The 144179-nt window shown below is 30.9% G+C and overlaps 2 protein-coding genes across 2 annotated transcripts; both read left to right on the top strand.

The window, feature by feature from the left end:
* The first annotated feature begins 6529 nt into the window (after positions 1–6529).
* On the top strand, positions 6530–7963 carry LOC131847123 (uncharacterized). The gene has a single exon (XM_059196589.1). It carries the CDS (start codon positions 6539–6541, stop codon positions 7961–7963), a length of 1425 nt encoding a protein of 474 aa, XP_059052572.1. The 5' UTR covers positions 6530–6538.
* Positions 7964–44408: 36445 nt separating this feature from the next.
* On the top strand, positions 44409–104281 carry LOC131847122 (rap1 GTPase-activating protein 1-like). The gene is made up of 13 exons (XM_059196588.1): positions 44409–44522; positions 63765–63788; positions 81827–82013; positions 86517–86701; positions 95828–95972; positions 96316–96591; positions 97509–97690; positions 98724–98821; positions 100877–101236; positions 101512–101611; positions 101878–102052; positions 103329–103531; positions 103900–104281. The coding sequence occupies exons 1-13, from the start codon at positions 44409–44411 to the stop codon at positions 104047–104049; spliced, it is 2199 nt and encodes a 732-aa protein (XP_059052571.1). The 3' UTR covers positions 104050–104281.
* Positions 104282–144179: the final 39898 nt, after the last annotated feature.

Below are 144179 nucleotides of genomic sequence, written 5' to 3'. Positions count from 1 at the left end.
CGAAATTACTGGCCATTTTGAAATAATACTTAGGGTTCGCATACCCTTATCGGATACTACTACTACACGGAGTTTCGTCAAAATAAAATATCTAGGTTAGGTATAATAAATTCATAATTAATAGACCGTTACGGTATCTGTATATATTCGGATCAAAACAAGTACTATGAAATAAGAACGAGTATATAAATTGATTAACACAAGTAATTGATTTTTGAAATATATTCAGAGCCAAAAAGTCTTCTTTCTTTATTTATGTACTTGTTAGATGCGACAGCGACTTTGTTTTATACTATACTATACTATACTATGTAATGATTGATATACCTAAAATAAATAAAATATCTGAGGTTTGGACAAAAACTCAAAAAGTAATTTGTTTTGTAAAGGTATTTTGAAAATACTTATTTCGCTTTTAGTGTTATAGTACTTTAACTGTTATATTTGAAGTAACAATGTTTAATTATAATTAATACCACTGCACCAACACTCCGATCGTGCAAAAAATTTAGCTGTTTCATTATTTTTTAGTTCAATTAGTAGTCTACCTAAATCCTAATGGGGGGGGAGAGTTATGACCCCCCATGACTCCCAAGACCTCCATGACGCTACCCCCTGGATCCGCCGTTACGTCTTCTCTTCATTCGCTCAGTAACGTTGTTACAAAAGAAAAGATTCCCGTCCAAAAAATAACAAGTATTGAGGTTTGATCTGGAGTCACGTTACTCCAGACTGATTTCTATAAATATTTAGATTAGATAGACTATTGTTCTTGAAATACTAGCTAGACATTATTAAGTTACTGTAGCCATAATGTAGTAGCCCAAACGTGCCAATGAGGAAGCCCTTGGCAAATGCTGCACCCTGATTGGCCCGTTTGAATTGGATCAAGAACTGCTCGTATGCCAAAAAGGTGGATTTGTATAAAATCGTGTATAAATCGCGTAATTATTATTATTACTCGTCGTGACAGTTGTGGCTCAAAACGGATCAACATTTATATATGGTCAGCTGGCATTAGATCAACAAAAGGCAATTATTTATTGTATATTAGTTCTCTCGACAAATTAAACCATGCGTTGCTCTGTAGAACAAAGAAACGATATTTAATGTTAATTTGTCGATCCTTTTCACCAAAACACTGTTACTTTCAATTACTGTCACTCACAATCCCAGTTTTACAATCCACCATACTTCTACTCCTCTTTAACAATTAGCGCCATCTATTGGAAGTCGATGAGAGCAATTGACGCTCAATAACGAGCCTAAAAGCAAACCTTAAAGGGATGCTAAGTAAGTATTCCTTTATATCTCCCCCCTAGAATAGATAATATTCTTGGTGTTTTTTTTTTTAAGGTATGGAAACCGGAATAAGTTTTGTGATATGGTATAGGTTTGACTCCATCTTTCTATGACCCGTATTAATTTTGTATATTGATTGCGATAGTTTTTCTTCTATCCAATTTTCTTCTATTCAATTTGTGACCATTTTCAACATATACCATATCCCCAGTTTTAAAATTATGATTTGTTCTATTTTTATCTATTATTCTTTTATTATATTCATGTGACTTGATAGTTCTTTCTAATGCAATTTTTCTATGTTTAATCCAGTCATCTGGTTTTATATCTAGTTTAAGTTCTTTTGGTAAGAATGAAATATCAGTGCCATCTAATAAGTACCTTGGTGTAAATCCAGTTATTGAGTGTTCCGTGTTATTATATTGATCCACACAATTATGAGCAATAGTCGTCCATGCTTTAGTATTTGGTTTTTCATTTATTTTGCACCTTATCTTGTTTACAAGTGTTTGGTTTAGTCTTTCGTTAAGTCCATTAGAAAAAGGCGAATTTACTGCAGTGAAAATTAATGTGATCGATTTTTCATTCAAAAATGTTTTAAATTCTTTTGAGTTAAGTCCAGGATACTGATCGGTGAGCACTATGCCAATGTCATTACAATTCGGTACATTATTTATAATTTTTATAAAATCCTTTGCATTCTGTGTCTTTGAGGTTACTATATAGGCATATCGTGTGAAATGATCGACTAAAAGGTGTAGATACCTCTTTGTTGATCGTGAGCCACCAAATCCTCCAACTGTGTCTATTGAGACAATTTCCAATGGTTTTGTGGCAGGTCCTAAATACGACATTAAACCATATTTAGCTTGTCTTCTAGTCTTATTCTTTATACATATTTCACATTGTTTGCATAAATCAGTAATATTTCTAGTTAAATTCTTTGCTGTGTACAGTTTTCCAATTGTTTTTTGCATTTGTTTTATACCTATATGACACATCTTTTCATGTATCAATTTTATTATTTTTGTACTGAACTCTTCTGATAATAGAATAGATAATAGAATAGATAATAGAATTTCTCTTGTTTTTTTATTCTCTTATAATATATATTGTTTTTATATATAAAAGTGTTCTTATAGTTTTGAACAATCTCATTTTTCTGTTGATCTGTTTGTATATCACTTAATGTTATAAAGTTTATTACTTTTAACTGTTCATGTGTATCTTTATTCGCTTCTATTACTGGGTTTCTACTCAAACAGTCTGCTTCTAAATTATACTTTCCAGGTGTATATTTTATTTCAAAATCATATTGTGATAGATAATAGGATAATTCTCCTAATTCTTCATCCGTCCTAGACTTCATATTTAAATTTTCCAATGGTTTGTGGTCAGAGTGTACTGTGAAATGCTTGCCTATTAACCAGTATTGCCAGTATTTTATAGCTTCTTTAATGGCTAAACATTCCAAGTAAATAGCCTTTTTTTTCTTTTGGTATTCATTTAATTTTTTTGAAAAATATGCTACTGGTTTTTCTTTTCCATTTGGTTGAGTTTGCTTTAACACTGCACCAATGCCTTCTAATGAAGCATCTGTGTATATGTTTATGGGCAGGTCTTGATCAAATATTTCTAAAATTGGTTGTGAGCATAGTAATTGTTTTATTTTTTTCAAAAGCTTCTTGGCAGCTCTTTGACCATATGAAGTTAGTTTTACTTCAATTAATGGTGTAATTCTACGTTTTTTGGCTCTTTATCTTTTAATTCAACTTCCAATACATAATCATCAGTTTGTTTAAACCAACATTTTTCTTCAGAGTGAAAACGTCTACCTTTATTTAATTTTTCACATATTTTACAGGGTTTAACTACACTATCTACTCTTAATTTATTATCAAATGAGTTTCTTTTGAATCTATTATAAATATTTTTATTGATTGTCTGTTCATGTTTGCCTATTTCTTTAAAAAGACTCGCTGTTGTTGTTATAAATTCTTTATCCATTTTATACATTATGTAATCTGGTAAACCCATAACAATAATATTTATCAATGTTTGGATATCAATATTTTTATTTATCTCTAATAGTAATCTCTCTTTTTTTGTGGCATATTCTAATAATGAACCTCCTTGATATTTAAAAGTGAAAGCATATTTTACTTGTGACCAACCTTTGCTTTCGTATGTTTCACAAAAATTTGATTGGTGTACCAGTCCAAACACTGTTTTTCAAGTAGATACTTCAAAGTCTCAATTATTTCTGCATCCTTTAATATGTCGAAACGTTTGCATTCATTCTCAAATTCATTGGTCCATTGGTTAACATTTGAATTTTTTCCTGAAACTTCTCGATTAATAATTTCTCTGCTATTTTTACAATTGTTTTATTCTCAGAACATATACTAGTGTTCTTAACGGAAGGCTGTGTTTCGAGTGTAATTTCATCTAAGTATTGGTCACTAAATTGTATATTTTCACATTCATCTAAGTAAATTTTTCTCAAATCTTGTGTTAAAGGGATCCATATTTTTCGTGTTTGATGTCTTTTCTTTAGGGAATTCTTGATTTTTGTAAAATAATCGGTAGTCGTTATGGCAGTATGTTTACTTGCCGGCTTTAACTCATCCGGAAAATCAAATAAATGTCCATCGGGTGTCTCGATTGAGGTTATGCAAATCACATTGGTTTTCCCATCAGATGCTGCTAATACTGCGAATGTAAATTGTAGTTTCTCCATTTTCTTTCACAATAAATGTCGTTTTATAAGTCAATTATCTATTGTATATTAGTTCTCTCGACAAATTAAACCATGCGTTGCTCTGTAGAACAAAGAAATGACATTTAATGTTTATTTGTCGATCCTTTTCACCAAAACACTGTTACTTTCAATTACTGTCACTCACAATCCCAGTTTTATAATCCACCATACTTCTACTCATCTTTAACAATTAGCGCCATCTATTGGAAGTCGATGAGAGCAATTGACGCTCAATAATGCGCCTAAAAGCAAACCTTAAAGGGATGCTAAGTAAGTATTCCTTTATATATATAACAACTTTAAATTAATATTCGTAGAAATAAGTATGTATTAGCAAAATTAATTAAATATTATTTAAATTATAAAAATTGTTTAGTCGCACTAATGTTCACTGACAAATGTTTACGAATGTCTTATCGTAGCGGTGTCGTAAAAAATAGCACAAGTCCTACGTCGACGAGCTCTAGCGCAGCACTGAGAATTTACTTTTGGCGCAACGGAATTTATACAACTTTAAATTATTATTATTGTTTATTTTTTTCTTAGAAACCTTTATTTTTTTATATTTCTAATGTACAAGTATATTAACTTTATTATTATGTTTTTTTATGCCAAAATTTCGTTGTATTTATGAGAAAATTAGAAATGATTATGGCAGAGTTTTGTTGAAATTTCGGGTTTAATTATTATCAATTTTTTAGATATTTAAGTAGAAAATATAAAAAAGGACGATGCTGTCTCAATTTATAAAGTAATTATCAAGTTTTAGTAAAGATATCATATCAATTTATGTTTGTTTATTAATGAAGGACGACCCCAAACTTCCGTCTCTTAGCGTTTTTGAATAAACTATTTTAGAAATTAGGAAGAATAATAAAGAGAAAATTAACTACAAAGATGCTGTTTTTAAGATTAGATATCTATCTATATAATTCAGAAATCAAAATGTATATCCGACTCTTAATTTCTTAGATCCAGAACCCCAAAGACCCCGCTTTTATTCCCAAAAAATGTGAAAGGTCTCTTAAAGAAAAAACACATAACAGTATACTCTTTTATCATAAAAAAGTGTCACAAACTATATTTTCGCGAAACGTCAACGACACATGTCATATGTCACAGTTCTTTGTGATGGATCTTTGGCGCGAATGCACGCGTAGTGTTGATTGGTTGTGTAACGACGTAGCTTACTTAATGGGGAATACCCTTCGGCTACATATAATGTGACATTAGAGATCAGACTGAAGATACAGTACGAGTCGTAACAGAAACTAGGAGATCACTCAAACACCAGAACTTACTAATGGATAATCCTTTCGGCCCTATAATGTGACATCGGAGATCACCGGTAATTGCAGTACGATAAGTAATAATAATAAAGTAGTGTGATAGCTCAATGCCATCAACACCTCAATATTGGTCAATCCAATATATAATGTTGATAATTGCTATATTACAAACATAGCATATAAAGTTTATAAATTTACTTAATACCAAGAATACTCGAGGAATTAAGAATTAGATTTTGTGAATAAGAGCTAGGCTCTAATATGATTGATTATATGTTAATTAGAATTACTTACATGGTGAAGTAATCTTTATTTTAATGAGATATTATAAGTGAGAACTATAAGTCCCAAATCTATATAGATGTCTGGATGATCTACATAAAGAATCAACCAGAAGGTAATGTTTAAAATATATGAAGGACTGTATGTCCTGATATAGTAATCAGTAATATTTGATTAATCACATAGTGAAATAATCAGAATAATATAGATAATAATGTTAGAGGTCTGTGACCTGGATTATTGTGATGTATGGACAACCACTAGGTGGATAGTCAATATGATAGAGGACCGGAGTCCTAAATATAAGCCAAGGCTTGATAATTGATAAAATGAGTAACCATAAGGTGGATAATCATAAATTATATTTTCATTGAGGACCGAAGCCCATGAATGTAATTATGTGTATGTATTTATATTTATATATGTATGTATATATATAAATTACAGGACTAAGAGTCCTAATATTATTAAGCTGAGCATTTACGCTCAAGTAATTAGTATTCGTTATTAAGGCCAAAGACCTTAAAATAACTTTATTTTGTTGAATTGACTGGAACAAGGAGAATAATAATAATCATTAAAGAACCGAAGTTCCATAAGAATTGACTATAGAATAAAAATGTAATATTAATATTACCGGTATATACCTGACTAACCATATATATATGGTTAGTCAGGTATTTAAATATATTCAAAATTATATATTAATACACAGTGCCGTGCCGGCGACTGAGACAGGCACACGTGCGCATAGCTCGCTGATTATTATCTATTTTACTTACATATTTTGTATACCGGTTGCTAATGCATCGGTGCAGCTGTGTTTGTGATAATGGATAGTTTTGTGCGGTCACAGAGCGTTAGCTCAATTCAATCGTTAGTTCACAGTGACGTATGCGAAGATATGGCGACTAATGAGTGTGAACAGGTAGACGAAACCGTGTTAGTACATAGTGAGATACAGCGGCAAGTGGAAAAAAGGTTAAGGGAAGACAGCAGCGGCAGCAAAGATGCTGACGAAGATGGATTTATTACCGTTACTAGAAAACCAAAACGATTACTGCGTAGTTTGTCAAATAACAAAAATGAAGAAAATGTTACCGACAACTTTGAAATTATTGTATCTTCGAAAGATATACTGCCCAAACAAATAGGAATGGCAAAGTTATTAAAGTCTGAAAATATTACTAATATATTGAGAATTAAGTATAAGGGACCGTACCGCTTAATTATATCCTTTAAGGATAAAGAAGATGCAGAAAAGTTGTTAAATTGTCAAAAGTTTATGGAATTGAATTATAGATGCCAATGGTCAAATCAAGTTTATTTTACATATGGTGTAGTTAAAGACATCGACCTCGATATAGGAGAAGACGAAATTCTTAAATTATTTGAAAGCGAACAAGAAATTATATCTGTAAGAAGGCTCAAACGATTAACAGACAAGGGTCAATGGGTTGACAGCGAAGTAATACGTCTTTGTTTCCGAAGTCCATCTTTGCCCTCGTATATTTATGGATACGGCTGCCGGTTCAAGGTGGAAACATATACATTCCCAGTCTCCCAATGCTCGGGATGTTGGAAATTTGGCCACGTAAAACGAGCTTGTCCTACAAATAAAGTAAAATGCCCCAAATGTGGAGGATCTCATGATAACTGTGAGACTACACAATTTATATGTATAAACTGCAATGGCTCTCACATGGCACTTGACAAAGGATGTCCGCTATTTATAAAGGAACAGGAAATTAGAAAGTTAATGAGCAAAAATAACTGTATCTACAAACAAGCTCTCAATTTATATGCCCAACAAAAACTTAAAACAACAAGGAAACAAAATCTCACTACTGTTAATTCGATACCAGACAATATATCTTCTACTTTAAATAGATCATACCGTGATGCACTCATGACGAAGGAATTTAATATTGATCAATTTACTGTTAATGAGGAAACAAATGACTCGGACAACAATACAGATGAAAGAACACCAAATATAACATACAAGACAGGAAATAAACCTAAAAAGAAGAAAAATAAAAGAAACCTAAAATCAATTAATAGGGAAGTTGAATTAGATGACACAGTCACTGAGACGCGAACGAATAACAATGACGATGATAAGGAAAGTAATAGAAAACATAAAGTTCCAATGATTATCAAGATATTGCGTAAAATGCAACAAATAATTTTATCCGAAAAAGCATGTGAAGAAAAAATTATAATGTGTACTAAGAGCATAGTGGAAGAAATAATGTGTTATGTTATGAGTGTTATCAGTGAGGGAGATGTCATTAATAAAATATACAAAATGTTTAATAATGGCTAGATACACCAATAGTAAATGTGATATTAACATCTTACAATGGAATTCACAAAGTATACGACCTAAGTTGGTAGATTTTGATCTATTGTTAAATAGGGAAAAAATTCACATAGCAGTGATTAGCGAAACTTGGTTAGAACCAGAATCGGCCTTTAATATATCGGCGTATAATATTTTTAGAAAAGACAGGGATGATTCTTACGGTGGGGTAGCTGTGCTATGTCATAAATCAATAAAAGCAATGATAAATCCAATAGATATAGCGAATAATGGCATAGAACTTATTAACATTAAAATAATGAATTGTAAACTTATTAAAAATATTATATCTATATATTGCCCACCTTCTGTACGTACTTCTCAGTTTGATTGGGATAGCATATTTTCATGTTTCTCCACCAACTCAATTGTACTTGGTGATTTTAATGGGCACCATTCAAATTGGTCATGTAAAACTGATACAAGAGGTACACAATTATTCGATAGCTCCCTTGATAATGGATATATTTCAATTAATGACGGCAACCCTACACGAGTAAAAGTAGTTAATGGCTCCCTTCAGCAAACAGCTCCCGATATAACTTTCTGTACTACAGATATCGCAATAAATTCAAACTGGAAAGTGACTAATGAAGGCCTAGGAAGCGATCATTTGATTATTAAAATTAACTTTAAGTATAGAGACAAAACAAATATAATTAATAAACGAAATTTTAAATGCGCTGATTGGGTAAAATATAAAGATGTAATAAATAACACGTTAGTTGATATAGACGTATGTATGAATGTACAAAATATGTATGATATTCTACTAAAAGCAATCAACGAGGCTGCTGACAAATCGATACCTATAAAAAAATATAGCATGGACCCCACAAATAAATTTGAACCAAAATCATACTGGAACCCAGAAATATCTAAAGCAATAGCTGAACGCAGATTGGCACTGAAACAATTAAGACGGAATTCTACACCTAGAAACCTATCTATATGGCAACAGAAAGTTTCAGAAGCGCAACGACTTATAAGACGAGCAAAATCTCTGCATTGGCAAAAATTTTGCAATAGTTTACAGGATACCACGTCAGTCGCAGATATGTGGCGAAAAATGAGGTGGATGAAGGGTTTAAAACAAAAGAAGGCATACTCCTCAGAACAAGCAAAGTTAAAACTACTAGCTACATTAGCTCCTGATTCGGTATCACCCCCGCCACCAGTATTAAACGGCTTTAATTCTAATCTCGACGCTGACTTTACAACTGCAGAATTATTCAATTGTTTAAAGAGTAAAGATACGGCTCCAGGTACCGATCAAGTCTCATATTCTATGATTTACAACCTACCTGATGTAGCTAAGACACATTTACTAAAAATATACAATCATATTTATCGATCAGGATCCGTCCCTTCACAATGGAGAGACGTGCTCATTATACCAATTCCAAAATCCAATGAAGCGACTAAAGAACAACTAAGACCAATCACACTAGTGTCTTGCCTGTGTAAAACTTTCCATCTAATGATTGTAAAACGTCTCGAATGGTTCGTGGAGAAAAACAAAATTATGTCTGTAAATACTACCGGATTTAGAAAAGCTCAATCATGTTTGGATTGTCTCACCAGATTGATTACTCAGATACAAATTGGATTCTCTATGAATGTACCAACAATAGCCTGTTTCTTGGATATAGAAGGAGCATATAATAACATTTTAATAGAAAAAATAGTACATATACTAGACGAATTGTCAGTAGGGCGTAAAATGTGTACTTACATCTGGGAAATATTAAAAGAAAGGCACCTTATGATTAGAAGCGACGAAGATGAAGGTAAAATGCATATACGATGGACTAGTAAAGGGATCCCTCAAGGAGACCCTTTATCCCCCTTATTATTTAATATAGCTACCATAGAAATTTGTAAGAGAATGGAACAAATTTATATCTGTCAATATGCAGATGACTTTGTACTATATGCAACAGCATATAATTTTTTAGATAGCATAAGAAACATCCAGAGCTGCTTGAATATATTGGCCAATATACTAGGTGAATTGGGACTCGAATTGTCAGCTAACAAATCAAAGGTCTGCTATTTTAGTCGAGGCAATAAGAAACAAACTTTAGAACTACTTGTCAATGACCAAACATTAAAGGATGCGCAAAATGTTAAATATCTAGGTCTATGGTTAGATAAGTCATTACGATGGGGAAAGCATATTAAAGAAATCCGGGAAAAGGGACAAAAATTTTTAACTTTACTTAAAGTTCTAGTGGGATCTGGATGGGGAATGCATCCTGTACATCTACGACGATTATACATAGCATTAATTAGGAGTAGGTTTGATTATGCGAGCCCACTCTATGACAACGCTGCTAAATGCCATACGACCAAATTAGATGTTGTTCAAAATCAAGCATTAAGGATTATAGGCGGCTTTATTAAAACCACACCAACACATGTCATGGAATGTGAACTGGGTATTCCACCTTTGTTTATCAGAAGACAGTTCCTTGCATATAAATTCTGTTTAAAATCTCAGTCATGGACCACAAAAGTAACGGCTGCACTAATTTCAAATCTCAGTGAACTATGTGACAATAGATATTGGAATAGAAAGAGAAAACCTCTTTTGACAATCTGCTCAAATGAAACCATACAAGAGAATATATCGACATCTGATCCTCTGGAAATGTTTACTCTGAGTACATGGGTTACAAATTTTAATATTAAAAATATAATTAAAACTGAGGTAGATCGTATAAAAAGTTCAAAAGGTGACTATGAAATTAATCAATTAAAATATGAGGTATTGAAAGAACTAAATACGAAATACGGTGATTGGCAATATATTTTTACAGATGGATCAAAATCTACCAACGGTCTTGGTGCTGCCTATTACGATCCTGATAGAAACACATACGAAATGTATAAAATAAAAAACAATATTTCGATTATGACGGCGGAACTCATTGCAATTTCAATGGCACTTTCATATTGTCTGAACTGTTTAAATGTAAGTAATATTGTCATATGTACGGATAGCAAAAGTGCCCTATTCCATATTTTAAAATGCGCTTCCGGATATAGAGGAATATCAACAGCATACAAAATTTTAGATAAAATTAATAATTTTAGGGTTAAAAATGTGACATTGGCATTGCAGTGGCTCCCAGCTCATGTAGGTCTACAGGGAAACGAGAAGGCTGATACTTTGGCCAAAAAAGCCTGCTCTGAAGGAGTAATTATTGATGTGTTACCAGACTATTCAGAGATACTAAGCAAGTATAAAAAAAAGTGCTATAAAAGCTGGAAAGAATATTTTGATGAAAGATCTAAGTCAAAGGGCATATGGTATAAAACGATACAGTGCCAGCCTCCTCGTATTCCATGGTTCGCACTCACAAAGATTAATAGGCAGCACATTGTTATTGCGAATAGACTGCGTTCCGGACACATTCCATTAAATAAATTTGCTTATTTAATGAAAAAAAGTGATATCCCCTAATTGTGAAGCTTGTGGAAAAGAAGAAGATGTGCATCATATTTTAATGGAATGTGTTCGTAACGCATATAAAAGAGAATATACCATCCAAGCTTTAATGTTAAATAGGTTAGACGTAGGAGTATTTCATGAAATATTGGCAGAACCAGCTTCCGATGCAGCCAAGTTATTGTTCTGGATGGTATCATATTAGATTAAGTTTTTTTAGTTTATTTTTGTTAATTAGTATAGGTACGATGGGATTGTCATCGTCACATTATGTGCACAAAAATCCCAAAAAAAAATAAAGAGAAAAAAAAAAAATATATTAATATTGATAATTGATCGTTCACATGAATCGCCGATTGTCCAATGGGTGACTGTTAGAAATGACTGGAGATGTTAAGATCCCATGTCTTATTTATAGTTATTTATATATTAGTACATTGAAGTTTTAGTAAATAAGAAAACAATATAGTCTTATTATGATACCGGCTTAATTAGTAATTATACTTTTATATGTACATGTTTATTAAACCCACTAGTTATGATGACGATTTAGTCTTCATACCGACCACTGATGATTCAGGGAGAGAACCACAAGTGGTGCCCGAGACTTGTGACTCGGGTGTAGGTTTAAAGGGCCCTTTTAGAATGCATTAACACTCACCTTCACTACTTCTGGTAACCTCCCAGAATTCATCTAATAAATTCATCATCTACTATATACATTTTTGTGCAGTGTAGTAATTTGTGTTAGATATATAATAATGTGGCATGCGTCCTAAACCTTTACCCACGTAACGCCATAAGTCCAGGGTAGCAATATATCTCTATATTGATACACCACACATACAACGCACATATAGTAAAGTTCAGGGTGTTAGACCTAGATAACCACACAGTTATCAACTAAACAGAAGTCCCTATCGGTTGTAGAAATCTCCACAGTGATCGTGGTCTAAAACCTTCATTACGAGCTTTGACCCATCTCTCCTCAAATGATGGAACATGTGACTTCATCATAGATTCATCGATCAGAGCCTCTCTCTCCTCCTGATGAAAACTTCCACAATTATTACAGAAATTATACATCCTTACTAAAGCCTCTATTGACGACAGGCGACATGTATAAGCGGCGTCGCGGCGCACCTATTTAGAATAGAATAGAAAATCATTTATTCAAATAAACTTAATTTAAGCACTTTTGAATAGTCATAACAATTTGTTTTTTATCTACCACTCGTTCGGAAAGCTGTCTCATCACAAGAAGAACGAGCAAGAAACTTGTGTGTTGCTCTTTTAAATAATCCTTGTAAGTTTACATTTACAAGTCGAAACGTGTGAATACAAACTACCAACAAGCACTAATTTTTTGGGTCAAATATAATCTTGCAATAAGATTAAATCAGTCGTAGTGATAAGAGCAGACCAGTCCCTACAAGCAGCACTCGTTCACGAGTATGACGGATGAGCCAGCCATCACTGCGCTCGACCATATTTTAGGGAGCCCATTGACCCGGCCCACCACGCCGCCACATGTCTGGACATTTTAGTGAGCATGACTACTCATTCCACACGACCACGTCACAGCTACAAAAATTACTATATGGTAGTTACAGTATTCGCACTTTACATAAGGATGCATGCGGCAATCAATACAAAAGCCGCTACGCTATCATATATCAAGAAAGCAGTATGAAAATTAAAATTATAACGTTGTCCGCAAATAAACTTATTCTTGCTATATATTGCTATCATCTATAAATTCATCTATCTTATAATAGGCTTTTTTACATAACATTTGTTTAATATAAGATTTGAATTGCCTCTCTGTAAGATTTAGCGTAGACTCTGGCAGTTTATTATAGAATCTTACGCAATTATCATAAAATGAATTACTAACTTTGTGTAGACGGCATTTAGGTAAAATTAGCTTATTTTTATTGCGTAAGTTTCTACTTGTACAGTCTTTAAGTTTCTTGAAACTATCTAAGTTTTTCCTTGTATACATAATATTTTCATAAATGTACTGTGAGGCAACGGTGAGGATATTTGATTGTTTAAAGCATTGACGTAATCACTCTCTAGAACCCATACCATAAATAGAACGTATGGCTCTCTTTTGTAAAATAAATATAGTATTTATATCGGCAGCTTTACCCCATAGCAGTATGCCATATGACATAATGCTATGGAAATAACTAAAATATACAAGTTTTGCCGTCGCCACGTCTGTTAATTGCCTTATCCTTCTAATTGCATAAGCAGCAGAACTAAGTCTACTGGCTAATTTTGAAATATGGGGCCCCCATTGTAACTTCGAGTCCACTGTTATTCCTAAAAAAACTGTATCATTAACAAAATTTACTATTTCATCATTAAGCAATAGCTGCGTATTTACTTGTTTTACATTAGGCAGCGTGAATTTAATGCACTTAGTTTTGTTGGAGTTCAATAATAGATTATTACATGTGAACCAATTTAGTATAGCAGAGATAGCATAATTTACATCGTCTAATTGATTACATTGGCGACCAATTTTAAACACTAACGAAGTATCATCCGCAAATAACACTATATCTGCAACTTTCTCTACCATGTAGGGAAGGTCATTTATATAAATTAAAAAGAGAAATGGGCCTAATATTGAACCTTGAGGAACGCCCATTTTTATATTAGTTCCCTTAGACTTTACACCATCAATATCTACAGTTTGCACCCTATCCTCTAGATAAGTTTTCATTAGACTTAGGTCATTATCTCTAATACCATAATATTTGAGCTTGTACAAAAGTGTTTCATCTATCTTTAAATCTATCTCCAGATTTAAAGAGTGGAATTAATTTGCTAAATTTCATTAATTGAGGAAACACGCCATTATCAACACATTTATTGAAAATAGTAGCTAGATAAGGAGCAACAATATCTATGAATGTACTAACTACTTTAACTGACATGTCCCAGAGATCTTCCGTATTTTTTAAATTTAACTGTTTGAATATTTTTATGACATGAAAAGGGCTGACATGTGAAAATTTAAATGTTAAAGAGCAAGGGCTGACATTAGCCTCCAGTAATGTTTTTGCTCGAATTGGAGATGAGTCTAGAGAAGATGTAATATCAATCGGAATATTAGCAAAAAAATCTTGAAAAATATGAACTATATCTTTTGTTGCTGTTATTAACTTATTGTCATAATTTAATGAGAATTGATTGCAGGCGTTTTCAGACCGTCCAGTTTCTTTGTTTATAATTCCCCAGATGGTCTTAATTTTGTCAGAGGACTGATTAATTTGTTTATTTATAAAATTAGATTTAGCTGCAATACAAACTTGTTTGAAAATTTTAGAGTAATTTCTCACATAAGTCGTAAATTTGTCATCAAATCTATATTTTTTTGATCATATAAATCAAATAAAATGTTTCTACTTTTAAGTATTCCTACTGTTGCCCATTCTGTAAATTTAGATTTAACACAATATTCTCTTTTCTTGAAAATATTCTGGTATTCTTTTGACAAAAGACTAATTAACTTGGTGTAAAGAATATCAGGATTATTAAGACTGACAGATTGTAACTCTAAGTCTAATTTATATTTAACCGTGCTTTTGTATTTATTAATATTGTAAGCATTTATTTGTCTTTTTGATCTTTTATTATTGGTATTTTTTTTAGTCTGATTACTAAACTTAACAACTTGACCACAATGATCCGAAGGAAGTTTATTTATTATTAATTTTTCAATATACTCACAGTTACAAAAAACATTGTCAAGACAAGTAGCAGTCGTAGCGGTTACACGAGTGGGTTCCTGAAAGACATTACTCAAATTAAAAGACTGAAATAAACTAATAATTTTTGTACATGTGGGTGTATCACAAAGAATATCAACGTTAAAATCACCACACACAATGATTTTTTTACTGCTATTAAATACTTTTTTTAATATATCCTCCATCACCTCTTCAAATACATTATAATCACTATTAGGAGGCCTATAAACACATATAAGTATATAATTATCTAGTTCTATACATGAGATTTCTGTACAACACTCAATAGAAAGTCTAACAATGTCAGCACGTTCCTTTACTTTAATATTATTTCTTGCAATTATCATAGACCCACCTCTGTTAACTGACTTTCTATTGAAGCAGCTGACAACATTATAATTATTTAAACTGAACATCATATTGCTTTCTTTAAGCCAATGTTCAGTGAAACAGATAATGTCAATATTGTATTTTTCCAAAAATAATTGTATAATTAATTCACTGCCGGGAAAACTTTGTATGTTCTGATGAACAATTACCAATTCTAATTGCTTTCCCTTTGTCTTTGTTAGCAGTTTAAATCTGCAGTCAAATTACTTATATCATTATTTAAACAAAAATTAATAGAATCATTTGTTATGTCACAATTTTTATATTGAAGTTTACCATGTAAACTGTTCATGAAGTCAATATTATAAGCCACTAAAGTGGCTATTTCATTCTTAGAAGATTTAGAAAGATACATTGTATCTTTTGTCAAATAAAAATCACTAATAAAACTATTAGTGTCAAAAAATGTAAAAACGTCACTATGACGACATGTCAATGTATGTAATAAATTATTAAGGTAATGTGCCTTATTGTTAATTTTTTTATGATAATGGCTACTTGTATAAGGAAGAGCGCACAATACAATCTTCTCTACATTCAATTGTAACAAATATTGAATACCTTTAATTATATCCTGTCTATTTAATTTAATACTATTACCAAAAAATAACACAACTGTGGTCATTTTATTCATTTTAGTAGATTTAATTTTGTTAATAATTTGTGCAAATGATGCCCCTGGCATACAGTAATTTAATACATCACCCTTAAGATGATACTTCAATATAGACCCAAAATTACAGCCTATTCTGTCAGAAAACACCATTGTGCTACTTTTAGGATTATAGTCACTGACACAAATCCCCTGAACTTCATTTATCTGCACAGTTGAAACTGAATTATTATTTGGCAAAGTTGAATGATCCCATGTACAATGTTTAGTTAACGACTCAAAACGGTCAGCATTGTATTTACTGACATCAATCAAATCATCCATTGCCAAAATATGCTCCTGGATTTGTTTTTGTGAGATAGTATACTTGTTATTTAAATCATGAAGCGATGATTCTAAACTCTTTATTTTTGAAGTTAGGTAACTTGTATCCATGTCATATAACTTTTGGCTTTCCACTAGTTTATTATTATACTTATTAATATAATCATGCAATTTTAAATGGTTTAAACTAGTTTTTTTCAGCAACTGACCATTTTTGGAACGTTTATATAATATACTCCGAGTCTTAGTTATAAACTTTTTTAATTTTCAATATTTTTTTAAGTTATTATGACTCAACATACATATGTTATTATTATAGTTGCCCTGTGATGTGTCACTAGTAAGGTCAATCACAACTGGATGGCTGCATGGAACTGAAGTAGAAGGAGGAAATATATAATATTTGTGTAGATTAGGTAGACAATAAGTTGTGTGTTGAAATTGGACAATAACTTAGAAATATTATTAGTTTTTAAAAGTGCTGTTTTAGAATAAGACATCGATTCACAGTTTAAAACTACGATAACGGTTGAACATCTGTTTGGGTACCAGCGTTCATTTGGCATTCATTGTTTATAAACACAATGAATATTTGTTGGCCTTTTGTGATAAGATAACACCGTTACTATTTTCTAGCCATCGGGTTTATGATGACCGTAGGGTTTCTTATTGTAAACATATTCTTATTGTGGACTAACGGACGGAACACGGTAATTCATGTCTTTATGAATATTGTCCAATCCGTGTTTACAGTGCATTGTAGTTAAGCAAGGAAATTGGTTATTGCACCAATGTTAAATATTCTTGGGTAGAGTTGTAAAATGCAATGCATTCTTTATGAGTAACTGTTAGTTTGTGAGAATAAATAAGTAAGGGAATTTTGGCAATGTGAAAGGATATTGTTATGAAGTTGTATAACGTTGTGCATTGTCTGATAGAAATAAGGTTTGGTTTATTGCCAGTAAGAATTTTGTAAGGACTGTAGTCCCCACTACAGTCTATACCTCCCATATATAAGGCGAGGAATTTTTGTATCGAGGCAGTTATAATGGAGTGATAATACAGTCGTAATAGAGTTATACTACAGTTATAATAGAGGGACTCAGACAGTCATAGTCGGATTGTTATATGCCGACGGCTGTCATAATCGAACACAGTACGGACGGCAGTTATAGTCCGTTATTATTGTAAAGTCAGTCGCGGTAGTTTCCTATAGACGCCATACAGTCTGAGCTACAGCGGCTGAAACTTGAATGTAACATCGAATACGGTTATAACTTAATTGTGAAACTTCTGTGGAGAGAATAAACAGGCTTCAACAGACAACCGTTTCTTTCAAACCCCACCATCGATACAGTCCACTGCTCTCCCTGAGGAGCTGTCGCCAACAGTGTTGGACCTTCGAGCGCCGGATCTGCTGACAGCGACCTACGGAGATAAAATCGTAGTCACAAGAGGCCAAGCGGAACGTGATGAACAAGCGGCAGCGCTAGATGAAAAATCACCACAGTCACCGTCAATGAATAGGGTGGGCCCCCAGGAACATCGGAGCCCCGGTGACACCGTACCCTCCACACGCCGCGGATATCAGGTTGAAAATTGGACGGCTGGCGCCGAACAATTCGCCGGGCCGTCAACTGCCACCGCAATGAGGCAAGAAGTCACACAATATAGAAGAGGAACACCGACACCGTCCGTACAATCTATAAGAAGCGTGCAGGACGAGGCGATGCAGCTAGCTGACATGGATCCTAAAATGGACAATCGTACACGTCAGAAGCTAGCAATGAACACTGCCGCCTCGAACAGATATTCAGCAGACCCAGGGGAAACAGAACAGAACGAACATCGTGTCCAGGAGTGGTTGAAACAAAATGGACCACCCACGGACAACATACGAGGGGAGTCGGTATTTATAAGTACCAAACCGACTCGCCACGAGAACGGGGAACAATTAAAAACCCCGATCAAGACACAGAACAATGAAGACCAGCATCGACGATCATCAACACCGACGGACATAATGGAACGAGCCATAGACAAGCTAACGAGCGCGGTAGAATTTCTTATGAAGTCCAGGCCACCACCACGACAAGCTACTGATTTACCCATATTTACTGTGTCGCCGTGGGAATGGCTTCAATTCCGCGCAGCTATGACGGAGACGACAGCACTGTATCGCTTTACAGCAGTCGAAAACATAGCGAGATTGCGAAACAGTCTGCGGGGTGAAGCTAGAGAAATGGTAGCACCGTTGCTGAATGCCTCGACCCATCCAGATCGTATTATGGAAACGCTGGAACAATGCTTCGGTCATCCCGAAATAATAGCCGATCGTGCTATTGAAGACTTGAACCGACTGCAACGACCAGGGCAGTCCACTAACGAATTTAATGCATTCGCAGTTAAAGTACAAAACATCGTAACAGTTCTGAGTCAGTAAAAAAGGTTATCTGTTCAACCCGATGCTGACCAGGGAAGTACTGGAGAAAATGAGTCCCCATCAACGATCGAACTGGTATATATTTGCAGAGAAAAATGAGAAGCAGGATATACCAGACATAATTCAACTTTCAAACCATCTTACGCAAGAGGCGAGAAGGGCTATGAAATATGGATATTCGGCGCCTACATACGTAAAAAAAGAAATACCGCAACCACCCACGATGCATGGGCAGACAGCGATACCGCCTAGGAATAAGAAACATGTTTTTACAGTTGAAACTGTAGAAAATGAGAATAAGGGACACACGATTGTGTGCCCAGACTGCAGAGGACAACACAAGTTAACAGTTTGTCCTGAATTCACAACAAAAACAATCGATCAACGATGGAACGTTGTTAAAAAAGGCAGTCTGTGTTTTAAATGTCTCGTAAGTAAAAATAAACGTCACAATTGCGAAGCGATACCGTGCGGCGTCAGCACGTGTAAGCTTCGCTACCACCCGCTGCTGCACCAACACACAGGGCTCAGCGCAAACACCGGTGACAATGCTGAAGACATCGACAACGAAGCGGTTACGACAACGACATTTGACAAGAGTACCGACATCAAATTAAAAGTATGTCCAGTCACTGTAATTGGCCCGAAAGGAAAACAAAGAATATATGCATTGTTCGATGAGGGATCTACAATTACGCTATTGGATGAAAAAATAGCAAAAGCAGTGGGAGCGGACGGACCGATTCACCCACTAAACATGCATGGAATAAATGCTGACCGATGCGAAATAAATAGTCGATCGGTACAGATTAAGATACAAGGACAGAGCCGACGCAAGAACCGTCACAGAAATGAAGCTCACTAGTCAGTCTATGCCTAAACGACTGTTAGATTTAAATCATTTAAAGGATTTAAATCCGAATAACTTATGCTACGATAATGAGTGCCCACAGTTGCTAATCGGATCGGACAACTGGCAGCTTATCGTTACAAGAAAATTAAAAATGGGAAGGAGAAACGAGCCAGCCGCGTCATTAACGCAGTTAGGCTGGGTACTGCACGGTACCACTCCCCGCATAACGATCAAAAGGGACTCGGTACAGGTGCTGCATGTTACAACAGTAGCAGAAAATAAACGGTTGCACGAGCACGTCGAGCAACACTTCGACACCGACACGTTGGCTATAGAGAAAAAATGAAGATGAAGTGGACGGATCAACGAGCAATTGATTGTTTCGAGACAACCGCGCACCGTAAAGACGACGGTGCAGACGGAGTCAGCTTGCCAAGGCGTAAAGATGACGTCACACTGCCATCAAGTAATAACATGGCACTGAAACGACCGAAAACAGCTGACTATCTCGCCCGCAGCGAGGAAACGGTAACAGTATATTAAACAAACTGTACCAGATGTACGGCGTTTTTCAAATTACAACCGAGTGCTATGCGCTACAGCGATGCTGTTTCTGTTTAGAGATAAATGTCGAAATAAGAACGCACTTCTCGATATTGAACACCTGAAAAAGGCTGAACGGGTGTGGATTAAAGAAACACAACGCAACTCATTCGGCGCTGAAATAGAGATATTGAGAAAAGGAAGAAAACTAGATCCTACGCTAGATGACGGCGTATTACGATTGCGGGGAAGGATAAACGCCGCAAACATATCATTGGAAACGAAACGACCTGTTGTATTGGACGGTCGGCACTCGTACATTAGACTTCTCATAGAAAAACAGCACCGATCCGCTGGACACGCTAACAACGAGAGAGTCGTAAATGATATACGACAGAAATATTATATAATAAAACTCCGACCAACCGTACTAGTCGTAGCAAGAAGGTGGCTTTGGTGTAGAGTACGAAAGAAGATGCCTACACCACCGATTATGGGAGACCTGCCAAAGGAAAGATTACAGCAATTTCATAGGCCGTTTTCAAATTGTGGCATTGATTACTACAACCCTATTACAATTACAATAGGGAGACGGCATGAAAAGCGATGGATAGAGCTCTTTACCTACTTAACAACGAAGCGGCACATCAAGGATGCGAATAAGCACAAAGAATACATTGAAATAAGTGACATTGTGATCGTAGTAGATCATACACTGCCACGCAACGTGTGGGCAAGAGGCGTCGTCGAAGCAGTACATCCGGGAGCCGATGGTGTAGTACGCAGTGCCAACGTGCGAACGCGAGGAGGTGTATTTCGTCGGTCTACGAGTAAACTGGCTGTGCTGACACCGAGGATACAAGAAGTCGCCGTCTACCAGTAAAAGGAGGCTGCGACGAGTCTACGCCGAGGGGAGGATATTGACGACAGGCGACACGTATAAGCGGCGTCGCGACGCACCTATAATATTTGTGTAGATTATGTAGACAATAAGTTGTGTGTTGAAATTGGACAATAACTTAGAAATAATATTGGTTTTTAAAAGTGCTGTTTTAGAATAAGACATCGATTCACAGTTTAAAACTACGATAACGGTTGAACATCTGTTTGGGTACCAGCGTTCATTTGGCATTCATTGTTTATAAACACAATGAATATTTGTTGGCCTTTTGTGATAAGATAACACAGTTACTATTTTCTAGCCATTGGGTTTATGATGACCGTAGGGTTTCTTATTGTAAACATATTCTTATTGTAGACTAACGAACGGTACACGGTCTTTTCATGTCTTTATGAATATTGTCCAATCCGTGTTTACAGTGCATTGTAGTTAGGCAAGGAAATTGGTTATTGCACCAATGTTAAATATTCTTGGGTAGAGTTGTAAAATGCAATGCATTCTTTATGAGTAACTGTTAGTTTGTGAGAATAAATAAGTAAGGGAATTTTGGCAATGTGAAAGGATATTGTTATGAAGTTGTATAACGTTGTGCATTGTCTGATAGAAATAAGGTTTGGTTTATTGCCAGTAAGAATTTTGTAAGGACTGTAGTCCCCACTACAGTCTATACCTCCCATATATAAGGCGAGGAATTTTTGTATTGGGTTAGTCGTAAAAGAGTTATACTACAGTTATAATAGAGGGACTCAGACAGTCATAGTCGGATTGTTATATGCCGACGGCTGTCATAATCGAACACAGTACGGACGGCAGTTATAGTCCGTTATTATTGTAAAGTCAGTCGCGGTAGTTTCCTATAGACGCCATACAGTTCTGAGCTACAGCGGCTGAAACTTGAATGTAACATCGAATACGGCTACAACTCAATTGTGAAACTTCTGTGGAGAGAATAAACAGGCTTTAACAGACAACCGTTTCTTTCAAACCCCACCATCGATACAGTCCACTGCTCTCCCTGAGGAGCTGTCGCCAACAGCCTCCATAGAGATTTACGGATCATAATATATCATCAAAAACTATTGGAAAATGTCACTTCAATAGTTCAATCATCGATACAAGTATTTTCCTCCTTCTAGTGAAGCCTTCAGTAACCAGAACCCCCCAAGCGACAACTTTTGTAGAATGTATATAATCTTCGTATGGGTTAATTCATCTATTATACATATTTGTGCAGTGTAATGATTTGTGTTATATAATAAATGTGGCATGCGTCCTAAACCTTTACCCACGTAACGCCATATGTCCAGGGTAGCAATATATCTCTATATTGATACACCACACATACAACGCACATATAGTAAAGTTCAGGGTGTTATACCTAGATAACCACATAGTTATCAACTAAACAGAAGTCCCTATTGATTGTAGAAATCTCCACAGGGATCGTGGTCTAAAACCTTCATTACGAGCTTTGACCCATCTCTCCTCAAATGATGGAACATGTGACTTCATCATAGATTCATCGATCAGAGCCTCTCTCTCCTCCTGATGAAAACTTCCACAACTATTACAGAAATTATACTTCCTTACTAAAGCCTCCATAGAGATTTACGGATCATAATATATCATCAAAAACTATTGGAAAATGTCACTTCAATAGTTCAATCATCGATACAAGTATTTTCCTCCTTCTAGTGAAGCCTTCAGTAACCAAGAACCCCCCACAAGCGACATCTTTTGTGGAATGTATGTATGAATAGGTACTAAACACCAACCAGGCAATATCCATCATTTGAAATAGCAATCTTACATTACTATCACAAACAAAGGAACACTACACAGCTAGTTATTCAGTGTGAGTAATAAAATATTTAAAATAAGTAATTAATAGATGAAGTAAGTAAGAGAAATATTTACCGTCGGCAAGTAAGTAGTTCAATTATTAATAAATACACAAGTGCAATAAAGTTCTGTTATAACTCCATTAGATTACTTATATTTCTTTATAATAAGTTTGTTATTATCTGAATGCTCATATTAAGTATAAGAATATCTGTAATCGTTGAAGATTCTAAAATAAATAAAATACTTAACATCTAACAAGAAGTAGGTACTAAACGCTTGTATGAAAGGCTAAACGTATAACGCCTATGAAACAACAAATTAATATAATCCTATACACGAATTTCTGGAGACTATGACTTACGTAATATGTTAAAAACACAATTTACCTAAATATATATTTTAGCCGTTGTATGGTGTACAATTACCTAATAATTAAGCACATAGTAAAACACACGATTTATAGAAAAAGGAAATAAACACATGTAAAACCTAAAGAAAATAATTTTATAATACTAACATGCACACAACACAATAATAGAAAATAATAAAATTACACAAATTATAGAAAGGAAGTAAATACATCTAAAACCTAGAGAAAATAATTTTATAATACTAACATGCACACAATAACACAATTATAGACGTTGTTGTATCTGCATAGTAACACGAACTTGAACGATTCACACAGCGTCACGTAGCCCACGGCAACCAAAGTCGCGTCCCGGGTGACGGACATTTGATATAAATACCTTTATACTTTTATTTATGTAACCACATACATAACATACATAGAAACCCCTACCTGTTACAAACATACATACTCGCGAACACAAATACATACACCACGCGAGGAATCGAACCCGCGAACACAGAAAAAGGGTGCGCTAAGTCACCAAACCATCGAGGCTCTCAATTCTTATTAGAACTTCTAACAATTAGTAATAATAATAAATCTGGACGATTCACATAGCGTCACTTAGCTCAAGGCAAGCAAAGCTGCATCCCGGTTGTCAGGCAACTGATATAAATACCTATATCTATGTAACCACATACATAACATACATAGAAACAAAACATACACGTCAATACATACACCGTGCGAGGAGTCGAACCCGCAACAACAGTAAACAAAGCGTGCACTAAGCCACCAAACCATCGAGGCTCTCAATTATTATTATAACTCCAATATCTAACAAATAATAATAATAATAACAAATCTGGACGATTCACATAGCGTCACTTCGCTCAAGGCAAGCAAAGCTGCATCCCGGTTGTCAGGCAACTGATATAAATACCTATATCTATGTAACCACATACATAACATACACAGAAACAAAACATACATATCAATACATACGCCGTGCGAGGAATCGAACCCGCAACAACAGAAAACAAAGCGTGCATTAAGCCACTAAACCATTGAGGCTCTAAATTCTTACTATAACTCCAATGCCTCACAATCAAACGAAGTTTGGATTATGGCCATAAGTCAAATTAACATACATGCACTGGGTTTAATAACCCTATATACATTTATATATATTTAACTGAAACAAACACATCCTAAATATTATATTCTCAATATATATTAGACCACTGCATTTAAAGTAAAAGAATTAAATCACTTACTGCAAAATTGGCGGGAATCACTAATAAAATAATTACATAATCACCTGCACCCTTTGACGAACACTCCGGAACTGAGTCCTGTTACATTTTTGATGTCTATTTATAGACATATTTTTACCAATGTACCTATTTGTGTTAATAAGGTTTACGTTGCTATGCGCATTCACAGCTATCGTTTTGAGGTGACGAATTTCGACTTCTTAAGATTGATTTTATGTAATATTTATTTTGTACTGTTTTGCATAAAATTATATAATATATCTTATTCCTTAAATAATATGATTGTTCTATATATAATTATTTTTTTTTCTCATACAATCTAGTTTATAGTAATTTATTATATGTTTAGTTAATGAAATATAGTCTAAAAACGAATTGTTTTAAAATCAAATACCTACTACTTTTGAACTAAATATTTTTAATATACTTATGGGTATAGGTGAACCGTCACAGCCGACCCCCTAATTATCATGAAGTTCTACCAGAATGATAATTACAGAAATTTCATATCAGGTTCACCCCATAATATCTAAATTGACAATCTGCTTCATGACCAAGTATGTCTTGTACAGCCTAATCTTTTGATAACTTATGCATTTCTATATACCTAGTATATAATTATAAAATTATTTATCTTTTATGGAAGTATGACCAAACATAAGTTTATATACATTTATAGAATCTATTATATAAATAATATACCAATTGATAAAGGACCATATATATCTATCTACTCTGTAATAATTTGCTTACATTCTCCTACACATTGAAATCTGTTACTTTTGACAATCTAACAAGTATGACATCTGCGTAATACAAAATTACTTATTCGAAAGTAAGAAAAATTTATTTTTGAATATTTCATTATAGTCTTCATCCTTTGTATGTCAAAAATTCACTTTCTCTTAATTCTGTAGATAACCAATTTATCATCCGGTTCAATATTTACATGCAAAATAATTAACATTGCATCGTAAGTTATTTTAACACATTTTATGATTATATTATTTTAAATATGCTGGGTAATATTTTATAATCTAAACTATCTGCAACTAGTTAGATCACATATTGATATTTATGCGACGCATTACAATTCCTAAGATGATCTAAATATCTTAAACAACTTAATAACACATATGCCTCTGCGTTATTAACTAAATTCAAGTTGTCCCAACCTATTTCATAGTACATAACATATGCTATCATAATTTTCTATCGATTCAGTAGTCAATAGTTTTTTTTTTTTTTTCCGACCGCTAAACTCATGTTTACTTACTACTCCCATATGATAATATAATTACTAAACTCTGATTATTTTAATAAATATTAATTTATAATAATTGTTTCTATATCGAGGACCAAACTTTATTAATTTCGAAAAACAACGATATAATAATTAATTTAACACAGCTATTATTTATATAATTAATTATTTATTGTCAATAATTCTATCGACCCCCGATAGGTTCTAATTTATAAACGACCCTACAACTGATAACATAGTAACTAGTTTGACACATATACCTTACATAATTATTTATTTGTTACACTTACTCTATCGACCCCCAACAAGTTCTAATTTATAAACGACCCCCAACCTTTTAGTATTTTCGAAAACGATTGAAATTATTCTATAATAATATATTACATTAATATATAGTAACTAACTTAACAATTTTGCTTATATTTTAATCAGTGAACTAATTATCTAACTTCGATCGCAACGATTTTCGTATTTATTGTAGTGAAATCTGTAAAACAATTTTATTCATTGTCTATAACTAATAAATCCATTAGTACCAAGTTTCTATATAATTTTACATTTAAACGAATACCTATGTGACTACCTAGTTATCCATAGAAGAGAAAGAAAAATAATCTTATTGATATTAATATTAATTTTAATATTAAAATAATTGATTTGTATAAAATATGCCTGTAGATTCAATAATATTAAATTTAATTCAGAATACATTATTAAATATCAATTAATAAAATTAAAATGAAAGACTAAATCACGGCAGTAGTTTATTTTGCAATTATTTGAACGCAATAATTTTTGTTTGAAAGCAATCAACAAATCTATGAACCCAATAATTTAAACCACTGGCTGCTAGATGGCGCTAAAGTACTAATATGTTGATGCACCCGACTAATTTTAATTTATTTATAATTGATTCATAACTTCACCACTGGCCGCAAGATGGCGTCGATTTATAATTCACTTAGGACTTAATTACTGACCGCTAGATGGCGCTAAATTAGGAAAAGTTGATATTATCAATTGATTTTAATCGATTTATAACCTCATTACCGGTTGCTAGATGGCGCTGATTTGTAATTGATTTGACTTCATTACTAGCTGCTAGATGGTGCAAAATTAGCAAAAGTTTATTTTTGTTTAATTTTATTCGCGTTAAGACCCGGTTAATAATTTAAATAATTTTATTCATTTATTTTAGAAAAATATCAGTAATATTTTTTTTTTTATAATTAAAAGACTCCTGAATGAACTGGTGGCAGTGTACAAGTAATTGGATCGTAAAGAGAGAAATAAGGAAATACATTTGTTACTAGTACTAGTTCTATCTCGCTTGAAATATACCAGTGAGGATCTGCACGCGTTAAGTCCACTAAATAATTTATAACAGATGTATCTATATACTCAATAGGTAGACAATCGTTAATACAATCGACCACCAACGCGGTGTTATCGTGAAACTTTGTTTATTACATATGTTTAGCGGTAAATATTAATTTAACATAGCTTTTATATGACACGTATTTAATTCGACGCCTAAAAACGAATTCATAAGCGGTATAATGTCTAACAATAAGTTTAATTGTTTACAACAATCGTAATAAGATTATATTGCGAAGCGTTATCTAAAAGTCACCGAAAGGTACATATCATACTTTTATTATAGTTACGAACAATAACAGACGCGACATACAGAAATGCTCTGTACTCGATGTTCATATAACAACGGCCGGCTGTGGAAACCGCTGCGGTAGGTACCCGAGCGCACAGCGCTTACAAGTTCGAGCAACGCCATTTCGGTCGACGCGTTTGAGTCCCCGACAGGAGTCAAATTACATTACGTTGCAATTAAATGCGGAACAGATATATAACTGATTAGCTTTCTGAAGTATTATACATAGAACAAGGAACGCAATGACTAGTTGTATATTTATGTTAAATTAAGTTTAATTATATAGACATTTTATATATATTGTGATATTGTTGAATAGCACTGAATATTTATTATTCCTATCTCTCTAGTGTTTTATTGATAAAAATGTTTTATGTTGCCTTCATTCGGTATTATCGCGTTTTATAAATTGAAATGATTTTGTATTACATTACAACATTAACAGAAACGGTTTTACATGATTAACTTTTAAATTCGAAATAAAAAGACAATCGAGAATTATATACATAATATTTAAAGAATTAAGGTTTTAATATTCAAATAATTTTCAATAGCTTAACGAACCTAATATTCCACTAGTTGCCTAGTATTCCACAAGTCACCTAATATTCCATAGGTCACCTAATATTCCATAGGTCATCTAATATTCCATAAGTCACCTAATATTCCACAAGTCACCTAATATTTCATAAGTCACCTAATATTCCATAAGTCACCTAATATTCCACTAGTTACCTAATATTCCACTAGTTCCCTAATATTCCATAAGTCACCTAATATTCCACTAGTTACCTAATATTCCATAAGTCACCTAATATTCCACAAGTCACCTAATATTCCACTAGTTACCTAATATTCCATAAGTCACCTAATATTCCACAAGTCACCTAATATTCCACAAGTCACCTAATATTCCACTAGTTACCTAATATTCCACAAGTCACCTAATATTCCACTAGTTACCTAATATTCCACAAGTCACCTAATATTCCACTAGTTACCTAATATTCCACAAATCACCTAATATTCCTCTAGTCACCTAATATTCCACTAGTCACCTAATATTCCACTAGTTCCCTAATATTCCCCTAGTTACCTAATTTATTCGTAAATTTATTTTCATAATACTATAACATATTAAATTAGATATATTTGCTACTCTCATCATATTTTAAAACCAATTCACTCAGTCACAGACTCCAATTGTGATCAAGTGTCTGCAAAGATCTATTTTAATAAAATTTTATTTATACCCCAATTCTGGCATCCTGGTAATCCTGGTTGCGGCGCCACACCAATTGTAACGCTCCCCCCCCCTTCCCTAATTAATAAAATTTGTAGAGAAGAGAGAGAGAGAATGCTCTCCTCTCTAAATAAATAAAAGGAATTATCTACTCGGAGTTACCTAAACAAATAGATCATAACGCGCAGACACTCAATCTTAAATCATTAATCATTTTCATTTTTGGCCATATAAATAATAATTTGTGATCGTCTAGTATTGTGGACCCGTTGTGTATGTGTAGTAACTATAGATTCTTTTATTGGTATATGATGGAGTAATAACTGCGAGATAAATATATATCTCAATAATATAATTATGATATAGAGTATTTGTTATGAATAATAATTATCAGGTATATAATTGAATCATTGAATCATTATGATTTTAATAAATAAGGTAGGATATGCAAAGTAGGGTTGCACTATACACCATTTGAATATGAGATGGGATGAGTATTCTCAGCACCAAAACAAAATTAGTTTATTTTATTAAATCAACATTACAAGTGGTTTCACCAAGCTTGCGATGCTTAAAGTAGGTAGATAAAGATATATGTAGTTGCCAGAGGCAGATCGAGACTGAATTCAGGATCACTCACGACACAGAAGCTTACTTATGGATATTGACTCCTTCGGTTCTATGTGGCGATAGAGAGACTGTCAAAGAGACTGCCCGATCTCGAAACTAAATCCCAGCATCACTCGGTCACGTAGCTTACTTAATGGGGAATACCCTTCGGCTACATATAATGTGACATTAGAGATCAGACTGAAGATACAGTACGAGTCGTAACAGAAACTAGGAAGTCACTCAAACACCAGAACTTACTAATGGATAATCCTTTCGGCCCTATAATGTGACATTGGAGATCACCGGTAATTGCAGTACGATAAGTAATAATTATAAAGTAGTGTGATAGCTCAATGCCATCAACACCTCAATATTGGTCAATCCAATATATAATGTTGATAATTGCTATATTACAAACATAGCATATAAAGTTTATAAATTTACTTAATACCAAGAATACTCGAGGAATTAAGAATTAGATTTTGTGAATAAGAGCTAGGCTCTAATATGATTGATTATATGTTAATTAGAATTACTTACATGGCGAAGTAATCTTTATTTTAATGAGATATTATAAGTGAGGACTATAAGTCCCAAATCTATATAGATAGCTGGATGATCTACATAAAGAATCAACCAGAGGGTAATGTTTAAAATATATGAAGGACTGTATGTCCTGATATAGTAATCAGTAATATTTGATTAATCACATAGTGAAATAATCAGAATAATATAGATAATAATGTTAGAGATCTGTGACCTGGATTATTGTGATGTGTGGACAACCACTAGGTGGATAGTCAATATGATAGAGGACCGGAGTCCTAAATATAAAAGCCAAGGCTTGATAATTGATAAAATGAGTAACCATAAAATGGTTAATCATAAATTATATTTTCATTGAGGACCGAAGCCCATGAATGTAATTATGTGTATGTATTTATATTTATATATGTATGTATATATATAAATTACAGGACTAAGAGTCCTAATATTATTAAGCTGAGCATTTACGCTCAAGTAATTGGTATTTGTTATTAAGGCCAAAGACCTTAAAATAACTTTATTTTATTGAATTGACTGGAACAAGGAGAATAATAATAATAATTAATAAAGAACCAAAGTTCCATAAGAATTGACTGTAGTATAAAATTGTAATATTAATATTACCGGTATATATATTGTTAGTCAGGTATTTAAATATATTCAAAATTATATATTAATATTGATAATTGATCGTTCACATGAATCGCCGTTTGCCCAATGGGTGACTGTTAGAAATGACTGGAGATGTTAAGATCCCATGTCTTATTTATATATTAGTACATTGAAGTTTATTAAATAGTAAAACTATATAGTCCTATTATGATACCAGCTTAATTAGCAATTATACTTTTATATGTACATGTTTATTAAACCCACTAGTTATGATGACGATTTAGTCTTCATACCGACCACTGATGATTCAGGGAGAGAACCACAAGTGGTGCCCGAGACTTGTGACTCGGGTGTAGGTTTAAAGGATCCTTTCAGAATGCATTAACACTCACCTTCACTACTTCTGGAAACCTCCCAGAATTCATCTAATAAACCCCCCAATGCCTACAATATTCACAATTACATATATATTAATGTAATCTCTTACAACCCTAATTATTAATTTATACTATTCATATAAAATATATTCAACATAAAGGTGGTGATCTAATAAATGCATTCTTATACTTCAATATAATAATTCTATATTATAATTTAACAATTCTTTTATTTATGAAATGCAAGATATATCTATATATCTATAAGGGAGTCATACTGAACCGCATTGCTATTGCTTCTGCTGTTTAATATAATTAATATTCAGTACAGTTTAATTCATCCATTATATAAATATTTGTGCAGTGTAATAATTTGTGTTATATAATAAATGTGGTATGCGTCCTAAACCTTTACCCACATAACGACATATGTCCAAGGTAGCAACATATCTCTATATTGATACACCACACATACAAAGCACATATAGTAAAGTTCAGGGTGTTAGACCTAGATAACCACACAGTTATCAACTAAACAGAAGTCCCTATGGTTGTAGAAATCTCCACAGGGATCGTGGTCTAAAACCTTCATTACGAGCTTTGACCCATCTCTCCTCAAATGATGGAACATGTGACTTCATCATAGATTCATCGATCAGAGCCTCTCTCTCCTCCTGATGAAAACTTCCACAATTATTACAGAAATTATACATCCTTACTAAAGCCTCCATAGAGATTTACGGATCATAATATATCATCAAAAACTATTGGAAAATGTCACTTCAATAGTTCAATCATCGATACAAGTATTTTCCTCCTTCTAGTGAAGCCTTCAGTAACCAAGAACCCCCAAGCGACAACTTTTGTAGAATGTATATAATCTTCGTATGGGTTAAGTCATCTATTATACATATTTGTGCAGTGTAATAATTTGTGTTATATAATAAATGTGTCATGCGTCCTAAACCTTTACCCACGTAACGACATATGTCCAAGGTAGCAACATATCTCTATATTGATACACCACACATACAACGCACATATAGTAAAGTTCAGGGTGTTAGACCTAGATAACCACACAGTTATCAACTAAACAGAAGTCCCTATCGGTTGTAGAAATCTCCACAGGGATCGTGGTCTAAAACCTTCATTACGAGCTTTGACCCATCTCTCCTCAAATGATGGAACATGTGACTTCATCATAGATTCATCGATCAGAGCCTCTCTCTCCTCCTGATGAAAACTTCCACAACTATTACAAAAATTATACTTCCTTACTAAAGCCTCCATAGAGATTTACGGATCATAATATATCATCAAAAACTATTGGAAAATGTCACTTCAATAGTTCAATCATCGATACAAGTATTTTCCTCCTTCTAGTGAAGCCTTCAGTAACCAAGAACCCCCCCAGCGACATCTTTTGTGGAATGTATGTATGAGTATGTACTAAACACCAACCAGGCAATATCCATCATTTGAAATAGCAATCTTACATTACTATCACAAACAAAGGAACACTACACAGCTAGTTATTCAGTGTGAGTAATAAAATATTTAAAATAAGTAATTAATAGATGAAGTAAGTAAGAGAAATATTTACCGTCGGCAAGTAAGTAGTTCAATTATTAATAGATACACAAGTGCAATAAAGTTCTATTATAACTCCATTAGATTACTTTTATTTCTTTATAGTAAGTTTGTTATTATCTGAATACTCATATTAAGTATAAGAATATCTGTAATCGTAGAAAATTCTAACATAACGAAAATACTTAACATCTAACTAGAAGTAGGTACTAAACGCTTGTATGAAAATCTAAACGTATAACGCCTAGGAAACAACAAATTAATATAATCCTATACACGAATTTCTGGAGACTATGACTTACGTAATATGTTAAAAACACAATTTACCTAAATATATATTTTAGCCGTTGTATGGTGTACAATTACCTAATATCTAAGCACATAGTAAAACACACGATTTATAGAAAAAGGAAATAAACACATGTAAAACCTAAAGAAAATAATTTTATAATACTAACATGCACACAACACAATAATAGAAAATAATAAAATTACACAAATTATAGAAAGGAAGTAAATACATCTAAAACCTAGAGAAAATAATTTTATAATACTAACATGCACACAATCACACAATTATAGACGTTGTTGTATCTGCATAGTAACACGAACTTGAACGATTCACACAGCGTCACGTAGCCCACGGCAACCAAAGCCGCGTCCCGGGTGACGGACATTTAATATAAATACCTTTATACTTTTATTTATGAAACCACATACATAACATACATAGAAACCCCTACCTGTTACAAACATACATACTCGCAAACACAAATACATACACCACGCGAGGAATCGAACCCGCGAACACAGGAAACTAAGGGTACGCTAAGTCACCAAACCATCGAGGCTCTCAATTCTTATTAGAACTCCAATTGCAAAGCTGCATCTCGGTTGTCAGGCAACTGATATAAATATCTATGTAACCACATACATAGAAGCAAAACACACATCAATACATACACCGTGCGAGGAGTCGAACCCGCAACAACAGTAAACAAAGCGTGCACTAACCCACTAAACCATTGAGGCTCTAAATTCTTATTATAACTCCAATATGTAACAAATAATAATAATAATAACAAATCTGGACGATTCACATAGCGTCACGTAGCCCAATGCAAGTAAACCTGCATCTCGGTTGTCAGGCAACTGATATAAATACCTATATCTATGTAACCACATACATAACATACACAGAAACAAAACATACATATCAATACATACGCCGTGCGAGGAATCGAACCCGCAACAACAGAAAACAAAGCGTGCATTAAGCCACTAAACCATTGAGGCTCTAAATTCTTACTATAACTCCAATGCCTCACAATCAAACGAAGTTTGGATTATGGCCATAAGTCAAATTAACATACATGCACTGGGTTTAATAACCCTATATACATTTATATATATATTTAACTGAAACAAACACATCCTAAATATTATATTCTCAATATATATTAGACCACTGCATTTAAAGTAAAAGAATTAAATCACTTACTGCAAAATTGGCGGGAATCACTAATAAAATAATTACATAATCACCTGCACCCTTTGACGAACACTCCGGAACTGAGTCCTGTTACATTTTTGATGTCTATTTATAGACATATTTTTACCAATGTACCTATTTGTGTTAATAAGGTTTACGTTGCTATGCGCATTCACAGCTATCGTTTTGAGGTGACGAATTTCGACTGCTTATGATTGATTTTATGTAATATTTATTTTGTACTGTTTTGCATAAAATTATATAATATATCTTATTCCTTAAATAATATGATTGTTCTATATATAATTATTTTGTTTCTCATATAATCTACTTTATAGTAATTTATTATATGTTTAGTTAATGAAATATAGTCTCAAAACGAATTGTTTTAAAATCAAATACTTACTACTTTTGAACTAAATATTTTTAATATACTTATGGGTATAGGTGAACCGTCACAATGTGTCTCGATTTCAACCAACTAAGTAAAAAAATATTTTACGAAATATTTGATTCCTGATGTCTATATCTTTTATTTCCTCAAAATTTTTAACCTTGAACGTTCATTACATATCTACCTTGAATTTGCAATATTATTTTATTCTGATATTGATATACATTAATGATGACTTAAATTTATATTAAAAAACGTATCATGGGGCAAGTAGTTACAATTGTTTGGGGTAAGTTGTTACATGTAACAACTACGCTTAAGCTTACTATAAAATTGAAGAATTCGTTAACGATAATAAGGTTTTTATAGAAAAACTTCAAATCCATAGCCCTGACAATATTATCTAATTACACTAATAATGAGTGCGTGTTATACTGTAATTATTTATATAAAAAAACATCTATTAAAAAGAGCAACACACAAGTTTGTTGCTCATTCTTCTTGTGATGAATCTGCATTCCGAATGAGTGGTAGAATCAAAATATGACTATTCAAAAGTGCTTGTAATGAGTTTATTTGAATAAAGATTATTTCTATTTCTATATCTATTTCTATAAAACTCGATTTAAAAAATATTTCCCCCAGTTGGTATAAAAATAATATGGCTGGGCATGACTGGTTTCCTGGTTTTAAATGTTACAAGACTGTTTAAAATGATGTCTATTGTTTATAATGTTTTAAAATAATAATAAAAAAATATGTATAATTAATGATTGTGTTTATTTATCTACCGTAACATCGTGCCCCGATGATGTAACAACTAGCCCCAATTGTGGGGTAAGATGTTACAATCGACTTGTTTAGTTAAATTTCCCATCGTGAAAAAATTACATACATTTTAATAATTTTTCAGTCATATTTTAATAGCTAAATAGACATACTAACTTTGCAAGTAATCCAGTGTATAATTTGTTTCATAGCTTTTGTCATATTAACATTTATCTAAAAATTGTAACAATGTGCCCCCCGCTCCCCTACATGTCAATGCGGACCCTATATAAATGTAATGTGTACAGATATTATTCATGAGTTTGTGTTCTAAAAGTTGTAAAAATGCTGTCCGACATAGCTAGCTGCCATTTTCTATCATTGCCCAATAGAGGATAATGTATAATCACAAATTCATGAAAATTCATGGGGCAAATTCACTCCAATGAAAACAAATTACCTAATGGCCTAATACCAGTGTTACTAGTAATAAAAAAGGCAATTAGTGTGTCAGTTTGTTTTGATAGAGAACTGTGGGCTTTGTACTAATAAACAAATTAATAAAAAATTGTTTTACAAGATAAATTTCTTTCTAACTTTCTCAACTTTAGTCTGTGTTGTAACGGATTTTGTTTATAGTTTACACTGTTTGTTTTCATGTTGAAAGTGGGACGTGTCGACATGAGATTATGGTGCTTATGTAAGTGCCCTTTTATGGTGGGAACTCTTAAGAAGTTAGGATCAGTTATTGTTTTTATTATGTTCCATGTTTTTGATACACTATAATGTTATATATTCGATTATGGAGATAAATTCTTTTCACGCCTAAACTATACTTTAACAACGCGTACCAGCAATAATTTAGGTTTTATTCATTGTTTGATTTTTAAATGAATATTATACATTTAAAAATCGATCATATGTATAAATATTATTTTGGACTACTTACCTATTATCATTTTATATTGTACATTGTTTATTACATAGAATGATGGAATTGGGATTTACGTTATACAGAACAAATATATTTGTTTAGACTTTATTACCTTGCTATTTATATATATTATTATATTGTCTATTTATCCTTACTGTTTGTTACATAGGTAAAAATAAAATAAAAACATTGGTATACTTTTATAGACTTTATAACGAAACGATGCAAATGTGGTTTAAACAGATTGTTGTTTTTTCTTGTTTCAGGTATGAGACTGATTTACAGTAATTGATATAGAATATATAGCATAGGAATTCTGTGAGTATTGAAATGATCTAACTTGTAATATTATAAATAGACAGAGAAAAAGAGAGAGTATTTTACAATAGTAAACTCCTGAAACTTTGAGTTGTTTGAAGTGTACATTACTTTTAAGTAACGTAGGTTATATTATTATGTGTATAACATACTAACATTACAGAGGTAGACTACTAGTTGTGGTTAAAATAAATAATTAATTAATCACTCATAATATAAACCTGCTACGACGTCGACATAGCACTCACTAACTAATCATGAAATCACAGAATTTGCTAGATTTACGAAATTTTTATGACCAACTAATGACCCTTCATTATTAGACTAGTATATTAGTATTTACTGCAAATTTACCTAGGGCTGGCACGATGACGTAACGGGTTCCGTCGAGACATTATTACTATGTAACAAAAGTACTAAAATATATTCTACGTGTATCCGTTAGTTACACTATAAAAAGCTATTTAATTACCTATATTATACCCACAAATGACGTGAACGGAAAGGCGATGAACACAAAATATACTATGTTTTTATACATTTAAAAGTAGTTAGAAATATGTTTTATTATTAATAGTAATAACTAGTAGATACTTATTTTAGCACGCTATATTTCGTGCCTCCACGCTATATTTTTTGGTAGCCGAACCGGACTTTCAATATAGGACTATTATTGGTAATTTAAAACATCGCATGTATATAGAAATTAATATATATTTTCTTATACCAGGTATAAGAAAATATAGTAATATTTATCAGAATAAATTTCCGGCGCATGGAAGTGAACTGAAGTTATTCCCATTCCTGTGAAGTTAGATACTAATTTATTGATTCTAACAGGTGAGATTGCGGTCAAACGCGCTCAAATTATGATATAAAAAAAAAACAATTTTCTTGATACATCACACTAAAAAATGGCTATTATTTATTCCATATACATGTGTAATTACATTAAGACTGTTTGATACACCGACTAAAGATTACTAAACAAACTAAAAAAATACTTAAACTCTATTTTATCATCTTATACATAGTCATTTATTTCATGACTGAATAACGATCCAAACCACTAAAGCATCGGACACGTATACATACATTGAATTTTATAACGTGTCACTTTCTAAATGTTATTCAAAATGTTTTACGCATATAGTATAAAAACTAGATAATATCATTAGGTTTACCATTTAGTTTCTTGCAAAAAAAATGAAAAATGGCGGATGAATGTCGTAAAATTAAAATTAAAAAAATATTCACTTATTCTAATACGAACTTCCGAATTCATTAACCTTCCAAATCTGTATATAACGACTAAACTTTAGTAGGTATATTCTGCAATCGATAGAATAACGAATAAAATAATTTATTGTGCTGTTTTTCGTCTAAATAAAGCAATCCATCACTAAAGTCTACTTCGCGAAGCGGAAATGGAGTAAGTATTTTTTCCATCCCAACTCGCTAGGTGAAGGTCATATTATTACGTCACTTGATTCAATAAAAACGGTTTTATACTTACTTAGTTGGACTGGAGTATCAACAGTCACTATTAATTAACACACCCATTAGATTATAGTCCTACACTAAATTACATGCATATATCTATAACGCAACGGCTTTTACGTTATTGTTGGCAAATATTGCAATTATTCATTATTTCGTTACATTTATATTCGCGCAGTTTAATACTTTCGTATGACTTTGAATTTTAAAACATAAACTGTGTTGCAAAAGTATCAAATTTTTTAAAATTATAATATAGACTAACTAGTCTAGGGCAACTGCCCTCGCTTGGTATCTAATGACTACAGTATATTAATAATGTTGATCAATATTATAATAAAAGATTGTCTTATTTGACGATGACCCAATTACTCAGTTTCATTAAAGCTCGATCGAAATTACTGCCCTGCAGACAGGTGGTTATAAATATTTCCATAATAAAGTGATTAGAACATTAGATATGACGTTATCAATTTCATTACGTAGTAAAAGTCATCTATCAAGATTATAAATTATAAAATTAAAATATTCAGAATAAAATAAACTATCAAAATCAGTTCACAAAGAAGTAGGTAAATTGTACACAATTAAGAACTTTTCCTTTTTTTAAATCCCAGTTATTTTTGCATTTGGTTGAGTAAAGAATAGTAACCGTTGGATTAAGATCCACCGTTTAGTCCAGTTGGTTGAATATGCTTAATCATTATGTATGGCGCCAGCGTACGAGCCGATTGACGGTAACGCAATGTTATTATAATGCTAAACTGCTACACCTATGTAGAACCTAGTCAAGTCAATATGTTGACATACTCATATGTCGACCTTGAATGCACACACTCATATTACTTCGTATAAAAATTATACATGTGTATTTATTAAAATTAATTGCTACTTCTTGTGTTATATTCTATCTATACTATTAGACCTACAATGAGAATTATTGGCAGTTTTATTTGTTTTTTTATCCTTTTTATATTATAAGTGTACTTTATACACTTTATTTTGTTTATACACTAACAAAACAATATATTGTTTTGTTAGTACTGCATTCCGATTTAGTAAACGTCTACAAGTATGTATTTTTCTTTATTATCGTTTATTATTATTGGTTATGGGTCGATATATTCTATCTATAGGTATCGACTAAAAACATTAATACGAAAGTCTGTATGTTTTAGTTTTTCACAGCTATCTCCATATATATTATTATAACAACAAACACAAAAATTAAACTCTAGACACACGCAATGAAAACTTAAAGTCTAGAACTCTTGAGTAATTAAATTATTCCTATCTGGAAACAAAACTTGTAGTATTATTAGTGTTACATCTCTCTCGAATTAGATAGTAAAATGGTTGCAATCATGCATAATGCCAGTACTTGTACAACACTTAAATAAAACATTAAGTACTTACACATATGTTTTCAATGTTTTCACTCTATTATTACAGATGCTTAAAACGAAAGTGTACTACGTACGTTACTAGAAAGTAATCTTTAGAACTGTTGTTGAGCAAACAGCTATGTAACTATTTTAGAATACAACGCATTAGTTGTTATATACTTTGTAGGTACATTTGTGGAAATCTTAACTGCAAATTATTTTTGGAATAAAACAGTTACTTCAAACATAATTAATTTAATACATATCGACTTCATAATATGGGTATTTATTAAAAGTATTTTCAAATTTGGAACAATTACGAATTCATCAGTATTTTTAAAATTAAAACACATTGTTAGTTATTTTCACGTGATATATTTTTTACTTACCTGTATTTATATATTTATCTCATTAGGTTTAAACTTAAGTAAAAAAGCTTAAGGATTTTTAGATATTTCGTGTCAAAAGAAACAATGGAACTTTACCGATGGACACTGAAAGAAAATATTTTTTAAAATTACTTATATTAGCTTGATCTAGAATCGAAACGAACATTAACGATCAGCAAAATATGACAAATATTTATTTATAACTCATAGCAAGAATACTGACACACACGAGCCACAGGGATACATTTAAAGGTGAATGTGAATTTAAAAATATAGGTCATATGGAGTGCATGACCTATATTTTTAAATTCACATTGTCGTCTCCAATTTCATCTTTTGGTAATTTAGCTAAATCACTGATAGACCTCATTTCTTCTGTTTTCTCTTAGATATATTCTGGACCCTTATTAAATATGTATGAGAATTGCGGCAGCGTCTGAGAAAATTCGAATATGTGACACCATACGGCAGCAATAAGACTGACCCAGACTGACCCTTGTCAGCAAATGGACTGCTTTGAAATATAGAGGGCGCTGTACTCATTTTTCGCTAACGCCAGTACGAAAACCGACATAAATCGGTGGACCTCAATACATCTCTTGAGGTGGTGAGAACGAATAGTAATAAATTTAGCTGTATATTTAATATATTTCAATTTTTAGACAAATTGTTTTCAAATTCAAATTCAAAAATCATTTATTCATGTGATATATATAGTCAATTTTTACATTATAATTTTATTTTTTTTCCCTACCGTCACTATAGATTTTTATGAATTTACAATGTATATTTATATAGGTGTCTCTAACATTAAGTTGATGCAGAACAACTATCTATTCGCATTGAAACTGCTCAGTTACATATTCAACTGGGTCTATTTCCAATTCCTAATTATACATAATGAAAAGAAATTTTTATGACAAATATTTGAATATATAAATTGAGAAGCTAAAATATCTCTCTTAATGACTTTCATACAGTAAAACGACGTTTTTGTAATATGAATATATTTTTAATATCAAAATATTCCATAAGAGAGTAAACTATGAAAATAACTAAAATAGACTAATCTAGTATCAAAAAACCTTACGCACGGCAAAAGCTGCTGAACTTATTCTAAAACCTAAACTTATTATTGAAACGTTTGTATATAGATAATTTTTAATATTGATCTATTCGCATTGAAACTGCTCAACATATTCAACTGTAATTCGAAAAGAAAGACAAATAATTTTAATAATTTATAAATTTATTTTGATAATAATATTGAGGTAATTAATTCAATAATTTTAATAATTTATAAATTTATTGCAAATGAGACTTCACAAAAAAATTATCAACTACATTTTAATCATTATACATACAACCAAACCTTAGTAAAAACGAACAATTCTGTTGTAATCAGGGCTAAATAAACTGTTTTAATTACTAGTACAACTTAGTTTGCCCGTCCCTATTTTTCTGTAAATATCTATATATATGTTAATCATATTGGTATATGTTACTAAACTCACTTTGTTGTAATTGGTTCACATTACTCCTGCAGGGTGCTTACTTTCATTTATATAATAACGTTTACATACTCTTCAACGTGCGAAATGTAGCGATCAGTATACTTTTATAATAATTTCTCCAAGCACCTCACGTACTTAATCGTCTCAATATTTTAGCGTAAGCATCGATGTAGACATTGCGGCTGGGATATGGTCGGTTCACTTGAACGTGCGCCAAGTAGTGTTCTACTATATCCGCGTCAATCTTACTGCGATAGGAACGACTCGTATCTATACATATAATAAAAATGTCGAAGTGATCGCTATCTGTGCATGTAAAATCAACCAGAGTTAACTGATGTACCTGGTGAGTGAGAAGTATCAAGGGTTTTCTGGAAAAATACAAAGATACTTGAAAATACGGCTAGTACAGCAGCGATATATAATATAATAGATTGTTATAAAAAAGAATACGTCAAATAGGCAGGCTTGCCCACAGCCATATTCCCAGCGAAAGGTAGATATCAAGTATTGGTCTCAACACGACTTCGACAGGTGAGAATGCTTCTGACTCAAGACTTCAAGAAATAGTTATGGTAATAACAGAAAAGATAGAAAAGGTAGTTTTATATATTGCCTCTATGTTATGTTTAAAACCTTTTTTGTATATATTTAAAAAACATTATAAAACAATTGAAATATTTTCTTACATGTCAACAGACAACAGTCTTTGATTTTAATACATAATAATGTACAATATATAAAAAGAACCGACAAATACACATTTAGTGGTCTATATTTAGATTAATTATTCACACATAAATTTTAATAAATAATTTTAATAAAATAATTATTTGTATCTCAAATTATTATTTGAAGTAGAAGTCTGGCAATACTTTAGCGAATAAAGTGACCTTCACTATTACTATTTATCGGTTGACAAATGACTTTCACTATCCTTTGTTATTACAGTTTTATTTTTTTTCTGACTGTTTTTGTATACTTAATACAGCTTCCCATATTTCAATTATTTTGCACAAAAACTTAAATAATTACTCACAAACCATCTTCACCAATCAGTCTGTTAATAAAAAAAACTGTAGGAAAATTCTTTTCATAGTTTTTAAAACTATCGTGAACATACAGTTATACATGGCGGAGGATTTTATTTAATAATATATATAGATACTTAGTTACCAATATTCATGAATAACGTTTTAATGTATAAATATTCGAATGTCATACTGAACAGAATATCCATTAACAATATTAATATGAATTAATTAAGTCGCCATAAAATAATAAGTTCCTTAACTTTCATATCTGTATCTCGCTTCAATACAAAGTGTTGTAATGGCAAAGTGTAAAAAAATCTGAGTGCATTGCATCGGGGAACCACTCATTTTATGGGAATGACAAACTTTTCAATCGAAGCACTTCGCTAAGACGGGCGAGTTCCGTTGTCTGTGATTTTATTCTACTTGTTTTGATAATCAACTTATGCGGTTAATATAGAATTCTTTTTCACACAAAAAATACTTAGTATAGTATAAATAGGACCAATGAGACAGTAAACAATGTTGTTTAAAAAGGAATTATTATAATCTAAACCTAATTCTATACCCAAATAGTAAAGTAAAGTTGATCACTATAAAGTGAAAAATACGTCAATATGTGAAACTGTATTATATCGTACGTTATTCATGAGATATTTATTAATAAAGTAATGTTCCAACATGGAATATTCAATATAATGTTCTTAACTTCCATACATCTCTTGGCATGATCTACAGTTTTTACAGGGACCATAATTTCAGAAGAAATAATGTTACAATAGTATGCTGCTCTTTGTAACACCCATAAATGTTTTTTTAATTGAATGTAATTAATGTAATTACTTTAATTTTCAATATCAATTATCGTTATGTTTATGTATTTCATAAACATATTGTCATAATATGTTTAACTGGGAAAACCTTTAAAATATTAACTTAGTTCTGCGTTTATATTAGTTTCGAATTAGATTCTTACGGTTAAACTTGTAACTAAAATATAATATAGTACATAATATGAAAGGCGCAATCAATAATATTTGTAGTAAAATATTAGTCTTTTCTTACAAATACCATCAAGCGGTCCGACTTTCCTCTTCATTAACTTTCTTTCGGAGACAAGTGGAAATCCATGTGTATTGCTTTTGCTTTCCACCTCGCTTTAAAAGTACATTTTCACCTTTGTATTTAAGTAATATGGTTCAATTTCCCACGTACTTATATATTTCTCTAAAGCTGTCAGAAACGCTTGAACTCGGAATTGTTTGAATTGGACTAGTCTACACTTATAACAGTCTAGGTATATTTTTTTATGTCGGTTATATAACTATGAATAAATAAATTTGTTCTCGTATTATATTGCTGATTAAGGGCTTCATATGTATATCACAAAGATTATGACGACGATCATAATTGCAAAATGCATATGTAATCTGACCTTTACGTAATTGCAACGGGGCAAAAATGTCACGGATATAGTTTTTATAATAAGTTAAGTTTTATATTTACATTCTTATCAACTACCGTATATAATGTCGTCTTTACGTTTACAATATAAATAAATCGCAATTCAAAATTATCATCGGAAGTAATCGATAAGCATTGCATAGTCGTAAGCTTAAATAAATAACAATACATATCATCATTGTCAAATTGATGTTACCTTGTTACGACTGTTGTATTTAGATTAATACTATCGATAATAATACAAGTCATATTAATGTTATCAGATACTTCGTAGTTATTGCGAAGCTACTATACCCTAGACACATGCAAATTTTTACAGTGGCACATGTAAATTGTCCTGTTATCGCGTATTTTCCTGGACGCCTACCGCTTGCTATCAGTACGGTATGCGGTGTGTTATAGTTTTCGTGGCCATTTTCCTTTCTTAATTCAGGTTGATCAGACGTGTATATTTTTGAGTTCCCTTGTGTTTATCCATACCGTTTATTATATTATTTAATTTATTCGATATGTGTTTACTCGTGTGAATATTTGATGCTAAAATGTTTGCAATTCCAAGAAGACGATCTTTATCGAGTATAGTCGAAAAACATCTTAAAATATCGAGAAGTTCCCATGATTCTACGAGTCCACTTGGCTCCCCTACCTCGGACGAGGTAATTATATATTTTTTTATTATTTTTGAAATAAAATACGCAGTGACTATAGCTTTCATAACGTTTTTACGTACCCTTGAAATTAAGCCAATCTTATCAGATACTGATTATGGATTTGTCTATGGTGCGAATATCTACTCGTATTTCAATATTAACATATAGATAGTTACTAGTATTGGTTGTAGTAGAAATGATATCAGAAATATATAGTAAAATGTTCACTTCCTTTACATTTTTTTTTCGAAAATAAAAAAGTTGCTTGTAAATCCTACACCAAACTAAAATTAATTTTGAGTCACTTTAATTTAAAAGTTTGTAATAATCATTGTGTTGCCTTCATCCCCTTATGTATAATATAGTTTTATGTTACACTTTTCAACTATATTATTCGTATTAGATATAAGCCATATATGTAGAAATAACCATCAGTCAGCAAATAATTTTCCATGTTTAATAATTAATTAATGTTAAATAAAAACGTGTGAAAAATATGCTGCTCGAATACATATAAATATCTTACTCACATTTTGTTACTCACCAAGAATGATTTAATTTTTGCGTTGGTAGATTGAACTATACGCATGAGTGCTTCGGTGTCAGGGTATCTTAATACTGTCCCCTATCATATAAGAAGTTTGAATATATTTTATTAACGTCTCAATGAACTTGTTACCTTTTAAGTAGACTTTGTAATTCAAATTACACTATATTGCTAACGAGATGTTATTTGAGTATATACGAGTACTTTCAGCCTTACTATTGGCCATGTTGGTTTTATCCGTACTATGTTAACCTCATTTCTTCACATTTCCTTTATTAGGTATTTTATCTATTCGGCATTCGTTAGTATTTCTATTCTTTATGTAATTAGCTGAAGGACTTTAATGTTTTAAATGTTCTTTTATACATATACTCTGTTTCAATTGTCAATCATTTATCTACTTATTGATAATGTTACTGTTGGGAAATCTTATATTTTTGAATAGATGCCTTTACATTATTTATTTCCAAATAAAAGTTTTGACTTAACATAGGTATATTACGTTTAAATAGTTCCGAGTAAAATTATAAGAAAAATGTTTTGATGTAAAGATATATATATATAATATGCCCAGAGCAATCTGAACTTATTAGTTAAAAAATACGATTGTTCTACATATTACGTCGATCCGAAACGAACGCGATAAGTTTAAGCAGATAATGATATATATGTTCTTCGCGAAGATCAAACCCGCAACTATCAAAGGGTGACGCAGTGTGTTTAACCACTTAAACCATTATGATCTATAGTAATTTCACAAAAAAATGATGCAGCGAGTTTTCGCGTATATATTTCTTAGCTATACAACAATGCTCATATTATTTAGAAAATTCAATAAAAATTACGTTTTAGTATCAATTAAATTAATTAGGAAAGCGATAAAGTCTGCAAATACATAGTATTCGTGCCAAACTGGTTTTGTTTGCTAAAAAGACTGCGCTTATCATATCCTAAATACATACTTACACTGCCTGTATCGTCTTCTACAACTTATATAGCTACATATTGGGTATTTATATACTGTTGGGTTGGCAATTTTTGTTGCTTAGTGAGATTTGAGCAATAATAGATACTCACTACCTACATAGAATCAATTACCTACCCACTCCTCACTTGGTCTAAAAATTTTTTTGCAAGATATTGCAAAGAACTCCATTTGACCGGTCTTATAGAAAAACATTGTACTTCTCTACAAAATTTTTTCTTCACATATTATAATAACACAAGGTGTAACGGAAGATAGTAATTTATATATGTAAAATAACATTGTACCATCTCACATTATAATAGAAACCTTGGCTCATTGAAAGTTGATAGTAAGAACTTATTTATTACCGTTTAATAGTTCATTGAAGTTTTACTCTATGTTAAAACATTAATGAGTGGGACGTGCATCAGGAGAGCAGAACTTATTGCCTCTGATCTTATCTAACATTATGATTGTGACTTGTGCGACTATATTTTTAATATCAAGTATATATTTCCTTATCATAACTTAAAAATATTATTAACAAATAAACAGACGGCCTTGGTTTTATTTTGTCCTTTTTAATTTTTAATAAAGAAAAAGTATCACCATTGAAGTTAAACTGTATTATCAAATATTTATTTATATAAGATTATTTTATGAACCACTATCTCTAGCTTATGTCATTGTATATTAAACATAAAAGTATACTGAAAAGCCCCACGACTCCTTAATGAATGCATTTCCTGAATATATCTTGCTGTTATAGTTTACCATATACATATATAATATTACAATTTACTTTTTAGTTCAGCTTCTTCTATACTGTGGTTAAGGTCGCAGTGTTAGTCAATGCCATAAAAATTACTTTGCACAGCTGCTAATATTAAAATGACCTATGTACACATAAGGTGCGATCAATACCGAAATATTCGAGTTCATTATACGACACGCTCTATGTATGACAAGGTCACTTCACCTTTAGGTTTAGTACGATAATGAAAGGGCGTTAGGTGTTCTAAACCTTTGTTTAGTGTTGACATAACGAGTGATGACGTCATTAAGACCGTAAGCTTTTGGGAATACATGTATTTTGTTACCAATTACATTCTGAATTACTTGGAGTGTCGGTTTGGGCTGTTTTTGGCCTTGGCCTTTGTAATTAGCTAGACTCTGTTCGTAACTTCACGGTGACATATTGTTGGACCAGCAATTGAAAATATACATACGCACCATCCCAACTTTGTGTGTATCAAATACAGTATTGATAAATTTTTCGTTTCTGAAGTTGGTTTAAAACGTAGAACATGTGACGAATAACATTTGCTCATGTGTTGTATTCCGTTGCCATGGCAGTTGCATACGAGCAGGTGTCGTTAACAGCTGCTCTTTATTACCTTACGAGTATTAGAAAGACATTGATAGTTTTGACACAAATGTCCTTTTATTTAAGCATGTAAATTTTTTTATTTACAATTTTAATGCATAATTCATATTACCGACTTTAAAACAAGCCAATAATAAACAAGTGTTGTACAGCATATAATACATATGTTATTATGATAGCTTTTGTAATATAAGTTGATGTATATACATACATATAGATATCACTATTAAAAACAAATAACGTGAATAACATTTTATGGAACTAAAATTGAAGTATATGTATATTATTTTTACATAATTACTATTTTATTACCTTCAGGATAAAATTAATAATACCATCTGATAAGTTCAAGCACATAAGTCATAATGTTCCTTAGTTGATAATAATGACTTTAAGTTGTAGTTGTTGTAATAATAATTTCGTTTTTTAAATAGGTAAGTAAAAAAATATTTTTTAGACAAACACGTTTGTGAATCCACACAAAAAACGGACACGTCAAAATAATCATCATTTCATGCATTATCATCTAAGCTATTGCGTATATGTATACTTACGTATCTTTTCTGGGATAGAATAGTACTAGACTTGTAATAGTCTACATCTAGTAGTACAGACTACTAGATCCAGACTTTCTATAAGTGACAGTTTTCTTAAAAACAATCTGAGCTTATTATACAGGAAATTATAGATAATTTTAACTATAAATGGAATGTTTGAATATTCATTTCCACAATCGAATGGTATTAAACACTTCAAATTATAGATGATTAAAGAAATCTTTTGTGCATTGTAATCGGTTGATAGTTGAATATCTGTGTTAGCTACATATCAAGGTTTCTCTATTGTCTTCTCGTACCTTCGATTCCCATGCGAAGAGGTTTCTATTAATGGGAATTGATTACTAAGATTTCACGCGATACGAATTTACATATCTGCGTGAAAAAGAAGTGTTAATTATTTCACTGCTAAACTTATACGACTGTATTATTATTAAATGCCGAATTAAGTGCTTTGTATGTATATATAAGTAATAATTTTAATCGAAACCAAATGTAACTATGTTATTACGAGTGAAATATATTTAAATATAATTATAAATATATTTATAATAATAAATATTCTTAAAGTTGGAGAAAAAACCAATTTCATTTTAGATTTTTAAAATGCTAGAATGTACCACGTTACCAAAGAGTGGAAAGTACATTTTCTTCTTATGCAAAGCTCGAACATGACTTTCATATAAGCCAACTTTTATTCGAATATATTGAAACGTATTAAAGATAAGGATACGTTGAATATGTTTATTGCATGTCTTCTTAGGGATATAACAGAGAAATGTGTCTAGAAAATCTTAGATGCTGGCGAGGAAAATCGTAGTTTCTGCGAAAAGGATTTGAATTCATTGTAAACCGGACGTTCGGTCTCATAAATTCTATGTTCTCCATAATTTTAAGGAGAACAATTGACATGTTCACATTTTGACGAAAATATTTTAGTCCAATTTTAACAGTGAGCTAGCCTAACGTATATGACAATAGTAATAGTCAATAATAAAGTTCATAGCCGTGAGTCATGGGTCGTGAGGTAATTATTGATTTTATTCTATTTTTTATTAGGTAATATTTTATTATTTATTTTTTTAACATTTTTTATATTTTACAGTATATAGTATTTACACGCCTAGAATACCAAATTGGAACATTCGAATTAGATGAATTCCATACCGTTATATTCAATGTTTACTCAACATTGAATATAACGGTATAAACATCCAATTATACAGATTTATACATTCATGATATTAGTAGTACTTGTATGTAATTGTAATATTTGCTCATAATAAATTAAACAATTTTTATTATCCGTGGCGACGTATTTTAAGCAATATGTTGAATTTTCTTTAGCACAGTGATATCTAATCTACAATAATCACAACATTCAAAGCACTTTGGTTGGGGTCGTTGTGTTTCGTGTTTATAAGAGATCAACTGCCTTGTTTATTGCTCACTAGACCACAACCGAGACACATTTAGTATGATTTACCTGGTTTCGGAATCATGTCATCGTCCCTATTAAACTTTGTTTTATATGACCTTTTTAACGTTCAGTGACGTCATAGCCTATATATTTTTATTTATAAGTATTTGTGTTATCCGCATACAGGACTATATATTTCCTTATTTACTTCACAATACTTTTAATTGAATAATTCTAACCTACAACATCGGTTAATAAATAATTAATTAATTTTATATACTTGAATGTAGTCGGGATAACAGAAATGCCCACGGCTATATTTTACCATCGTACCGCTCGCTATCGACAAGGAATTCACGCATGGAAAGTTCGTGATCTCGTACAGTGCGGTCCACTTAGACAGTCGTTGAACTACCTGATGAGGTTATCTCGAGAGACTAGAGCATGGGGTTTTTCAAGAAGGGTATATTAAGGTTTCTTAGGATAGCCAACGCGCCTCTGACCCCCCTGATATTTCTGGCGTCCATAAGCTATAGTAAGCGTTTACTATCAGATGGGCTGTTTGCTTGTTTGCCACCTACCTAGTATAAAAAAAAACTTGAATGTTCATAAGCTTGCCATTAAAAACTTTATAATAGGTACACTTCGTATAGCAGTCCTTTCATTATGCTGCGTGTAACATGCTCTAATTTAACAGAGTCAATGAACTAATCGCAGCAACAAGTGCCAATCACTGTGTATTGTGGTTATTTTATAATTACAGTTTTACGAACGGCATGGCATTTATTAATTGCTAGTAGTTTTCAGTTTTGTTATACGACTATGACATTTATCTTTGAGTGAAACTATTCCAAAACTATTCATAATGAGACGATATATTTTATAAGAAAAATAATATATCTGTTATAATAACTGCAAATGTAACAGAGTGGAAACACTGTTGTAGTAATATAATATCTTTGGATAATTCACAAAGTGTCATCCAGCTCCAATCTAAGCAGAGCTTGTGACTACTGTTGTTACAGTATATCTATCAGTTGAGTATAATATAACTAACTTGTTCCAAACTAGTAATTGTCAGGGGGCGGGGAAGGGGATTGTTAGTAATGTAGACTAGTAACCCTATTGCTATAATGTACCATTAACAGGATGACCGCCACGCGGTTCCTCCTGGAAATCGTCGTGAATAATTTCTGGTGAATTTACCACGATGGAACAGACCTGATTTCATGCTCATTTTATCATCCTTCAATGGTCCCCCGCCAGCGTAAACCGTTAGCGCAAGCGTGTACACCATTTCATTATCATTCATAAGAACTCAACAAATGCCTATATACTATACATATTTACTTATTCGTTTGGTTCCATTTCAATGTTTCTATTATTAAATATTCTTCTTTAGTATCACAATTTTATCGTATTAATTTTATCGTTATCATAATATGCACTATCTTTCGAACTTTATTTTTGCGTCTATTCTGAGGACCTCCATTTCCGTCTGCCATTTACATATTTTGACGTGAGTCGTTTAGGTTTGATTTATAATCAGTATGAGCTAGATGTATTGTTCTAATGAATAATTAAATCACGTATCATGTTTGCTTGAGTTATTCTTGTTCTAATCTACCCGGTTATACGTCTGTTGATCAGTAAATGTACGTTCAATGGTACATACCATGACTATAGTCTTATCTATTGAATCCACAAAATATTGGTGTCTGTTTCGTAATCTTTGAGCATATGTAAATAAATAAAGCCGTAATGTATGTAAGTTCATTATATTTTGTGTTAGATATGCGTACTAGTACTACATATTGAATTAAAAAGTATTCTAATTGTAAAAATGAATAATTAGTCTATTTACATTGTATATTGCATGCCGAAAACAACTATTATTTAACAGAATAAAAAAACGCTGCTTTGTTTCCTTCTTGTTCGTGTATATGTACCAAATTAAAAGTTGTGGAGCCATATTCGAACAATATCTAAATATAAAGACTAAAGACTATTTCATCTGTAGAGTATATTTCGAAACAGTCTTGAATTGATTTTGACAAATATGAAACACAGGAATAAAAAATCAAGTTAGTGTTGCACAATTAATTCATAGTCACGATCACTATAAAGCAATAGAGAGTAGCAGTGGCAAGGACCCTGTTCAGGTAGTCATATTCAAAGCTGACTCATGCGAGCCATTGTATCATTGCCAGCATTCACATTTTCGTAATGACTTTAGTATCTCTTAATGTCTAGTGGTTAAAGTTCATATTACAACTGATATAAACACGGGTTTGTTTAAACGTAATCATCTTGTAGTCTGAATAATCGGCGCACGGTGGCGTAATGCCTCTAGTCTTCGTGTCTACTTACGTTGTGTTCAAATAGAATATGCATGATAACAGGCTTTTCTTCTATTGTTTAAAGAATCATCTGGATTTTGAGAAGTTTACTTTAAGAGTCAATTGATATTCAAGGCGAATTTCTATGTTTCGCATACAGTATGCCTTTTATTTCATTGTATGCAAATATTGAGGTTTGGCTCTTATTTTTATATATTATAAGTGAATTTCAATGAATTATAACATTCAGTTATTTTTTAATAAACTAACTGTTCACCGCAGCGCCTCCGACGAGAATCGTTTATCTCATATTCTCGTAGGATTTTTAGGAACGTTGCCACAATAATAAAATTACTTACTACATTCAATATTATAAATTTACCATACCATACGAATATATTCATATATATCTAGTTGAGGATTGTGTCTCTGACAAAATAATTCCTTTTACTTCTCTTTTATAAAAATCACGTGAAACCATGATTCATATCTAAAAGATTATATTTGCAATTCAAGTTATCTTGTTTATTATTAAATCCATCGATAATGTCAATGTCTTGATATTTTTAAATGATCTTATTGATCACTGTGTATATGTGTGTGTTGGTTGCGTATAGACCACCTGTGAATACATTCATCATTCGACCTTCCTTACTAGTATTTACTTGGCATATCATTTTGTATATATAACCTTTAAATAGAAGAATCGCGCCATCTTAATTTCAGCCTTTGCTATCATTTTTTTTTGCTTTTATCATATACAAATTTAGACGTAAATCTGACAGTAGATAACTATAGGTACGTATGATTGTCTGTGTATTTATTTACTGAAATAAACAATTTATATAAATTTTATCACCTACTTACATTTGCTTTGTTAGTATTGTTTAGGTACTCGTACATATAAAATAATATCATAATTCAGTTTGCTTCACGCCGTCCCTGTGTGTGATTATGTCTGTTGTTTTGCGCATAATCCATTATAACGTATAAATAATTATTTGAAGAATATTAATGAATATTATGGTTTATATGCTAAATGGATCACCAGGAGTCACTTTGCAATGAAGTAAGTTTATTTATGTAATTGCTTAAAATATGTAGATATAATGAAATTACAAGTATCAAGTTATTTATTTATTACAGTAAAATAAAGTCTTACATTCAAATATTTATGTGTTATATACCTATTAGCATTTCCGTTAGTAAAATGAGTCTTCTTATTTCATAAAATTTGTGTATGTTATTGGATTCATTTTTATACTCTAAAATTCGTACATAATGTAGATACCTACTTTCATATACCTGAAAAACATTAATCTATTTCAATTTCCACTTTTTGTAGAAAACGAGTGAATATTTTTTTGATTTCCTAATGATTTCCAAATATGCCACCCAGGATTCGGACAGGTAGTAGAAAATTATTAAGTATAGTAATTTAATATTTGAACTTATATATGGCACAAAGGGTATTGAATGCTACTGCGAACCTACACTTAAGCACTTTATTATTTAAAAAAATTGTAGTGGAAATAGCTGTGTCCTACACAGGTACACATATGAAGATTTATATAAGTAATTTTCTACAGTATGTAAAGAAAGATACAACATATAGAGTTTCTATTATGATTCGTTGCATTATAGTAAACAGTTAATTTAGCGTGATATCGGAATTACTGTACTGGCTACAAACATATAATTTTATTAATTCCTCATTATTGATCGTTAAAATGAATTTCACTTTCGATTTATTGGCAAAGATATCTTATTACTATTTTAATGATAGCTTCTATTCAAGAAAAGAAAGGAGAAAGGTCTTTGTATATTTTACGTATCATTATTAATGTGGTTATAAATTGAAATTAAAATATAATGCTGGTATAATAATAATAGTAACGATATATAGCTTTATACTTTTTAGAAACTGTTGAAATGACATAGCATAGTCAACCGACTGATAACGAAGAAGGTGATCATATCATGATATTGTTTATTTATCCAATACGTTATTGATTTCAAAGTATGTTTTTACATTAAATAAATTATACTTATTTCGTAGTGCTATGCTTATTTTTGTTTATTAAAACTTTGATTGAAATGAATAACTAAAAGTAATTATAATAAAAATTAAATGCAATTCATCATTTGCTTAATAAGTAGAGTGAGTGTTTTTATTATATCTCATATATATATATATATATATAGTTATATTTTTATTTAAAAAATGTAAGTTTTATTAGGCGGCATTTAATTACTGTGTGAGATTTCTCTTGATTTCATAAACCAATGTCTAGAAAAGAAGTAAACGACCACAGTTACGTGTCAAGAAGAGATTGACTGCAGATATTTCGCCATCGGTCGTTGTACAAAGATTTGACATCACGACACGCAATTTGTAGTCGGCGAAGCGTTTAGTTACTTAATTGTCCATTAGTAATTTTTATTATCGACCACATAAATTCACTTTGAGATGAAAGTTACGTTAGAAAAATGTTTTCTTAACGAATGATACAAAAAAAATCTCTATTTAAACACCAGATATAAAAAAATAGTTGAACGTAAATCCCTTATACAGTATATATATTAGTTGATCAATCATTAAAGCAATTGGAAAATGTGTACTTTGTGTGTCTGTGCAAAGTCAAAGCGGTTACCAGAAGTAGGTACCTATATTATCAACACAATTACTATTAGTAATGAGATGTAGGTACGGTTACGGTTTAGTACACATGATGAATGAAGTGCCCGTTCGATTTACAGACCGAATCAAATTAATTTAAATTCACCTACAAAAATCTATTCAAAGCCAATCAGTTGAATAAATTATAGGAGACTGCCTAATTATTTACAGATTGTTTCATAAGAGTAAAAGGTTTTTATGGTATTGTTAAAGTAGTAAGATAGCCCATTTAATAGCAATGCCTATGGCATATCAGGAAACCACAATACTGCTATTTGCTGCTGTATTGTGGTTTCCTCGATTTGCCTACAGATTATTATGCGTTGCCTATGCTTACACCAGTACTTTACAGGAGCTCCTGAAAGAGAGTCCACCGTTTTCTTCCGAAAAAAAAATCAGATAGCTCTCGATGTTTCCAATCGCCAGAAAGTTAGTCTAAAATTTTAAATAACTTATTAATGTAACGGGTATAATTGTATAAACTAGTGGTCGCCCAATGGTCGAAATATAACCATAATTAATTTAAATTATAACTCTGTATATTACTAAGGTTCTATTTTCAAAGACGTTTTACGTATTAATATATAGATTACTTTGAAAACAGCACAGAAACAAAGCACGATTCGCTGATTTGACATTTTGTTATCAGTCGTATAATATATTGGTAGTCTGTTTTAATGCATAAGTTTAAAAAATATTAACATTATGCTTCTTTTCCATATAAACTATAACGGACCGAGGTAATATGAAATTTCGCACACAATTTCATACTCCGCATTTTCGTAAAAAGTTTACATTGTATATTGCATGCCGAAAACAACTATTATTTAACAGAATAAAAAAACGCTGCTTTGTTTCCTTCTTGTTCGTGTATATGTACCAAATTAAAAGTTGTGGAGCCATATTCGAACAATATCTAAATATAAAGACTAAAGACTATTTCATCTGTAGAGTATATTTCGAAACAGTCTTGAATTGATTTTGACAAATATGAAACACAGGAATAAAAAATCAAGTTAGTGTTGCACAATTAATTCATAGTCACGATCACTATAAAGCAATAGAGAGTAGCAGTGGCAAGGACCCTGTTCAGGTAGTCATATTCAAAGCTGACTCATGCGAGCCATTGTATCATTGCCAGCATTCACATTTTCGTAATGACTTTAGTATCTCTTAATGTCTAGTGGTTAAAGTTCATATTACAACTGATATAAACACGGGTTTGTTTAAACGTAATCATCTTGTAGTCTGAATAATCGGCGCACGGTGGCGTAATGCCTCTAGTCTTCGTGTCTACTTACGTTGTGTTCAAATAGAATATGCATGATAACAGGCTTTTCTTCTATTGTTTAAAGAATCATCTGGATTTTGAGAAGTTTACTTTAAGAGTAATGAGATGTAGGTACGGTTACGGTTTAGTACACATGATGAATGAAGTGCCCGTTCGATTTACAGACCGAATCAAATTAATTTAAATTCACCTACAAAAATCTATTCAAAGCCAATCAGTTGAATAAATTATAGGAGACTGCCTAATTATTTACAGATTGTTTCATAAGAGTAAAAGGTTTTTATGGTATTGTTAAAGTAGTAAGATAGCCCATTTAATAGCAATGCCTATGGCATATCGAGGAAACCACAATACTGCTATTTGCTGCTGTATTGTGGTTTCCTCGATTTGCCTACAGATTATTATGCGTTGCCTATGCTTACACCAGTACTTTACAGGAGCTCCTGAAAGAGAGTCCACCGTTTTCTTCCGAAAAAAAATCAGATAGCTCTCGATGTTTCCAATCGCCAGAAAGTTAGTCTAAAATTTTAAATAACTTATTAATGTAACGGGTATAATTGTATAAACTAGTGGTCGCCCAATGGTCGAAATATAACCATAATTAATTTAAATTATAACTCTGTATATTACTAAGGTTCTATTTTCAAAGACGTTTTACGTATTAATATATAGATTACTTTGAAAACAGCACAGAAACAAAGCACGATTCGCTGATTTGACATTTTGTTATCAGTCGTATAATATATTGGTAGTCTGTTTTAATGCATAAGTTTAAAAAATATTAACATTATGCTTCTTTTCCATATAAACTATAACGGACCGAGGTAATATGAAATTTCGCACACAATTTCATACTCCGCATTTTCGTAAAAAGTCATCGTACGTGCAATTTTCGTAAAAAGGCGTACAAAGTTTTTGCTTCACATATTAATGTTTTAATTATACCATACCTAAAACATACACAAACAGGAAAAACAACTATTATCCATTGCCCGTTTGCCTGTCCTATCTCGGAGCTATATTTCTGGAATTATTAGTATATACTCATGGAGATTTTTTTTTAAAGTTTCAAAATACAATATATTACTTTCATTACACAGCGTACGAAATGGTGCTCTAAATTTTAAAGTAAAGCTGCGAAACTTAAATGTGTTACTTAGAATCCACCTTCTTTTAACTCCATTATATCGTAAGAAGCTTCTAGGGAACATAGCAAAAGCAGGATTCTTGAAATAAAATATAGAATATCTATGATATTCAATATAAATATTTCTATAAAAATATACAGTAAATATTCGTAAAACTAATTTAGATAGAAATAATGCTGTTCATTGATTTGTAGGAACTAGAAGCGTAAACTGACTATGACGAATTTATACAACTACACTAATGGATATTTACTGTGGTTTGGCTTATTCAGGCAAAGATCTAGTTTCAAGGCCTACTTCTGATTCACGATCCTGACAATTAGGACAATACCCTATATATGTAAATGTAGATTTAGCTGTTTACAACAAAATATGTGCTGTGAATATCTCAGTAGTCTGAATTTGTGTATATTATTTATTATAAAAAAACATATCGTCACGGCTGTAATTAGAGATTGGATAGTTATTAATTTGGTAAATAATACTGTGTCACCATTAGGTACACACATAGAGCTACATACAATGAAGACATTACATACATTGTTAGATTTTAACTACAATAAATAAATGATATATTTCTGAAGCTAATGGGGGTATAACTTTTACGTTATTATGTAACTTAAATTGTGTCCACAGCAACAAAGTATAATATAATTACAACGATAGACAGTTGTTGGGTATCGTAAATCAATCATTTCCAACTATGGGGCGGCTATCTATTTTGGCGGATTAATGGATTAAAATATTTTGTATCTATATTTACTATCATTTATAGGCTCAAAACCAAGCCGCTCTCATGCGATTCCATTTGACATGTTCCGAACTTAATTAGAACAGTGACAGATGATACCTAGCAGGCGTTACGTAAGTTTACAATTTACCTACGCTCTAAAATTAACTTAATCCCCTCTACAATGTTGAATCGTGCTAATTTTGATAACAATACCAAATGCAATCTTAGAAAACTAGTGACATAATACTGCAAATTTTACGACTATTTGCAATAGTTTTGCAGGGATTTTCTCTTCACAGCACAGATTTGATGTTAAAATGTTTGTTGACCGGATGACACATTGCTACACTGCCACGACAACAACGGCTTTCTCTCTCTCTCTCTGGCGAACTCTCTCTTTTCTGGGGAACCTAGAACATAAATCCACTACATGCGCTTCCCCCGAAGGCCATCTGTACTCCTACTACCTAATACTCCTCCGAGGCCCATTCACAGCAGGGCTTGTTCAGGGAGAATATTAATCCAGAATAATTAATATGATTAGCCCATCGGATGTAACAGATGTTTCATTGGAAGATATGGGGTAGTTAGAAGAATGCTCAGGTAATGAATGAAAATGCTTACAATCGCACTTGCTTCTTAGCCGCAAGTAGCTAGTAGCCGTAACTGTGTGTTCTAGAACTCTGAAAAACAGTAGTGTATGAACGTAAAAGACTACGTTTTTCATTAACGTGCTAATGTTACACTCCAACTGTTATTATACCTATCTACGACATATGCTTTCCTATAATCAAGGTTGGCAATCATAAAACATTTATCCTCTGACAAAGGAATCACAAATCTAGTAAAGCTCTGTTTGGCTTTATAACCCTAGTATGACATCGTAGTTATCCGATTTTCGTATGTCAAATCTCGTACATATTTATAGGAGGATGAACATTTTCTCGTAACGAAGACAAAAAACTCGAGAATTCTCTTACGGTTGACAACCCTGCCTATAATTGCTGTGTTACGCATGTGCAATACCGGTGAAAATTACCGGTACCGCAATTATTTGAACAGTTGTGATCATTCAAGTGTATCACTGCGTAGTTACGATAGTCGTCGTAAGGAATTATGCTTTTAAAAATTACGAGATGTTTCTAGAAGTGCATAATGGGAAGTAATCCTGTAGTTTTGTTAAAGTCATGAACTTCACCAAACTTGTGCAATACATCATTTATGATATATATTTTTTATTCAATATTTCGTCTACTATATCTTTTTATGATATTAATATTAATTCTGAAAAAAATACTCTTGTTAGTTTATTCCAACGAATGTGTTAATTTTATCTTCAGCTGCTTTTTCTTTTATTACATATAAGCTTTGTAACATTTAAGGCTTACATATTTAAACGAGCATTTTAACTAGCAGTAACAAATGCGTTCAAAAAGTAAAAATAAAATTGTAGTTTATTTCCCGCCGGACTTTTTACGCTAAATGCTCAGTTTGCTAGAACTCCTGGCTTAATGAATGCCCGCATGTGCCTGTGCACCGCATTTCCTTACTCAGTCCTATATTTGTGGCCTCATAATATTAGCTTTAGTTTATATTAGTTAAGAGAGAAATTTTCATGGTTCAACATTAATTGGTAATGTTACATGTTATTGCATGTCATGGACATGTTCCAACTTTGCCGTTTATACTACATTTTACATTGTATTGTACAAATTAATACACTAATAATATTGTGTTAATGGCAAATTTTGTAGTCATTATTAATTGTGCTTTATTTAATTAAGCTATTTTAGTAAATTTCCTTGTCTATCAATCGGCTATCAAATCTCAGTTGATTGTAGTTTATATGCGCGTCACGGCATAACAGATTATGATGATACTTTTTGAAATCAATAGGTACAATACCATAATGGTCTCAATCATTTTGAAGTTTTTATTGACGCCGTTAGGGTTTACAATGATTTTCATTTCATACAAATTTGTTATAATGACTATTTTTTAAATAGAATATACATACCTGTAATTATATTTTTTGTGGATAGATCTACGATTTCATGTGAGTTAGGTTGTGAGTCATATGTGAAAAACTTAAGAAAACAAAGAATAAAAATAGTATTTATATTATACGAGTGACGTCTATTTTTAAAACTCTAACTCTTCTTCGTTGTTGCTACCCTAATATTAGAGAATATACTTTAATATTCCATTACATACTTTCAATCTAATATTGAATCCAATTTGAGTACCAATTTTACATACGTACGATATTATAGGTACGAAGTTGTAGGCTTCTTTCAATCCTCCGTATTCGATTTTATACAGGCACTAAAATTGTTATCTGATGGTCAATAGAGTGTGGGGTCATATGAGTCGGCTTATTTCTAAATCCTCTAAGACTTTTCCATTGCCAGATGATATTCTCCGAGAAAATGATGAAATATTTTGTATTTCCTTTTCTGACTATGATGCTATCGTAAATTTAAATAGATATCATTTCAAATGACATGCAAATTAGATTATGATACTTTCACTAAGTTACGTTATGGTACATAATATTTAAATTGTGACCGAAGAAGAACTTGAGTTCCGTAGAAACTCGCGTAACAGTTTATAAAACGTAACAGTTATATTTAACAAATTATTCAGTTTTTATCGTAACCATGTAAAATTAAATTGTTTTGGATACGATTACATCTCCATTGTTATAAAACTTGTTTACAATACACGCCGGTTATGGACCGTTAAATTATTTTCCCGTCATAAATATTGGCCGTTTGCTATGGCTGGTTGTACAATATAGCCATGGACATATGGTTCGGACAGTTGATCAATAAGGAAACCGATTACAAAATTACGGAAGCTGCGAGCATATTAACACTGTTCAACGAGTAATATAGCTTATAGTTTAGGAATAGTTAGAGCTATATTGTAGATACTATGTATTTTTTAAATCATTTTATATCTTGTGAATGGCAACTTATGATAAGTTATCCCAAGTATTCAATTTGGGATAACTTATCATAAGAATAAAAAAAATAGTTTTTAAATGTTCAGATATATTTTTTTTTTGACGAATGTAACAATTTTGTACTTTTTAAAATCTTTAGACACACAGGATATTCTGTGTTTGTTTATGTATACAACTATAAGAATAAACTGTTATAATAATTTTGAAGCTAAACTTGAAGACAATTATTAATAGAAGTATTTTACGCTTGGTGATTGTGTACAACTTAATTATAATTCATCAAATTACACTGCTCTTGGGTTTGTAGAAACTACATTATTAACTAAGCAGTTATTGCAGACATTGCGTCATACGTCAGCTTCGACCGACCATTGTAGTCGGATTTAGTACATGAATATCGTTTTATAATCGCTCCATACATAATGATTGTTTATCAACAATAATATATCATTTAGATATATCATTGAATCCACGCGCATTAATAAGTCAATATTTATTAAATTTCTCTTTCACTCTGTCACTGGCCTTTTTTGTGAAAGTGACTTTTATGTGTATTTAATTTATCTTATCCCATAAATTTTATCCGTATCACATCATTGCCCTATTTGAGTCTACCTGTGGCATATTTCAAACACAAAGAATACCGCAGGGTGTTTCTAACCAGTAGGACAACATTCATATATTATCACAGCCTTGAGGACATCTATTTCAGCTAGAACATTATTTTATTTATCGCCTGAATTTCTTTTTTAAGCTGATCGACGAAATCAAAGTTGGTTGTCTAATGCAATTTGTCAGATTTTCTTAAAATTTAACTGTTACCCGCGACTTCACCTTTCTTTTAGATAAAAGATAGCCTTTTTAATCCCTCGTGATACAATCATATGACGTCAAATGTCAATAAAATTCGTTCAGCCGGCCGTGATTTTTGGCAATTAACAGACAGACAGACAATTTCGTATTTATAAAACAATAGATGTATATATGGATTTCAGATGTTTTAATGTAACATGATACTAGTCCATTTTAATTTAGATAATATACCGTATTTCCAACAATGGAAACGCATATTTTCTCCCCCATTAACATTAAAGATCGACCGATGTTATCATGGTAATTGGTGGTCCCATTATCATCGTCTTCTTAGAGATTAACCTCCGATTTGCCTTGGGGAGGGATTTTTATGCCAATGATTGATTTTATCGCGGCCCCGTTTCATTTTTGGTTATACAAAGGAAAATGGCTATTATTGAAAATTTAGACATTGCTGTAAAATTGTAGAGAAATTATTTGTATTCGGTACTTATATTTATTTTTCAATTTTTTCATTAAAATTAATTGAATAAAAAACATAAACACGGCTGTATCTACGTGTATCATTTTGTTTTTTCCAAAAAGTAATGGAGAAAGAAAAATAGTTTCGTTGTCTTAGTCTTTATAGTTAGAGTCATGTAATCTACATTTTTATATTGCATTTTAATAACTGCAATTTAGATTGAATGTTAGAATACAAGTTGATAATAATTAGAGGTAGAAAGTATTTCCCATTGTCAACTTTTTAAAACTTATTTTCATTATATTATTCATACCTATATCGTATGCAATATTTACAAAGGTCAGTGTTACCCCGATTAACTTTATTATCTGTCAGTTTGTTACCATTACGTAGACCATATGCTTATCATTACTAAGAAATACCTCATATCCCGACAACAGTTATACATAGGTAGGCACTGTTAAAATATAACAGTAACTTTAACAGTACCGTTACTTAAAATTGTTAGTGGTAATGGTTTTACTAATTATGGTAAGAAATACTTAAATAGAAAAATAATGCACAGACTACGAGCATGTTATATTTTAACATTAAAACTATACGTATGAGTATTTACTTACGTATTATTAAAATGATAGTAGTGCGTTGTAATCATCAATGTACTAGTCAGAGGATGAGGTCTCTACTTATAGATTAATAGTTTTTTGTTATCAGGAAATGCTTACCTCATATCATAGTACTACAGTACAAGTACTCATGGATATTAAAATGATAATGATTGTATCATAATTAGTTACATTTCTGTAATATTACTAGCATTTTAAGAGATTCGCAATAGTCATATTGTAAACGAAATGCTTAGTAAATTATCAAACAGAATTTATAGGTATAGATTTGTATTGTTTGGATGCTAACTTTGTTATATTGCTGACAACGTAAGAAACTATAGATACCAACAAAAGTAATTATGGAGATAGATGAATAATTTATTTTTGTTGTGAATTGTTTACCTAATTATGCGGTGTAGGTAGTAGTTTAAAATGGCTTACATTAATTACAATATGTACATTATCACTTTCAATCAAGTATGTTGAAATTGTTAACATAGTGTAAAAGACATAAAAATGTAATGCAATGTGAAGAAGTAGGATTTTTGTCGTATATACACTTGATAATAACTTCTCATTTTTCTTCAAACAATAAACACCAGGATTCACGTATCTTTATATTGTAACCGAATAACCGAGTATTCGCGTCTGATGTTTTATAGTACCAATATCTCTTCAGATAAGCTTCCCTTGCACCTTTATTTTTTCGATTTATTCATGTCCCCGCATAAATTTTGCTGAGATAAGTGTAGTTTTAGCTTTATTTGTGCTTCAAAAGATTGCAAACAAGTTTATTGCACTTTCTAGACTGAATAAAATCGTCGTGATGTTTTTTATTTGGGAATACTTTTTATATTTTACGATTATCTCACAACTTTAATTCGAGAAATGTATGTATGTATATGAAAATATTAATTTAAACGAATTGTCAAAATTTTTTGTCTTACGAGTATAAGAAATTGTTCAATCAATTAAAGCATATAACTCCTTACAAATCGATAGGTAAGATGGCGGCGGATTATATTCTCTGATATTGGAAGGATTACCTTAATCCTCAATCTATAGACACTACCGTCGGTTGCTTTACAATTGCCTGCACTAACGCTATTGTACCTTGTCACAATAGGTTTAAAATCTTAAGATATTCTATAACGTCATTATGACAAAGTACTAATTATTTTGCACAACATCGTGACTATATCTATAAGTGTCTAAGATATTTTGTTATATCTATCATATAAAGTGGCACTATTTTATACCCAGTTTAATCTTTAAAAATGATTTTAAATAAGTGTAATATTCTAATTTAATTTTATCTCTTTTTCAGGTATTTTGGGAGGCCGGTAGATCGGTAAGAAGCGTAAAGTTTTACTGAATTACCATAAAAGTGCCGTTGAATTTTAAAAAGCTGGGACTCAAATAGCTGCTCTCAATGAATATGGGTCTGTCATTCATTCAGACATTACCATTCGATTTTAGAAATGCAGAGATTTCTGAATTTCTAAAGTTATATGACTTTAAAGCATTTTTATGGCTGCAATGTTTATTTGTGTATCAAACTATTTGAAACTGTCGAAATAAATGAATAAATGAAAAAAGTTACTTGTTATCATATATGTATTCGTCATCTTTATAGATTTATATATTTATATATATATAAATCTATAGAGCAGATAATAAAACATATAAAATATTTTTGAAGTGTGAATTCAAATGAAGTCATATTTTCCCTCGTGCGGTGTCGAATTCATGAGACTGGAAAAATTTAATACGTTCGAAGTAATATTCATATGTAAGAATGAAAATGAAAAGAAACTTTAGCTACCGAGCATAGACAATTTTTCTGTAATTTATGTGTAGTATATATTTGATTGTGCTTAATATTTATATATGTTTATTTTTAATACTTGTATGTAAGTTTTACTGGCAGAAGTAAAATATAATTGCTTTTACTTAGAGAAAGTTGCAGATTGACTTAAAAATAATTATGACACCCACATTTAAGTATATATGTACAGTAATTTTATGCGAATTTATATTTCGTCATATTATATAACAAAATTTTTAATAATAAAATACTCGAATAATAAATAAAAATAACGCGCCGCTTTATGAAAAAGTGTTTCTTCTTGTTTGGCGATGTAACCGCTTTTCAGCCGGCATTGCATTTTTTTTTTCGCTTTGCGCGTCGGTCTCATTCACCACTGCCTACAAATGCACTGAATTTTTCATTTGCAAGCCCCGTTATGTTCGTACTGTATTAATGCTACCCGGTGGGTATATCAGTAGGAATATTTTTATCCACTTCCAATTTTTAAATAGAGACGCGATTTATATTATAATTCTTTAAAAATGTATTATATCTTTATAAAATCAGTAGAAATTGTTGTAGAATAGTACAAAATTAGCAAAGATATATTTTCTAGATACAATTACAATAATTGTATTGAAAACGTAAAAAAAGCAGCTTTTTAAAAATTGTCTATATCATAACTATTTTTTTTAATTTCTTTGCCCCTATAATAATTAATTCGACCTAAATACCTCTCTCGCTCGTCGCAAATAATTCTGATAATAAAATCGAAACATAGAGTACGAATTGATTTCATAACATAATACGAATTGATCCATAAACGATATATATATAATACAATTAGGTGCCTATGCGAACTATTCGTAGACTGTCAAGGCTAGATACTCTGGATTCAAGTACATGATGATAATATGGAGCGATAGCATTTTGTATCTGTCTGCTTCTGATAGCGATGTTAATTGACATTTTCCAGCATCAAATATAAGTACATTAGTAGACATAACTGTCAGCCTTCTGACAGTTACGTCACTTTTGTTTAAGTACCAATTCTTAAATAATAAGTACTTAAATAAAAGAAGAATTCATATTTCAGTTTTAAAAAAATGTCTTTACGTTATCTCACCCTGTAAGCGAAACATAGATTACAAAATAACCTCTGTCTACCGATTTCAGCCGTAATGTAGACAATTCGACGAATTTTTGTACAAAGATTACCACAGTGAGCTAAACGAAGTCTCTTCTGGAAGAAGTCATTACCCATGATGGCTTCAAGAATTTCCTGGCGAATTCTCCTCCTGATATCATCCTCATTTTTTATTTTTCATTTGTACCTCACCAGAGTTATGCCTCACTTTCAGAGCATCGTTAAAAGTTTAACGACATTTTACCATAAATTGATGTACAAAAAGTGAAACTAAATTACAGTAACAAATACAATGATGATATGTGTATGTTATTATCATTATGATATTGTTTATAATTTTTTTTCTGACTTATGTTTTTTAGTATAAATTATAAAACTTTCACAAGATATTAAGATTTAATTAAGATATTAAGAAAATGTCGGCGACATAATTTTAGTGGTCGCATTAGACCACGAAAATTGTGTCACGGACATTTTCATCTTGTACCAATTTCTTTTTAATATCAAGGCCTCTCTTTGTTTTAATAGCTTGCTATTGTTTGATTTCCTGCCATAGCGCCTATAAAATCTACTAGTTGGCCCCAATGCGTGCCCTTCTAAATGCCCATTTAATGTCATAGGTCAGTGTCGATTTAAGTAGGCCTTAACCTAAAGCTGCGGACACTAAACGTGGTTTGACCCAAATTCACATGTGAATCGCAGCTTTGTAATTATTCCCTCATTTAGGTCCATTTGCGTAATCAGAGAAATTGGAAGTTTCTCATGTTACACTCCATTTACAGTAGATATTAGTTGACAGAGTAATTAGTAATAGCCCAGATTAAAATTGTCGTGTGTACAAGTCTTTTTTCTATAAATTAAGTTATAAAGATGATAAAAGCGTTTAGTAGTAATTAAAGTGTTAATTATTGCCTATAAAATAAAGTGTGGTACAATATATTAACCAAACTATACTTTATGTAGATACACATTGCACCTTTCATATGATGTCAAAGTATATAAATCTTGAATTAGGAGCTTTCTTTTATCGTTCATATCGATTCTGAAGCTACGTTATAGTTTCATGATGTTAATTATGTTGGAGTTAATAAAATAAGGTTGTGGTGATGTTTTTTGGTAGGACTTTATCTATTTGGTATAAATTGTTTTGTAGCATCATAGTTACTATAACAGTCTAGCACCCTTTATTCTTAAAAATTGTATTTTTTTATTCAAACTTTAATTCCATTACGCTTGTTTAAATTGTGAATGTATTTCATTATTCTTTTGATATTTTCATATTATGCAATTTAAAGATTGTTGCCGCCCGCATCCTCTATATTCCGCGGCTAAAACTCAAAATTAAATTATATCGAGCAACCCGTACATAACTTGTTATTATTAAACTTGGGATTTGAGCTTGCCTGTAGTGTAGTTTAAAATTGGAACTCCAACTAAAGTTCGTTCTAGATGGAAACTTCTCGATTGTCGTCAATTAGTGCGAAGCTCAACTTCGGCTGGTTACTGCAACTTGGGTATTTACTTTTCAACCAACTTAAAAAGAACTAAACCTATTTGGATGATTAGTTATACCATCAATAAAATATAGATGCCTCTCTAATATTGATTTATATATTCGCGAATATTATGTCATTGTATATTTAAATTATTCTGTGCGATCTCTAAATGATGTGAAAGAGTAATAAAATATGTCTTGAAAGTTAATAATTATAAAATGCAGCTTTGTTGCTAAAATAGTATGCAATGAGAATAAGACCTGAGACTACCCTTATGCATACAACGTAATTGAGCATTCTATAAGGATTTACCGAGGTTCCTAAGGGAATAGGAGATAATATGACCGGAGCCGTGGATAACTATGAAATGAAAAGAGAAGGCTTAGAAGTGATAATGCATAATGTATTCAATAAATCGATTTATCGGTTCAATATAAAATATTAGAATTCTATATTTCTATTGGTTTTGTTCAGTATCTGTATAGTATTAATAACGGTTAATTAACAGTTTGTCAGGCATTAAATTGTCCATTGATGTGAACTGCGGTACTTATTGTTAAATACGATTTATGCTATATTAAATATTTCATAACGTAATATAATATAAGAAGTTTATAAAAAATTGTCTGTGATAATGGACATAAATACGAACTATAACTATTTATATAAAGTTAATTAATAGCGTCGTGAACTAGTGGTTTACTATCCTGAATATCGTAAATTGAAATATAGCCGGCATGAATAAAATATTAAAGTAATAAAATAAATTTATCTCGTATGATAGTGTGGTTGGTGGTAATTCTCAGTGTCATTTATAATAGCTAAGTAAGGTAGTTGCTTAGTAAAATAAAATTTTAATTGGTTTCGTAAAATTCACTATCGACATTGTTTGGGCGGGCGGCGTCTGGCGGGGTCGTCGACCCTCTAATAACTTCCGGTTACCTGCAACGCTAGTAGGTAGCTAGTAGGTACGTCTGCAATGATGGGGCGCTTTCATAGACTCGCAAAAATTAAACGCAATAAATGACTCATACAAATTCATAATTTGTATAAACTAGACACCTGTTTGCATAATTATGAATGTAAGAAAGAGTTCATAGTTATTTTAATATATGACTAATCATCATTTACATTTAACAATATATACTCACTAAAATTTCAAAAGATATAAATCTTAATAAACTTTATACTGGTTTAATAAATATAAATAAATTATTATATCTACGATCTTCATATTTATGAAGAGAGAAGTTAATTTACTAAAGGATTGTAGAAAATTATTCCCAATAAAAAAAATATTCTATAATAATTATATTAAAGAGAATAGTTTATATAGCGGACCTACTTAACACGAAGAAAAATATGATTGTTTCACCTTATATCCAATAAAATCATAAATAAGTACATGAATATTTCTCTACTAGTTCAAAAGCTTTGTTTTCTTGTCAGAAAAATGCTCACAGGATTACAAAAGAATTATGAAAGAAAACAAAGCGTACCTGCTGGGCTTCTGGGCTGTTGTTACGTAGCTTTTATGAAATAACTTACTGAACTGTCAATATTAGATAGCGGGCCTAAAGTTTGTTGTCAGAAGATTTTGAAACTTTAAAGAGGATTCCATCAAATGTTTATACGATGTAAACAATGTTTTGCATAAATGCTTTTGTGTATGGAACAGTAAGCGCTTTCAAAGGCAAAGCATAAATAATTCGAATCTATTATTCTGTAAAAAGAAAATTTGTCTTCACGACTTACCACCTATATGTGATAATTTTATTGAAACAGTGATATTATTATCTACTATCTTTGTGATGTTTTTTATTCTTAACGTCATATAAAAAACGTTTGCCAAACACATTGGCGAGCCTATTACTATTTGTTGAATTAATTTAGTTTGTTAACATTTTTACCATCTTCCGAGAGTAACAAAAAATAAACCCAAAGTTTTTCTCTGTTCTGTTGAAATCAATGTGATATTGAAATCAAAATGTGTTAATGCTATCATAATGAAATATTACACTAATATAATGAACGAACCATTTGATTGAATCTATTGTCAATCTAAGAAGTTCACTCCCACGGCCTAGATAGCTTCGCAATACGATTCCAATTCACTCGGTGCCTGGAGCAATGCAGATTATTTTCAACATGCACATACTATTTTAGTATTACTTTATTGTGATAAGGTCTCTATTTGCTTGCATTCTCTGTTTAGTACACACTGGAAATATCAAATGCTATGATAGATGCGTTGACATAGTTTGAGGTGTGACTATAGGGTAGAGTTTATCGTACCTTACTACTAATATTCATCTGTTACTTAAATGTGCTTTTATTAGATGTCCCTATGTACTCGATATCTTTTCCAAGACTGAATGGATATTAATCATTATTTTTGCAATCAATAGAGTTCGTTCCCGTTATATATATTTAAATATATGTTTTATTTGATTCTCTAATTAATTTGTGCAAATAAATATACCGGTAGTGTCATATATTGTAATAGGGAAAACTGGGTTTTCCGAATGAAAATTGTACCTGTCGGTGCCAAGTATATATTATTAAAGTGAATGCGTTATAAGGTGGTATTGTGTTACCAATATAGCTATTGATATATTATGATTGAATTATCGATTTGAAATGGGTATGTACTCTGTTTCTTTTTTGTAATTAAGGTCAATCAGGTCGCGAAGATTTAAGATTTCGCTGCTAAGTTGTGATTTATGATAGTATTTACATTGTATTACCGTTATAAGAATTTGTTTATAAAAAAAATGAAAACTGTATAATGTAGAAATATTTCGTAATACGTTATATTTAAATAAATAATAGATATTCGAAATATAAATCAACCGCATGGTGCAACGGATAATTTTCACAATGACCGCGTAAAGGTTTATTTCTCACGCGAACTTCACTGCTGTTACTAAATCCGATTTCTACGCTTCATTACAGTGCTTCTGTTTTAGATTTGTTTTACTTTCACGCAATCATGCTTTACTTTCCATCAAACAAGCAAATCATTTAATTTGAGACACTGATTTCACTTGGCACGAAAATGGACAGTAATCATTATTTTGTAATAGATATTGGTGATCCAATGATTTTTTGACGATGCGATGTATAAATAGCAAGTCATATTGTAATGATATTGTAGAAACTAGCTAACTATTTTTCTTTAGCTTTTCCTATTTTTTTAGGGTTCAGATAGCCATGTCCGACCTCGTAATGAAAATAATGCAATTCATCTACACGTCATGTCTATTTTAATTATATGCTATGAAATGGTAGCATGTAATTAAAATATACTTATTTTAATTATATGCTACTATTTCAATATTATATTTAATTTTGGGTTTATTTCGAGAAATTTTATTATTTTTAATAAACTAGAAACAAATTTGATATGATTGCATAATTATTTCAACATCAGAAATCATTTATTCATGTTGGACATTTTAACAGATTGTGATCGTGACGTTTTTTATATAAACCTACCTTACATATCTACGAGTACCTATATATTGTATATTTTAGAGGTTCCAGCGTTTTAATGGATTTCGACAAATCTATCTACGTATTGATAGTAGTTTTTACCTCAATCCAATGCTATGTTATTCCGATTGCAGCTTTATTTCAATTGATTGGTTTCAGTCATTTTTTTTACATTTTTATACCATCTCACATGAAATGTTAAATAACGGTAGAAAAACTCCATTCAATATCGATCGAGTACAATTTAACTTTATTTTTTTACGGTGTGTTGGGTACCAACTATTTTAATAACACAGGATATCTGATTAAGAACAAAATATTCACATATTTTTATGTCAAACTAAATATTTATTCGAAAGAAAACAAAACAGAACACGTGATGGTAATTCACTCTATAAATACTTACCATTTATTTCTATTGCAAAGCAATCCGTGACTTGTCGTATTCAGGTTTAAAAAAGGATGAAAACTAGTGCAAGCACCGTCTTAGGGCGATAACTAGGAAAACGTGAGGTATTTATAACTTATTAATGGAAGTAAAATAAAAGACCACCAATAATTCCACATTATCTCTGAATAACTCATAGAAGACTTGTAGAAAATGTAAATGCTACAAGCTCTGAAGTCCACCAAATGTCTTTTTAACATTTATCTTTTGTGTTTTAAACATAGTAAATAAATCAATCTATCCATAAATTAATAAAATGATAATATATCCATAAATTAATAATTAATAAAATGTTATCCATGAATAAAATATAGAACGAGATTAACGAACGATTTAAAATACAAAAGAAGAAGAATACAGAAATTTAGTAACTTGAACATTATAGATACGTTAACACTATAATTAACTCGTAACAGTAAATAAACGGAGAGAAATAGATACGAAAATGTCTAATGTATCAAGAGTGTAGTCTAAAATGTATATATTAAGTTGATTTGAATAAAAATTATATCTGTTGTAATTATGTTTCCAGGTGGATTTTTAATAAGCGTACATTCGTCTGTGAAAGAGTATTAAATAATGTGTCTATAAAATATTTTATTTAGAAATATATGTAAACTCATAGTATCTAAATTCATAAATAAACTTATAAACTTAAATGTAAGTCTCAAAAATTTAATCTTTGTTTTGCATTCGAAAACCAATTACAACATACAATAGCGGTACTTTTATTCCTGTTACAGCTCAATTTGCATGATGTACTTATTACTAAGTACTTATTACTTTATAATTACGCTTTATGGTCATGAGTTTGCATAGACTCCCGCGTGTGTGTGGACCAATTTTGCCGGCTCATTTCTTCTGCCTCACCTTGATTCTAGTAAAAGAAAGCGGTATTTAATTATAGATGGGCCTACTAACGTACGCAGAGACTTTTTGCGTAGTCAATTGTAACTATATATTATTTGACGTAATGTTAATATTCTTTAAAAATTACTTATTTTGTGCATCCACGCTATTTAACAGTTTACTATATGTATTGGACTCTCATTTTTTAATATGTTTTAAACGTACAAAGTAAGGCACAATAAGCGCATGTGTTGTACAAATATAGACCTTAAACGATAAAAAACAAGTGTGAAACACCTACGACCTGCAATATGTATTCAGAACAATAAAGCGAAACCGGTAGTACTTGTTTTATCTTAAGCATCTGTTAGGAGTATTCATCGCAAAATGTTTTAACCTTTTTACGCTCATCTTTTGGACAATGTGTGTCGGGTAACTGTACTCGTCGTGGACAACCTGTTCACGATCGTCGCGTTTTATAGCTTTTTATGGGCTGAATAAGTTGAACAATTTCGCATAGCAATTTTCATTAGCATCAATTTGCCATCAGTAATGGTTCGTGATTTATCTTCGCAACGCTCATAATAAGGTCATTTCGTCGAGTTTCTCTAGTGATTCAGTTACCAACGTCCGTGTCTTACTCTAATGCAAATGCCTTTTTCAATAAACATAATTATAATATCAGCGACAAGGCTGCCTATTGTTTACACTTTATTGCTTTTATTCCTGCTCATTGTAATGATATGTTTTTATCTTTTTATACATAATATTTTATAACTGTCCCTTTTGTAGAAGGAAAAGTCAAAGAGATTTTCATTTAAATTTAATTTAATTTCTATATGTGCTATATTGTTTATTTACCTCATGAAAACCTATTACATTAATTCTCAATTTCTGAACATAAACCATTAACTGTAATATAGACTGAGCAGAGTGTTAAATCCAGGTACTTCTCATTCTAATCCTATTATCTTATTACAGTTAAATAGGTATTTAAGCTATATAACTAGTTTAGGTAATTTTAATTTCTAACAATCAAACACGAAATATCGAATTATCATTTTTTTTTAACAGTGAAAATGAAACCGTTTTCTTAATGATTACTTTATGATTTGTCACAAATAAAATGCTTTATAAAAGTAACAATCTTAACAAGTTCATTACTGGAGTTCTATTCGTATTCGTGATCCCATAATTGTATTCACAAGGAGCATGGTGCATGCGAAATTAGCTCTGCAGCATTTTTGTTCAGCACAATGATGCAATCCGGGAGCTCACTAGTCACTTTGTAAAGGAAATATATTCATGAACTATTGTGAAATGTTTGAATAAAACCAGATTCACTCTGGAGGCGTGCCAGTATGTATGCCTCCACTGTGAATATGGCCAAAATTAAAACATTGTTTCCCATTTATTTACGGAAGTAATTTATTATAAATTTACTGATTATTTACCGAAAATTATATATTTATTTCATAGCTGTATGCCTGTGAACTAAATATATACTTTTATTAAATCAGGTTCTCTCCTAATGGTTTAAATACATAATTTACATTTGTATTCATAGTTCCATATTTACTATTTATATTATTATTACATATATTAACATTTAATAATGAAACATTATTAAATGTTACTGCTTTGTTAATAATATGTGTCGCGTTTCTCGAAATGCTTTTTAAATTGAATTGTATAAATATAGTAATATCAATCATGACATTATATAAATGTAAGAATTATAATAATAATATTAAAAATATATTCATAAACTTTTGATTTCAAAGCAATTTCATAATTAGTTATTAAGTTCTTTTATCTTCAAACAAGAACTTTTCGATTCTCTTCGTATAATTAATTGATTGAAACATCGTCGCCGGTCCGAAACAAAGAGAATACTTATGCCTTATGACATCAAAAACTAGAGCAACCGTTACAAAATATTAACAAATCGCTGATATGACGAGATTATTGCAAGTAAACAAACAGATATTCAGATATGCCCATTAAGAATGATCATTTTTGTTATCGAACCACTTTGTAGTAAGATGTTTAGTTTACGCGCTTATGTAAACGATTTTGTTAATGCAATTTACAATACTAAAAGTATAATATTTATTAAAAGTACACGTTATTACTGGGAATAATATATACATATATATAATATAAATGAACACATGTATTTTTTTTTATTTTATCTTCATTCCGACACATACAGTCGTTAAAAAAACTTAGATAGAATACATTATTAGTATACAGTGCCGATCATTAATATAAAAATGGTATTAAGTTATTTGTAATTGCTGTCAAAATTAATAAAAAAACTGTAATACAACTGATTATATAATAGAATAATACGATCAACTTCACATTGTAAATCCAAATTTGTAAATTTGTAAATAGTAACGGTTCACTCTTTTGGTCTGACGGAATAGACTATATTTCTTCGTGTTGGAAAAAGAAAACAATAGGTCATTTCGAGCAACACGTTATTAGCCTGGTTAGTAAACAATGAGTTTCTTAATAACTCCAATGTGAAATAAATCCTATTATATTTATGCAAATAACAGGTTTTGAAACGTCCCACAACTATAACATAATATTATTTTGTATGGATTCGTAATACCTAACAATTATTATTATTGGTACAATCTATAGGTATGTAGGCAGTTGTGAACATGTTAATAATTAAAATTGTAGTATCATTTTGTATACATGTACTATTTACGTTCATTATTAATGTAATGGAATTATGTAAAACCTACATAAATATTATACTTATATGGATTGACATAATTTAATCACATTAAACAAGGTGTCTGAGTTTAAAAGCGATAGTGAATTTTGTTAATTAACGAATTACAATATTTTAATATATGACAAAGTCAAATTATCGGAATCCATTAGCAATCAGTCACCAATCCAACCAACCCGATAAATGAGTGAACGCGCACTTTAAATAAAAAAAGTCTGAACTGATTAAAGTTTGCTACGCTCATTTAACGCTCCGATAAACGCAATTACTAGGGGATCTAGGTAGAGCACTCTTTTCGCTCTCGTTCGCGATTTCAAAGGCTTACTGAGTCTTGGATTTTAAAATTTCATTCGCTCTAGAAGAAACTTGTTTTGTTACGCTTTCCTTAATACTTCTCATTACTACTTGTTTTCTATTGTATAAAGTTGCTGTAATGTCCAAACTATTGTAGTTTAGTAAAAAAATATTTAGTACCTAAGTAAATTTTTATAATTAAGATTTGGATATTAGGACCTATACATATTATATGTTCAATACTTAGGTATATATTAAAATCTATTTATATGTATCGACGCAGGAGTAATATTTTTTTAATATTTTCATAAAGTCCACATGTCTATCTAAAATCCGGTGATAGTACTATACTACTTATGAACATATTTCATGAAATATTAAATATCAAATTAAAATAAAACCTGTCATAACTTATTTTTTGTGATATAATTTGTTGTTGTTACTTTTGGGATATATAAAGGACCAGACATTGATTTCATAAGAACTTGTTCTGGTAAACCTAAATAATTTTTCACACTTAGTATCTCCTTTTTTAATATTATCTTTTGCACAATAAATTTTCCCCAACCAGTTTCAGTTTATAGCTACCATGAAATCCTATTGGGAGATTGCGGGTTCCTGTACATTCGCTTCAACTGTTTCAACGTCATTCAGTGTAAATGTAATCTTAAAATGATGCTGCCATTAGAAACTGTAGCGGCACAAGGTACCTTTATCTCGGAAACGAGCAAATGGCACAGCAATATCGTTACTATCTGGTACAACAATGGGGACACGTAGGGTCCCCCTTTTCTGTTTAATGAACATGAGAATACACTGTTACACAAAGCATATAGTTGTTTATGTCTAGTGATTGTTTGTGAACGATGCTTTTTGTTAACTGAATGCACGGTTTGGTATCTGTATATCTACAGGATTGAAATTGACGTGTAAATCTCACTATCTAGTATTCGTGTAAAAGTTTGATTTTACCCTTTGATACTGTTTCATTATTTACTTTACCATTTCGTGTTTTACTATTTCGATTACATTGACATTTTATTTGGGTTGGTTTAGTCACGCGCTACTAGAATAATTATTTATTTTCTCCATTAACAATTTCGAGTTTCGTCTAGATATCCCTGTATAAATACTTATTATTATTTTTACTCTTGAATATAGTTAATTAATAGACCATTAATGTACCTATTGTAATAAGTAGATATTTAGCAAACATTGTGAAGCTTATCTTTTAGCGTTATGTTTGAACTTTGATAACTTTAGTGTTGACACGTTTATTAGACCACAAAAGGATTATTACCAAGGTGTTATTTACTGCCTTCTATATTTCTGTATGATTTTATACTCTTGTATGTACATTAAATAAAACTACATTAATTACATATAATTAAAATTTGCGTTGAATATTTGAGTTCACTTTTGAATAGAAATATTTTACCCAACTACATATAAACGTTAAAACTGCCCAACACGATTCATGCTCATACTAAATCTAGCAATGTCAACAAATACAAGATGCTTCCAAATACACCAGTACTAACATGAACTATTTCGTAGCAATTTACTTTCCATCACAAACCAATCATCGGTCGGCGGACGCGACGCAGCAAATACTGCCGTTTACCTAGCAATATTTTGGTGGTTTATTCATTATGTTCTGTGATGTACACAATTTATAGCTTGTGCTTGGTACAACATTTTTATACATTCATCCCAGTAAAATTCATTCGTTCCACATGTTTGTTATTTAAAAGTTCTGAATGAAAAACAATGACTTCCCAAGTTTTTTATCGATGCTAGAATAGGATTAAAGTGTTTGGAAGTTTTCCAAATAATCGTATCAATATCATAATGACATTAAACAATAATGAATACAACGTCCTAATAATACTTCCAACAATTAGTCACGATATGTAAATTATTGACAAACAAACACAAAAGAGTGAATTGTATTTTTTAAATTGAAAATGCTTGATATATCTTTGATATTCGGATGGAAAATATTGCACAGCTTATTCATATATTCAGACTAAACTCCGACTTCGCAATTAACGTCAGTTCGTTTTCATTAACGCACCAAATATGAGTAATTTTAACGAGCACTACGACATATTATATCTACCAAAGTTGAATGAAACTATCACACCATCTATATACAAAAAGAGGACAATACAGAATAAAATATTTCATTCAGTAAATGCAACATCCATTTACTTATTGGAAAACTTTTAGTGTAGCGGTCGCATCGAGTAAATATGCGAATCATTGATTGAAAGAAAAACGGTGGTATCTTTTTTACGGAGCATGTATTCCTGTTGAAATGTTTTGTTGTATAATAAGTACCTATGTAATTATTATACAACTAAACTAAAACGTTTCATTTTATTTGTATTCTTTTTATTGTTTCTAAATAAAATTATTTAAAGAAATATAATTGTGCGCCATTATAACTGATATAAACAAAGTAGAACATCTAAGTACATGTTTATTTACAATCTTCTAATTACGATAAGGAACGTAGGTTACGTCCATCTCGTTAAATTTGTGAAATGTGAAATGTAAATATTTTTAATATAATAATTATTTAGTAAACAATTTGATAAACACATTTTTATTCTTTAGTGAAATATGTTTGAATAAGTCTCTACTTTACCGTTATTAGTTTCGAGAATTTTAATACGATGTTTGTAAATAAAGCTTCATACTGATATAAAAAAAATATATTCCCAATAATAGAGATCGAGGGGCTTGTTATATAAATAGTGTAAGCAAAGACGATCTAAATTTACACGGCGGAATTGTTACAAGCGAACTAAACCGGTAGATGCATCTCGCCAAGTTTGGGACAAAGTGAAACTATTTTTATATTTGATTGCAAGACACTTTAACATTTTCGCTTATACTTTACCTGGTTTTTAAATATTTATAATTATTTTCTACAGGTAACGGATTAAAATTTCGAAAACACTGTTAAATATCTACGCCAGACATTAGCGAAAATAGACATACCTTGATAGAACACATAATTAAGTTAGAAATTAATATTTTTACTAAGACAAATTGTATGTGAAGTACGTAATGTTCTCTTATCGATGATCTGAGAATACGGTAGAGTGCGCTAAAAAGAAACAAAAAGATACTACTCAATAAAATACCTAATTAACTTAAAAAACTGTACAATGAGTCAGTAAAATTTATGGAAAAATAATTATTGTATGAAATATTCTCCATTTAGAAACTGTTAGACTCCACTGTTAACTTAGATATGATATAAGTACAATCCAAACATTATGAAATAAGCACGTATAGCGTAATGTAGTCTGACACATCATTTTTAAATGGCTCTAATTTCAAATTACTGTCACTTTGCTATGTATTTGTTGTTGCTCGACTTTTGTAATGATGTGTTCAGTAAATTGTTCGATATCGAATTTAATGTGCGGTTCCTGTCGCCACAATGTGAAATGTGAGTTCCATTAATCTTTACGTTTTAATGAGGCGACGAGAACGCTCCAAATTATACGTGTCATTTGTTATATAATATACAATTATATACTTTTTTCTTACTGAAATAACGATTTAGTATTCTCCTATTGCAATAACTTTCTACAAAATAATTATAATTTGTTTAAGATAAACATAAAGTTCTGTTTTTTATGTATATGTCACAATAACAATTTGTATTTACTCAATACCTCAAGTAACATCTACCTTGTTAATACCGTGTAGTTTATTAGTGATTATGAAAAACATTTATTAGTGATTTTTTTTCTTACTGATTTAGTATTTAAGTTCAATTGTATAAAATAATGACATACATTCCATAAGCCGGACCGAAGCCTCACTAATTTGGATATTTGATACTCAAATCCGTGTACGTGAAACGTATACGTACATATAATCTGGGTAATTATTATTATATACACTATTGGCAGAATGGAATGAATTGTAATGTTTTTAACATAATGAATGTTAAATAATCGGAAGATTGTTATTATTTCAACACTTAGTTGATTTCTTCTATGGTTTCTATTCCACAAGAACATATTATGTTAAATTAAAAAAAAAACATTATAAAAATAATTTTTAATTTAACATAATACGTATTTTATCAAAAGATCTGTAGTTGTTGTTCTATTGGGCACACGTCTAGCTAACCGGTGTATAAACTTTTGTTTTAGATACTCCTTAGTCAGTTACGAAATCCTAGACATGAAAACAGCGGTGACATTCTGTACTTAACTGGTCCGTGGTCAATCTGAGAATATATTTCTCAATATCAGTAAGATACAAAATAACAATTTGTAAAATATCAAATACAGTAGTTTAGAAATATCAGAATTACTAAACTACTGTTAAAACAAAAAATAACGTCGCATTACGAACTTCCTTTAATCAGTTGATAACGAAATAAATACTTATACCTACATTGTTAACTGCGACACGTCACTTCGTAACTGTTCTAATTATCTACCTTAAGCCACGTATAGTACGTAATAAAAATTTTAAACGGAAAAAAATAATTTCGGTTTAGTACTTCCGTTCTTATTTTGTATTTATACGACAATCAGTGTTCGTACAACATTAATTAGGGCTGCGCTTTCAAATAGACAGTGCTTCGCTCCGTCCGACCACCTTTGAACTACACATAAATTTTCCGTGAAAACCGATCACGAATTAAACGTATCGAATAGTTCTTTAAACTCGGATAATTGATGGATTTCAATCGTTACTAATCGACCAGCATTAACTAAGTATTTAGAAGCATTTCTTACTTCGAGCACTTTTGTTCCAACCTATACCTCGCATTTAATGCACTACATCAAGAAATTTTAATTAAGTCTATTTTTATACAGAGTAATACGGAGCTATGTTTACTAAAGGAGTAAGTTTTGTGTATTTAGTTGCAACGTTTACTTCCTATATGCAATACATATGTAAACACAACGCGTGTGACGTCAGATAAATTTGATCAAAGTGAAAATGGCTGGAGTCGGGAGCGTTTCCACGCTACTTGCTTCGAGTTTCTGTCAACGCTTCAACTAATGCTTCCGTCGACTTCCAATTTTAAACTTTTGATGGTGTTTACGGCGCACCAATTTATAGGCCAGTCGATATTGTTGACACGATTTTATTGGTTTTGTTATAGGCTATAGGGCTCAAACCCTTGGTTCTGCTACAAAGTGCATTCGGCTTAGAATTACTGTAAAGTCGTTATAATTTGTTATCGTTTATCTTTAATAAGATCTTAACTTTCTCATTAATCATTGAGTGTTAGCTATGTTATAAACTCGCACTTCTATTATACATCAATGCATAATAATCTCTCATACCAGTGACAAAGGAATTTTAAAACACAATTGTTCCTGAAATTCTTCATTGTATAAAAAAAAACTAGTATTTATCTTCTTATTCATATACACTGTGGCTATTTTGTTTTCTCCTTTATCGTCTTATGTTGTCAATTACGACTCTGTATACCTACTGTTTTGCAATATTTTCCACAAAATAATAACGATTCTATGGAAAGAACGATATTTTCATTTCCTGTGGAAAGAATGATGATTAAGTTAAAGAAGATGTTAATATATTTCTTTCGTAACAAATTTGAACGTTAATTTTTATTTTTTTATCAAAATGAATAAAATGGCATCAATAACTTTGCGATAACAACGTCAAAAAATGTACTTTCCTGGAGTCGTGTCTTTCGAGAATCGGTTCGTGCAAATTCATGTATCCAAGTGTTGTTACAATGTACTATTGAAAATTTACTTCCCAAAACTGTTCGCTACAATTTTATTGGAACACGTTTCCAAATAGTAAGTACATAAATGGGTCTACCACGAAACGATTTGTGAGGATTGGTACAGTTAGAATGAAAAGCAACAAAGGCGGAATCCCACGGTGCGAGTTCAATGGACGGATGCCTCCGTCACGGTACGCTTACGCAGACTGTACAAGTACGCTAAGAATTAACATTTCTAGTGCATTATGTATCTATATAGAAATATTATAATATAATAAGCCTTGATTTGTCGCAGTCAGTTTTTACTTAATATTAGAGGATATCGGGATATTACAGTGTGAAAAAAAAATTACAATTGGAAAGTGTCCTACATATAAGTGGCGATACAGCGAGTTTTTTTGTGTCGTGCGATTTACGGTAGTAATAACAAACGAAATATTGGGAAGATATAGACTTCTAATTTATCATCTAAAGCTGGTCTTTCATTTATCCATAATCATTGCATTTGCAACACCGCCGAATTATCAGGAATATTGATTTCCTGATATCCACAATACGAACAAGACATGGTAAAGTTTAACCATTATTTAATGTGTAAATATTTTAATGGATATAAAATCTTAATGTTAATAATAATTGATGCATAAAATCGACATCCTTAGTTTAAAATTATTAAATTATAAATTTACAATGCTTTACAAAACGAAATTAAACATAAAATTTATGTTTATTGTATAATTAATTAATTGTTTAATGGATGAACATAAATTGATGTTATTTATTAATTATTTATTTCCAATAAGCAGTAAATCTGTTCACGGTAATGAGTAATCTCAGAGCTATCATGAAAATGTAGGTACATTCTAGTGGGTACATAATAACCATAAAATACGTAGTTATAATTTTTAAACATAATATTAAAAAGTTCCAGTTTTATTCGTTAATATTCACCAAAAAATTACGGAAATACATTAAAAAACCCCTTTTTAAGTTTCTATTTAAAAAAAATACTTTCTCATGGTTTCATTCAATAAAAAATAACTTTCTCTTTGAAATAAATATGAAAAGCAATAATATATTTCAGTTGATCGCTTTCTAATTTTGTCTGTTTTTCTTATAAAATTTCAGTTCATTTGATCATTCTTCAGTTATATGTATAATCTAAATTGACATATCCGGACTAATATTATAAATGCCAAAGTGTGTCTGTCTTTTAATTTGTTTTTCACAACTAAACAGCTGACCAATCTTGATGATATCTTAAAATAGACGAGGATAAACGAGGACGAATTTAGTTTATTATAACGGCCAAACGATTACAAAAAAATAACTATTATTATTATTTGTTGTAGGTGCCGAGAACTGAGAAACGTCGATCAGTGCCAGTGCCAGTCGGGGATAGACACTCATGCTCTGAGGACCGAGTCCCTGCCCCCCATGGACCCCCACCGTCACCAGGCGCGGCAGCGGCCCAACATCGAGTTGCAGCCGCATGTCAAGCCAGCAGGAAGTTGCTGGAAGAAACTCTTGCTAAACCAGGTATTATTAGCTTAATTATTACATTGGATAAGTGATAGTAATAATAATAATACCAGAATTTCCAAACTAAAAAGTGATTTCTAGTTTAATATTTTATAATGATATAGGTAAATTCTACTGATTACACGGGGCACGGGACAGGTGGATAAAATAAAAATATTAATATTGTCGTCCAATATTTCAGTATAAAATAATTATAATTACCTAAATTTTGGCGTTACGAATTTAAAATTCGATTTTTTAATATATTTGGTATTTCTGCAACTTTGAATTACTATCTACATAACAATCTATTATGCTAGAAAATAGACTCTCGTGAACTAAAATTAGATACCATTAGAATGTACATAATTCGTACTTTAAAAATCATTAAATTGTTTAGAAAACAATCATTCTCATTATCAAGCCTGACCCGTAATAATAATTAACTCAACTTTAATGCTACAATATAAAATTGCACTCGTTACACGAATACTCCACTAATTTGAGCAATTCAGTGTGCTCCATTTATTCAGGCATTGAAAGAAGTTTGTTTCAATTGCAAAATTTTTGGTATGTTGAAACAAAACGTGAACTTTTGCGATTAACTCCGTACCAAAGTGGGTCGGCTACTTTGTGCATCTGACGTAGGTACGAAACTCAATTCTCAATTGGACTGATCTTGCTATTTTCTTATATGCTATTTTATATAGCAAGTAGAGTCAAATTCATGCGGCCTCTGTCCTTGTATATATTTCTAGCCTGTTCCATTTTCATAGCTCTTTATAAATATTAAATAGATATATGATTTAGAGATTTTTCAACTACTTCAGCCGATATACAATACTATATATAATTCTGTTTATAAAAGATATACTGTACTTTAAAAATAACAATTCATGCACCTCTTACATGTGGATTTTCCAAAACTTTCTTTTTCGGATTCTGTAAGGGTTTAAATACTAATATGGATATAACATACTTTTAGAAACGTTTTTGTGATTGTGGAATATACTAATTAAAATGCTAACAACCATCAAGTGGAAGTCATGCATAATTTAGTCAGTTTTAAGCAGACGCGATCAATGTCTTTATTTTATTAAGATATAATTTCGTTGTTCTCTTTATATAACTTTTGATGCGAGACCGTCTATATCTTAGTTTCTTTACCATTATCACCCTCTGAACTGACTCGCCCGTAATAACTTTCATCATTGTTGCAAACCATTTGCAGGAGAAAGTTGGAAATGTTGAGAACAGAAGTGTGAAAGTATTTCGTTTTAGATTTACTGAGTTTGTTTATGAAGTCTTTTGTATTGAATTCTGGTTCTATTGAAACAAGAGCGTAATTTCTCTACCTAATGGTTTCAACTTCAAAGGAAATGTTCTTCGGGAATTTCGTAGTAAATTTTCATTGATGACAGATATTGTCGACTTTGGTGCTTCTACATACATAGCTATTCAATATTATCGTTATTATTATCTTAAAAATTATTTATATAAAAAGACTTCAGTAGTCTAGTAGTTGAGTAGTAGTAATAATAATAGTATTACTACTTACAAATTAAATTTGAATATTTTTGATATCAATTTCAATTACAAAATGGGTGAATATTATCTAACAAGTACAGTATAGCTGGTGTAGAATTCCAACAGGAGGTTGGACATTTTAAATATTAATTCCAAATCGACATAAAGTGATACTAATGCTGAAATAGCATTATTATATCCAGATGAAGCTTCAGACCGTATACCTATACGAGTAGTATTGATTGTAGATGATTTTGAATTATTAATCTCAATCCTTATGATTACAATATCGATTGAATTTAAGTGATGTTATGATTATATATTATGGTCTGATATATGATAGTGTCGTAATAAACAAATCTGTCTAACTGTCTGTCTATCAAATATTATTTTTTTATACAAATATTACGTTATTCATGTGAGGGATGAATTTGAAATAAATAATTCACAAGAGTCACGTAAATTCGTAACTCCTCCGTGTCGGAACGTATTCCCAAAAGCAATTTTTGCGCGAATAATCAGTTATGAGTATCGAGATAATTTGATCTTATAGTGGTACTAGAATATTTATACAGTTCTGTATTGAAGGAACTTGAAAGTGAATGTGAAGTTTTGTCAACAGGGGACTAAATAATAATACTAAGTTCACTTGACCCAACCAACCTACACGAATCGTGAGTTTACTACTGTCTTAGTTTAATTTGTATTACAACATTTAGGTATTAAAGGCAGTTCATTTATATAGATTAAGATTATGATTAAAATAATGTCTGTAACAAAGCCCTTAAATGCATTTTTTTTTTATTCTATGAATCTTTGAAAATCTTTTCAACGAGTAACATAACTCACTTAATTATGTCAAAGAAAAAGTTTCTCGTGTACTCTCTTTGCTGATTAAGACATTAATTAAATTAGTAGATAGCCGCGGTTACATCAGAGATTATATGTTAGAACTGCAAAGTACAGTCTCTTGTTAAGTATAAACTTAGCACGAGAAAACCAAATAAGTCTTCGTTTTCTTTTAAAATGGAATTAATTTAGATTTTCTTGTCTAGTTTTAATCTTATATTAGATTAAAAGAAAAGTTTTAAAATAGAACTTGTCGCAATTAAGTAGAAATTTTTAGATATTAAAAAGTTTTATAATATTTGTTCATATTTTATATATATATATATATATATATCGTACGATACGATTACGAAGATACTGATCTGTTGGGATATTGGATCCATTGTCAATAACTTGTAATGATGATGATTAATTCTGTTATTTTTAACGTTTTTATCTATATTCGATAGATAAAATCGTTAAAAATAATACAGACACAGAGATTTTTCTTACATTGTATATATATTTTTTTAATCATTGTTACTATATACTCGCATTCAATTCAATATTAAAATTTGTTTTCATTTATCAGTTTAAGGGTTTTTAACCCTTAAACTTTAAAAAAGTTACTAAATATTTCAAATCTAACATATACTATATAAATATGCCATAATTATGTCAGCTTTATTTCAAACTTTCTCCAAGCTTTTTTTATAAAGGACTGGTTTCATATAAAGCCTGGCAATGAAGCATTATGAAGCGCACAGTGAGAACAATGAAGCCTCACAGGACATAGAACTATATTGAAACCCTTGCAAAAAATATGCCTTGACAAAAGGCGGTCTAGACTTTCTCAGTTTGAAATTAGATGCGGGCCTGAAGGGATGAGTAAGCAGTTTTGATTAGCTATGGGTGGCCAATTCTTACTGAATAATTATTGCATAGTAATTCTTTACTCGAACTTGGTCATATAGTTGTTAATTCATATCAAATTTTTATTGAATTATCGTCATCCTTCAAACAGTGTTTGGAAATAATGCTTTATTATTTCTAGCTTGATCTGTACTATAATACAGTTTATGTTATTAATTTTCATATCAATACGATTTTTTTTAAATAATGGGTATTTTTTAAAATAAACATAAGTACGTTTATCGATGCATATTTATTCATAATCTCTATAGCAAACACACTTTCAATGTCAAATCATGTAATTTCTGTTTATTTAGATGAAATAATATGTTGATTTCGTACATACATATATTTACAATATACATAAATATAAGGTTTTGTAAATTGAATACTGCGGAACACATTTAACTGAGCTACACGGTTAATTATATCAATTCGTTACACAAAAACCTCCTAACAAATAGTGACAACCTTGGAAGAGACATGAAGGCCACAAGAATTGGCTGTCTATGGGAAGATTAAAAAAATTAATTGACTCCGTGACTTCCTTAAGATTTAAAGCCGTTTTTTAGGTAAACACAATAAGGATTTCAGCATGTATTGGTGTTCTTGGGTGTCACCATATATAAATTCTTTTGGCTTTTCACAAGGAAATGATGTCCTAGAGATAGTACAGTTTTTGTTCGTTTTTTTATATAGCATTTATATTAATATATTCTACCTTATTAGCAGTATGTCGGAGTTATACGTATCATTTTAGTAAGTAGTAGCTAAAAATCAACACGTATTCAAAATTAAACTAGTTCCATACTTTTTCAAAATTTTAATTTCATGCATCATATTTTCATAGCATTGGAGCTCTCCAAGAGGTATTTATTACAAATATGCCTACAATGTAAGCAGGAACTTATTTTAGGTGATTACATGACATTTTTGTCTATTAAGAATAATACAAAAATTCTTGAGACAAAAATCTGTTGATATATTATAATTTCAATTGTCTTAAAATTTTACTATACGGAATGGAGAATTATAATATAATTATATCTTAAGCTAACGCTTGATGTTCGATTATTAATGTAATTTTTTTATATTCTTGTCACCTTCCGTTTATTAGGATCTTTTAAATACTAAAATGACATGTTAGTGCAATTACACTAAATAAGAACCGAATATTTTTATTACCTTGACTATTAATCATATTGCATAGTGTTACTGTTGACTTAGCATTTTACTTTAAATGTATTTTTACAGGAATCCCACCATCTATAGTGCAACCTCCTAATGGTGGATACTGGGTGGACGGAATAGACGAGATTCAGGATGGAGAAGAGCCAGAACCTAGAGCGCAACCCGGTACTCCACGGCAGGCGTCCAGGCGGCACAACATTGATACCGACGATACTGCCAAATACTACAGGCGATTTTTCCTGGGCAAGGTAATTTAAACCTAATCTTATTTGTAACAAAGTTTGCTTTTTAGCGAAATAAGGTCTAGTTGACAGTAAGCTATAACATCCAAAATACTGCACATAAAGAAATAATACATAGAATGTTAATAATTAATGTTGCTTATTTATATAATACAACAAAAAACTACACTGGAAGATCGGAAGCAATTGAATTGCGAATAAATTGTATGTGTAATTAATGCATAGCCTTAGCTCTTCTTACAACAAAAAAGGAAATAAATGTTGCGAAATGGCTGTCGCCACATATGGCTCCACTGTCGAGACACGCAGTCTGCCGTAGAGTACTTAATCCTGTTAACGACTCGAGCCAATCTGCTTTTCTGTCTCGATTTAATTACATTTTATGATTTCTTAAACAGGCAACGTCTTATTTAATAATATAGTGACAGTACATAACAGCAACACAAGATAATTACCATAGCGCCATCTAATCTCAAACGAGATTATTTTATTAGATACGAGCTCGTACTATGGGTACACGCTCGTACATAGATACATTTAGTTAAATACATTTTTTTTACTTAATAAATTCAGCATATAAATAGACAATACTTGGACTAATATACACAATCATACTTGTGAGCATGCGAGAATAGAACTTACCGCCATAGGTAGTATGAAAATGTGCTGAACCGTTATACACAAAAGGCCGTCAATTTGTAATCATTTAAAAATGTGATATTTTAACTGTATTTATTTTTATACCTGTTGTATTATTTAACTTCGTGATTTATATAGCAACTCTGTTTGCAGACTGATTACAAATTATCTATAGAAACGTCCAGGATGTATTTTAACAAGTACAAACGTCCAGTAAGTAATTTGACAAACACACTGTAAATGTGATCTCTTCCACTCGGTCACGTTTTCCTTAATGTAATGTACATGCGTTCATCACTACGTTGTTGTCCTTTCATGCATTGACCTTAAGTAAAGGTCTGCCGGTGTACTAATTAATAATTGACCCCATCCTATTTATAAAAATATATCATGATGTTTACATCATAAACAAGATTTACATATACCCCATTTATGTTTATCCAAAGGGATTAAATGTAAAAAAATTTCAATGACTGTACTGTTTCTAAGCATATAATGAAATTATAACAGACAGATAGAGTCTGTACATATAAATATAAATATTTTAAAAAGAAATATAGAGTAGAGAAATATGTCTTTCTATGCGAAGTAAAGTATCGATAGTTTAAATTAAAAAGCATCTCGTAAAAAATGTACATAAATATTTATACATATATTACCAAAGATATATATTTTTTTAAAACAAACGTAGGCTTCTTATTCTTATATTCATGTATTTGTCTTACAAATGACCTAGTACGCGTTGTATATGAAAGTTATACTACATTTTTTTTGTATTTTAAACACTAAATGAATAATATAAATTTAATGTAAATTGTACATAAAGCACTCATTAAATGCCGATATGTTGTTAATATAAAATTTCTCGGCGTATGCAATAATATATGACTTGGCGAATAAAGCCATGTTCATAGAAATAGCGAAAATGCGGAAATTACTTAATTTAAAGAGTTTTGCATAGAATTCTAATGAAAATATTTATAACAAACTGTAAATAGTAGGCACTTGTTACTATCAATTATTACAATTAGTAGAAGTAATCTAACGTGAAGTACTAATTGAACTAGTAACAACTCTTTATAAATGAGTCATGTACCTAGTGTAGTCTGTGTAAGCAGACATTTTCTTTCATTATACATTTGAATTTATTTTTGATAAAGTTTGGTTTAGTTATTTTACCTTTAATATCTTAATTTTCTCTTGATATCTTTACAAATGCAGCTAGAGAAAGATAACCGAAGTATCTAGATCTGTTACTTAAAATATTCGTACCTATCTAGTCTCATTTATGCGCAACGTTTCTGATTATTACTCAATGAATGAATAGTATTCGGAACCCTAATATAATAAATGGCTCTATCTGTCTAGACAACACCATTTACACTGTATGTCTGAAGTCTGGATTAAAAAACATGAGCCTTTATATTCAAATAAACTCAAGGTTAATAAGGTATACATAGTCAAGTTTGTGGATCTAAAATAAAATTATTAAATATTTGTTTTTATCTATATTGTATTATATAGGTAAGTCCGTAGAATCCTTATAGTATATTTTTACTAATAATAATATGGGATATAAAATAAAAGTACAACTTTAATAGTATTTTATAAACACAGTTTTAATAAACTTACATTGTGACCAAATGTCGCTTTAGCATCGCTTCTGCGTCCCCAGTCTTATAGTACCATCAGCACAGTTGCACATGTGAACTTTCCCATACCCACGCGTAAGCTTACTTTTTCTACTTTTTTCGTATCATTTGGATCCACTATAATTACTACTGTGACATTAAAGCGTATAATTTATAATAGGTAAACAGTGAAACAATTAGATTATCGTGACAGTCTATTAACTATATAGTTTTATCTCTACCATATTTCATAATTCGTCACTTATAAAGATTTCATAATTGAGATTCTGATGATTAAATATTAATCACATTCAATTGCAGTTTTATATTCTGAATGTTAGGTACTATATGAATATTCCTAGAATAGTCACTATTCTTTTTATCTTCAATATATCACGTCTAATTGGTAATCAATAAACGGCTAAATGTGGTAATTGATAAGAACACGTGTAACACGTCTTAGTATCTATTTATCTTCATTTAAATGACTATGCCAAATACTGAAAATAATTTTAGCATTACCAAACCAGATTTATTTTAGATACTAATTAAAGCGTTTACTCGTGAAAAGGCCGCAGATAGACACACTTTCACATTTATAATATCGTATGAATTGAAACATGTAGCGAAGTTGTTTACATTTACAATCAATACTTATGGGTCTGACTACCATATTAGTTCAGATCTTAATTATTTATGTTGTTCCCTGTCGACATTCCAAGCTATTCAAAATTCCCAATTTCACCAAATTTATTTACTAACATTTACTTAATCTGATATTCAAAACTTTCTTCAAACTGTTTCCAACGGATCAGATATCACTTGAATGCCCAACCTAAGGCTATATACTCTCACATAGACGTTGCCTGGGAAACTGGGAACCGTCGGATCATTCGAGTGTAAGTCGTGTAAGTGCATAATGTTGGCAGACTAAGTTCTAAACCGCAACTGATAAGGTAGACGCAGACGTGTCTGGAGGAGTAGCCAATACCAAGTACAACCTCAATTAGGTGTTAGTAAATGCCTCTTTGTGATCAATGTATAAGGGCTGGTAATTTGTATTCATTTGTATAGCATGACCTATTTACATTTTCCAATATTAGGTACTTTGTTTCGTATTTCTAATTAATGTGTTTGAGGTTGAGATTATAGGTACAGGTACCTTTGTTAATCACTGTTTCTACATGTCTATTGTTACTTCGTGAGAATCTCCATGTGTTAGTAAATTTATTATCAATTGTTTATAAATACAGAATATAACAAACTTTATGATTATTCAAAGTCCAGCGGTTAGCGAAATATTCAGTTTTGTTCACTTTCCAAGAAAACTTTTACTACTTTCGTCCAAGTACAAAATAAAGGAGATTCGTATTACGTTTGTAGTTTTTGTAGTTTGTTACACGATAATCGTTTAATTTTAGTCGTTTGGGTCTTTGTAAAAGTAAATATAGAATAGTTATAAATATTAGTGGATGGTAGTCGCGACTTCCTCCGTTTGTTTTAGATAAATGTTGCCTATGTTCGTCTATGTGACTCAATCTATATTCTTGTCAAATTTTACTAACTTACGTTAAACGCACAGACAACTCTTTCGCATAAAATATTGGGTTGGAGTACGGATTGCTAGATTATGAATTGTAATACCCTCACCTTATCAATTCAATCTCCTTATCTAAATAATTTGTTGTCACGTACACTGTTAACGCTATATTAGTAACTACTATTTGTCGAAGAAAACTACACATATTATAAATTAAGTTGAAATTATTCACCTGTAATAAAATGCGTAACTGCACCAACTAAAACGAAGGACGCAGTTGGGCGTTTGTTAAGGGCCCAACTACTTATTAAAAAAACTCGCAAATGATAGTGGGAAAAAGCGTCTGCGCTCGCCAAAGCGGAACGTTTTGACTTCACGCCCAGTGAGTTAAGTTCTCAGCTTCGTGTAGATTGAGCCGATTACACCATTGTAGAGTAATTTGGAACCCACCCGTGTGTACCCGACTTTATCTTGAGTAGAAATCTAAACATACTTGGCATATTTTTAAAGAAAACAAACTTATTTCCATGTCATAATTAGATGCAAATTTATAAACAGTACGTATGTATATGATCCTAACATAGCCACCCGCCCTGTCTTTTTACATAGATTACATATTGTAACATATTTTAAGTAAAATTTATATAATTAAACAAAATTTTACTCATCAATAATTTTTTTCCAATAGGAAATATTGTAGTGTCTTTCCAGAATTCATGTTGGAAACTTGTACTACTACTATGTACTAATATATATTGTGTATATACTCAATATCAATGTCGACTTGAAATATTAAAACAATTTCTATTTGAATTTAATATTTAATCATTACATAAAAAATGCACTTCATGATATTAGTGTACACATATTGTATGACTTAATAATAAGTATTGATTTATTTTATTTATATAATAATAACTAATATTGTCGGAATTTCGCATAATGTTGACAACAGATATTATGCATGACCAACGTTAATAACAGAGAACAAGCTATTAAACTATTTTGCAGTCACACTTACCTTTATACCTTCATTTCCTTGAGTATTTTTGTCTGTTTACATTTTGTATAGTTCATTTAAGAGTTATTTCGTAACGCACTGGAATAGCGCAAACGTAACATGCAAATTGCTTTATAAACGCCTTGCAAGATAATCTACTATCTACAAAATTCCCACAGCCCTGATTACTTCATTCTGATTAGGTTTAATAAAACTTTAAAAAACTTCTAAGTTGTACTTGTACCATGAAGATGTCTAGCTAAACCTTTGTTGCAGTAGACCGTCTGTTCTAAGAATTCTGAGTACGTAATTTTATAAAAAAAAGGTTGTCAACTTTAGATTTAAATAATTGTTTAAATATTTGTTCAAATGAACACCTCTATTTGAATAAAACATCTAATAAATCAGCGATGGCAACATTTAAAACTGAAAACTCGTAACTCCAACCGTGTTGTATTCTACAGCACATCGTTTGCATAACATATTAGAATCGTTACCGCGTCAACCCGTAAAGCTCAATGGGTCATTGTGGTTCTGGGGTTAGGCTAGATGAATGCGATGTTCTGATCGCTAAACTGATACCCCTGGAAGGTTGACGCGTAAATACGTCACAGCTATTACCGTATCACGTAACGAATGTTGGTGTGAACAGCAAGCCATAGGGGAGACTCATTAATACGCTTTCGTATATGATAATAAAATATACTGTTAAAAACGATGGTCAAAATTCTAATATAATCAAATACGAAAAACAACATAATACGATAATACTAATGTTATTGCTTCATTTAGTAACAACCTGCTCTAACTTGTATCTTGTATTTTAATTTTCGTTACTCGATAATTATTTTCCTATTGATTATCATTTCTTTACACTCTTTAGATAATATAGTAGTCATGTGGACACTTAGTTTTTTTTTAATTATATTTATATTATTGTTCTGGTGCGAATTTCCTTTTTACAGACTTTTTCGTGTAACAAAACTTAACAGCATAGTTCTTTATCTTGTACTGTCAGCGAGAAGATTAGTTTTTAATGACAAAAACAACTGTTGTATAATTGATTTGTGTAACAGTTTTATTGAATAAACTATATTATATTAGAAACATCCTCCTCTTAGATCAAAAGGATCAGTTTCCCTCTGCTCAAAGAGTCCAGTAACGTGGCGATAGTGGATTGTTATGATGTTAAGGAGTCATCATCATAGATATATAGAAATTACAGGTCATCTAATCTTTATAAATTACTATTTGTTTTCTGATTCATTTAGATGTCGCGTCGTTTACATTGACGAAGACAGATGCCCGTAACTGAGAATAGAGTGGAAGCAATAAGCAAATGCCTCCGTCAAAACGAAAAATTGATCCGGGCACAATTCGTAGAGTAAACGATGTCCTCTCAGAAATGATTGCCGTTTTCAGCGTAGTCGATCTCAGTATTAAATAAGGCTAGAGGTCGACTTCGAAAATCTGAATTGGAGAAATGGTTTTTAGTGAAACTTTTTACTGATTCATGTATTCATAATCAAACTTTTCAGGTTCATATGTTTTCTTTCGAAATATTACTGCAACTAGAAACTACATTTTACATTTTGGAAATAAACTAATCTTCGGTTTATAAGGTTTATGTTTTATTTTAAAGGTGGTAGTTATAAGTCTCTATTTTTGTGATATTTTGTAATCACGATAATATGTAAGTAAGATTTCATTAATCTTTGAACTAGTAAAAACAGTTGTCAGTCTGTAATAGGTATATCTAATGGTGATTTTGAAGTTGATTTGAATTGGAGTAATTCTTAATAGTGCATTTTACTAGTAATAAAATAATACTATTTTACTTAATGAGGCGGTTGAATGAAATATTATATTGTATATATATAGAATTATACGAAGAAAGTAGAACTCTAATGTACAATAGGAGTGTATTAATTCACTACACTTTCTCTATTATTTCTTCTCATTGAGATTATTGAAACCTTTTATTTAGTGGTCAAACTGTACTTACAAATATATTGATCAAAATACACATTGATCCCTTTGGAATATGATAGAATTTACCGTGTCATCATCTATTGATACATTATTAGCCTGTTTACGAAGCATCTATCAAGGCGTAACCTCTATTCACTACTGATCTTTTGAATAGAGAATTTTCACTCGACGAGCTTGAAAAAAAGTTTCCGGCAGATTTCTTATAGGATGACATAATCCATCAGTGCCTTCTGAAAGGGGGCATTAACCCCTCGTCCCTACAATTACCGTCTTTAGATTTCAATTTGCCTCTTTGAGGAGATGAAAAACGACAACTCCAATATTGAACAATTAAAGATAGAAAATTGAAGATTTATATTTTTAAATATAGCATAGTATATATGAGGTTAGTAGGTAACAATGCTAATGTATTCGTGTAGTGAATACATTTCAACGAGAAATTAAAATTTACAAATATGTGTGTTTGAATCTTTACACTAAATTGATCACGCGACTCTGCGGTCGCGTGGTTAAACTTAGGGAATTTTAGACAATTATTTTCATGTCTCGTTTCGTAGTATGCTTTTTCGCATCGCAAGTTTGTCAATAGTAGTTTTAGTTTGCTTATGACGACTTCTGTAGATTAGTTATTTATTAGGTTGTTAGGTATATTTATTTGAAATTTCGCTTGTACTATGTTTCTAAATTGTGAACATATATTTTTATTCGTTTTTATTATAGTATATTAGAAAAAATACCATGTCTATATCTTAAACAATGGTAAAGTTTCTTAAACTGTTAGTACAACAAAATGTACTTGCGATTTATTGATTCTAAGTTGTAAATATAATATTACGTAAGTTCACACTTAAACATCGATTGCATAGTGTTATTTTAAGCATATTGTTTAAACATTGAAACAACATTAATTCATTTGTAAAAAATGTAATGTAATTTAAATAACAAATATAAATTGGTAATCCTGCAATACTAATGTTATACTAGCATTACCAACTGTTTATTACCAATTGTTCCGTATAAAGTTATTTAAATTTTCAAATGTAGTCGAATTGTAATCCTTCGCAAAGGTCTCTGAATATGAGAAAAAAGGGTCCAACAAGGCTAATATAACAATGTATAAGTAATTAACATCTCCCATAACGATTAAGACTTCTTTGTTTTCGTTACAAAAGCTTTGCTTGACCCTCAAACTATGAAACAATAGTTATATCTGTTGAAACAATTAAGTATAATCTCTAAAACTTCATCAGAAGTGTAATAATCGAAAAACAGTAGAGTGTGGTCTTATCTTGTATCTTGAAACAACTATAATATTGCATTATGTAAATAGATTAGATGTCTAAGAATATGTTCAAGCCATTATTTTGGTCGTTGTAATGTCCAATTAATCACGGCAAACTAATACTATCTATATTATTAGTACGTGAAGCAAAAGGTTTGTACCCCTTTTGTACAAAAATTACGCAGACGAAGGTGTATGAAATACGTCGATCTATTCGTACTGTGCAATTTCACCTAAAAGTAATAGGACTTTTAGGTAAATGCATTTATTCTTCATCAGAAACATTATTAAATCTAAGTGTATAATACTAATAAAAGACAGTATTCTCAAAGAATCTATAAGGAAAGAAATATAACGTTGAAAATCAGGATAATTATCTAGTGACGCCAAACCGATGACATCAGACGGATAAATGCTCTGATTCATAATTTAATGGGTTTACCTTCTACGATTTTATTTATTCGATCACTATACAATGTAGGTATCTATAATATAAAAGTGTTGTTTTTATTTCTTTATGGTTTAATTAGTAGTATCTGTTAATTATAAAATCTTCACCATTAACAAACTACCTTTGTTGGTATAAATATACTTATGCTATCAAATTCCGTGAGAGTTTATAGACTTGGGCGTGACTATTCGAGGTTTTACGATTCTTGTGACGACCAATATTCACTTGGTTATTACATACATACTTATAATTAACTTCTCTGTATCAAAATACCTACATTTTGTTTGTGGTACACTATTTTAAAATCAATATAGTAAATTATGTATTTATTGACTAAGTTTTCGCTATGTACCGAATATTCTTTTAATCTTTACTGCACAATAAATAGTGTACAAAAGGCGACCTTAATGCCATTCCCTACCAGCGAACCCTTAGAAATAGAAAGCGTTGTATGTCATAGCGAAAAACTGTGACAATAATACTAAATTATATATTATAGTCCATATTACTAACAATCCTCTGCTCCCCGAGAGTATGTTATGATGATGATAGGTTATTGACGCGTATTTTATTTATTTATTAATGTTTTGTCATCAGGAACACGTCAATTTAGTTGGGACAGACGAAAACCAATGCCCAGTAGTGATGTCCCTCAAAAATGAACATGTGGCTGGCCAAGATCACACGAGGATACTTTTAAGGCTCCGAACAGAAACTATGCATGGACTTACACCCTCCACAAGTAAGGAAAACTTATATTTATCCTATTTATTTAATTAGCACCCGAAAAGATATATATAACTAATCGTTTGTCTTGATACGTATGTACATGTAATATAATTGGTAGGAATAAAGAAAGTATTAAATATTCAATATGAGTGGTTTTATGGGTACAGCAGGAAAAATAGAAAAAGAGATAGATAGACTGCGTAAATGAGGATATTGCTGAAAACGGAGTAAGAAGTGAAATAAGTTCTTCAACTTAATACGATCAATAGAAAAAGGGTAGATAAAGAATACAGCATTGTTCTTAAACTTTTAATTTTTAATAAATCTTTTTATAACACCAATATTTTCAATTCTAGGATCGAGCATAATGCCATCGCCTTCGAAAATGGCTAAAATGCTGAACGAACAAGTGAACGTAGATAATTTCATGCCTGTCATGTGTTTAAATGCGTCGCAATTGATCGCGGCCTACGACGAACACGTGTTAGTGAACAGTTTCAAATTTGGAGTACTTTATCAGAAATACGGCCAGACAACTGAGGAAGAATTGTTTGGTAACAACGAAACGTCGCCCGCCTTTGACGAGTTTCTAGAAATGCTCGGACAAAGAATAAAATTGAAAGATCATAAAGGTAACGTATTATTATTTAATATTTGTAAATACGAGCTATTTATAGCTTATTTTAACGATTGAGATACAGACAGATAGGTATAGATTTTTTTGTTTATTAAAATTCTTACATTCATCTTTAACAAATATGGTTAGGTTACATTGTTTTAATGCGGAGTTCCGTAGCTTGACTTCCAGTCACTATGCCATCATCATTCATCAGCTAATGATAAAGTTCGACAGCAGTTCATTCGGAATATTTGCCTTAAAAATATCGGTTTATTAATGTCAGTGTTTTGAGGTAAAATATAGAACCGAATTGAGAACCTTCTCTTTTTGTTAGTTACAAATAAATATATCAATACTTGATGTTAGGTATATGTAAATTAAATAAGGTGTTGTAATAAAATATGATTCAATTAGTTTACCGGAACTGTGTATGGAAATAGGAATATTACTGAGACCTATGTATGTAGGTAATATATAAAGGAAAACCACATGAGTTTATTACTAGTATGTTGGTTATTCAACAAAACCTAATACAAAGTATCTACGTATATATATATAATAATATGTCGTATTGTGAAAATTTAAATCACTCATTTATTATCATATATGCTTATATAGCCTATTTCTATCAAACAGCAATAATAGTCCTCTATTATAATTTAAAAAAAAATATCTTGTATAAGAGTCCGTAAATTTCCCATATATTTAAATGTTTTTTTATTTTATCTTTACATGTAATGAAATCTAAAAATCGTTACAAATGTATTAATAAAATAATAGATGGCATTCTATAAATTATTTATTTACTTTTGGTTTTCGATTGTTACTTATAGATATGTATATAAAACAAATATATGCGTAGACCAAGTCAGGGCCACCACTAGTATAAAATTAGAATTTAATATATTTTTACTTGATTGTTGTTTAAAGGTTATAGAGGTGGCTTGGACATCATGAACGGACATACAGGTTCCGAGGCGGTCTACGAGCAGTATCATAACAGAGAGATTATGTTCCACGTGGCTCCATTACTGCCCCACACCGCTGGAGATGCGCAACAGCTTCAGAGGAAGCGACACGTTGGAAACGATATCGTGGCGATTGTTTTTCAAGTAAGTGCATGTTCTACTTTTTTCACTGAACTGAAATGGTAAATAGGCTCATTGCCCACCTGATAGTAATTGGTAACTATCTCCTATATATATAAAAACTACAATATATGAATCCTGTAATTTCTCTGCATTATAAAGTAAATATGAATAGAAAATCATTTATTCAAATAAACTTAATTTAAGCACTTTTGAATAGTCATAACAATTTGTTTTTTTATCAAACTCGTTCGGAAGCTTTCTCATCACAAGAAGAACGAGCAAGCAGTGTGTTGCAAATAATCCTTGTAAACATTTAAATGAAATGTAGAAACAAACTACCAACACATTTTTTTGGGTCATTTATTTTTCAGTCGTAGTGATAAGAGCAGACCAGTCTCTACAAGCAGCACTCGTTCACGAGTATGACGGATAACCACGCCGCCACATGTTGTAAAATTTGGTATATGTAGTTACAGTATTCGAACGTCTGCGGCAATCAATACAAAAGCCGCTACGCTTATATATCAAGAAAGCTGAAAATTAAAATTATAACGTTGTCAAAACTGCGTATATTGACATCAATATTTCAATATTCGAAACAGTATTTTTTATTATTTTCTATTTTATTGAAACTCCTTTTAATGACCACATTCGAATAGCTATAGTTTTTATTATAGGTATCAACTATGATTTCTATTAATTACTTTATACAGTTACTTCATCATTCAATCATAGTCAAAATTTTATACGATCGATTCTACGTTACGGTCATTATTTATAGTTGGCGTTTTCGCAGTTTTATAAGTTTAACATATTTCACACAGGAACTCATTCAAAATCATATAAAGCATTTTGCTATTTATGCACGGCACTATTTTGAACCCTATAGTCCAGCTTAGATGGCTTTAATTAAGAAATATTAGAAGTAGGTCTCTCGATTTCAACATTTCAAATCTCAATTTCTGCGTTACAAAAATCGAATATCTTTTCAAGTAAAGTCACTATAGTATATATTCGAATTTGTATTAAATTTATCGTTTATTTTACTTCACAGGAAAAGCCAACCCCATTCACGCCAGATATGATCGCCTCACATTTTCTCCACGCATTCATCGTTGTGACGCCTATGGAGACGGCAGGCGGGGAGACCAGGTATTATTATTATTCTTCCTTCTGTTTTCCTTTGTTTGGTAATCAAATACGTGTCATCTGTGTATTACTCGTACGTCATTTACTAAGCAAGAGCGAAGTTTCGAGCAACACTGCTCTCTTAAGTAGATAAATCAATTTTTGTTATAAATACCAAACATGTTAATGTTAAAATAGATAAGAAATACAATATTGGAATATTAATATAAAATTATACCTTTGAGTAGGTATACTCATAGTAACTTAAATAAAATAAAATAATCGATTATACTTTATACGTATAAAGTATTGTTTTAGAATACTTTTAATTTGATTTTAGTTTTATTCACTTTTATAGCTATCAATGATCCAATTACCATTTAAAATCTGAAGTGTTTACTTCTGTATATACTTAGTAGTAGAGTAGAGTAGTATTAGAAGTACAGTACTGCAATGTTGGTTTCCACCATTTAAATTATTCACGGTTACGGTGATGCCCGCATTTCTAATCCGTATATTTACAACGATTTCTATGCTGGATGTTAGTAACAGTTTTAATACGAACTAGACCGACGTGTTTCTCTGCATGTTTATTTGTCATCCTATTTTTAATTCCTTCCCTTGTCTGTTCCTTACATTTTATACTTACAATGCGACTTATTTAACATAAAGTTTGTGTTACTTTCCACAACCGAGATATTATTTGCATGGAGAAGTAGAGAAAATAGCTTGGAAAGTGGAATGGAAATTTTCTTGGTTAATTTATATGCAAACGAAACGCAACTCTATACCTACTGTAAGTAATTATAAAGGCCTTTTTTTCGTAAAAGAATAGAATAATAATGTAGCGACTTATTATTTCATAATTCGGGCAAAATGTTGTATACATAATATAGATGCGTTAACAGAAATATTAGTAATTTATGTACATAATATTCTGCATTCGTAAATTCTAAAGCATTCTGTCAGCTGAATTGCTTAAATAATAATAATTAGCAAAGACAGTTCACATAGCATCATATAAAGTTTTGACTTTTTTATACCTAATCAATTCGTCAGAAATAGACTCACATTCGGGTTTAAAAAATACTAGTAATACAAAATCCTAATACAATATTTTTAGCCGAAACAGTATTTTATGTCGTTATTTTTATTTCGGTTTCGGTGATGTAATTATAGAAGTAAAGTTTTAGGCGCCATAAATATGTCTCGTAGATGTTCAAAATACATCATTTCCTTGTACAGGAATGTTAAAAAACATTTTTTGAATAGATAAATTTTTGGTACGTTACTTAATATAAGAAATTATATAGTTAATCACTTGACCATTTAACACTTTATAAAAATGTGCAGTGATTTTGACAGAGAAGTAGATACATAACACTTTTGTTTGGATCTTTAGCATAAACATGACGATCCAATTACAATATATTTAGAGAGTAAAAGTAAAATATTTTTTTCGGTGATTGAACGATTATTATTTTATGCTAAACATATGAAAATTTTTAAATGGTTTAATAAGTGAAGTTGAATTTTCATTTAATTAATTTCACATTAGTAAAATCCGATAATAGATTGTATGAACGACATTGTTTAAAAGGCAAGTAATGATACATAAAGACATTATATGATACGTGATAAATACATTCAAAATTAACACTTATTTCAACGCTGCGGCCGCTTATAGGTGACAATGTCGTCACATTTTTTTGTGTGCGTGAGGGACTGATTTGCATGCGAGTTGTGTATTTTGGAGTTTTCCAATGTTAAGTTATACCAGTATGTCTTAGCGTGATGTCTAATATTTACTAATATTATCATGTCTACAATCTCGTAAATGATACTGATAAAAAAAAATGTAATATTTACTTATATTTGCAATATACACGACACGTTATTTTATTACGTTTAGTATATAATAAGTAATTTTCATATCTTCTTTTATTTCGGATCGTAAAGTTTTATTTCGCTCTATGATCAAAAATGTATTTTTATATTTTTACCTAACGTCTCACTCCTAAGGACTGCTAAGCCTCACCCTATAGTTCTAATATTACTCAAACTTTTCTTCTATTCCAGGTACAAGGTGGCCGTCACCGCTCGTGGGGACGTACCATTTTTCTCGCCGACTCTCCCCCAGCCGCCAGTATTCCGAAAGGGGCGTGAATTTAAAGAGTTCCTCCTCACCAAACTGATAAATGCAGAGAACGCGTGCTACAAAGCTGAGAAATTCGCCCAACTCGAGTTGAGAACGAGATCTTCGTTGCTACAGAATTTGGCTGAAGATTTAAAGACTAAAACCATGGAGTTTCTTGGTACGGGTATCAGGATAGCTGAAGCGGGAGCAGTATCACCACAACCAGATCTAACGCCTAAACAAGATGGCCCTGGCGCTAGATTTATAGATACGGTGAAGAAAGCACTAATTTCAAAAGTCAGGTTGGTAATGAATTTGTTATTAAGGTCAGAGTTTATCTTTATAAAGTCTATGGTAAATTAACTTCATGCAAATTCAAAAAGAAAGAATTTCTCCTTTCTCAATTCTGTTATTTATATTCATTAATATGTTAGGCAGTATTTACATTAACTCTATATGAACCATTTTAATCCTAGATGACATAGACTCTCGTGTTCCTGGCTACTAATTAAATATTTAATTAAAGTAACTTACTTTACTGCTACTAGTAGTTCACTTATAGTATTTTCATTTACAGTTCCAGATCACCGAGTGTAGATACGAATCTCTCTGGCGATAGCAATAAGATTCCAATTAATAAGAACAAATTGCCAGCACACGAAACACACACACCAAACGTATGTATTAGTATTTAAAGTATACTCTCTACTGCAACTACTGTTGTTCTATTATTGTAGTACCACCACGTCATACTATTGAGCGAGAGTATTTATTATTCTTTTAATACCAAACCGATTAAGAAGAGTTTTATTCCGGGTATTACTTCTAGGTTTTGTTCTCATATTAATTGTGGATGTTGTAGTCGCCATAAATAAGGTCATAATGCTTATGTTAGTCATATTTTTTTTATAAATGTTTAATCGTTTCTGTAATAAAATTTCAGAGCGGTCGTTCAAAATCTTCAATAACGTCATCATCAGCGAGTGCGGTGTCAGTACGTTCAGCGGGAGGCTCAGGCGAGTCCAGTCCAGATGTGACGTCACGTGCTGCCCCACCGCGACCACCACTCGACCATAGTGATGACTCCAGTCTCAATTCCGTTGATTTGGACCCTCTTGGTAAGTAATCGATTAGCATCATCGTTACATTAACTAATTTAAATCCTGTTAATGAATGAATATTTCTATAATATAATTCGATTTTTTTAAGGTAAGTAAGTACCACAAGCTACTATACCAACTCAACATTATACGCCAGTTTTTTTAATTTATATAAAGCAACATTGTAGAAAATCAACTACCGTTATAATTTATGTATCTCAATACAATAGTTTGAGTTTGAGTTCCTTATTTAAATTTCATTTATCATGGTGAATATTCATTCCTCCAGTAAGTAATATACAATACAAAAATAAAATGCAAAATATAGGAGCATCAGTTTTTTACCGATCAGACGATTATGTGATATTTTAGACAATATTTCATTATCATTGTAGTTTCTATTTATCGCACATATTCCGTCACAACAATTGTAATTCGATCATTAACATCGTACAAGATCATTTCGTTAGTAGAAATGTAATTAGTAGATATTACTTAACCGTACAATGAATTGGAAATTTTTGTTTCAAATTAGATGACAAGGACTGGCTGAGTTGTGGTAAATGTACAGCAGGTTAGTCCTGTAGACATTGTGTATTGTAGAATAGAAGTACAATTATGTTCGCTTAGTTCCTAATTATTGTAAATGGCAGGAGTGAATTTGAACTTCACAGCGGTTGCAATGCGCATGAATTCTTTACTTCCTATAAATTGAATTATAGCAGTGGAAGTAAAATTTGCACTCATGCGAACTAGATAAAAAGTAATTACTAAAATTGCAAGAAATATAGCTTACGACAACAAGAAGTAAGTTTGTTATTCAACGTTACGAAGTCGAAAATGTATATATCTACTATACAAGTAGGTACGATTCGAATTCACTCTGAGCATGACGTTTAATATAGCGTAAAATTCTGTTTATTATTTTTGAAGGTATACTCTTTTTAAGTGTTTAGTAGTACTTTATGTAGTTAATAATAGTATTATAAGGAATTACGTGATATCTTCGGGCCATGAATAATTATGTTATCGTAAATACATCGTAAAATTTACTTTTCCATGCGATGTTGAAATGTGACTTGTAAAGTTCTCGGCTGTAATGTATGTGAACCTTTAAGATTTTATTTAAAATTTCACTATTCTATAGAGATATATTTTACAATTACCAATAGGTAGGTACATACCACTAAGTAATTGGTACTTATATTCGTGATTTCTAATTATACGATACTACCGATAAACTTTCTTCGTCTATGTTAACATAGATTACTAATTCATAAATATCAATCGATAGGTGGTGTCTACGTGGACAGTGATACAGGCTTAGAATCGATGTCGTCTGCGGAAGCGGGCGGCGGCGGCGGCGGGGGCGGGGGCGGGGGCGCGGGGCAGGGTCGCGGGGAACCGCTGGCAGCCGCGCGCGGCGACGCTGAACTCCTCCGCCAGGAGGTGTGCCGGCTCAAGAACGACAAACTAGATCTGCTTAAACAGAATATTGTAAGTATCGGCAACAACGAGCAATAGTCTAATAGACTATTGCTATTGAGTAAAAACAATATATGCATTATGACTACGGCCCTCAATGTCCACTGCAAATTGAATATACATATGGCAAAATTAGGCCTAAGTTTAACAATTATCTGCAGAGGTTGCCAAGCTAAAGAGGAAACGTCTAACGTCGTCGTAACTAAAAAAGCACTCTAGTTGCCAACCTATATTTTTTCGATTCGATTTCTTGATTTCTCTACAAATATTCCGTATTAATTCTATCACATTTAGAGTAGTCTTTGTTCTCTAAATGTTATAGAATATTCTTAACTTACCAAAAGGCCTACTTACTTATCGAAATTTACTTTAATTTTCAGACATGGCAAAATGAGATAAAATGCCTCCGAGAAAGAGAGATGTCGCTGCAAGCGGAACTAGCGGCCACCGCTAGAGAAGTGAGACGACTTCGCGACCAACAAGCCGGCACCATCATCTCCAATCCATCAGCGCATGAATCCACCGCTTAGATATTACGTTCTAAACTTACTTTAATTTCAACTTTAATGCAACGCATTAAGGTAGGCTTTACATTTCGTCAACTTAAAGCGCAGTAATAGGCGATAATTATTATCGCCATCTGATCTCTTACTGTGTTTTAATGTTTTGGTAATTTATTTAATAATAACAGATCTGAGACTAAAAATCTATCCTACTTGACTTAGGATAACATATAAACATAGACGTTAGCAATTAATGCCTAGTAAATTATCTACTCAGTGTTATAGAAAAGAGGTGAAAACTAAATGTCCTGCGTTTTTTTATATTCTCTCTTAAACATTTACACTGAAGTATGGTTTTTGCAAGCGGCAATACGATAATAAGTGCATGTCAGATTTAAATATACAGGTATACTTATATCTAAATTTCTATATTATGAGTAGATTTAGAAATTTATGGACATATATAATTATTCATTGTGTTGTTATTTCTGAAATGTGTATGCACTTTTGTTTTTACTTACGGCGTTCGCGTAATTATGTTGCATATTGTACATAATTCTTTTGATATAAATTATATACCTTGCATCTTACATATCTATTAAGAAAAAGAAGTAGATGGTATAATCTTTGTCATTTTGTATCCAGATACAAAATGACCAAGATTTAATCTTACATGGACTTTGAATTACATGTTTGATTCTTATCACTCGCGCTTAAAGGTACTGTGTTATTGTATTCTGTGTTCGAATATAATTTGTGCAATAATTTATTTTTTCCTGTCATTATTATCATATATTATTGTATGTAAATAGAGACATTTCTTTACATTAAATACTGTACTATCCCAGTTCTTTCATGTCATATCTTGACTGAAATTATTATAACACTTGTACTGAGATAGTTAATACGAATTTCTATAGCTATTTAAAATTTAATATAAGTATGTCGGATCTTTTGTATGTCATTTTACCGGAACCAACTGTCTGCTGAAAAAACATAAGAATAAAGACTTTGAAAATGTCATTATTTCTTATGCATATTTATTATATGTATATTTCTTATGCAAAGGTAAATGAATCCATAATTACAATAACTACACGTTATTGTAATTATGGATTCATTTACCTTTAAAGTAAGTTGGGAAGCACACTATCAAAGCGATTACAACTGATCGAATCAATTTAAAAGTAAAAATCTTCTAAACCGCTATTTTCGTATACAATATTATAGAGCCAGGTTGGTGAGAATAACTAGTGTTTCAAAAAAAGTCCTTTGCATTTATCTACAACAATAAAATAATATATATCAAATTTTCTCTGGAAATTTTTGCATAAAATTGAGATGCGTCTTGTAGCCAATGATCAGTGTGCGATAAATATTTGTAGATCGTCCAACTGCTTTGTAAATGTTGTGATAATGTAGACATAACTCTTTATAAACTGATTTATATTACTGCAAATATTTAGCGAAATATTGTACTATTTATATGATTATAAGGGTACTTATACTGATTTTCTACTAAACACAAGTGAATAAGTGTAAACAAGAGATGTTCTGAATTTCGGGCAATATTGGATGCCAAGTAGGTAAATGCAGCATTATTTTGATAAGTAATTAATTTTTTTTAAATATCAAAAAGAAAACTGCTTCATGTGATAAATATTTTGTTAATTTTATTATCTTATATACTAAAACTATTTTCAAAACAACAATGCACGTTTACGTATGTTAGTATACGATAATTATTACTGCTGTACCTATAACGCTGACTTGACACTTAAAGCTGAAAATGCAATGAAAATATGTAGATAATAAAAAAACCTCTTTGTTTGCACTTTTTCACATAGTATCTCTTTAATTACTATATTGTGTAACATGCGCTCCTTAGTAAAATTTCGTACGTTCAAATGATAATTATTTACAAATGTAATAGTTGATTATATAATTAGTATATTTATATTTAAAAAAGATATATGTAAGAACCACAGTATATGTAGATAATTTTATATGCACACGGCAACACTGTAGTTAAACTAAAGCTTTGTTTGGACTGTTTTAAAGCAACTTAGTCGAGTAGCAAGTAAAGTAAACAAACTCTACTCCACTAAAATTCCGGTGTTAAGACAGGTTTAGTGAAAAAGCAGTCCAAACTAAGCCTTTATGTATGCAAATTCAATGTAGGTAGTGTATAATAAATTAGTTTAACTATAAATGGAGCTATAAATGTGATTGTTAGTCTAGAATGCCTTCACGTGGTCTTTTATATGTTGTCAGTGTAAGTCAACGGCAAATTATATTTGTGTAATCGCACATCAATATAGTAAGTATATTGGTTTACATCATTTGTCAGTGTATGGGAGAGGCATTCTAAGTATCAAAATTAATGACATCTAAATTCTATATAGAAAGAACGGTACCTATTTAAATAAGCCTTGATATCTATTAGAAAGCCTATATTATTCATATATTATGGTGCATTAAGAAATTCTTATAAATTATATTGTTACATGGTTTGAATATCTATTGTAAAAAATCTCCCAGTTTATATAATTATTACTTGATTTAGTTGTATAACACTGACGTACTTTGCACAGTGCAATTACTATTTTTTGCAATTCACCACAGATGACTTACTAGTAGACACTACTATTTTTTTAAGTATACAAATTTAATTTCACCAGTTATTGTAAATATATTTCAACTGGACTTAGGGTATTCAATTAAACAGTATTTTCTTAATTTATGCTTGATTTAAGTCTCGTTTACCGAGTGTCTTTGAGTTTTAATGTTTTGTTGTTTATAAATAATATTTTATACCAAAGTTAACATTCCCCACTAAATAGTATAGATTTTTTTATTATTATTACCGTAATAAAGATGAAACAGTATTTATTATTGTACTATCCAGGGTGGTAACCTGATTTGCAGTTTAATTATACTACATCGTTTAGTTTAACTATTCTGTAGGCTTAATTAATTGGTAATAATGACACATAGGTACGTAGACATATTATTTAAAAATAATTGAAACAATTTTCTTCTATAGATAGAATAATCCATCAATCAGATTGATTATTCTATCGATTAGAGAGGTTTATTGCCTCATAAAAATATTTTTTTTGCCATGAGCATTTTCAAAATAAATATTCGATACAATCGCTCAGTATAGCAATACTTTATTCCATATGAATGTAAACAACTGACTAAAATCAGATTGAAATAATTTTGTTCCTCAGGAAACTGGACACAAATGGAAAAGGTATGAAAAATATTATATTCTTTAGCAATGGAAGAGTGTAATTTGACTAGAAAATATGATCGTCTAGAAAGCTCGATACTGTGTTTATAATGATAATGTGTCCCGTGCCTATGTCAACATTATGTCATTATTTCCTGTTTACTTTAGTAATTTGTCGATCTGTATGAAAGTACGTTAACAGAGTATGCTAACACTAATATCTAAGTTTACATTTAGTTTCATTATTAAATGTAATCCTTTGGATTTTGTTCGACTGTTGATTATGGTTGAGTTGATTGACTAACTGTTGATTCGTCTTCACTTACATTTAAACCAAATATTGCGAGCGCGGAGCGTTAGAATAAATAGTTTATAATAATAAGAGATACTATTGAAATATATAAATAGTTAATATTAAATAAAAGTGTTGTTTCATTATAAAATACATGTACCCCATTACCAACGATAACAGAACATTGTATGGATGATTCCTTACTTCATACAATGCCACCTACTCCTAAATTATGCAGATCATGTACTACAAATATCGCTTTTCGGCCTTTTTATATGAAATCAAAAGTATTGTAATAACTAATTATATACTTTTATTTCTAAAAACAATAGGTACTTTGATCAGTAATAAACAAAATTAATGTAAGGGGCTCACTTCATAAACGTTAATCGTAAAAATATCAAAGTGAGAAAAGAATCCATAACGTTTCTTATTACATTATTCTATCTGTAAATTTACAAGTAATAGCATGATGATTGTTCTTGGCTGTCTGACTAAAAATTAATGCATTAAAAAAATATAGTGACATCTATGAGAATATGTAAAGAACTTCTACATAAAAATAATATTAGCACAGAAATTACCTGATTGGATTCTAACTTACAGTGTAATATCTTAGAAGTCCGTTAGATGGCGCTCAAAGATCCTTCCAGAAACTAATAATGATTAGATGTTAATTTCAATACGAAATTATTCAATTACTTGGTTAAAATTTTGCAATTATCAAAAATATTTAAACTATAATTAAATTTTATTGAGCATATCGTTCATTTGTATTTTCGTATATAAACTTTCTCTTACAAATATTCAATATCCCAATTATATATATTTTATATAAAATATTTATTAGACAAAATTCTAATTATTTATCTTGAATTTAGTTGGCTATTAGAAGATTAGTAGCTGATTTGTTCCACCGTCGTGTCGACAGGTGACTAAATTGACATTTTATGATCTGATTTTTGACTCTGGGTCGATGTTATTTGTGGTGTCTCTTACTACGTCCATGTCAACAATGATGTTTATATCATTTGATACATTGTAGGCTTATCTGCCTCCGAAATGGAGTCAAGTACTTGTTGTTCTGTTGCTTACGTACCATTTTGATTAGATCCAACTTCCCTTCTGGAGCGACAAGAATTCCGTGACTTTTGGTTCAATTCAGTTCTCATGCTTTTACTCTGAGGGACCTTGAGAGTTGAGAGGAGATGTCCTCTTCGAAGAAAAGCTTTTCTGCTCGGTGGAATGAGAGAATACATTTTATCCGTTGTATAGTTGAATACATTAATTCCAAAGTGATAGTAGTAGTGTATATTTATTAGTTAGTTTTTTTTTTTAATATTTGGTATAGGCAAAAATAAAAATTTAAGAATTCTTTATTAGGTAACACAATTTTTACTAAATTTTATAAAATTGTTGGTGATAATATTATGTTAGACATTTTACTATATGCAATAAATTTGTAGAAATGTATAATTTAAATATTTGAGATAAAAGGTACCTAACAATAGTATCAGTAAGGCGTAAAATATTATATATTAAAATATGAGTTTGACTACACTAAAGAATAAACACTAAACAAAGTAGATATCTATCCCCTTACCGAATAATAACTATGCGAAACTTTACCGAAGAATTTAATTTCGCCGTGATGTACAAGTTGGGCAATTTTTCATTATTCCAGACCAGTAAACCTCAGTCTGTTCAGTATAGCTACGGTGGAGAAATTTGTACACTCTTTGCATTCGGCCTTCGGAGGTCTAGTGGTTTAGCCCCTTTACTAATCATAGTCTCTGGTTCGATTCCGCATGGTTCACGTTACAAACATTTGTATTCATAAGTATGAATACTAATAAGTGTACGGTATAATGCTGACTGGCTCGCCACATTTTTTTTTAAATCAAATCACTACGGAAAGCTTAGATTAATTTACTTGACCATACTATCGACTTAGCTTGTTCTTATATTAGTAGTAAATTGTTATAAATGTTCATCTAAGTCTTTAGGAGCACCATCGTAGGTTGTAATGATCCCATCGCCCTATACTTGTACAGTCTAATTCAAGATTGGTATTTCTTTTGTTTGCCTCATGGAAGTTGGTTACTGTAGCTATAAATATGCACTATATACATGAATGTTATTTGCTATGTTTACCTATAACGTTACTCATGAGTATAGAGACATCGTAAAATACAATGTGGCGGTTGTGGCCAACTAAACCTGTTATTTACTACGTTGTACACAGCAATAGATTTTAAGTAGGCCTACAAAGGCTGTACCCTGTAATTCCACCGTTACTTCATTCTTCAAAATAACTTGTAAAGTAATCTACTAGCTTTAGAAGTAGGTGAAATACACACACACAACATTGTATTACAAAGTCTACCTCTGGTACAGGTTTAGGTTGGACAGATAAAATATGTACCTGCCCACATTGTCAGATATACTTTCACGCAGTTCCTTAAAAAGCATTTATTCGCAACATGACGAACTCTGGACGAATCCACTATTCGTCCAGAGTTCGTCATGTTGCGAATTATTGCCTGCATTCATGTTCAATCTGTCCTCTTCAACAAATACCCAATTAGAATTAGAGTACCCACTGATCTACAAATAATCAACTGTCAGAAGCCTTTCTCTCGCTTCGTTCACGCTCTATCTTAGCCTAATTGTAAAGGCAGGAGATCGGTATGATTAGACGAAAGCAGAAAATAGCATGTACTGCAAATAATTCATTGACTGGTATAATTTAGATAAAAAATATATACATACAGTTTGAAAACTAATGGTAGATATATTTAATTAATGTCGTATATACTTATTTACAAAAACTAGTTTGAAGGAGGAATATTGCACAATCATAAAAATAATATTATGCGCACTTAAGGGGGTCTTCCTATGTGACGGCCTGTTTTTTAGGGATATTTTAGGATTTTTTTTCTACGACCAGTAAATATTTAGAGCTTCAAGTTTTTTATCATTTATTAACACATATTTGGACAGTATAAATATAAAATTTCAGCTAAAAATATTCAGTCAAACTAGAGTTACAGCGCTCTGAACACCCCCGCCTCGAAAAAAAGAGCTCCCACTTCCTCCACGATTCCGGCTGATCGGCTTATCTGAAAAAAAAATGAATATAAAAAAAATTGGATTTTTGATAGACATTTGAAATAAAAGTTGCAAATTAGGCGTTTTTTTTTTTTTTGTTTTTTGCTATAAAAAAATCGAAGTTTTGAAAATTTTCGATTGATAATAGTTCATTCCATGCGATTACATATATTGAGTGTGCCCTGTAAATTTCAAGTAATTCGGTCCAGCCGTTTCTGAGATACAATGGAGGAAAGTTTGAAAAACACAGTTTTGAGAAAAACGCGTTTAAAGTTTCAAGTCCGTTAAAAACTATTAAAATATCAACTTACTCTCAATCGGCGATGCCTGGTCCATAGAGTATTCCTTCCTCTTCCTCGTGAAACTCTTTTAAAGCAGATTGTTCAGCTCTTGAGTCAATCCTGGCTTGTTTAACGACATCACTTACGCGCCGCTCAGAGCGTAAGATTCGCTTTTCATCCCGTTTCTCAACATACGCTTGGGCTTCACGACCAACAGGGCATCCCATAATCGACATAACTTTTAAAATACCTTGAAAACCTTCATTAAAGATAATAACTGCTAAGTAGCTAGCAATTTCAACAACTTTGGGACCAGAATGAAGATGTTTAGGAGCGAAAGTCTAAAGCCTAGGCCTCGGAAACTTGATCGCGAAATAGACACGTCACTTTTACAAGTTTTACATATAACTATTTCAGAGATTGCAGCAAATACAGAAACAAACTCCAAAACGCAATATGCGAAATTCGAAGCGATGGGAACATTCATGTTCATGTTATTTTTAAGTTTTTTGGTCGAAGCTGATGTAAATACCGTATCATTTTGGTGGGTAAAACGGTTTCCACTAAACTTTCTTTTTTTACTACGACCAGGATGAACATTTCCACTCGTACTTCCTTTCCGTCCACTCATTATGAAAAAAAATAATTTGTAGCTGTTGCTCTCTTCGAAGTTCAACAAAGACTAAAATAACTTCGGTAAAATATTATAACAATAGAAATTTCTGTTTAAGTCTGTAGAAACGTGTCTAAACTTGTATAAACAAATATATTAATAAAAGGGAGGCCAGGTATAAAGCCGACGGTACACAATAGGCCCGGTCTCTAACTGCCAACTCACCGCTCCGAACCGCTCTTTCTTTTACCTGCTGTATCTTTAAAACGACTTCGAATTTTCTAAAATCGCTTTACTACCGTATTCTAGACATGTTAAGGGAGCAATTTATGAAAAAAAAAAATCGATTTTTTCAACCCATCACATAGGAAGACCCCCTTAAGATCTTTATAGGTCACGCCGTGGGGTATAGGTATCAGAAAAATGAACAATTTTATCTATTTAATATAAACCTTATTAACGTCGTTTTATTTTTATTCCTTTACTTCTTGGTTAATTAATGCCCGATTACTTAATTTACTTAGAAAAGCTCTACACTTTGAACTCAACAAGGGAAACCCAAATTGTCAAATACAAACCGACCTGTCTTGAACATTGAAGTGGGAATACGAGGCACTTGAAGCTCATTCATTCCGATCCACTGGACACGGCACTCGGAAATGAGAGGTGATACCTACCTCTTTAGTGCTGATATAAATAAATTACTATGCCAATTATAATTAAAAAGGTAAGATAAGTAATTAAATATTAAGTATTTCATAACTAAAATCTTATTAATAATATAAATGCAAACGTTTGTAGGTATGGCTGTTTGTTACTCCTTCACGCAAAAACTATTGGAATGGATATTGGTGAACACACTTTACAGTAATATAGCTGATGCATCAGAATAATAATATCTTATTGAATATAGAAATTTAACGCTAGTGAAACCGCAGGCATAGCTCGTTACAAATATGAGATTCACTTAAACAGATATTACCTAACAATTAGTCTAAAACTAAAATAGTTAAATAAACAAGAAAATATTTACATCCAAAATTATCAGTATTAATAATAAAAAAGTAAATTGATCATTAAATCACTAAGTAGGTATCCAGTTTCAACTCTTAATGTTTGTTTGTTCCATAAAAAGAAATGGTGCATTTTCTAGACCTCGTTCTCATATAATTGGATCACTGGGATTAGAAAACAAAAAAAAGTACAATAGGCAAGGGCAAAGAAAGAAAATGTAATGTTTCCCATCGGGAGAAAGGGGATTGTTAATAATATGAACTGATGACTTTTTTGCTAGCAATGTACCATGTTAGGTTGGCCTCCACGCGGATCCCACTGGAAACCATCATGATAAACTGGTGAGTTTTTCACGATGGCCGAACTGACCTGACCTCATGACTCAACTGACATGACTCAACTTATTATCCTCCACTGGCGCCCTGTCGCAGGGGAAAACCGCAGGTGCACCATTACATTATCATCCATAAAATAAATGTTTCCCATCAGAATATCCCATACATCGCTATGAACTTATTATGGAGGTTTTACTGTTTCTATATCTTCTTTCTAGTTTCTATATCTGTACATATGTATGTGTAAAATATGTATAATTTTATATTAATTGTATGTAGAGTAAATACAAAGAATACTTGAATTAGGCTGCATAACTACATATGATATAATGATATGTCGAAAGAAAAATAAAAAAATGTTCCCTTTTCGTATTTGATATGTTACTATCAAATGAAAATATACAATTTTGGTATGTATTTATGTATTTCTATCTAACCTCCTACTTATATTTGTCTAGACGATTTATATTTTCGATTTCGTTACATGTTTATTTTTATTTCACACGCTTTCCCCACTCCTTGATCTAACAACAAATAGTGATATCGAATGAAACATTTCTCTGATGTAGATTCCGAGCGTAATAGATTTTTCCTTTTTTTCTTCAATCAAGTGAACAACTATGAATCTTTTTTAGAAAACTTTAACAAAAACCATAGATAACATTGTATGAATTTATTATCCTACATGAAAAATTATTCACTTTCTTAACATTTCCCAAAGTGTGTATCAAGGTGCGTTAGTTTTGAAAAAATGGTTTGTGTACTGTTGAAACACGCTGTAAATTTGATAGTTGCATTGGAATGATCTAAATATTAGTTTTTGTGTGGATACAATAACATTACAAGAACAAGCGCACTGTATCCATACTAAATAATATTCATCTGGTATGTAAATATATAGTTAAATGATGAAGAGAAATAAATAGGTAAGAAATACATTGTTAATTTTATAAGATTTTCTAATACTAACCCTTTATTAGTAGGTAACGCTTGTAACTTGTAAATTGTTCTAGTTGACACATTTGCTAGGTATCTACTTCAATATAAATACGGCACTAGTTAGTCAAATGCAGGTTGCATCATATTACTGCCTCTTAGTAATCAGTCATCTAGTACTTATCCCTCAGAGATCGGATAACAGCGTCAGTCCATTAATTTTGTTAATTGCATAATCTAAATTCATGGCTTCTCCCCTTACCCCCTCTGTACGACCCTTAATAAAATTGGAGAATTTTATTCATTGACTCTAGAACATAAATAGGCACATTTTATATTTAGGTACTTGTAGGTAAGTACTATTGTTTAGTATGAAAATTAAATTGTAAAAATTATTAATGAAAAAAATATCTTAATTATATAATTACTACTCATCTGAGTGACAAATTTCACATACATTTTGAGGATCTTCGATAATATACGACATTTTTGACCTTGACTACATTTTGATCCTCACGAGATTTTGATTTATGAAAATCAATCAAAATGACATGATCTACAAATTTAGAGAGCTCAATTAAAGTAATGTAAGAGATTTAAATTCATTTTTCTTTATTCAATGTTTAAAATTTTGGTATTAAATACAAAAAGTAACAAATTAATTCGGGAAGAATGAGTAGCGCAAATAAACTTTCTGCTGCAAACAAAAATTGTATAAACTAAAACTACATATGTCTGTTATTTTGTATTACTACAAACTACCAAAAGCATCAAGTCAATGAGTCAGACAGAGCTATAATTCGAATAAGGCAACAAAATAAATCAATCCTAATAAATATAACAGATCATTTCCTATAATTACTTGTTCACATGTATGATGGGTCGAGTCAGCCATTATTCCAATAAATCATATTTTATTTGGAACCTGAAAAATCAGTAATGAGAAAACATGAAATAATTTAGTACCTACCAGTAAATAGAATAACGAATGAATTGATGTTATCCTACATATTTTCTATAAAAAATAAAGGTGAAAATATATTTTTTTAAATATTGTTTTCGATTTTGGACGGGTACGAATTAGAATGATGGGAACGAAAAGAAAAATTCTCGAAATTATAGTGAATACTGCATCAAAATTTACTGCGTGGTTTAAAAGTAACAAGAAAAACACATAGACACAGATATTTACAGACGATTGTCTTATTGCTGAAATATAAGTTCAACCAAAATTAATATGTCAGCATTTATTTACATCAGTATTTAGACAAGAACTACATTAATTAATATTTAAATTCTTGTAGTGTTTGTTTTCTAGAAATACCCTTCATTTGAAAAGTATGTTTCCCAAACTTTAATTTATTTTACCTGCGGTTGGTGAGTACATAATTAAATTGCTGTCATAACAATACTAGTACAAATTCACTTATTCAGGAGTTTACAAATTAACAGGCTAGAATTATAATAGAATCTGTACAAATAAATAAAATTAATGAGTGTGTTTATAATTTGAAATTAACAGCTTTACACTAAATGCATGAAGGTACGATACTTATGTACATTAAAACATTAATTTTAACAATTTTGGTTGTGTGCCTATTTTTTGCTGTGTATAGGGCGCTGGGGTCGGTGCAGCCAACGATGGTAAGTAAAGAATGTCGTACCAGCCAGCGGCCCTTAAGTAAGTAAGGAGTCCTGTACATTTGCTAATCTTTGAATAGGCTTGATCAATTTTGATGAATTTTAGATTAATTTTTATTTAAAGGGTAAAGGTTTTTAATTTTTTTTTTTGTCATATCTTATTGTTTAACATTTAAGAATATGTCCTTAAAATTTTAAGCCGATATAAGCAATATTCTTAAAGTTATTGTATTATTAATCTTGGAGATTAATAATACAATAACTTTAACGCTATGACTCTAACAGCTGCAGGCGTTTGGGATAGCAGTGCAGCTGTCGAACAATTATACAGTTCATTCATTGGTATTGTCCTGAAAGAGGCTGAAAGCATCGACAATGCCACAAGAAATATGCTGTATGAAGCTGGAATCGATGATTCTGTGTACGATGGAAAAAAAATATTTTCCTTAAATTTTTAAGTTCATAAACTTTAGACGTGTTTTTCTCAAAACTAATATTTCAAAGTCCGTGTTCACTGCCATTTAAAAACTACTTGACCGATTCATTTAAAACTTTGTACACATTTCGACATATAAAATACTTCCCCCCAATGTTTATTTAATTTTTTCGGAATCGGATATTTTCGTGGAAAATAACAGTTCGCACTTAAGATGGCCGCCAAAAATTTTACATTTCACGTAGACGAAGTTGCGTAACAGCTAGTAGTTATACAATATGACAAAATATACATAACATTGTTCTAAATCTGAATATTTAACCTTTATAGATATCAAAAGGTCTACTAAATTGCTGAAATAAATTGAATTTGCAAGACCCAAGAGGTTCATAATATCAAATTAAAATAGGTTGCTGTTGGTCGTTTGTACATTTTCCTCCAGTATTCAATTTAAAAAATACGGTTATTATCATTTCTATTCAAAATTTACCTTTAATATTCATTTTGTAATTGGAATGCAAATTGAGAAAAGCAAGAATGCTGATTTTTCTTGAATTTGTTTTTATAATTACTATTAGTTTTCTAAATAGAGCGTTTAGGGTTTAGAAGTAGTTTAGGTACTATTTGATTTTATCATGATGATGATCTCATGATGATCATGATGCTACTTCTGAAGGACAAATATTTACTTCTTGTCGAATAGAGAGATCGCGGAGAGACATGTTGCGCATTAGTTGGATTTTGTTGCCTTAACCGTAGTAAAAGATATAAATAACTACATACACATATAGTAATTAAAGTTCATATAAATGCTCCGCGGAGTTCTATCTACATATTTATTTAAGAAAAAGTTTCTTTAGGAACTGAAAAGGTATTCAAGTTATTATACATATATTAACGTTCACTATCCACGAATATTATCTGATATATAATAATAATAATAATCATGTTTATTTGTCTCAAATAATAAATTATTTCCCTTTATTTTACGAGCTGAGTTTCTTGTCAGTTCTTTTCATCTCGAAATTATTCCGAATTGACGGTATTTGACATATCATAAGACTCTGTAATAGACCTACACCAATAAATATGTTTTGAATTTGGTACTTATAATAAAACATAAGTCATAATGAAAACAAAACGGTATGTAACTCAGAGGGGGCAATGAGTCCCTCTCTGCTAATTTGTTATATCCTTTATTAGTAATATAATAATATCTACTATAAAAATACTGGGGAGTTGCAGAAACACCAAAGATTTTGTAGAAATAACATGTATACAAACAGGTTAATATTTTATACAGTTAAAATTTACATATAAATTGTACAAAATCGGAATGAACAATAAACTTACAGTTACAGACTTAAAGATTAAACCCACCGAAGGGACACACCAATAGCAGTTTTTATAAACTGAAGAAAATTAAGCAAATCGCAACGGTTATTTCACATAATTTAAAAAACACCCACAACAGATAATAAAAGGCGAGTTTATTGCCCACAATTTTGTGTTTAAATCCTTATACTGTATGGCTTATCCCAAAGGGACCGATGATAATTAAATTCAGACCGTATTTTTACATTTTCCGTAAGTACTTAATCTATTAAATGTATTAACTTTTGATAATATGTTCAATCGTTTAAATATCAAGGAATAAATCTTAGTTTCTTTTTGAAGATTTCTGAATGGCCTCGTAACGCTCCACTGTTGCCTATTCGAACAATGAAACTGACAAAAATTGGAAAATCGATTAGCGTTGTTAATCCATTAACAATGTTAATCGTTATGCAATGCACCTTACATTGTGTGATCTTTTCAAAGTATATAAACAATTATTTTAGGTTATATGCGATTACGTTATTCTATAATATTCTCTATATTTACAGGTTCATGCCGAATGACACATTATTATTGGTATAGGTACATATTTGGAACACCAAGAAATTCATATTATTTTCAAATATTTCAATGAGAATTAATTATTTTAAATATTGCCTGTATCTATTGGTTTTAGCTACAATTATAGAACCAGAGACAATTACAACAAATCTCAAACATGGAAACTGTGGTACTTTTTTTCTTCATGTAGGTCTTTTACAGACTCTTATGATACGTCAAATCTACCGTCAGTTCATCTTTTCAAATGAGATAATACATGTTTGCCAAAATACTAATTCATTTTATTATTAATTCTAAGTGGAGATTCTTCTTCGTGCCAATCGGCTTTAACTGTGATTTTGGTATAAAATATAATATACATATGTATATTGTTAATTATATTTCTTGGAAAACAAATATAGGAAGGGATTTGATTCGCATCATCGCGCAGGTAACATGTGCAATGATTCGCATACATCTTCTGAAGCTCATCGCTTTTGTGAAGCGTATCCCTTATGATCCTTAATTCTATAAATGAAACTACGCTAAAGGCTAAACGGCTGTTACTTACGTAATAGAATACCTATTATGCAGGGACACTTAGCAGCGGTTTATTAATTATTTATTACATTAGTACGATACCTCAGTGAATTTATTATTTAGCTGAATACGGGCACAAAGTAAATGTTAGTCCTGTGAAATGGGATATACGCCCCCAATGGAGTATACCATTATTACATCTTACAACCTTCCACATGAAGATGTATCCAAAGTCAAATAAAATCCCTTCTAAATATTTTAAATAAAGAAAGAAAAAACACTTAAGATAAGGAAAAATATAATATATGTAACGAAAACTCCCTGTCTACTACTATGTATACTTAAAAAGTATTCTTATGTAGCTTTTAAAAAATATTGTTTATATTTTACTACCTGCGACTTCATCTGTGCAAACTATCGTCACCTATTTCATTTCCTTTCAGATTAGTTTTGAGATAAAAAATAGTTGATATCCGTCCTTGTGATAAAACCGCTTTATTCATTTTGCTAATCAGTCGTGAAAAGATAACAGACAGACAGACACTATACAGAGACAGACACGAGACATTTTACAGAGACAGATGTTAACATTTATAATATTAGTATGTACAATATATACTTATAATTTATAAACAAATGTAAAATTCGCCGTTAATAAAACTTCTTACATCACCTAAAAGGACCTTCGAACGAAAAACGTAAATACATAATAAATATTCATCAAGTACCCTTTCACATGGAAAATGCTTCTCATGTTTAGTAGTAAATCAAAAGTTCAGTATCTACGTTCATACGAAAAAGAGTGTAAGGCAGGAAATACATTTACTAGTATAAATAATATTGTTACCATTCCTTAAAATTTTATTTATGTAATTTTGTTAAAAAAATATCAATTTATTTTATTTATAATTAAATATAATACATAATATTTTGTTCAAAAATAATAAAAAAGATACAAATTACAGAAGAGTTTAAAGAGAAAATTGATGCTACAAGGAGTTTCACTATTTACTTTTAAAAAATACATGTATCTACTACGTGTAATATATTCAATATATTCCGAAGATTATTTTAGTATAAACAGGTTATTTCACCAACTCGCTTACTAAAGCAAAGGGCGTTCGATAATACTGGCCACCAAGAAAAAAACGTATGGCCAATTAAACTAATAAAAAAGAATACAATTTAAAATTATAACTATTTGAAGAAAGGCGCTCCGCATTTATTATTGTAAACAACGAATTATTTAATTAATATAAATGGTATTAATTAATCTTTACTCGAAAAGAATGTAGAATCGTGGTAAGTGGCCATTAAACTATAAACTACACATAGGCACGGTTCTGAGCAAAGGCAGGTGAGTTTAGTGTTAATATGCTGTACTTTGTTCCGAATGTGGAAGACGTTCTTCTTAGGCGAAATCGTATTTTTTTCCACAAAATTCTACACACTATACATTGCTTCTTTTTATTACACTCTCTATTTTTTCTCTTAGTACGGATTCTTAACCTAAAAAAGTAAAATTATATTATTTAAAATATTCATAAACAATAAAATTAGATGAATTACATGTGTCATATACTATCACGTATTGTTAGTTTTAAAAACATATTTTACTTTGTAACTGAAATATTTTTCAATATCTAATCCATTTGGGGATTTAGCGTTGCGACTTTCTCTCACATTACATGGGTCACGTCCTATTTTATCACATAAAACTTTTATGTTAGTAACATAAGTTCAAAAGATAGCGTCCTTATTTGTGGAGTAGTGAAAGTTATTGACAGTACCAGAACGTTAGTAAAGTGACGTTGACACTTATAAAGTGCTCCCAGTATCCATATTTAAGGGCGGAAATAGACCGAGTGAGATCTCAATCTTTTCCACATATTTGTGAAATTCCTCATTAACTAGTTATTAAAAAAAATGTAAACACGCAGAAGGTTCATGTCTAAAAAAATCTATTGGTTCAACCTCTTTCAATTTTACCAATTTTCAATGTGTTCTATTATGTTATTAATAAACATAGACATTCTTTTATTAAACTGCATTTAAGAAAAACGGTGGTCCCGATATTTATTCCGAATGCTGACTCTTGTTTATCACTGAAGATTACTTATAGATAAGTATTTTTATACATTATAGTTTTTTTAAATCTAAATCCATTAAGAGGCCAAGTTTTAGTGTCAGTTTATGTACTTAACAACAATTATTATACTTATATTCCGAGCACCGTAGCGCAGTGCGAGTGACAGCTGACATTTAACAGGAAAGTAGTTAGGTGTATTGAATAATTTTAAAATATGAATTAAATAAATTCTTATATTAAAATTAATATCTTTATCAATACAGTATACGTCTCGTAAATTACTTATGCTCCATTTAGTTCCAGTGTTGTTATTTGTACAGAGCAAACCGTGCAGTGCATTATATTTTTGAATGAGATGAGATGAGTTCAGCTTTCTGGATTCACCATTATTTTTGAATTTGCTGAATAAGCGAGCCAATAATATTATTTCCTTATCTTACCAGATTATTCTGATTATTTACGTTTAATTCACATTAATGCGGCTATTAGTGTTTGTGCATGTATGACGACAGTATGAAGAAAATATTTGTATTATCATGAAAATAAAATTGTTTTAAGGGGCTGTTACATTTGTATCATAAAATAAAGACGGCGTCCATAACGCCCACTACGGCATGGAGGCTAAGCACGTAATAAATTGTCTTTGATGACCTAGCTCTTATTTGCATACGCAATATGTTACGTTGTAAAATTTGATCGATCGCCTATATTCAAGCGATTCTAATTTCTTTGTTTATAAATATTATAAAGCTAAATCGCTATTTTCATCCATCGTCTCATCGTCTGTTTATTTGATTTCACCGAAGGCGAATTTCGAATAACTATATATATTTCACGTGTAATATACATAGTTATTCGAAATTATTAATAAATAAATAAATAAATACAGAATTGTGGATTCCGTATGTTGCATAGTAACATTATTTACTATTTTAACGCTTACAATTTTATTTACAAATTTCCGTCACATGCGAGCACGAAGCCGAGTTGTGTTGCTAGTATTCTAATAAATAATAACTTCACTTAAATCTCTGCTTGTAGCATCTTAAAATCTAGTTTCAGTGTTAACAATTACGAAATAATTTAAAAGTTTTTGCTAACTAGAAGGCAGAGTTATTTCAAAGAGCCTCAATAAGTGAAATGGTTGTTATTTGTTTTACAACATCTGTTTGGGAAAACCATGACAATTTATTTCTGTCGGTGTATCAAATTAAAAGTTTTCATAAGAAGTACTTTTAAGAGAGAGAGAGAGAGATTGACGGATGTAAAGGAAGTTAGACGCGGGCAAGAAGTAGGTCAAAATTTTGTGAAAATAATAAGAATTTGAATGACATGACAATGAATCTGTAATTTACTTACTTTTAGACACTGCTGTATTGAAATCATGATAGTTATGTCTATGTCATCTTTCGAGTCAAATATCTACTATTTTCTAATTACATTACGATCACAGTCCAACAACAATAGTTTTTTTTCTCTTGTTAAGCCATTTTGCTCAACTATCATTCTTACTTTAATACTAAATGTTTACTATACAGTTATGTAGAGATAACTAATTAATAAAAGAGTAATAACTATGGCCATTACACTCTTATTTCAACGTAGATGGCGTATTTCCTATCCTACGAATAATTTCCTGTTTTTACTCGATCTATATCTATAACACCGGTAGAAGAAGCCTCTCGTACATCAAGTTTGATCAAGATGTCAAATGTTCGAACATTTTTAAAGGATTTAAAAATGTTAGAAAATTTGACATCTAACATTTTCATCCCGTGGTGTGAATAGAAAGCTACTGGCCGAGGCAGTAGGACTGAAATATACATGTATCGGTCAGATAACTGTCCAATATAATAGTGGGATATTATAATTTTTCAGTAATAGTGTCAAATATTGAGTTAGATTGAGAGAAAATGCATGTAAATAATAGTGTGTGTGTATGTGATGTATGTGTAGAAGCATGTTGGATGTAAATGTATGATTGTTATAACATTATAATTATTGCATATATAGGTATATTACATTGTAACTACATTCCTCAGGACTGCAGTCCAATTGCACAGACACCACACTGTCATCGAGAACTGTACAAAATAGCTTCAATTCTATAATTGAAGCTATTTTGTAGACAATCCACGTGTATTTATAATGCAGTAAATAAAATTCTTAATATCTACTCTATATAGGAGATATTAAGAATTTTATTTACTGCATTATAAATACACGTAGATTGTCTACCAAACTGTCTTCCAGCATAAACTGATCTAACAGATGCTACGTTGTGCTTCCTTCTTTTGCTTAAAGTTTTGGAGATATAAACGAGGTTTTTTTGTACGCTTAATATTACTTTTACTATATGAAGTTGCCTGGACAATAACACATCTGATAGAGCTTTTCAGTAGGAAACCTATGTTTTTGAAAATAGATAACTTTTAATAGGGATATCTGAGTTCTCTCAAGTTTCCGGAATTTAGTCTTAGCTGCTCCACCCTAGACAGGAATACAATAGGGTAGAATAGAATAGATATATATATTGGTTTAACAATTCCTTATTTGTGACTAACCTTGATGTTTTAAAATATTTATATTAGTTGCGGATATATATAAGCAGAATTACGTATTATAAAAAAGTATTGTTTTATTGTAAATGTCTTATAGTGACTATAAAATAAAATATCGTGATAGCACTTTCTCTTTTCGTTGGTTACCTTATAGTTTATAAATTTCTTCCTTCAAAGTAATACGCGGTGCAATATTTTGTCATCACATTCTCGCGTCTAAATATATTGCATAATAAATTTTCTTTCAGGAATATGTACGAGACATTTTATACAGAAATTTGCTTAAAAATCCGACGTATTTCGTAAATATACATGTAGGTTATTACATAGTCATTTAATTCATAATATAATAGGCATTTAACAATGTAACATGGAAAAAATATGTACTACATTTTCATAGCCTCATTAACAGCCTCGGTGGTCTAGTGATTTAGCACACCGCTTTACTGTCCGATGTTCGATTCCTCGCACGGTACAAACATTTGTATTCATAAGTATGATATGATTGTTTGTATCGGTCTGGGTGTTTTCTATGTTTAATATGTATTTATTTAAAAAAAAAATGTGTCCATGTATTTATATCAGTTGTCTAGTACACCCATAACACAAGCTTAGCTTGGGACTAGATGGCGCTGTGTGAATTATCCTGAGATATTATTATTATATATATATTTTCTATTGGTAAGATGTAAATACCTATAGAAACTTCTTCCTTACATTGAATATCATTATATCAATACTTCTTTGTCAGTTCAGACGGTGAGCGAGCTGGAAAATTTTACAATATTTGTAATACCCAGTCTTTTCATCCTGTAATTTCACTGCCTTATTTCAACATAAACACATCTTATAAAACAAATAATGTTTTAAAAATCTACCTAAATAAAACTATTATTATACAATTATTCAACCTTCATTGTTGATGGCACTTAGGTACCTAATTGTATGTAATTTAAATTTCACAAGAATATATGATATGTAAATAACATGAAAAATTATGACTATCCTGGCATACTTGCTCACAACCTCATCGCATGCATATATTAGTTATGAACATATAAATGTAACAAAGTAATGACTTGTTACATTTATATGTTCATAGCGTATTGTAATTGTTTTCATATATAGACAAAGTAAGCCTGTATAAAATATATTATACCTACTTACAGTGTTTAACACATCTTAAGTGAGAACACACCAAAGGGAGATCATAAATAATTTTATTTAAAGGATTACCGTGTTTTACTTTGAATTCACAGATGTATTTGAGTTTAAATTTCACTTGCTTTATGTTATATAGAAAGGGAAAAGGAAATATTGAACGAAATTAAATTACGTACAATATACAGCCTTACTGGATATCATGGTATGCAACATTATATATAACATAATATTATTTTCCAGAAACGTGAAGCAGATCACATTCTTCGATCATTGTATATTTACAATTTCAATACGCGCCAAGTATTGCCTTTTACGAGTATAACTTATTTTGTGTCAATTTTTCGTGCCATAGACTTAGTATTTATATTGTTTTTATCTAATACAATATGCGTTTTTTGAATTTATAACATGAAAATCATTATTTAATTAAAGTTTTTGGTATATATTTACGCCGTGTTTATTAAAGAATTATAGTTAGTACTAGTAAAAATAAAGGTATCTAGTAATAGTACTACCATTACCTACTAATAAAATATCCATGAGATATAATATTTATGATATTTAAAAAAAAAGGATGAATACGAATATTTCTACTCTAGTTCTTATGTCATTTTTGCAACTAAAAATACATATTTATTATTTAAAACCCTTGGGATATTATAATATCACGTCGATATCATATTAAATTTTATATACCTATAAGGCATTAAAATTTGTCTGAAGTAAAATGATTTCTAAATATAAATAAATAATAACCAAAACATTAAAATACATCAGCAAATTTACCTACCCGCAATTCGTAAAATTTCCCATTTAGCGAAATCAATATTCACAATACGGTAGACCACCTATAACCAAATTAACAATTGATTGGAGACATCCAGAAACGATTTGTGAAGAATGGAATTCAAGTGGAAATGATTTTTATTTTATTCATTGAACCGTCAAAAACATTTTTAGGTAATTTCGTATATCTTTTTTGGATATAAAAGATAGATAAACAGATAAGGAGAATCATGGACGTCACATGGTAGCATGGTAGCTTCTTTGTTATTTCAGTACCATAATAATGTATGGTATCTACTGACGATTTTTTTACAAAGATCTAATATAAGTATTTTTTCACGTATTATTTAGACAGTTTATTTATAAAATGCCACGGAGACAAACAGGAAATAACGAGTGTTACGTCTCATAAAATTCCACGGTTACAGGAAATTTCATTCTGGTCGTATATACCTATATAGAGAAGCTATTAGGAAAGTTTATACCCACAAATAAACTTTCTTATTAATACTTCTATCCTTCATCAGTTACGGTCTCGGATACACGTAGAGACAATAATGTTATCAGAAGTACTTTTACAATCGGACTCTATTTTGTTGTGCATACTTTGTATTCCCTGATCGTAGATTGTGGGCGTAGATCTAATGTTGTATTAGAATTTATTGGCTACTGGGGTTCAGATTATCAATAAACTTGTGTAATTATTTATTGTACATTCAATATAGATAAATATATCATTATATATTTTGTAACACAACTTTCTACTACTTTAAGACACAGGCGTAGATCTTTCAGCTTTTAAACTTCCTATAGTAAGTGTCTGTAAGTGTAAGAATAAAAAAAAATTACTATAGAATGGACGTTTAGGGATCACGGCACTTGCAAATAAAAAAATATTGTACCTACCTAGTTTCTTGTTATAGAGAAATGGTATGGACCAATTATCGTAAACTATTCTATTCTAAAGTATAATCTTTCCATATCAAAAGCAGAAGTGTATTAACAATAACTTCATTCGTACCTAATAAAATTGGGTAGTTTAGCCTCGACAGTTTGCTACTGAAATTGAAGAGTATCAAAAAATTCCTAATTTTAGAAGTAAAGATGTAAGAAACAGAAAAACAAATATTTGAAGATACACCGTTAATGCTGGAAATATTTCGAAAATCACCTACAAAAAAAAATCAGAACAACCACTCTATTTTCTACTAAGTCTTACAGATAAAAAACTTTTCGCGTTGTGTTGTGGTGCGGATGACAGGTAACATATTAGTATTTTATGACAACGGTATAAAATTCAGTAAGATTTTTGTAATAAATGCCGGAGCAATATACCTATATAGGATTTATAATTAGAGTAATTGGGCTACAAACACAATTTTGAGGAACATAAATTTAGGAATGACTTAACTAAGATAGTCTGAAATAGAATATTAGTTTGATAAAAGCTCTTTGACTTGATTTCTGGTAATGTTGTTTTAGTACGTTCTACTTGTTATATTAAGGAATTGTATCTTTTGTGGAGAATAATGAAGACATTTCATTTCACTTCCCTTGTTTGAAAAAAGAATTATATTTTACTGAATAAAACAAGTCTCCGGTCGAATTAAATGATAAAATACTACTTTAATTGACACAGATAAAATATTATTACAAGATAGTTAATATAAATAATGTTCTTGTGAAAATATTATCTATTATTCTTATTAAATCTAGTTTGTACTGGCTAGTGCTGAAGATAAAAATAAATTCACATTACTGCCCCTTTTATACTGCAGAGTGGTCTTCAAATCGTAAAATCCTGCTTAACCAATACTGAACATTTTATTGTTTTATACATACATTTTATTGGTTTATTATACAGTATAATATAATATAATATAACCCATTAAAAGAATAATAAAGGAATTGTGCTCCCACCTGCTCTAACGGTATGCGTAGCTCATCGCGATGAAATTACTTGATTTCCAGGGGGAACCGCGTGGAGGGTGACCTGACATGGTACATCGTTAGCAATGGGGTCTCGATTCCCATTACTAAGAATCTGTTTCGACTAAGGACTATTACACTTTTATACAAAGGTATAAAATAGTCCTTAGTATTATTATCTTATTGAGTACCCGTAATGGTATTATATAAATAAAGTATATAAGCTTGCTAACCATCATATTCACAGTCCATAAAATATTAACGTTATAAATTTGAAAGTGTGCCAATCCATCTGTATGTTTGTTACCTTTCCAAATTTTATAAAAAAACTGACAAAATCACGACTAGTGGTCAATATTTATTCAAGAATCTTGAAAATACGCTAGATATCTTGAAACCCATTTTACACCTCGATAACGAAAAGACAAGTAGTACGTAAAACTACTACGTACCTACAGTGGAACGAGTTTCTAATCTAAAGAATCGGTAAAATAATAGAAAGCAATAAAAATAAGAATTTCCACCGTACGTTATGAAAATCTTCATCGAAGTATGAAAAGTTATTTTCTAACTTAGATAATAAATATTGAATATGGATTAAATGTTTGCAATAACAAAGTCTCTATTTGCTAGAACATACATCTACATTCTTATTCAATAATCAACATTCTCAATTAACAGACCACGTCTGTACCTAATTTATACTGACGTCATATACCTATGCATTTATGTTTGTAATTAGAAACATCTTCACTGAGTGAAGTTACTTTTTAATCAGTATTTAAAGTCACTTAGAACATGAAAATAAAATATCGAATGGAGAATTAATATTATTTCCATATCTTAAAAAAATCAATTGCCGAATATACTAATTAGGAAACTCTTAATGGGTCCAGGATTCTTTATCTTCATTAGTACACCTGCTCGAAGACTGGACCTATCTATTTTAGGTACGTAAAAAAAATCGTATAATAATGAGACGACAAAAACTTTTTAGGCATTTAAAGAAATCGCTTACAAATCACATTTTTTCTATTCGGTTTAAACAGTAATATTATGTTATCTGTGGTTTAAACTTAATATGAAACTTCAAAATAAAGAAAATTAATTAAAGATGAAAAAAATAAATTTTTGGGCTTTTATATATTTATGTTGTATTCTGTTCAAATATGGAGTTGTGTGTGCGCGGGACGACTCAGTAAGCGAAGCGGGGTCCCCAGTCCGTAGCACTCTTGCTTACTTGGCTAATCCGACACTGTCGATACACCCGATATAAGTATGAAGGTACTCTAGATGTGTATTTACATATATGTATTACGTACATTTTATATGGAACGTCGTATCGAACCGTACTATGAGGAATATAATTTGGTGTAAGTCGTGCACCTTACTTATATACACAGATATACGATGAATTTGCACACAAATTTTGTATTAGCGTGGTAACGGATTCTAATAGCTTATAGGTGTTTACTTTATATATATACTATAGGACAATGAGTGTATTTCAATGTATTTTCATTTTTACCCTTGTCGGTCTCCCCGCATACCGCTTTATTTCCGATGGTTGCGAGTTTGATTCCTTACGTGATACGAATTTTTTAAGGCGTCATATTTGTGAATGCTACTAAGATATATAGATTAAAATGTAGGAATATTAGTTATTTCACACGTAGTAGCTCCACTTCGAATTGTTGCATACCTATGCAATTCCTACACAATAAAAATATAATTAAAGTTATGAGTAATCATAAAGAAGTATGTTTTAATTTCAGGGATATTTATTATATATGTTATATATCTTCAGTAAGAGAATTTTAACCTTTTAAATGAATTCTATGTTTAAAGTAATTTAAAAGGAGAGAAAGAAAGTAATTTAATTTAATAAAAAAACAACGAACTTTTAATAACCCGAGGTTGATTTAAGCGTCTGCGTCTACTTGTCTGTCTCTATTTACCTATTAAAGCCACCAAGCAGCTTGCATCGGTTAAAAAGTTACATATGGCAGTGAAATGAACAGGATTATAGTCCTCCGAAATGGAAACGCATGATCGTTGTCGCAGGCATAATATAGACGGCTATTCTAATTATCTATATACAAAAAAAATATTCAAAGTAAAATTTGAAACCTTGAAATGTCTTTGAAACTTGAATGACACTAACGTGCCTTTAAAATAACAAAGCCTGACGATAAATAAAGAAACAAGTAAGATTTCCACACGACACACTTAGATCCAGAGACAAAGAGGGCAACAGTAATGAGAAAATGCGAAGTGGTTGAAACAACTGACACTAAAGGGGTATTTTATTCTTCAAGTCCTTCACACAAAGAAAAAGGAGTTCTTTTTTGCACAAACACTTATGTGGCGTTGTTTTATTCTACTTGCAGACTTCTGTTTAAATTTCTGCTGTGAATGATTCTCAATAGTACTCACACTACAAATATTAATATATGTACATAACCTAACATATAGAATTAAGACACCTGTTTGTAAATGTAACAAAATCTTCGATAGTTTTACAGACTGTAAAGTTCGATTTATTTACAAAATTTTCAATATAACAATACCTACGGTTTTACGTCATTACATACTTTTCACATACCTAATAAAGTATTTGGGAACATTAATTAAATTCTAAAATTGTATTATGGATTAAAATATTTTTATACAAGTTCGTTGTACTGAACTTCAGAGTGACATCTATAAATACTATTATTACTACTAATATTATATTATTATGTTTGTGATATGTTTTATAAAATTGTTGTATCTGGCTAATCAGAAATGTATTTTTTATTCTAAATTGTATTTAAATACATTCTGGTTTTGATACGTCGTCCTGTTATGTCAATACTTTCCTAATATATATCTCCGTATACCTAGTCTTTTCGCTTTATCTAAACACAAATAAAATAAAACTACAACAAAAATTATGTTATACGTTTATTACATTTTTTATGAAATTGTAACGGCAAACAAGCCTCTGAATGGCCTCTTGATTGTACGTGGTAGCCGTCGCCTATATACATGAACACCACCCAGACATCACATCATCACGTGATGCTCTTTACAATCCTTGCATTCTGAAGGACTAACACGTCATGCCTATTGTCAGTTGTGGAACACAGCTAATAAAGTAAGGTACTTGGCGACTGACGTAGGTGAGACTAAAGTAGCCGTACCCACGCAGATGACATTTTACAAAGTCTATTGGTATAAAAACGTTTCATGACTAAATGGCTGAACAGATATAATTATAAAAAACATTAAAAATCAGTCCAAATCGCAGGTAATAACTAGTAAATTATATATTATGTTAATATATACAAAACTCCTTAAGTAAGTTAGTTACGCACTGTGGCAGGCCACTAGTTGAAAATAAGACTCCGAATAATTTGTACTGTCAATTCAACAACGAGGTAGTATTTGTGTTTAGTAAAATGTAACATAGTTTGTATATACCAGTTAGGTATACATTTATTTGTACGTATTATGTGTACGCTCCCTTTACAGTGCAGGATTATTTAATTAAAAGTTTTGTTTCAAGCGTCTTGAGACCTTTCTCAAGAATTATGTATATACCTATCTGTGCGTTACGCGCATACAAACTAATGTATCAGCAGTTAGGGCAACATATCTTCTACGTGAACACAATAGTTATTAGTAGGGCAAAGGCAGGAAACACAGTAATGCTTTCGGTGTTATGGATGCTTATAGGCAGTAGTTAACATCAGACGAGTCGCATGGTGGTTTATTTCCTTTTCAATAAAACACAGACATGAAAATGTTACATACTTACTATGAATATATCTACTAAAACTTACAACTGTTTTAAGCGAGTCCAGATTGTGTGTGATTTTTTTTTATTAGTGAATCTGTAAACTTATTAATATTATAAACGCGAAAGTTTGTGAGTATGGACGCATGTTTGTTACTCTTTCACACAAAAACTAGTGAACGGATTTTAATGAAACTTTACAATAATACAGCTTATATCTCAGAATAACATATCGGACTGGTCTCACGGATGAAACCGCGGGCACAGATAGTAAAATATATATTCTTATAATATTATTTTGTATTTATTATTTAAAAGCACACATTACAAAATAACTATTAATAAAATATTCTTACATTTTATACATGACAGTATTCCATGTACCGAGTATATATATTTAAAGTCAAATTTATAATGTTACAAGACTGTTATTCCTAGAACAAGACGCACCTATTATCAAATTATTTTCGATTTTATCTGTAATAAATACGTTCAGATAATAACAGCGCTAGTAATGGCTAAATATATATTTCCGTTGTCGAAACAAATAAATTATCTTCAAAATCTGTGGGGTACCTATTCACTGTGTTACCATGCGGAAAATCGTTTGATATACATAAACAAAATTAATTGAAAATCATCTCTTTTTTTAAAATTGGATTGGATTTAAGAAACAGTATCTTTTAAAGTAAAATAAAAATATAATAACAATTTCGATAAGTTTCTAATTGTACACTTTTATTTATTTTATCAACAAAGTTTCATACCTGTTTTTACGAGGGACCTTTAAAATTGTTGTTATACCTAACCACACCGTTAAACATTTGCATAAAAAATGGTAGTGGAGATTTAGAAAATATTTATTTAAAAAATTTGTTTCTAATTAGAAAAGTTTTAGAAAAATGGGAAGACTTAAAAAGCAATTTTGCGATATTTATTTTCTAATTGTTACAGTTTTGCTAAAATTTTATTAATTCATAAAAGATATTTACAATAAGCAGTCTCTGTGTTGATTCAAAAGGAAAAACTATGAATGGTAAGGTAATAGGCGAGGAAAATATGTAAGTGTAGGGGACGAAATTAATAATGGAAACATTGTTGTAGTGTTCACTTATTTGTTATTTATGTCTTCATGTATGTAAGTTGTTAACGACGTAATATCGGCTCGTTAGCCATAGCTCCACGTCTTTACTCCGCGGCGCTTGCGCAGGGAATCCCTTCCCTTTTGCGCACGGCGGTACGTGTACGCTCGGCTCGAGACGATAGATAATAAACTGCTAGTGTTTCCACATACACTACAATTGTGCAAGTACCTTTCCTAAATCCGACCTAGGCTACCTGTTTATCTATAGGTATTGATTAAATCTCCATGTAGTTATTCACAAATAATTCACGATTCGATTTGAGAAATATAAGCCTCACATTTGTTATTGACATTATAATTTAATTTTATTATTCTCGTGCCAAGGAATGTTAATCTTATTTGTATCTGGAAGAACTGTAAGCAATAATTTCATATTTATTTCACCATTATTATCCATTTATAAATTTAATTATCAAAGAAACATTAACACAGACACTACTGGGTCTGACACCATAATAAATCTAATTATCCACGTTCAGAGAATACTTTAATGAGAAAAGTATACGGTGTTAATATCTAATGGATACTGCAGAAATAATTTAGAGTAAAATATTATATTGCTGCTGTTATTAAATTGTGCTTGTTGAATCTGTTTCTGTATTAGACATCACCAAACATGTAGAGGGTATAGCATGTAGAGTTATTAGTAGTATGTTATTATATTAATCGAAATATAATTAGAAAATTGTACTTATTGTATATGTACTTACCAAGCAAATTGCTTCGTATGCTGTGTCGGTTGAATGGTAAGATGAGGTATTGCAATTACGGTACAAAGGTTAAGAGGCATGACATCTTAGTCCTCCTGAATGGCACCTGATAAGGTACCAAATACAACGACCGTCGCATGTAACATGATATTCACGGTACTGTTCAGCGTTAGTTTCTTAACCATTCCTGCTATATAAAAACAACTTAAGTAGGTACCACATTTATAATTATAAATAATAATATTATAATTGTCTTTTGCAGGATTTTGCTATTACAATATTATAATTGTTTTAGAGAGATCATTTATTTGTAAATGTCATTAATCCCCCAGATAAGACCTTCACTTAACTGGCAGCTTTATAGTAAGTGGATAAGTGGATAGTAATATAGAAACGAGAAAAAATATATTGCGCAGTAGAAATGGAGCGACTTTACTACCTACTTATTTGGCCCTTCTGCGTTGACTACTAGATTATTTTTCACATATGGTGGATACTTTATGTAAGTCAAGCTCGAAAGCATTTACCTAATAATATATACAATATAAATAATAGGCCTGACTCACTGACTATTCAAAGCCCAGCCTATACACTTGGGCCTAGAAAACTGATCTTTGTAACCAGAGTGATCAGAATTCTATCTGTAAGAGGGTAAAACGGGAAAACTACATTAAGTAGACAAATTAACTTGATGGTATAAATGTATTTCATGATATCTATCTTATAAGGGACAAAGAGAGGAGAGTAGTTGCAGTCAAGAACTATTGAGATTAATATAGAATATTTTTTATAATTATATAATTTTTTGTTTATAATTATATCAACCAGTTTATCTGGCTGTCTGGTCAAGTTGCTTGTATCAAATATTAAGAACTGACCACTCAATTATTCGGTAAATGCAATTAACGAAGACAAGTTGTATTGTGTGTTGTATGTTGTATACCTCTATATTGTATTCTGTAGATATCATTGTGATTAATTTGTTACAATAGGTTCCTGACCTCATACTCAATCAAACATCCTACACATTTCATATTATTGCATAAAAAAATGTCTGTTATATATATCTAAGTTTTTTTTTATTAGAGTAATTTTTATTTTTAATATTCGTTTAAATAAATAATTAGAAATTATCTTAGATATAATTGCAATGGCGTGATCGCACAAAATGTTTCCTGTCTATCCATTTCGAATTATAATTATGTATTTATTTTATATTCAATGAGTATTCAATTTCCTTTAAAAGAAAAGAGGTAATAGGAACGGCATATGTTAGAAGAAAGCCATATGTTAGAACAGTGTACTACTTATGCAGGGTCAACGTGACTGGATCGTATCTTTAAGTGCTTATCGGACTTCCCTAAACAAATAACTTTTTCAGGATCAGTATTTCAGCGAACAAAAACGTTACATCAGCGAAATTGTTTTCTGTCAGTCTAGGGGTTTGTCCCTGAAATGTTCATACGAAATCTTATTATTTTTAAACGTTAATCAATCACAACAATGTTTTATTTAATTTTAAGGAAATTCAACGAACATTTTTATTATATGTAAAAGTAACTTATGTGTAAAATAAGTTAAACATCTACCTATTTATAAATAAATTTCAGCAACGATTATGGTTTCCACAATGGTTTTACTTTTTGACTATAATATCATATAAAATATTATTATTTATAGATAATCGACCACAAAATCATTTAATAAGATATACATATATGACGGAGTAATTACAAATTTAGAAGGATTATGTAAAATATTAATTATATAGATGTAAAAAACAATAGCTGGGTAACATCGGTTTACGATCGATCTTGCGCAAGTAAGTAGGTACTTTAAATTGTACTTGCTATAATAGTGTCTCTAGCTGGTAGGAATAGTCGTATTAATAATCATTGTAGTGATATGTTTACGTTTTTATCCGTTATTCATTATTTTAATGTATAATAATTGTACTGCTCTGATGGAGTATTAGAATGAGCTGGGGCCACCGGTTGGCACGTCGTGGTGGGTTCGTGTTAATTTGTCTGGTTTTAGCTGCGTGGATAATGACCGACTCTATCATACAATGTTAGCAGTTTATTTTAACAATCCCATTCCTCCTTCCGTATTTCCGTGTTGAAATAAAAAATCGGTAATGATATTGCCGCTGCATGTTCGTATACCTCATAATGACGGTGAAGTGGGACATCATATTACGTGATGCAATATCTACCGTGGGTATGAAGTAAAATAGAGCACTGTGCGGACGACACGATTGTTTTGCTTTATCTTTTCTAGTTGTCGATGCATTTAATATTTTGGCAATAGGGCCGCCTTATTGTATTTATACATGGTGACTAGTATTCAAATGTCACTATTTTCTTTTAGAGTATTGCTGCAAATGGAAGTGGTCTAAAGTTTTGTAACTGTAATGATTGATAACCTAATATTACATTTGGTATAATATTACGATGTTGTCGGGTGATACGATATTATTACAGATGGTGAGCTGACAATTGTACCTGCATTATAGTACTGATTTGGGTATTATATACAAAACAACAATAGTAAAATCAAGGTGGGGTGACACACACGGTTTGAGCAGTGCTTGGTGGACAATATTTATATTTACCTTAATTGATTGCAAGTTTTAAGTATCTAAAACAGTGTCCCATACATTTCGATGCGGATGAGTTGTTCGGAATACCTGCAGACTATTTTATTCTGGTATTCGAGCAGAGCCGCGAAGTAGTGTGGTTAAAATGTTTTTATTTGGATTGGAGTTGGCGTTTGGATTATATAATTTATAAATAATAATTATTAGTGAGCTTTCCAATGGATGCCGGTTTGCAATTGTTTTGCATAGGAAGGTTTTAAATGTAGATTAATTATTAGTTTGATACATTATGTTGGGGTCTACTAAACATGTTGTATAAAGGTGCCTATCTACTTGTCTGGCATATTTTTAACAATTTGTATGCTTTGTGTTAAAATGAAATCTACACTTGCGACCTTCTTTTGGTTTGGTGAATTTAGTGTCTAATGAATTTGTTGAAGAAAAACAAAAAACCACGTATTCAAGACAGATGCCGACTATTATATTGCGAGGAAGTGTGTCGCTAGTTATGGTCGGATGTAAGGTACATATGCTGTTTCTGTATTTAATGTGGTTTCTATAGTCATAACACTGGAACGAGAAAAATATACCGAATATATGTATGTATATAGTTTATTCTATTATTTTTACAGCAATGACAGTGATTAACTTTTAATAATAAGCTATAGAATAGTACAGTGGTGGTGAGTATGTCATTATGGAAACATATTTAAGATTCTCTCTAATTTAAAAATACCAGTAAATTAGAAATTGCACAATAATGGTTACATGAAATAGAACTACTATTAAGTTCTGAATTATTGTACCTACTCGCCTAATGCATTATGAGGATGAGTTTAAGGGGTTATTAGTAGTGGAAAAAAAAATGTTTTTTATATTCTTTGAAGTTTCGGGAACATGGAATAGATTATGAATATATCTTTATTTAAAGAAGCTTGAATAATAGGAATAATAGCCATAATTGCATTAATGTACCGCATTTAGTAGCTGTGGAATGGATTAGAATTTGTTTTGTGATCACATGCAGACAGCGCTCAGCTTATTATATGAATGTGACGGGGATGTTGGATGCGATGGGGAGTCATTTTTAATTGACAGTTAATTTCAGTTGCGGCTGGAGTTGTGTAGTGTTGCGATACGCGAAATATTTCTGTATTAATGTGGTTTTGAGTTTTGAGATAGCTAATAGGAAATGATACCTACTTCATTGTAGTAGTTGTAAAATATATACATGTATTTGTTTATCGTCATAGTACTGGTGTTGGTCGCTCTCTAAATACTTTGGCCGCATTGCAGGGTAGCTTAGACAAATTAGCGTGTTTTAACTTTTACATACTTACTACAGTGCAACCTCGATAAAACAAATCGAAAAAAAAAAAAATATATATATATATATACGTAGTATATCAAGTAATTTTGATGAGATTTATTATGTTGAAGGTACGTTGGTCTAAACTTCGTTATAAAAAGGTGTCTAAGCCATTTCAACTTGAATCTTTAACAATAGTGACGAGCAGCAGTGTTTACAAAACTTTACATTACTTTCCATCGAACACCAATTATTGGTCTACGAACAAAAGTACGTCGAAACATGTCCTGACATGAATCACATTATAAGAGATAAGTAGAGTTAGAGTCATACCATTGGTGGGAACATTATATAAAGGTTTTGGGTTAAGAGAATTCCTTATAAAGAGGTGTTTTTCCAAATTAAAAAAAATAATAATAATATCGCAGTGTAAAGGTATATATTACATCGATTCTTATGGAAACTCCAAGGGATTACAAAGAATTAGTTAAATCATATAAGTCGTTATATACGAGGTATATTATTGTGAATGAGGTGCGTTATATTATAACTGCACAATATTATTATTATTATAGATAATTTGTAAACCATGATGCATGATAGTAACAATTACTGACGATACATTATTGGAAAAAAATAGTTCTGAATACTATTAGTATTCCTATACTTTAGATTAGAATTATTTACTGACATTCATTGTGGATTTTAAATAAATCTGAAATATGTTTAATATTAGTAGTCATAAATGTATATATTGTGAAAATTAAATGGATAAGAGTGGCGTTTAATTGTGCTATAATTATAAAATTTGGTGTTTTGCAGGAGTTCATGATTTGCATTATAAAGTGACTATTGGCTCAATGACCTTAAAGAAATTAGCAAAGGAAGAAAAACTATGAGCATAATACTAATAACCAATACTTAAAGAGGATGAATTAAGAAGTTCAATGGAATTATAATGACGGTGACAATGGCATTGATATTTAATAAAGGACATTTTTCTAAAAAAAAGGATACAGATATACTATGGGCCGTCAAGCATTAAATTGCGTATTGACGGACAGGTTGCATTAAATTGCGTTGGCTGGGCCATCAGGCATTAAATTGCGAACTGATGGACAGATAGCATTAAATTGCGTTGGCTGGGCCATCAGGCATTAAATTGCGAACTGATGGACAGATTGCATTAAATTGCGTTGGACTGGGCCGTCAAGCATTAAATTGCGTATTGGCGGACAGGTTGCATTAAATTGCGTTGGCTGGGCCATCAGGCATTAAATTGCGAACTGATGGACAGATTGCATTAAATTGCGTTGGACTGGGCCGTCAAGCATTAAATTGCGTATTGGCGGACAGGTTGCATTAAATTGCGTTGGCTGGGTCGTTAAGCATTAAATTGCGTATTAACGTCCAGTTTTGTTAAATTGTCTTTGGCGGGGTCATCAAGCATTGTATTGTGTATTGATGAATGGTGTCCTATTCATTAAAGTGTAAATTGATAGAATGTTGCATTAAATTGCGGTTGAATATAAGTAATAAAAAATTGCCAGTTTTAATGCATATTAATTATCGGAGTGAAATGGAGCGGATTCAGTAAAATATTATAAATCAAAAGTCATAAGGACACAAATTAATTTTGGTCGAAAATATAATTTCTATAACTAATATAATTGACGATTGCTGGAGTAAATAGAGTCGCTGTGGTGATATATTGGTATATGTCGATCGCATCCAAGACTGGTCTGACAACCTTTCCTAATATTTTAGCACTGAATTAATGCAGGTGATCAAAAGATAATTTTGTACGATGAAGAATGGTTATAGTTATACCCAATTAATACTACATGGACTGATATCAGATGTGTAGACAGAATATAGTGGAAAGTCGTTTGCAATTGTTGATGCAACTCTTGATATAATAATAATATTCTGGTATAAATAGTGGGGAGTTTTGAAGAAATTCCAGATTATGTTTTAGATAATCAGTTTTCAAATGTACATGATAAAGAAAAATACTACATGTAAATAACACATTGTATGAGACAGATATAATGGAAAAAAAAATATAAGTATTTACCTTAAACCTACAAAATATAAAGTAGTGACTACTGTGATAGAGATATTCTGGTCATAAACTTACAACATTTTTCAGAAGTGCTTTATACTAATCTTACATAATATTATACAATAACAAAGTGGAATAACGATTATATGAAAACAAATATAAAAGAAGAAAGGTGAAGTATGTGAAACAGAGAGTAAATTGGAGTTAATATATAAATGTAATTTATATTCAAAAGATTTACGAGGAAAAATCACGGTGCTGGTTACGCTGGAAAGGCCAATCGCACTAGAGGCATTCGGCTTATGTGTGGCAGTATAGTGTCAAAATGAGTCCACTATCGGTGTAACGTAGCACACATGCCTCCAAGGAACAAATACCTAATAGAGTGGATTGATTCATGCTTGAAAAGAAAATAAACTTAAAAAGGAGAGAGATGTAGTGTATGTGGAAATAATTATAATTATTTATACTAGCAGTTTATTATCTATATCTCGAGCCGAGCGTACATACCGCCGTGCGCAAGAGGGAAGGGAGTCCCTGCGCAAGCGCCGCGGAGTAAAGACGTGGAGCTATGGCTAACGAGCCGATATTACGTCGATAACAACTTACATACAAGAAGACATAAATAACAAATAAGTGAACACAACAAGGGGTTTGTCCCTGAAATGTTCATACGAAATCTTATTATTTTTAAACGTTAATCAATCACAACAATGTTTTATTTAATTTTAAGGAAATGCATCGAACATTTTTATTATTTAAAAGTAACTTATGTGTAAAATAAGTTAAACATCTACCTATTTATAAATAAATTTCAGCAACGATTATGGTTTCCACAATGGTTTTACTTTTTGACTATAATATCAAGTCTACTGCAAAATATTATTATTTATAGATTAATCGACCACGTAATCCCTACATGTCATGATTATATAAAATATTATATTGTATCTACTCTTCGCACTTTAATGTCTTAATTAAAAGCATCTTCTGTTTTTATACCTATTATTCATTCATTTATAATTTAAGAGCTGTGCTCTTGACGGAAGAGCTCCCGCCACCTTCCACGATTTTCTATCAGTCTTTTTAGCTGTTGATACGACACGACTCCAACTTTTTCTTTAACTTGCTTGATATAGCTGTGTCTTGGTCTATACCTGTCAATAATTGTAATGTGCGTAACGTCACTGAAGCTTAATTATTTACCGTGGTAAACTTATTACAAAGACTTTTTTCATTCTGCGTTATTCTTACTTTGCAGTTTTCAGAGATATAATATTTTAATCCTCCTTCATCATCACGTATTGGCTACGTATTGGTGGGGCACTACAGGCATAGCATAATAGTGTTTTGTATGTATATTATTTATGTCTATATTTATAATAATAATGCCGTATTTCTATCAGTACTTTAATACATTAAGTTCTGCTTCATTTTAGAACTCTGACCATCACTGAGATAGACTCTGTGTTCGCATACCATTATGTAAGCGATAAGTTTACCATTTCAGTTTTATAAATAAAATAGATAAAACAAAAAATACAAAGACATGCATTATAATCTAAAATTGAAGTAGCCTAAGTTACTCCTTATTACATCAGATATCTACCGAAAAAACTCCTGGCAAAATAGGTCCAGCCATTTCAGAGTTTAGCCGGAATAAACAAACAGACAGATAGACAAAAATTGTAAAATATTATTTTGTTGTATGTACCATATTTATATGCATGTAGTAAAAAACTATTATTTCAATATTACAAACAGACACTCTAATTTTATTTATATGTATAGATAATATGTAAATTATTGTATAATGTGTTACAGTAGCCTTTTATATAGTTTAATCTGCTAACAGCCCTGGTTGCTGTAGTTAGATAACAAATCTAGAAGGATAAACATTGCGTGGCAAGCCGCATATGTCTCGGGCTTAACTACTGTTTATATTTATCTTAAGGAAAATGAAGACCTGTATTCTATTTCTGTATACGAAACAACATTTGAGGATATTTAGCCGGGGTAGACAATAAAGGTCAGTATAATACGTTAAATATTCAATTGTGTTATTTAGCTTTCTTCTAAGAAGGTCCAACAAAAACGCTAATGAATTGTGGCCTTTTCTGATACTGTTACCCATAATCTTATTTAGAATATCTCATTTACTATATGCCTATTCATAGAGCTTTGAGCAGTTTTCAGACAAAGCCTTTTCTCAACATTTCTATTTTCAAACGAATTTGAATAGAAGGAGGATCTCAATTTGATTGTATTTTATTTCTATATATTCTAAGTAATATTGTCAGTAATTCGTAATTAATTTCGACGATTTAGTTTTTGAACTGAATGTCAAAAATAGGTAATTAATTCTATATTAGTATTAGTATTATATTATTGTATTTTATGAAAAATAAATGAAAACTTGTACAAAACTTCGTGAATTTGTAATTAACAGTTCTTACTTTCATTTTGTGATCATCTATACAAATTTCAGAATTCTTTTTGGATTTATTCGTTTAAAATATCCAAAATTATTGATTTGAATTCATATTTTATTAGTAGAAAGAAATCCCATTCCAAATTTATTAAGACTAATTTATTTTTTATGGCACAAAATTTTAATTATTCATTCTCTCAATCATCCAATCTTTAGAATATTTAAAATTAAATATAATATATAGTTATAAACTATAAATAATATATAGTAACTATATATAACTAAATATAATATATAGTTTTTACTTCCGTGTTGTCCACAAAAGAAAATTATTAATTTTAACTGTTTATTCAACGTCTATTTATAGTGAATTTTATACATTAACTGATTTTAAAATCTTATTATGTATCTTAAAAAATTTACATGTATATCTAAACGTGTAAATGTTTTAGGATCAAATTGTATAAATTTTCTTCTATGTATTTCTAATACATACAAAATGCGATGAAAATGACGTTAATATTTTTGAAAGGATCTTCTGTATGTAAATACATAATAGTAATATTATAGTCCACATAACTACATGTTTTCCTTTCTACATCACAATATTTACATATATACATATATACTATGTAACAAAAGAAACTGTAGTGATTGACAGCAATACGTACCAGAGTTGATAGTGTACCCATTAAAATCAGCTGACATGCCATTAATTAAGTTTGTTTTGTGCTGTTTATTCCAGTAACAGAATCAACGTCAGGCTTAAATTGAGTACTGTGAGAAATTACGTGTGGCTTGTTTTGGATGTGTAACTAACATACAGTAAACTATTTCAATTTATGTTGTAGCATTAATTTCTACTTTGTCATGCTTCCATTTATTATGGAATAATTGCTGATACTTGAGAGAAAATTATTTACTAAGAGCTTTACAGTGGTGGTAATTTTAAGGGTTGTATGTCAAAATTGAAGGAATTAGTTATCTTATCGAGTCTTTTTGTATATAATTACATTGACACGAGCTGACGGCTCATTAGATGGTAAATGGTAACCATCGTATATATTATACATGTCCACCACGGATATGATCATGTGCCGCTCATGCTTTGCAATTCTGCAAGGACTAAAACATCATACTTAATAACTGTATGCTGTAATTTTACTACTATACCTTATCTTTTCAACCCGAAAAGAGCTTACAATGCAAACTGTTTGCAGTCTGAAATTCAGAGGTACTGGCGTATATGAGTTTTTATTATATTTATATCAAATTATGATGATTAGTGCTAAACATCTTTTTAGAAGTAACTTAAGGAAGAGTGTACAGAGTGAACAAGGGCGATTAACACTTGTACTAAAAATCGTTTTTAAAAATAAAAATTGTACTCTTCCATGGTCCATGTCTAACGAGCTTCTATTCCTGTCAGCGTTCATCTTTTAAGAATGAATTCCAACATCCATCAATCATCCGCATATACCTTGTTGTTGATACTTGATGCGTCACATCTGTATATATGTACGATTAGTGGAATGGGTTCAGCTATGGAATTAAAGTGAAAAACTAAAAACGGGGAAAAAGATAAGTAAAGCATAAAAATTGAATATTTCTGTTTGTAAAAAATATATATATGAGAATTTCATAGCTTCTATATTTATATACTCTAGCTTCTTCAGCATACAGTAGTAAAATTAGTCTCTTTACATGTAAGTACATGTAATATACGAGTAACATATAAATTACTGCCAATCTGCTATGTAATATAACTTATATTTAATCAAAATATTTTTTCATAGGTACATATTATTAGAGATAATTATTGTTTTTAAAGATTATTGCACTTTCGTTTCATTTTACAATAATATAGCAAGTTACATTACTCTGTACTGAGGTATAAAAATATAAACAAAAACCCTAAGCATCAGAGGTATTAAGACTTCAAATTTAAAGCTGACTTGCGGTTTATAATTTTCAAACAAGAAACGACGAACCATAGTTCGGACTTTATACCGTCTTATTACTCTAAAACTTCCTAATAACCAGTTATAAATAGACCCATTTATCTATTGACATAAGTCTCGATGTTTACAAGAAGGTTTCTCTATATTACAATCCATAAGTTTCATGTGATACGAAATATATGTATTTGTAATGTATATATATATTTACTTAAATTATTAAGCAATGTATAGTATTCTGCTTGTTTTGTGATCAAGTCAATATTTGATAAATTTAATAAAGGAAATTTCATTCTTATATTATAAAGGAGCAGTTAGAAAATGTCTCTATTATCTAACTGCTCCTTTATAATATAAAAATTAAATTTCCTTTATTAAATCTATCAAATATTGACTTAGTTTGAAAGAAGAGGTCTGTTAGGACGCGGTCGATTGAAAAATTACTTTCATGGCCTCGGCGTTTTTTCCCATGATAACGAAGAGACATAACGTCCTCGTGTAAAGCCCGTAGCATTCTCATGCATTGTCGTTCCGGACGACTAAGACGTAATGCTCAAACTTAAAGAATGTATAGCGGTCTAAATAAATAACTTTTTAAAAGTGCTTATACTTTAATAAGTATAAGCACTATTAAAAAGTTATTTATTTATTAAATATGAATTATGATTATTTAATATTTCTATTTTTAAAAGATGTTTTAGTGCCTACCCTGTTTTTAATCTCTGATATTATTTTTTATTCATACTTACGTTGAGATGAGTGCATCGTTTTTCGGTCTGAATCGTGTGAAAAATACGTACAATAGCAAATTTATTTCCAAGTAGGAATCATGGTATGATTTAATAAAACATATTTTTCACCTATTTGGTGTTCATTCTTTTATTTTATTGATTTCGGTTGCACAATATCGAGTTTATACTTACTACATACGTGTATATAATTAATATTGGCATATTTATTATCTATTAAACATTTATATATATAATTATTAGTTTTAAGTATATCTTATATCTCAAATAATTCATAAAGGGAAACATTAAGTTATTTTATTGTACCAATGTAAATAACTTACAATTTAAATCTTATTTTAGTACAGAAATTACATTAAAGTACAGGAAGTAACAATAAACTTCAGATAATAAGAATAAAAATAAATTAGTAGAAATGGATTAGTTATGTGGTAAGTAGAAATGTTTAAAACTGGTGCATGTGGTTTTTCATTATTATAATTATATTTTCTGTAATTGCATCCACAGTGTTACGAAATAATACGATTTCTATTCATCTTTTCTCTACTCCATATGGAAGTGGTTGAT

The sequence above is a fragment of the Achroia grisella genome, unplaced genomic scaffold, assembly GCF_030625045.1.
Source record: "Achroia grisella isolate CSIRO2021 unplaced genomic scaffold, CSIRO_AGI_Agris_v1 utg516, whole genome shotgun sequence".
Taxonomy (NCBI): domain Eukaryota; kingdom Metazoa; phylum Arthropoda; class Insecta; order Lepidoptera; family Pyralidae; genus Achroia; species Achroia grisella.
The sequence above is the reverse complement of the archived record's forward strand: the minus strand, read 5'-3'. Positions and strand labels throughout refer to the sequence as shown.

Coding starts and splice junctions, on each gene's coding strand:
- LOC131847123 (XM_059196589.1), top strand. CDS start 6,539: ATGGCGACTAATGAGTGTGAACAGGTAGACGAAACCGTGTTAGTACAT.
- LOC131847122 (XM_059196588.1), top strand. CDS start 44,409: ATGTTTGCAATTCCAAGAAGACGATCTTTATCGAGTATAGTCGAAAAA. Junction 101,237..101,511: donor GCACTAATTTCAAAAGTCAG/GTTGGTAATGAA, acceptor TTTCATTTACAG/TTCCAGATCACCGAGTGTAG. Junction 101,612..101,877: donor ACGAAACACACACACCAAAC/GTATGTATTAGT, acceptor ATAAAATTTCAG/AGCGGTCGTTCAAAATCTTC.